General features: G+C 42.0%; 4 protein-coding genes and 1 long non-coding RNA gene across 8 annotated transcripts; 4 read left to right on the top strand and 1 right to left on the bottom strand.

The window, feature by feature from the left end:
• Nucleotides 1-23,560: 23,560 nt before the first annotated feature.
• LOC119746521 lies at nt 23,561-27,466 on the top strand. Its single transcript, XR_005273761.1, has 3 exons — nt 23,561-23,705; nt 26,336-26,500; nt 27,300-27,466. It is a non-coding gene; the product is annotated as an uncharacterized LOC119746521 (long non-coding RNA).
• A 1,914-nt stretch (nt 27,467-29,380) lies between these two features.
• On the top strand, nt 29,381-66,517 carry LOC119744643 (signal transducer and activator of transcription 5A-like). 3 transcript variants are annotated; one of them, XM_038220692.1, is made up of 22 exons: nt 29,381-29,611; nt 34,970-35,218; nt 35,990-36,146; nt 36,373-36,459; nt 36,664-36,759; nt 36,989-37,073; nt 38,319-38,461; nt 38,618-38,769; nt 39,335-39,556; nt 41,217-41,282; nt 41,999-42,134; nt 42,863-42,904; nt 43,177-43,257; nt 46,284-46,376; nt 48,153-48,291; nt 48,813-48,874; nt 48,988-49,082; nt 49,674-49,813; nt 50,439-50,594; nt 51,575-51,641; nt 53,024-53,125; nt 63,298-66,517. In XM_038220692.1, exons 2-22 carry the CDS (start codon nt 35,088-35,090, stop codon nt 63,419-63,421), a joined length of 2,376 nt encoding a protein of 791 aa, XP_038076620.1. In that variant the 5' UTR covers nt 29,381-29,611; nt 34,970-35,087; the 3' UTR covers nt 63,422-66,517. The 3 variants fall into 3 exon arrangements, with proteins under 3 accessions (XP_038076620.1, XP_038076619.1, XP_038076621.1); XM_038220691.1 differs by lacking the exon at nt 46,284-46,376 and adding an exon at nt 45,600-45,698 and having other exon boundaries at nt 29,382-29,611; XM_038220693.1 differs by lacking the exons at nt 46,284-46,376; nt 63,298-66,517 and adding exons at nt 45,600-45,698; nt 55,489-55,962 and having other exon boundaries at nt 29,385-29,611.
• Nucleotides 66,518-74,839: 8,322 nt separating this feature from the next.
• LOC119744640 lies at nt 74,840-118,394 on the bottom strand. 2 transcript variants are annotated; one of them, XM_038220687.1, is made up of 23 exons: nt 118,138-118,394; nt 116,777-116,958; nt 114,391-115,861; nt 113,724-113,866; nt 112,394-112,596; nt 111,524-111,631; nt 108,098-108,238; nt 107,053-107,221; nt 105,984-106,268; nt 104,417-104,671; nt 103,188-103,509; nt 102,432-102,594; nt 99,326-101,523; nt 97,690-97,900; nt 96,906-97,120; nt 95,683-95,813; nt 95,373-95,513; nt 94,817-94,984; nt 94,078-94,257; nt 79,012-79,235; nt 77,993-78,076; nt 76,931-77,095; nt 74,840-75,802 (listed from the first exon to the last, which is right to left on the bottom strand). In XM_038220687.1, exons 2-23 carry the CDS (start codon nt 116,846-116,848, stop codon nt 75,595-75,597), a joined length of 7,257 nt encoding a protein of 2,418 aa, XP_038076615.1. In that variant the 5' UTR covers nt 116,849-116,958; nt 118,138-118,394; the 3' UTR covers nt 74,840-75,594. The 2 variants fall into 2 exon arrangements, with proteins under 2 accessions (XP_038076615.1, XP_038076616.1); XM_038220688.1 differs by having other exon boundaries at nt 118,142-118,394.
• Nucleotides 81,093-85,887, top strand: LOC119744641 (retinol dehydrogenase 7-like). Its single transcript, XM_038220689.1, has 5 exons — nt 81,093-81,454; nt 83,452-83,819; nt 84,190-84,448; nt 84,601-84,764; nt 85,617-85,887. The coding sequence occupies exons 2-5, from the start codon at nt 83,495-83,497 to the stop codon at nt 85,883-85,885; spliced, it is 1,017 nt and encodes a 338-aa protein (XP_038076617.1). The 5' UTR covers nt 81,093-81,454; nt 83,452-83,494; the 3' UTR covers nt 85,886-85,887.
• Nucleotides 89,153-92,365, top strand: LOC119744642 (retinol dehydrogenase 7-like). Its single transcript, XM_038220690.1, has 4 exons — nt 89,153-89,592; nt 90,288-90,546; nt 91,131-91,294; nt 91,770-92,365. The coding sequence occupies exons 1-4, from the start codon at nt 89,268-89,270 to the stop codon at nt 92,042-92,044; spliced, it is 1,023 nt and encodes a 340-aa protein (XP_038076618.1). The 5' UTR covers nt 89,153-89,267; the 3' UTR covers nt 92,045-92,365.
• Nucleotides 118,395-118,672: the final 278 nt, after the last annotated feature.

Raw genomic sequence — 118,672 nt, 5'->3', positions numbered from 1 at the left:
GGGTTAAGGTACCTTCAGGCTGCGATACATGGGAGCCATGCGGGTTGGCGCTGACAGGCCTCCCACGGGACTACTGCACAAAAGCGAATAGAAGGGGCAACCGCCTGATACTTGTGAATTTTCTCCAAAAGTTTCGGGTCTATCGACCTGCCGATTTGCATGCGGGTTGGCCCATTCATCCGCTTCAAAATGGTACCGAGTTTGTCCAGATCCATCCAGGTTAAGGTACCTTCAGGCTGCGATACATGGGAGCCATGCGGGTTGGCGCTGACAGGCCTCCCTACGGGACTTACTGCACAAAAGCGAAAAGAGGGGGCAACCGCTGCTACTTCTCGGATTTTCTCCAAATGTTTCGGGTCTATCGACCTGCCGATTTGCATGCGGGTTGGCCCATTCATCCGCTTCAAAATGGTACCGAGTTTGTCCAGATCCATGCAGGTTAAGGTACCTTCAGGCTGCGATACATGGGAGCCATGCGGTTGGCGCTGACAGGCCTCCCTATGGGACTTACTGCACAAAAGCGAAAGAAGGGGCATCCGCTGCTACTTCTAGGATTTTCTCCAAAAGTTTCGGGGTCTATCGACCTGCCGATTTGCATGCGGGTTGGCCCATTCATCCGCTTCAAAATGGTACCGAGTTTGTCCAGATCCATGCAGGTTAAGGTACCTTCAGGCTGCGATACATGGGAGCCATGCGGGTTCGAGCTGACAGGCCTCCCTATGGGACTTACTGCACAAAAGCGAAAGAAGGGGCATCCGCTGCTACTTCTGAGATTTTCTCCAAAAGTTTCGGGTCTATCAACCTGCCGATTTGCATGCGGATCGGCCCATCATGCGCTTCAAAATGGTTACCGAGTTTGTCCAGATCCACAGGTTAAGGTACCTTCAGGCTGCGATACATGGGAGCCATGCGGGTGGAGCTGACAGGCCTCCCTAAGGACTTACTGCACAAAAGCGAAAGAAGGGGCATCCGCTGCTACTTCTGGGATTTTCTCTCAACAGTTTCGGGTTTCGGGTCTATCGACCTACCGATATGCATGCGGGTTGGCCCATTCATCCGCTTCAAAATGGTACCGAGTTTGTCCAGATCCATGCAGGTTAAGGTACCTTCAGGCTGCGATACATGGGAGCCATGCGGGTTGGAGCTGACAGGCCTCCCTATGGGACTTACTGCACAAAAGCGAAAGAAGGGGCATCCGCTGCTACTTCTGAGATTTTCTCCAAACGTTTCGGGTCTATCGACCTGCCGATTTGCATGCGGGTCGGCCCATTCATCCGCTTCAAAATGGTACCGAGTTTGTCCAGATCCATCCAGGTTAAGGTACCTTCAGGGCTGCGATACATGGGAGCCATGCGGGTTGGCGCTGACAGGCCTCCCTAGGGAACTTACTGCACAAAAGCGAAAGAAGGGGCATCCGCTGCTACTTCTGGGATTTTCACCAAAAGTTTCGGGTCTATCGACCTGCCGATTTGCATGCGGTTTGGCCCATTCATCCGCTTCAAAATGGTACCGAGTTTGTCCAGATCCATCCAGGTGAAGGTACCTTCAGGCTGCGATACATGGGAGCAACGCGGGTTGGCGCTGACAGGCCTCCCTATGGGACTTACTGCACAAAAGCGAAAGAAGGGGCATCCGCTGCTACTTCTGAGATTTCTCCAAAAGTTTCGGGTCTATCAACCTGCCGATTTGCATGCGGGTCGGCCCATTCATCCGCTTCAAAATGGTACCGAGTTTGTCCAGATCCATCCAGGTTAAGGTACCTTCAGGCTGCGATACATGGGAGCCACGCGGGTTGGCGCCGACAGGCCTCCCTATGGAACTTACTGCACAAAAGCGAAAGAAGGGGCATCCGCTGCTACTTCTGGGATTTTCTCCATAAGTTTAGGGTCTATCGACCTGCCGATTTGCATGCCGTTTGGCCCATTCATCCGCTTCAAAATGGTACCGAGTTTGTCCAGATCCATCCAGGTTAAGGTACCTTCAGGCTGCGATACATGGGAGCCACGCGGGTTGGCGCTGACAGGCCTCCCTATGGGACTTACTGCACAAAAGCGAAAGAAGGGGCATCCGCTGCTACTTCTGGGATTTTCTCCAAAAGTTTCGGGTCTATCGACCTGCCGATTTGCATGCGGGTTGGCCCATTCATCCGCTTCAAAATGGTACCGAGTTTGTCCAGATCCATCCAGGTTAAGGTACCTTCAGGCTGCGAGACATGGGAGCCAGGCGGGTTGGCGCAGACAGGCCTCCCTATGGGACTTACTGCACAAAGCGAAAGAAGGGACATCCGCTACTCCTTATGTGATTTTCTCTAAAAGTTTCGGGTCTTTCGAACTGCCGATTTGCATGCAGGTTGGCCCATTCATCCGCTTCAAAATGGTACCGAGTTTGTCCAGATCCATCTAGGATAAGGTACCTTCAGGCTGCCAGACATGGGAGCCAGGCGGGTTGGCGCTGACAGGCCTCCCTATGGGACTTACTGCACATAAGCGAAAGAACGGGCATCCGCTACTCCTTCTGGGATTTTCTCCAAAAGTTTTGGGTCTATCGACCTGCCGATTTGCATGCGGGTTGGCCCATTCATCCGCTTCAAAATGGTACCGAGTTTGTCCAGATCCATCAGGTTAAGGTACTTTCAGGCTGCGAGACATGGGAGCCAGGCGGTTGGCGCTGACAGGCCTCCCTATGGGACTTACTGCACAAAAGCGAAAGAAGGGGCATCCGCTGCCGATTTGCATGAAGGTTGGCCCATTCATCCGCTTCAAAATGGTACCGAGTTTGTCCAGATCCATCTAGGTTAAGGTACCTTCAGGCTGCGAGACATGGGAGCCAGGCGGGTTGGCGCTGACAGGCCTCCCTATGGGACTTACTGCACAAAGCGAAAGAAGGGGCATCCGCTGCCGATTTGCATGCAGGTTGGCCCATTCATCCGCTTCAAAATGGTACCGAGTTTGTCCAGATCCATCTAGGTTAAGGTACCTTCAGGCTGCGAGACATGGGAGCCAGGCGGGTTGGCGCTGACAGGCCTCCCTATGGGACTTACTGCACAAAAGCAAAGAAAGGGCATCCACTACTCCTTCTAGGATTTTCTCCAAAAGTTTCGGGTCTATCGAGCTGCCGATTTGCATGCGGGTTGGCCCATTCATCCGCTTCAAAATGGTACCGAGTTTGTCCAGATCCATCCAGGTTAAGGTACCTTCAGGCTGCGAGACATGGGAGACATGGGAGCCAGGCGGGTTGGCGCTGACAGGCCTCCCTATGGGACATACTGCACAAAAGCGAAAGAAGGGCATCCGCTGCCGATTTGCATGCGGGTTGGCCCATTCATCCGCTTCAAAATGGTACCGAGTTTGTCCAGATCCATCTAGGTTAAGGTACCTTCAGGCTGCGAGACATGGGAGCCATGCGGGTTGGCGCTGACAGGCCTCCCTATGGGACTTACTGCACAAAAGCGAAAGAAGGGCATCCGCTACTCCTTCTGGGATTTTCTCCTAAAGTTTCGGGTCTATCGAGCTGCCGATTTGCATGCGGGTTGGCCCATTCATCCGCTTCAAAATGGTACCCAGTTTGTCCAGATCCATCCAGGTTAAGGTACCTTCAGGCTGCGAGACATGGGAGCCAGGCGGGTTGGCGCTGACAGGCCTCCCTATGGGACTTACTGCACAAAAGCGAAAGAAGGGGCATCCGCTACTCCTTCTGGAATTTTCTCCAAAAGTTTGGGGTCTATCGAGCTGCCGATTTGCATGCGGGTTGGCACATTCATCCGCTTAAAAATGGAACCGAGTTTGTCCAGATCCATCCAGGTTAAGGTACCTTCAGGCTGCGAGACATGGGAGCCAGGCGGGTTGGCGCTGACAGGCCTCCCTATGGGACTTACAGCACAAAAGCGAAAGAAGGGGCATCCGCTACTACTTCTGGAATTTTCTCCAAAAAGTTTCTGGTCTAGCGAGCTGCCGATTTACATGCGGGTTGGCCGATTCATCCGCTTCAAAATGGTACCGAGTTTGTCCAGATCCATCCAGGTTAAGGTACCTTCAGGCTGCGAGACATGGGAACCAGGCGGGTTGGCGCTGACAGGCCTCCCTTTGGGACTTACTGCACAAAAGCGAAAGAAGGGGCATCCGCTACTCCTTCTGGTATTTTCTCCAAAAGTTTCGGGTCTATCGAGCTGCCGATTTGTATGCTGGTTGGCCCATTCATCCGCTTCAAAATGGTACCGAGTTTGTCCAGATCCATCCAGGTTAAGGTACCTTCAGGCTGCGAGACATGGGAGCCAGGCGGGTTGGCGCTGACAGGCCTCCCTATGGGACTTACTGCACAAAAGCGAAAGAAGGGGCAACCGCTGCTACTTCTCGGATTTTCTCCAAAAGTTTCGGGTCTATCGACCTGCCGATTTGCATGCGGGTCGGCCCATTCATCCGCTTCAAAATGGTACCGAGTTTGTCCAGATCCATCTAAATTAAGGTACCTTCAGGCTGCGAGACATGGGAGCCAGGCGGGTTGGCGCTGACGGGCCTCCCTATGAGACTTACTGCACATAAGCGAAAGAAGGGGCATCCGCTGCTACTTCTAGGATTTTCTCCAAAGTTTCGGGTCTATCGAGCTGCCGATTTGCATGCGGGTTGGCCCATTCATCTGCTTCAAAATGGTACCGAGTTTGTCCAGATCCATCCAGGTTAAGGTACCTTCAGGTTTCGAGACATGGGAGCCAGGCGGGTTGGCGCTGACAAGCCTCCCTATGGGACTTACTGCACAAAAGCGAAAGAAGGGGCATCCGCTGCTACTTCTCGAATTTTCTCCAAAAGTTTCGGGTCTATCGAGCTGCAAATTTGCATGCGGGTTGGCCCATTCATCCGCTTCAAAATGGTACCGAGTTTGTCCAGATCCATCCAGGTTAAGGTACCTTCAGGCTGCGAGACATGGGAGCCAGGCGGGTTGGCGCAGACAGGCCTCCCTATGGGACTTACTGCACAAAAGCGAAAGAAGGGGCATCCGCTACTCCTTCTGTGATTTTCTCTAAAAGTTTCGGGTCTTTCGAACTGCCGATTTGCATGCGGGTTGGCCCATTCATCCGCTTCAAAATGGTACCGAGTTTGTCCAGATCCATCTAGGTTAAGGTACCTTCAGGCTGCCAGACATGGGAGCCAGGCGGGTTGGCGCTGACAGGCATCCCTATTGGACTTACTGCACAAAAGCGAAAGAAGGGGCATCCACTACTCCTTCTGGGATTTTCTCCAAAAGTTTCGGGTCTATCGAGCTGCCGATTTTCATGCGAGTTGGCCCATTCATCCGCTTCAAAATGGTACCAAGTTTGTCCAGATCCATCCAGGTTAAGGTACCTTCAGGCTGCGAGACATGGGAGCCAGGCGGGTTGGCGCTGACAGGCCTCCCTATGACCCTTACTGCACAAAAGCGAAAGAAGGGGCATCCGCTGCCGATTTGCATGCGGGTTGGCACATTCATCCGCTTCAAAATGGTACCGAGTTTGTCCAGATACATCCAGTTTAAGGTACTTTTAGGCTGCGAGACATGGGAGCCAGGCGGGTTGGCGCTGACAGACCTCCCTATGGGACTTACTGCACAAAAGCGAAAGAAAGGGCATCCACTACTCCTTCTGGGATTTTCTCCAAAAGTTTCGGGTCTATCGAGCTGCCGATTTGCATGCGGGTTGGCCCATTCATCCGCTTCAAATGGTACCCAGTTTGTCCAGATCCACCCAGGTTAAGGTACCTTCAGGCTGCGAGACATGGGAGCCAGGCGGGTTGGCGCTGACAGGCCTCCCTATGGGACTTACTGCACAAAAGCGAAAGAAGGGGCATCCGCTACTCCTTCTGGAATTTTCTCCAAAAGTTTGGGGTCTATCGAGCTGCCGATTTGCATGCGGGTTGGCACATTCATCCGCTTAAAAATGGAACCGAGTTTGTCCAGATCCATCCAGGTTAAGGTACCTTCAGGCTGCGAGACATGGGAGCCAGGCGGGTTGGCGCTGACAGGCCTCCCTATGGGACTTACAGCACAAAAGCGAAAGAAGGGGCATCCGCTACTACTTCTGGAATTTTCTCCAAAAAGTTTCTGGTCTAGCGAGCTGCCGATTTACATGCGGGTTGGCCGATTCATCCGCTTCAAAATGGTACCGAGTTTGTCCAGATCCATCCAGGTTAAGGTACCTTCAGGCTGCGAGACATGGGAACCAGGCGGGTTGGCGCTGACAGGCCTCCCTTTGGGACTTACTGCACAAAAGCGAAAGAAGGGGCATCCGCTACTCCTTCTGGTATTTTCTCCAAAAGTTTCGGGTCTATCGAGCTGCCGATTTGTATGCTGGTTGGCCCATTCATCCGCTTCAAAATGGTACCGAGTTTGTCCAGATCCATCCAGGTTAAGGTACCTTCAGGCTGCGAGACATGGGAGCCAGGCGGGTTGGCGCTGACAGGCCTCCCTATGGGACTTACTGCACAAAAGCGAAAGAAGGGGCAACCGCTGCTACTTCTCGGATTTTCTCCAAAAGTTTCGGGTCTATCGACCTGCCGATTTGCATGCGGGTCGGCCCATTCATCCGCTTCAAAATGGTACCGAGTTTGTCCAGATCCATCTAAATTAAGGTACCTTCAGGCTGCGAGACATGGGAGCCAGGCGGGTTGGCGCTGACGGGCCTCCCTATGAGACTTACTGCACATAAGCGAAAGAAGGGGCATCCGCTGCTACTTCTAGGATTTTCTCCAAAAGTTTCGGGTCTATCGAGCTGCCGATTTGCATGCGGGTTGGCCCATTCATCTGCTTCAAAATGGTACCGAGTTTGTCCAGATCCATCCAGGTTAAGGTACCTTCAGGTTTCGAGACATGGGAGCCAGGCGGGTTGGCGCTGACAAGCCTCCCTATGGGACTTACTGCACAAAAGCGAAAGAAGGGGCATCCGCTGCTACTTCTCGAATTTTCTCCAAAAGTTTCGGGTCTATCGAGCTGCAAATTTGCATGCGGGTTGGCCCATTCATCCGCTTCAAAATGGTACCGAGTTTGTCCAGATCCATCCAGGTTAAGGTACCTTCAGGCTGCGAGACATGGGAGCCAGGCGGGTTGGCGCAGACAGGCCTCCCTATGGGACTTACTGCACAAAAGCGAAAGAAGGGGCATCCGCTACTCCTTCTGTGATTTTCTCTAAAAGTTTCGGGTCTTTCGAACTGCCGATTTGCATGCGGGTTGGCCCATTCATCCGCTTCAAAATGGTACCGAGTTTGTCCAGATCCATCTAGGTTAAGGTACCTTCAGGCTGCCAGACATGGGAGCCAGGCGGGTTGGCGCTGACAGGCATCCCTATTGGACTTACTGCACAAAAGCGAAAGAAGGGGCATCCACTACTCCTTCTGGGATTTTCTCCAAAAGTTTCGGGTCTATCGAGCTGCCGATTTTCATGCGAGTTGGCCCATTCATCCGCTTCAAAATGGTACCAAGTTTGTCCAGATCCATCCAGGTTAAGGTACCTTCAGGCTGCGAGACATGGGAGCCAGGCGGGTTGGCGCTGACAGGCCTCCCTATGACCCTTACTGCACAAAAGCGAAAGAAGGGGCATCCGCTGCCGATTTGCATGCGGGTTGGCACATTCATCCGCTTCAAAATGGTACCGAGTTTGTCCAGATACATCCAGTTTAAGGTACTTTTAGGCTGCGAGACATGGGAGCCAGGCGGGTTGGCGCTGACAGACCTCCCTATGGGACTTACTGCACAAAAGCGAAAGAAAGGGCATCCACTACTCCTTCTGGGATTTTCTCCAAAAGTTTCGGGTCTATCGAGCTGCCGATTTGCATGCGGGTTGGCCCATTCATCCGCTTCAAAATGGTACCGAGTTTGTCCAGATCCATCTAGGTTAAGGTACCTTCAGGCTGCGATACATGGGAGCCAGGCGGGTTGGCGCTGACGGGCCTCCCTATGGGACTTACTGCACAAAAGCGAAAGAAAGGGCATCCACTACTCCTTCTAGGATTTTCTCCAAAAGTTTCGGGTCTATCGAGCTGCCGATTTGCATGCGGGTTGGCCCATTCATCCGCTTCAAAATGGTACCGAGTTTGTCCAGATCCATCCAGGTTAAGGTACCTTCAGGCTGCGAGACATGGGAGACATGGGAGCCAGGCGGGTTGGCGCTGACAGGCCTCCCTATGGGACTTACTGCACAAAAGCGAGAGAAGGGGCATCCGCTGCCGATTTGCATGCGGGTTGGCCCATTAATCCGCTTCAAAATGGTACCGAGTTTGTCCAGATCCATCTAGGTTAAGGTACCTTCAGGCTGCGAGACATGGGAGCCATGCGGGTTGGCGCTGACAGGCCTCCCTATGGGACTTACTGCACAAAAGCGAAAGAAGGGGCATCCGCTACTCCTTCTGGGATTTTCTCCTAAAGTTTCGGGTCTATCGAGCTGCCGATTTGCATGCGGGTTGGCCCATTCATCCGCTTCAAAATGGTACCCAGTTTGTCCAGATCCACCCAGGTTAAGGTACCTTCAGGCTGCAAGACATGGGAGCCACGCGGGTTGGCGCTGACAGGCCTCCCTATGGGACTTACTGCACAAAAGCGAAAGAAGGGGCATCCGCTACTCCTTCTGGAATTTTCTCCAAAAGTTTCGGGTCTATCGAGCTGCCGATTTGCATGCGGGTTGGCCCATTCATCCGCTTCAAAATGGTACCGAGTTTGTCCAGATCCATCCAGTTTAAGGTACCTTCAGGCTGCGAGAAATGGGAGCCAGGCGGGTTGGCGCTGACAGGCCTCCCTATGGGACTTACTGCACAAAAGCGAAAGAAGGGGCATCCGCTACTACTTCTGGAATTTTCTCCAAAAGTTTCTGGTCTATCGAGCTGCCGATTTGCATGCGAGTCGGCCCATTCATCCGCTTCAAAATGGTACCGAGTTTGTCCAGATCCATCTAAATTAAGGTACCTTCAGGCTGCGAGACATGGGAGCCAGGCGGGTTGGCGCTGACAGGCCTCCCTATGGGACTTAGTGCACATAAGCGAAAGAAGGGGCATCCGCTACTCCTTCTGGGATTTTCTCAAAAAGTTTCGGGCCTATCGAGCTGCCGATTTGCATGCGGGTTGGCCCATTCATCCGCTTCAAAATGGTACCGAGTTTGTCCAGATCCATCTAAATTAAGGTACCTTCAGGCTGCGAGACATGGGAGCTAGGCGGGTTGGCGCTGACGGGCCTCCTTATGGGACTTACTGCACATAAGCGAAAGAAGGGGCATCCGCTACTCCTGCTGGGATTTTTTCCAAAAGTTTCGGGTCTATCGAGCTGCCGATTTGCATGCTGGTTGGCCCATTCATCCGCTTCAAAATGGTACCGAGTTTGTCCAGATCCATCCAGTTTAAGGTAACTTCAGGCTGCGAGACATGGGAACCAGGCGGGTTGGCGCTGACAGGCCTCCCTTTGGGACTTACTGCACAAAAGCGAAAGAAGGGGCATCCGCTACTCCTTCTGGTATTTTCTCCAAAAGTTTCGGGTCTATCGAGCTGCTGATTTGCATGCGGGTTGGCCCATTCATCCGCTTCAAAATGGTACCGAGTCTGTCCAGATCCATCCAGGTTAAGGTAACTTCAGGCTGCGAGACATGGGAGCCAGGCGGGTTGGCGCTGACAGGCCTCCCTATGGGACTTACTGCACAAAAGCGAAAGAAGGGGCATCCCCTACTCCTTCTGGGATTTTCTCCAAAAGTTTCGGGTCTATCGAGCTGCCGATTTGCATGCGGGTCAGCCCATTCATCTGCTTCAAAATGGTACCGAGTTTGTCCAGATCCATCTAAATTAAGGTACCTTCAGGCTGCTAGACATGGGAGCTAGGCGGGTTGGCGCTGACGGGCCTCCTTATGGGACTTACTGCACATAAGCGAAAGAAGGGGCATCCGCTACTCCTGCTGGGATTTTTTCCAAAAGTTTCGGGTCTATCGAGCTGCCGATTTGCATGCTGGTTGGCCCATTCATCCGCTTCAAAATGGTACCGAGTTTGTCCAGATCCATCCAGCTTAAGGTACCTTCAGGCTGCGAGACATGGGAGCCAGGCGGGTTGGCGCTGACAGGCCTCCCTATGGGACTTACTGCACAAAAGCGAAAGAAGGGGCATCCACTATTCCTTCTGGGATTTTCTCCAAAAGTGTCGGGTCTATCGAGCTGCCGATTTGCATGCGGGTTGGCCCATTCATCCGCTTCAAAATGGTACCGAGTATGTCCAGATCCATCAAAATTAAGGTACCTTCAGGCTGCGAGACATTGGAGCCAGGCGGGTTGGCGCTGACAGGCCTCCCTATGGGACTTACTGCACATAAGCGAAAGAAGGGGCATCCGCTACTCCTTTTGGAATTTTCCCCAAAAGTTTCGGGTCTATCGAGCTGCCGATTTGCATGCGGGTTGGCCCATTCATCCGCTTCAAAATGGTACCGAGTTTGTCCAGATCCATCCAGGTTAAGGTACCTTCAGGCTGCGAGACATGGGAACCAGGCGGGTTGGCGCTGACAGGCCTCCCTTTGGGACTTACTGCACAAAAGCGAAAGAAGGGGCATCCACTACTCCTTCTGGTATTTTCTCCAAAAGTTTCGGGTCTATCGACCTGCCGATTTGTATGCTGGTTGGCCCATTCATCCGCTTCAACATGGTACCGAGTTTGTCCAGATCCATCCAGGTTAAGGTACCTTCAGGCTGCGAGACATGGGAGCCAGGCGGGTTGGCGCTGACAGGCCTCCCTATGGGACTTACTGCACAAAAGCGAAAGAAGGGGCATCCACTACTCCTTCTGGGATTTTCTCAAAAAGTTTCTGGTCTATCGAGCTGCCGATTTGCATGCGGGTTGGCCCATTCATCCGCTTCAAAATGGTACCGAGTCTGTCCAGATCCATCCAGGTTAAGGTACCTTCAGGCTGCGAGACATGGGAGCCAGGCTGGTTGGCGCTGACAGGCCTCCCTATGGGACTTACTGCACAAAAGCGAAAGAAGGGGCATCCCCTACTCCTTCTGGGATTTTCTCCAACAGTTTCGGGTCTATCGAGCTGCCGATTTGCATGCGGGTCGGCCCATTCATCCGCTTCAAAATGGTACCGAGTTTGTCCAGATCCATCTAAATTAAGGTACCTTCAGGCTGCGAGACATGGGAGCCAGGCGGGTTGGCGCTGACGGGCCTCCCTATGGGACTTACTGCACAAAAGCGAAAGAAGGGGCATCCGCTACTCCTTCTGGGATTTTCTCCAAAGGTTTCGGGTCTATCGAGCTGCCGATTTGCATGCGGGTTGGCCCATTCATCCGCTATCCAACAAGCTATATTTTGTCAAAATCCATCAATGTTAAGGTACCTTTAGGCCGCGACACATAAGAGCCATGTCGGCTGGCGCTGACAGCCATTGCTTTGGGACTTACTGCACAAAAACGAAACTGGGGGCATCATGTACCTACGTCTGGAGCTCACTCCAAAAGTTTCAGGTCTGAAGCCTTGCAGATTTGTCAGCTTGATCGCCTATTCATCTGCTATCCCACAAGCTATAGTTTGTCATAATCCATCCATGCTAAGGTACCTTTAGACCGCGACACATGAGAGCCATGTCGGCTGGCGCTGACAGCCCTTGCTATGGGACTTACTGCACAAAAACGAACCTTGGGGCATCATGTACCTACATCTCGGGCTCATTCAAGACGTTTCAAGACTGAAGCCTTGCCGATTTGTCAGCTTGTAGGCCTAATCATCCGCTTTCCAACAAGCTATAGTTTGTCCAAATCATATTTGTCCAAATCCTATAGTTTGCCCTGAATCATGTTAAGTTCCCTTTAGACTGCGATACATGAGAGCCATGTCGGCTGGCTCTGGCAGGCTTTGCTATGGGACTTACTGCACAAAAACGAAACTGGGAGCATCATGAACCTTCATCTGACGCTCACTCCAAAAGTTTCAAGTCTGAAGCCTCGCCGAATTGTCAGCTTGTTGGCCTATTCATTCGCTATCCACCAAACTACAGTTTGTCCAAATCCATCTATGTTAAGGTACCTTTAGACCGCAATACATGAGAGCCATGTCGGCTGGCGCTGACAGCCCTTGCTTTGGGACTTACTGCACAAAAATGAAACTGGGGCAACATGTACCTACTTTTGGCGCTCACTCCAAAAGTTTCGAGTCTGAAGCCTTGCCGATTTGTCAGCGTGTTGGCCTATTCATCCGCTATCCAACAAGCTATAGTTTGTCAAAATCCATCCATGTTAAGGTACCTTTAGACAGCAACACATGAGAGCCATGTCGGCTGGAGCTGACAGCCCTTGCTATGGGACTTACTGCACAAAAACGAAACTGGGGGCATCATGTACCTACGTCTGGAGCTCACTCCAAACGTTTCAGGTCTGAAGCCTCGCCGAATTGTCAGCGTGTTGGCCTATTCATTCGCTATCCAACAAGCTACAGTTTGTCCAAATCCATCTATGTTAAGGTACCTTTAGACCGCAATACATGAGAGCCATGTCGGCTGGAGCTGACAGCCCTTGCTATGGGACTTACTGCACAAAAACGAAACTGGGGGCATCATGTACCTACGTCTGGGGCTCACTCCGAATGTTTCAAGTCTGAAGCCGTGCCGATTTGTCAGCTTGTTGGCCCATTCATCTGCTATCCAACAAGCTATAGTTTGTCATAATCCATCCATGCTAAGGTACCTTTAGACCGCGACACATGAGAGCCATGTCGGCTGGCGCTGACAGCCCTTGCTATGGGACTTACTGCACAAAAACGAAACTGGGGGCATCATGTACCTACATCTCGGGCTCACTCAAGACGTTTCAAGACTGAAGCCTTGCCGATTTGTCAGCTTGTAGGCCTAATCATCCGCTTTCCAACAAGCTATAGTTTGTCCAAATCATATTTGTCCAAATCATATAGTTTGCCCTTAATCATGTTAAGTTCCCTTTAGACTGCGATACATGAGAGCCATGTCGGCTGGCTCTGGCAGGCCTTGCTATGGGACTTACTGCACAAAAACGAAACTGGGAGCATCATGAACCTTCATCTGACGCTCACTCCAAAAGTTTCAAGTCTGAAGCCTCGCCGAATTGTCAGCTTGTTGGCCTATTCATTCGCTATCCACCAAACTACAGTTTGTCCAAATCCATCTATGTTGAGGTACCTTTAGACCGCAATACATGAGAGCCATGTCGGCTGGAGCTGACAGCCCTTGCTTTGGGACTTACTGCACAAAAATGAAACTGGGGGCAACATGTACCTACGTCTGGCGCTCACTCCAAACGTTTCGAGTCTGAAGCCTTGCCGATTTGTCAGCGTGTTGGCCTATTCATCCGCTATCCAACAAGCTATAGTTTGTCAAAATCCATCCATGTTAAGGTACCTTTAGACAGCAACACATGAGAGCCATGTCGGCTGGCGCTGACAGCCCTTGCTATGGGACTTACTGCACAAAAACGAAACTGGGGGCATCATGTACCTACGTCTGGAGCGCACTCCAAACGTTTCAGGTCTGAAGCCTCGCCGAATTGTCAGCGTGTTGGCCTATTCATTCGCTATCCAACAAGCTACAGTTTGTCCAAATCCATCTATGTTAAGGTACCTTTAGACCGCAATACATGAGAGCCATGTCGGCTGGAGCTGACAGCCCTTGCTATGGGACTTACTGCACAAAAACGAAACTGGGGGCATCATGTACCTACGTCTGGGGCTCACTCCGAATGTTTCAAGTCTGAAGCCTTGCCGATTTGTCAGCTTGTTGGCCCATTCATCTGCTATCCAACAAGCTATAGTTTGTCAAAATCCATCTATGTTAAGGTACCTTCAGACCGCGACACATGAGAGCCATGTCGGCTGGCGCTGACAGCCCTTGCTATGGGACTTACTGCACAAAAACGAAACTGGGGGCATCGTGTACCTACGTCTGGGGCTCACTCCAAAAGTTTCAAGTCTGAAGCCTTGCCGATTTGTCAGCGTGTTGGCCTAATCATCCGCTATCCAACAAGCTATAGTTTGTCAAAATCCATCCATGTTAAGGTACCTTCAAACCGCGACACATGAGAGCCCTGTCGGCTGGAGCTGACAGCCCTTGCTATGGGACTTAATGCACAAAAATGTAACTGGGGGCATCATGTACCTACGTCTGGAGCTCACTCCAAAAGTTTCAAGTCTGAAGCCTTGCCGATTTGTCAGCTTGTGGGCCTATTCATCCGCTATCCAACAAGCTGTAGTTTGTTCAAATCCATTTATGTCAAGGTACCTTTAGACCGCGATACATGAGAGCCATGTTGGCTGGCGCTGACAGGCCTCGCTATGGGACTTACTGCACAAAAATGAAACTGACCACTGCTGACTCCAAACTTGTAAGAGAATGTAGCCACGCTAACTAGCTCCACATCCGTGTCAAAATAGTTGGATGATGAAGTTTTTGATGAAGAGGGCACTTAAAGTCGAGATATAGTAAGTCACGTCATAGCTGATTGAGCGCCAAAGTTAGGCAGTCAAATGGAAAACCGCAAAGAAATAAACTTGGCCAAAACATAGTTGCGTCAACTCCAAACTTGTGGGAGAATGTAGCCACTCTTACTAGCTCCATATTCAAATTTCAAAATATTCTGAGATTTCTGAAGAAGGGCACTAAATGTCGAGATATAGCAAGTCATGTCATAGCTGATGGAGCGCCAACTAATAGGCAGTCAAAATGCAAAACCGCATAGAAATAACCTCAGCCAAAACATAGTTGCATATCCCTAATTTTCTACAGTTATATTTGGTCAGCCAACTCCATACTTGTGGGAGAATGTAGCGACATTACCTAGCTCCACATCCATGTCAAAATATTTCGAGATTTCTGATGACAACGCCACTGCCATATTTCATGTCATAGCTGGCAGAGGGCCAACAGACTGATCGGCAGGCAAATGGAGAATACTGCACAGAAATATAGTCGGCCGAAACATCGATACGTATCTCTAATTGTCTACAGGTATCTGCTGAATTCAAACGTGTTGTATAATGTAGTCACACTAGCAAGGTCCCTATCCATGTCAAAATATTCCAGAATTACTGATGGCAAGGGCACTAAAAAATGAGATATTGCTAGTCACATCTTAGCTGGCAGAGCACCAACTGATAGGCAGTCAAATGGAATATTTTGTACATATATAACCTTGGCCAAACATGGATGCGCATGTCAAATTATCTTCAACTTTGTATTTGATCTGCGGACTTTAAATTTGTTGGGAACTGTAGCCACAATATCCAGCTCCCTATCCATGTCAAAAATCCGAGAATTTCTTTCTAAAAAGGGACTCATACTTGAGATTTAGCATAAGTCATATCATAGCTGGCCCAGGGTTCGCTGACAGGCAGTCAAATAGTGCACAGAATGTCTCAAACTAAACGCATATGGATATGTCAAATTATCTCAACAAAAGCAAATCATCCTATTGTCTTTATTGTCGTATGGCTTGGAATATACATTGAGGTAAGAGCCGTTATACAGGGTGAGTCAGAAAAAGCGGAACCCAAATCCCATAAAATATATTTCATATTTAAAAGAATATTTAGCACCGACAACAATAATGACTGAAAAGCCAATTTGATAAGCTACTTTTTTATTTTAAAAAGTATACAAATTGCTCAATCTGTTTAAAGAACATCACCATTTAAACACAATGACCCTAAAACCCGTCTCGTCCAAAAAAGACATTCATTGTGTGTTTTGACTGTTTGGAACAAGAAAGAAAATGACACAGAATACATATATCAACAACTACTACCAACTGTAGCATATCTTTATTAACAAATCTGGCAAACAATTTAATTAATAAAATATACTTTTTTAAAGGACGGGCCTTCAAATGGATTTTGTTGAATATGTTTTATCGTTTATACTGAGATTTCATCGCTGGTAATGTTTGAAGAAAGATGCGACGACGATTCTTGAAATCGCATTTGGGGGGGGGGGACGAGACAGGTTTTAGGGATATTGTTTGTATATGATGATATTTTCTAAACGGATTGACTAATTTCAGTAATTTTTTTCATCAAACATTACCTTGTGAAATTGGCTTTCCAGTCATTATTATTTTGGGTGCTGCATATTTGTTTAAATATGAAATATAATGTTTTGGGGTTTGGTTCCGCATTTTTTTTACTCACCCTGTAACATTATTAAAAACAATAATTCAGTAACATAAGGAGTGCAAACACTTACCAGACTCAGCAGTGTTGAAGAATTCCTTGAGTAGCTGCGACGTTGAACCACATCAGCTTTATCAGCCTGCCATGCATGATAGCGTCCGATGGTTACAGGACATTTGATGAACGGATGCCCGTGAAAACCGTATAGCTAGCAAAGGCAAAACGATATCTTTTTAAAAGGTGTTGTTTAAACAATTTTAAACAATGTTCATTGCTTCCTTATGCAAGGCCACTATCCTATATCACTTCTCCAATAAAGGGCCATACAGAAGGTTTACACCTTGAGGCCATTTCTTTTTACAATTAGCATGTTGTTTACAACGAAGAAAGTGAGCATTATCATGTCTAAAAAACATCGGAAAGTCGAAAGACGCCAGTATACAAATATAACAATTAACATGTTTAATTTGAGGATGGACAGTCGATATTAGCTCCAACAAGTTTTGGAAGGTGATAAAATAGTTCCTAAGGCGAAATTAAAGGGGCACTGCGTCCTGAAAACCACGAAATGTGCATGTTTCTGGTTTTGGTTGAGTCAGTAAAATTCACTCAGGAATATCACACTAACTTCTGACCTTATGTGAAGATGGCCTTAGTAAATAGCCTTACATGTAATTGTCCATGTAGTGCTTGGATGCCCTATCCTTGAATGCAAGTAGTGTCCTAGAGTTGACGACGTTTGCTGGCAACTTCTTCTATCCTGTAATTGTTCTCGGGAAGAAAGAGTTCCAGTAGGCTTCCTTGTATGCATGTCGTTTGTAGGATTTTTGTTGGTGCCCCCTGGTATTTCTTGTGTTTCAGTTGAGGTGATCTGCTCGTGAGATGTAAACCAGCTCATGATTTATTTTGTAGAGCACTGATAGCCTTTGTATCTTCCTTTGCTCTTCCATGTCTCCCCACTTGATGTGCTCCAGGATTCCAGTGACTGTTCCCTCTTCCTATACTGTAATTTTTTGTGCAGAATCTTGTTGCATATTTTTGGACTCTGTCTAGTGTTACGGTATATAACACTCAGTGTGTGTCCCACACAGTCACTGCATACTCCAAAGATAGGGTATGCCATGGATTTCACTTCTTCTGGGCAGCTCCACATATTCCGCCTGATGACTCCGAGAAATTTCTGGGTTTTGGCTGCAGCAAGCTGTGTTCGATGTGAGTTGCTCCCCACAAAAGGTGTAGGATCTCTTTGGAGGATTCCGGTAAGCAAATGTGATAGTACAGCACTTCGATGGATTAAAGTTCATGAGCCATTCGTTCTGCCATGATTCGAGCAACTTGAAATTGTTTTGTAGAGTTGAGGTGTCCTTGTCAGGTGATATTTGTTGGTATACTAGGCAGAGTCGTCAGCGAATAGTCTCACTTGTGAAGTCAACTTGCTCGGCAGGTAAAGTCAGCAGTATACTGCAAAAACGGTGCTTAGCATTTAAACACATTTCTAAACACTAATTCTGTACCCACTTTTTCCACACGTTTAGCATCATGACATGTTTAGATGTCCTTTTTCTGTGACACGCATTATCCGTTTGACATGTGCAATGAATAATATGTGTAGTATTTAAACACCTTCCTAAGCGCATTTAGATATACAATCCTAAGCACATGTCCAAAACGTAAACACGTTTAGTTTCACAACATTAAAAAGTGGTAAACGTTTAGAATTGAAACACATTCCTAAACGTATTAAACTCTAAACACCGTCTGATGTGTTTAAATGCTAAACAATGTTTTTACAGTGAATAGTGGTCCGAGCACTGCTCCTTGCGGAACTCTTGATGTGGCAGAAGTCCGAGAGCCCATTGAGGTTAATTAGAATATCACGCACAAAAGGTTTGATGGTTGCAGCGAGTAGGTGGGGGTGTCCAACCGTCAAAACCGTCACTCTTAAGTGACACACCCCGTGCGTTTCGGAGGGGGCACCACCTAAAGACCCCCCCCCAAAAAAAAAAAAAAAAAAATTACTTTTAATTAGAATATCGCGCACAAGCACGGTTCCAAAGCGAAAAGATAGTTTTCGAAAAATTTATCAATAACCAATAACTTAAGGATGAGAAACCCGTGTGCATCCATGTTTAAGAACGGCCTAATTAGCACTAATTATTTACTGTTAATTAAACTTTTGAGCACAAGAGCGAAACCTTCACTATAAGCTGCTTGTGACTATAATGCAAGATCCACAACTTAAGAATAGCTTTTCCCGTGCATTTTGTGCTTAAGAACGAGTTAAAGTTCAATAATTAGCCGCCTTCTAAGGTGCTTTTTGTTTTATGTGTTTAAACATTGAGCACAACGATCATTCCAAAACCAAACGGTAGTGTACGAGTCAGCGTTTGCAGAATGTCAAGTTAAGAATAAAAAACTCGTGCAAAATCTGCGAACGGCTTTATTTACCGCGAAATAACGCAAAACCGTAAAGCCCGGTTCATACTTCATGCGAAAGCGAATGCGAAGCGAATTTGACGTCATAAAACATTCGCTGCGAAATTCGCCCGAGTTGAAATATGTTCAACTTTTACGAATTCGCAGTGCGAATACTTGCCACGACGTCACAAGTCGCGTTCGATTTCGCTTTCGCGCAGAGTATGAACCGGGCTTGACTTTTTTTTTGTGAAATGACGTAATAGCATTGAGGCATACGTATCAGTTTGCAAAACAGCCCCCAAGAATCGCGAAATACCATGACAGTAATTTTAAAAATAAACACGTACCGTACACATGTATATACTGTAAAATAACAGAGTGTTACACAGTTTTTGAATTACAACGCATTATTTGTGAATTATTCATTCTTTTTCAAAAACTTCTAAACCCCCAGAAACACTCCCACTTCCTGATCTCACGGTATTGTAGAGGTTCCGATTTATGCATAATTATGTATAGGCCTCATTAGTACTTTTTTGGTATCAATCATTTAATTCATAAACAAATAATTATACATATATAGGTTTTCCCCTTCCTCCACTTAAAAGTACACATTCATAACAGGCCCATGGTCTATTTCGATCAAAATCAAAGAATGTCTTGAATCAAGAATCACTCTATAGGCCCTATATGAACCATTATACACAGTTATGAATGTATTGATCTGATAATATATTAAATATTGCGGTGGGTTTTTTTTACTTTCTTTTTTAAGAAACTGTGCGCCTTTGGTTGGAAAAGTTTAACACTCCATGGACAGCTGTAAAAACTGTGTTACTTTAATTAAACATGCGTATGACTTCCGTTAGTTGGGATCTATGTTTTCCGGATGAGTGGAAAAACATGCCCGTTTAGAACAGCGCTTCTTTGGTGTGTCCAATTCAATAGCAGTTTTTAAAGGGGAAAATCATCGATCCCGGCCATTTTGTATCATCCTTTTTTATGCCGAAAAGGACTCGCATCAAACTGGGGAGAAAATCCAAATGGCCCTTAGGATCCCCGGCATACTAAAATGTTCGCCATATCATACATCCTAAATCTTTTGCTTGCTTTCAGGCCTTCTTCGTAATGTATCTCTCTTTAATAATTCAGGCTCCGCCATGAGTGAGTCTGCTTTACAGTCCATTCATGTATCAGGTAGGCTATGATACATCGTCAAAAAATCTAAATACCATGAGAATTGACTAACTGGGCCATATTAACGCGGACATTTATTTCTTAATAACGTGATAGGTTGCATTATTGCGTAATTCGCAAAATCATGACTATCTCGAATATTTGGGCCGGCATAATATTAATGCATAATATCGTATATTACACTATGTCACATTGCAGTGGTTTTGCAATGCAGTACGTTGGTAGCGATGCTTTGGTGTGCATTGCGTAATACTTTTTTAAGCCGTGCAGAAATCGGCAATTAACTTGCCGTTCTTAAGTGAATTTTGCACGGGATTTTTTATTCGTAAGTTGAAAATCTGCAAAAGCAGACTCATTCATGACTGTTTGGTGTTGGAATGATCGTTCTAATGAACTTAGACATAAAAAAAAAAATTAGGCGGTGTCCCCTCCCAGACGCACGGGTATGACACTTAAGAATTGCGGTTTTGAAGGCTGGACACCCCACCTACTCGCTGCCGCCATTAAACCTTTTGTGAGAGACCTCAATGGGCTCTCGGATTATATGGGTAAAATACGAACAAGGAAATTTTTGAGAGGATTTCCGACCAAGAGGATAACACAGAAACGGCCACTATTAAGAGCAGGAATTTGAAATCCCCTTTCAGACGCAAAATGCTTTGAATGTTGTAATTCCAGGCCATTATAGCAAAAGGGATTTGATTTCGCATCAACGCTGTTTCTTTCAACGGCCTCATAATGTACAATCTCCGTAAAAGTGGGATGCAGAACAATGACTGAAGTGTATAATGGCAACCTTTGGAAATTGCCCAACTATAGGCCTATTGGATTGAAAAAAAAAACTATTGCCTGTTGCAGCCGATTTTTTGTTTGTTTACGCCATTTGCCCCTTAGGCCTACTGTTTAAAAATATGGCCAACTCCCAGCAATGGCGAAATTCTTGAATTATTTTATTTTCACTTGGGTGAGCAGCTCTATGGGTGAGCTGGCCAAATGCAGAAAAGAAAAGAAAAGGTGAAATTATCGGAATCGTTCTTTTGCCGGCGCAGCCCCCCACTTTTTAGCGTCATGACCCGCCCCTAAAAGGGTCAGACAAAATGGCATTAAATGGTTTTGAACTTGTTGAAGTACCGCCTAGGTTATATGTGTTGGGAGAGAGTGTACCCAAAAATGCATATAGAGTCCGCCCCACTATAGCACAATGGGAAAGGGCGCGCAGTGACGGTTGTTGCAACTATAGGCCTACTACTAGTACTTTTTTTCCCGGTCGTCAGAGAGCATTGCCATAAAAAAAGTTGATATTTACCCAACTGCATGAAGACCATGATTTTGGAAATTTCGGAGTTGTGAAGTGAAGCTTGAGGAAACTGAAGATCGGAAGCCTGCGTCTCCATCTTGTCTCTCAACATTTCTGACATCTTCATGATTTCCTTCCGACGTGGATACAGCCAAAGGTGTTGTATTTACACCGAAGCGGCGGGTAAGAAATTTGAGAGCGCCTGCCACGTGCTTCTGGAAAAGATGTAAACGAGCCGACCGTCGCATCAGCAGGGCTGCACCACCATTCCTTGCAATTGGCATAAAATAATCATATGGCCATTGCAAATTGACATGAATTGGATATTTGTACATTCCACACGCACAAAGATAGAAATGTGGTCCACAATGTAATGTTTTGTAAAAGTGGATACACACAACAAAACGTATGAACCGCGGCCCGCTGGTCCTGTCAAAAGCGCCTTTATAGTACGCGCGAAAAGAACAGCGCCCTCAAGCGATATAGAATCTATCTTTGTTCGGATCGTTCTGTTCGACCTGTGGCGTTTAAGAAAGTGGACACTCATGGACACTCTCGGACAGTAGGCGGCGCTCTTCATCCCTGCGGTCTGACGTGCACGCTTTTTTCCGACAGGCCGATGTCGCCGCCCTGATTTTGCTGCTTTCATTCAGCGTCCCCGCCTGGCTCGCTCTTCAAATATTTTTCCCGAATTTTTAAAGTGGGAGCATTTATCATTGGGGTCTATGGCAGTTTATTGCAGGCCCTATAGGGTAGCAGACCAGTAAATAAACTCTCTAAGGTGTTTGAGACACACATCAAATTAAAGCTTATTTCATCATCTTTCATTTTCTTTTCAATTTTTGGGGTGTCAACTGATGACTTTTAGGAGAAATTTCCATCTGAAGATGATCACCCCTGAAAATAGTCATGAAGCCCATCGCCATTTTGAAAAACGATGCCTACACTCCATTGCAAAATAGAGCGCTTTTAGGGTCCAAATTACATCAAAATTAAACAGAAATGCAAGCTCCCAGTCCTGTGCACGGCTTCCACCCATATTTTTTACAAACCCTCAAGTTCATGGCCCACAGCATGCTCAAATACCGAAGATTTTGAGGGCATGCAAATCGTGATTTGGCCGGCGCAGGCAATTTCGGACCGATTTACTGGTCTGCACCCATAGGGGCACTGTCAAAAGCGGACACTCATGGACACTCTCAGACAGTAGGCGGCGCACTTCATCCCTGCGGTCTGACGTGCACGATTTTTGCTGCTATCATTCAGCGTCCCCGCCTGGCTCGCTCTTCAACTCTGTAGCCCGTTGCAATTTGCCACCCTGCAACAGATGCAACATCAGGTGTGCAGGGGCGGATCCAGGCGGGGGGAGGAAGGCTCATTAAAATAATTTAATGCTAGAAAATTATCAACTCAATTTGAACATCTATCTCTCAAGATTCCACACCCAAAAACCACGTATATGTAAATGCACCAACTTTTCAAATAAATATAAAAATCTCAAAATGTCCGATGAACATCCTTATTTTTTCACTCTGGTACAACATGTCAAATATTATGTCCTATTTTTGTATTCTTCATTAACCCTGTTGTTTATCAATGGAATTAAACTTAACGTTCATATCATGTCGACAAGGCACGACAAATCATTGTATGGGGCGAGTTTCATCAGCTTTATTCGAGAGGGTAAGATTTATAGTCCGGTTCACAATGTACTTAATCCAAGTTTCGTTGGGATTTTTTGGGAATTAGGTAAACCATACATTTTTGGAAACCTTAGGGTCTTCTGAACCCAAAAACCACTGTTTCCATTTTTCCAAGGTCATCTTGGCCGCCATCTTGGAATTTCAAAATGAGGACATTTTTAGCTCTGTTTCCCTGGTGATTTGGCTTGTCGCATACATTTTAGAGGGAATGAAACTCACTGGAGCCTGTTTCCACAAGTATTTGACCCAAAAGAAAAGTATTTCCTCATAATTGAAGTACAAAAAGAGTTTACAAACTTTACTTGCTTTTTTCAGCTTTTTCGAGAACCGCTCGTCCTAACAACTTCCACATTCTGTGGTCCCGGTCAATATACCCGCCGATTTTCAACTTCACACGGTGCCCGGTTCTGGCGATAATCGAAATATCAATCAATCAATCAATCAATCAATCTTACTTCATTTACCCGCATAACAATGCAGAACAATATGCAGAGAAAATCATAAGATCATAATAATGTGGATGGGGGTCTCTAAAAAGCAAGGCTTGTCGAATAGTGACCCCAATTTGTAATTAATTAAGTTAATTTGATTTGTTCATTTAATGTGAGTTACAACAATTACATAGGAACCCTGGGGATAGAGACCATTACGTGAAATAAAGTTGGCCCGCTTCAGCCTCAACTCCATGGGCGCGTGCGCGTCACTTCCTTGAGATCGCGCAAGGCATGATGGGAAACAACATGGCGCAGCAAGATCTCATACCCATGAGAACGAGGTTGGGCCCGCTTTGCTTACTGTGACGCGTGTACGGTGCAGGCATCTTGTTCCATCGACTGTACGCTCCGTATCTGACGCGCGCACGTGCGTCAACGCTAGCGCTTTTATCGAAATCGGTCGAAAATAATAATGGCAGAAACTCATCAACTGAAAATATCTACAACGAATTTTACCTTCTTGTGAGCGTTGCTATTGCCTCGTTATAGGTAAGTGATCCCAACCTTGTCTTTTGCATGACGTACAGCAGCCTCAGCAGGCCAATCGTCAACCCAACTAATGGATGTCTTTTCTCTCTTACTTAGCCTTATATTGTTATAAGAACCTAAAGCCTCTTTAGGTTGCTAAGATTTCGATCCAAATTTGTAAACCAAAAAGATGTCTTACTTAGTTGAGAGCCTTATAAAATAAGGGGCTCTACCCGATGTTCCCCAATACCTATATGTTCCCCATTACCGATGTTCCCCGAAATCCTTAGGATTAGTATTAGGGTTAGCGTTAGGGTAAGGATTTCGGGGAACATCGGTACTGGGGAACGTAGATATTTAGGAACATAGGTATATATGCACCCACTTATGGCACTTGCACTTATGGGTTTGAACAAAACCTTCAGCCTCTGAGAAAATACGGATGAAATTGAGCACGAGAGTCGCACTTTTTGGCTTGGAAAGTGAGGAACCTCTTCTTTTCTTTTTTTTAATGGTGATGGACTGCAGAACTTTGGTGATCATCTTTGGAGTGATATAGTCTAATGTTTACGCGTTATAAAGACGCAAAATCATATTTCACAAGAAATTAAAGATGATCAAACTTTCATTTAATGTACATCTTGAACACATTGCGGAGTCGTTAGAATTTTCCCCTATTTTTTTTTTTTTTTTGGGGGGGGGGGAAGTAAGGTAATGTATCACTGTGGCTATCACGGTCATATTTATGGGGGGGGTAAAAACTTCTTGAAAAGGGCACTTGCACATCCGTGGTGAAATGTAGACACCGTCGGTGGTTTTTTTTTCTCCAGACACTTAGCCTCCATAAAATATAAAAAGCGGGGTGGGGGTTGGGGTGGGGGTGGGACCATCTGTTGATGGGGGCGCTCTTCAAAACCGACGATTATGCACACTAACGGACAATATATGGCGCTTCAGGGCGATACATCGTCACCGACACCACGAAGTAACACCCATCTACATACCAGTAAAAAAAAGTAGCAATCGGAGAAAACGGCAACTAAAGTTGAACGCCTTCTAAAACAACACTCTGCGTCAAAACGACAGAGTATTTTCAGTTGGGTTTCTCGTTGTGGACACTTGATGAATTGAATTTATTAAATCTGCTGTTTTTCACCCGTTTGTGTATTAAATAAACAAGTAATAAGAGAAACAAAAGGTTGAGTGTTAGTTCGTGAAACCGAAAAGGCTGCGAAACTGTAAATGTTCGTTTTCACGAACACTCTTCAATGTATTCAACACGAGGAAAGTGCAACTTCAGGTCAGCACGCGCGCGCTCATACAACTTATTACAAGAAGAGTGTTACTTCGTGAAAAAGTTTTTGCTCACTTATGAGCAGAGTGCGCACCATGCATTGCAATGGTAAATGGAACTTCACTTTTGAGCAAAAGTTGCCATGGATACTTAGCGTAATTGTTAAAGTAAAGCTCTTGAAGCTTTGAAACTTCGTGCAATGGTAGGCCTTGATGAATAATGTTTAAAAATCAAAAAAACTGAAAATCGAAAAAAAATATGGTTTAACACGGTAGAGTGTTACTTCGTGGTGTCGGTGACGACATGCGTGCAATTATTTATTTAAAAAAAGGCACCTGGAACGGCCGATGGCACAAAAAAAGGGCAGCACTTCTTTTTAAAAAGGGCACTTGTACAAAAAAAGGCACTTCTTTAAAAAGGGCGCTCTTAACAAATTATTGAGGTGGGTAAGCGCTGGTGAAAAAAGGGCCATCAGAACTTGTCTTATGCAACTTAGCATCGTGGCAATCGAAAGGTCCGTGCATCATCGCGACATCAATGATTTAGATCGTTGATTTGCTGATGAGCACATAACATTTCTAACAGTTTAACGCACTGTCCACAGTGACAGCGCATTTATATCGTCCAACAGCAATACTACTTAACAAACATGGAAACAGAGTTTGTTGGCCTTTGTTTTGAAATCAATGCAATGCAAAGATTAGTGGCCAAGTTCCGTCTTGTTTCCAAGTATTCTAGCTATACGCCGGCGTACCCCAACTGAGGCCAAGTTCGGGCAAGGACCATTAGTCGACTAGTGGTTGATTTGTGGCGTACCTTACGCCTGCGCACTAATAGCAACGTGCGAACGGCTCTAGTCAAACATGGTCAAACGCTGGTCAAAATGTCACGTCATCGCAAAACTTCTGGATCCTGGCTCTCTGCTATCGTTATGAATGCGCGCGGCTATTGGTTACCAGCAAAGCAACCAACCCCAGTAGGCTGGTTCCAAATAGTCGACTAGCCTAGTCATCCACCGTCGACTAGACAGAGTTCGGGCAAACGTTAGTTAACCATTGGTCAACTTAACTATAGTCCTTGCGCGAACTTGACCTTTGTTGTGTTATAGATGAAAATTCAAGTAATATCATCATCAAATGTCATGTGACATCCCTTAAAGGGACAATTTTTTTCTATTATAGGCCTATATCTACAGATACGTATAATATGTACGTATAATATGCTGTCATATATGACATTTGTAGTGACGCCACTAGTTGTTCATCACGTGCACAGAGTATTTCAAATATCAGAAACAGCTTGTGTTTGTCCACAAACACATTTCTAGTTTCCTTCTTCTTATTTTATTGCAAATGAGGTTGATGGCTGATGCACAGTCTTTCAGCCGGTTAGAGGAGGAATGCGATGACAGTGCGAGCAGCAGGCCTGATCGGCCCCGCCCCACCGTGCCGACGAGACCCATCACCCAGGGCGATTCACAGGCCGGTATTAGACTCCCGCACTGGCACTGCGTACCAAGAATGTGAGTGATTTCTCTCGAGTAGGTGCATCATATGCAATAGACCATTATCATGTTGCAGCCACTTGATTTTTCCCCATTAAAATCAATGTAACCAAAGCGAAGCTGGAAGGGAAAATAGTCTGGTTCCTTTTTGCACAAAAACATCGTTCAGTACTGTTATTGGATACAGGGAACATGACTGAAATGGCGGCAGCATGATAGAGGTCTATTACTTTTTTCTGCAACCAAGTATAGTCAATGACCATAATGCGCATGCGTCAGATGACAACGGAAAATGGTTCTCGGACTTAAATACCCTTTAAAAAAAAATCCGGCGCCATGAATCAGTTGGTATAGAGAACGGCAGTCTGGAGGTCGCAGATTCCGCTCTGAACCTCAAAATATAATCCAAATAAAAATAAGAAATGTTCAAAACCTAACGTGCAGTTTCAGCTCATGTGGACATTACACTTTTCATGAAAACAGTAAAAAAAAAAAAAAATCATTTTGAACACGAAACATGATTTCGTCCATGCCACTTTTTATTTCCAACAATCAGTCAATTGACCGATCGTTGAAAAATCATCTACATTTCTTGTGTTCTTCTATAATGACAGCAAGCCAGACGGGATAAGTATTTCACGTGGTGTTTAGTACCAGTGCGATCTTTGATCCAAGTAAGCCTTTTGCTTATAATTCGGTAGGCCTTGCTTTTGGGATACATGCAAATGCAAATGATCCTATATGCCTTTAACCATTACATATCCGAAACGACATAACAAAATAGATACTACATTTCATTTCCCATTCCGCTTTCCAGACCGCTCGGACGAAAACGGGGCTATCATGCCTTGACTGTCTCCAATGTCGACATCGTGACCTATGCAGCAGTGCGGCAAGTGGGACCGGGCGGAGAAACGGTCATCGTCTAAATCTGATTGGCAGAGATATCAAACATCTAAAAACATGAACTATTAGTTAAAGCAACAAAAAAGAGATTTACATTTCTAGACAACAAAATGTTATTCTGACAAATTCACATTGAAAGAATTAGTAGAATGTTTTTCTTTACTCACGAGGACGGAGGTAATTCGACTAGGCTCGGGATAATATGCAATTTAAGCCTAAAAAGTGAAGGAACTAATATATTATTATAGTCAACTTCTGAGTTAGTTAAAGGGTTCATGAATGAGGTTTTCTTAGGAACATTAAAGAACTAGTTGGCTTATTTTATTTTAAAATGCACTTCTTTTAACATTAAAAAAAAGTCATTTTATGAACAACTGAGGGCGCTGTTGCTGTGATGTCATTTCAGGAAAACACTTCCGTTTAGGGGTTTCCTCTTTAAATTGCGTATCACAACATTTGCTAATTGAAAACATCATGAGAAAAGTTTGATCATTGGCTTCATTACCATGTACTGAAACAACCAGGAATCATCAGACAAAATCTATGACAGCAAAATATCCACAATCCTGGCAACTGTTTGTGCTGAAATAGCTGTTTACATTGAGGTGTCTGCCTGAAATGACATCACACTTTTGCTCAGGAATATCGGAAATTCGCATTAGCATAAAAAAAAACAAGAAGGCTCCAAAATACCCTTGAAAACGGCAAACAAAAATTGAAAATAAGGTTAACGGGGCACAAAGCTGCAGTTTCAAGGATTGTATTAAATGCAAAATTACAATTAATGCATGAGCTCTATAAATACATTACACTTATAATGGGCGTTTTTCATTACCAGGATACTGAGCGGGAAGTACTGCTATAATGGGCGAAACCCGCAGATTTAGTGGTAAATAAAATGAGTCATTGCAGTGTTGTTGAGAATATTTCTTTGTTTTCCCAATTCGTCGATCGGAAGCCTATAACATGTTGCATAGTCACCTCCACTCACAAACAGGCCGAAATAGCTATTTTGGGTCGACGTTTCTTCTTCGTGGAACTGCGGCGCCCAGTCCCCAGCGGATGGACCCCAACCTTAAAGTGCACTCCGTTGGCAGACCTGTGATGTAACTGTGTAGGCATACACTGCATCGAATCCTGAAGGTCTTTGATCTCGGAAAATTTCTTTATCACCTTTTTTAACAGTACAAAAAAAAGTTACGCACAACAACAACAGCAATCAGTGAACATCAGCAACAACAACAGCAGCATCAGCAGCAAAACTCCACACTAAAAGAAAGACATCGTTTTGAAAATTCTCTTTTAACAATCAATGCAGACCGTATGTGATCTGTTGAGCGGACTTATTTTGTGAGTGAAAAAATGTTATACTCCATACCATTTTTAATTTGTTTTTATTTGGTTCTTGATGAGAATCATTCATCTTCAGAAAAAAATCGCAGTGTATCAAAATCTACATTTAAAAACAATAATGGAATTTAATGCTTGAACTTAGAGAATCGTAGGCTAAGGGTCCAAATTCTTATATTTCTCGACAAAATATCCGCTTAGGGGCAACTCCCCCCCCCCCTCCCTTTTTCCCGCTGGATACTCCATTAACGCCCCGGCTTCTTCCACGATCGAAACAATCGTAGCGTCGCTATTGTGTCTCCGGTTCTTCTTCTTCTTCTTCTTCTTCTTCTTTTTAAATACCTAGCTAGCCATGAAACAAAATGAAGGTCTATTATAGTATACGACTCGCGACTTAATTTAAGAAGGAAAACAAGCTACATCCGAAAGGCAGATTTAGCTAAAACTGTCTTGTTTTTGTGAATGAAGCTTGTTTTCCAGGAAAACACTAGCTGATTCCTGGAGCCTCATGAATAAAACATGATTTCCAGGTACGTTGGATTTTGTAGTCTGGTTCACCGTAAAAATATCATGCAAAATGTATTGGTACACCAGACATCGCATACAGCCATCTAAAATCCACAGCGATTGGTTGAAATGTGCTGCATAAAAATGAACTGCAGATATAAGCCAATAAAAATTAACGGGATATACTTATTGGTTAGACGTCACAGGCGGAAGTCTAGTTTCGATATGCACACTGACTCCCGCGAAATGAATTTCTGAGAAATTAGCTCACTCGAGTTGTAACAACAATCTTCATTCTTACGAATTTGGACACACTCATCGGTTTCATTCAGATCCAGCGAGAAATCTAAACAATCTGGGAGTTAGGTGAGTACTATTTGATGTCCATTCACGCTGAAATATTGTCTCGATTTGATTGTCAAATAAACACATTCGTTGAAGGCCCGCCTAACTTCACTCCGAAAAAAATAAAATGGTGATCACACTGGGTAATTTGCACGGGAAACCCACGGCTAGGGTTTACTTGGGAAATTATTGTGTAATAATGGTTCGATATTAAAAAAGTGGCATGACTGTAGTAGGAAATGGAAGGATTCCATACATGGACGTCACAAATTTGTCCCTGCACTGCAGTGACCTGACCTATCACTTTATCAGCCACCAGAATGAATTGAAAGCGATAACATGCCCTAAACATGCTAAAATTTAAAGTCAAATTTAGCAATAGCAGGGAAAATATTGAAGCATAAGCCTACTGACTGAGATAGAAGACAGTTGGAATTTTTCAGACCAGTCTCATAAGTCATATGGTTTGTGCACAGGTAGCCCCATAAATGTGGCCAATTTACTGGACTACCTCCGTAAACATAGGCCACACGTCCACATGTACAAAAACGTGTCGCACTTTGTCAAATTTTGATTTTCACATTTAGGCTTAGTTTGTAAGTTTTTTTGCTTTAGAAGCATACTTACCCTCTTCATAGGCTAATCAGAAAGTGCTGCCTTTTTCAGATGTCTATTTTTCGTGAAATTTCCAGATTCATTTGCACACATTTGCGTATCAAAATTTCAACATGAAATTTCACAAAAATTAGACATCTGAAAAAGGCAGCACTTTCTGATTAGCCTATATAGAGGGTAAGTATGCTTCTAAAGCAAAAAAAAACCTACAAACTAAGCCAAAATGTGAAAATCAAAATTTGGCAAAGTGCGACACGTTTTTGTACATGTGGACGTGTGGCCTATGTTTATGGAGCCTGTAGTCCAGTAAATTGGCCACATTTATGGGGCTAGTACACAGGGTGTCAAGTGATGTCCAGGTATGGAACTTTTTCATAGGAAATTCTTCTGATGTTTCAGATGCGGATAGTGAGGGATCTATGGAAAAAGAATGTTGTATATCCTGATGCAAATTTGTCATGTTTGTGTGTGTACAGTGGTGTAGTCATGGTAGTAACTTAGCCCCACAAGTGTGATGTCGGTACTATGTTGCGGCCTGCGCTTTACCATCCGCCGCACAGCAGGTTTCGCAATCTACTGAGAAAGTTTTCTTATTTTCTATATCGGCGTAGCCCCACTAGTGTGGCCTCGGTATTGCTTAGCCCCATAAATGTGGCCTATTTACTGGACTACCTCCGTAAATAAAGGCCACACTATCAGATTTACTCGCAACGTTAGCACTTGTCACCAAATTTATTTTCACATTCAGTAAATCTGATAGTGTGGCCAATATTTACGGAGGTAGTCCAGCAAATAGGCCACATTTATGGGGCTAGGTATTGCTGCGCTGTAAGTTCGGCCACACAGCCATGCTAACCAACCTACTGAGGAGAGTGTCGTTTTATGCTGCACAAAAACTGCACATACGGTTGTATTCTATGATGTCTCAGCTTTTGCCCTCCGCGTTGATTAGTTTATCTTTAGCCCTAGTCTGTGGCCTCGCACTGGAGTAGACTGTGCACTATGGGCCATACATACATGTAGGTCAGCCCCCCATTTTTTTTTCATGGAAATCATTCGGACTCATACTCGGCATGTGGGGTCACTTACCCAAGCACCACAACTTTTGTCCAAAAGTAGGACTACCCCATGCTTCCTTCTAGTTAAATTCGTCTCTTTTAAAAAATTAATTTGTCAACCGAAGTGGACCATGGACTGGAACTAGCGCGCCTGGGTTATGGCCCTATCATGTGTGGGAAAAAAATACACTTGGGGATCAGAACAGCCAGCCAATCGGAGGGCGCCTTGATTATTTATGCTGAGTACGACATCCAACAGCCGTGTGGTCAATGGACTGTTCTGTGTATGAAGAATGTACTACTGACCCGACAGCTTTTGGATGTCATACTCAGCATAAATAATCAAGGAGCCCTCTGATTGGCTGGCTGTTCTGATCCCTGAACACGATTTGTTTTTCCCGCATATGATACAGCCGTACCCAGGCGCGCTAGCTCCAGTCCATGGTCCACTTTGGCTACAAATTAATTTTTAAGAAGAGACCTGTTGCCCAGACAGTATAGGCTGTTTGCGCGCTGCATTGTACTATCGTTTGAGAGGTTGTACACGAAACAGCTGTCACATCACAACTCGCGCAGTCGGGGCAACAAGATCGCTTTGCATTTCAACGTCGCAGCTTTGGGTAGTCCGAAAATTTGGGACTCTCAAACTGCCTCGTAAAGTTGCTGTTGTGAGCATTGCATCACCAAAAGTTCAGCTTTTAATTCTAATTTTGCAGAGAGATATCGAAATCCAAACGTGAGACATCACGTTGATGTGTACTGCAATGCATTGTGCAAAAAGACTCCTCATCAGCTATAACATTTTCATCGTGTAGATAAAACAGCGCCCTCTTGTTGATCTGAGTGAGTGCAAGAATGATTCATTTTTTAACAGAGGGCGCTATGTTCATTTGGCCATCGATTAAAAAACAAGTAAGCTGCAAGGCTCTTCCTACACCTACCCAGAATACCTTGGGAATCACACATACATTCCTAGAGCATGGAGAATGACGTGGATGGTTTTTGAACTGCCAAAAACTTGCCTTAAAATTGGATTTAAGGTCTCAAATTCCGCAGGTGACATGCTTGCAACTACAGCATTTTGATGTATGTGTTGTGTGGGCATTAATTAGCCAAATGGTGAGTAAAAAAATGTCAGTTGTAATTTTGCACGTTTTTATGCACTCACGGTCCCAGTCTGAGCTTTGGGGTCATGCTTACCGTACATTAAAATTGGCTGCCATTGACAGACCTTGTACGTGTGCATGCAAACGCCAGAAAGATGCTTAAAATTCTCGGAAAATTGGAATTAAGATTACCTAATCAACCCTACCTAATCAATGCGGAGGGCAAAAGCTGAGACATCATAGAATACAACCGAATGCAGTGGTATGTAAGAATAGGTGCGCCAGTATATCCTCAGTAGATTGAGAAACCTGCTGTGTGGCGGATGGCACAGTGCAGTAATACCAACACCACACTAGTGGGGCTGGTAGTCACTATGAAGTGGGCGATCGTGTAGTGAAGGGCCTCTCTTTACTTTTGATCAAATTAGAGTCAGTGGTGTTTTTTTTATCATTCAAACATGACCTTTTCAACCTAAAACAGGTATTAAAATTCAAAACTTCAATAAATACCAACATTGGAGATGGTGGTACTTTTGACATTTTGTCTGGCTAACTTTGATCAGGTGTTGGCCCTGTCTCCTTCAGAGGAGTGGTTTGTCAAACTTTCTCTGTCCTTGTTTTGAAGTACCGGTAAACCTGCGTAATGTACAGTTTATGTTACAAATTAAACTCCTCGCTGACTTTCTCTGTTTATACCAGCCAGATCCCCCCCCCCCCCTCCCATCCCCACCATATTGAAACCTTTATCTTGAAATTAATCCTAACCGCCCTGAATCCTTCAACATCCTCTTTGCCAAAGTGGAGGAATTTGGAGGATTGAGTTTACATGCAAAAGTGCATTACTGATTTCGTAGGATGCACTTTGTCAAGGTCTTGGGCCGGACCTTGTGTTGTTTTTTGCTCAGCCATTCATAAATATGTAGGCCTGGATTATGCTTGAAATCCTCCGTACTGCTCCAGGATGTCACTGGCCAAGCCTCAACATATTGACAGTCACTGCCACAGGATTTTGCAGGATTCAGGCAGTGGTCACCCCTCCACTGACCATATTCAAGAAATAATGGAGCAATTTACAGGATTAAAGCTAAATATGCTATTTTTCCATGAGGCCAATTGGAGGATTTTGCAGGATTGAGGGTACATCCCAGCAAAAAGGCCTAGGGAGTTAGGGTTAAAATCTGTTGACATGCTTTTGATAGCAGAAAATTTACAAATTTGATACCATATCAGGTGTACCACTTTCCAAGAAATATTCATTCCTGTTTATAAATGTTTGTGTGTGTGTAATATTCAGCATGTAGAAAATGAAAACAAAACCAAACACAACGAAACCCCCCTCTGTAACAAAATCTAGACCGATGCAACTCGGAATAGGGAAAGGAGACGGGTCTTTGTTTTATGGGGGATATGTACCTAGGGCATGACTTGGACTAGGGGCAGATTTATTGTTTGTTATGAGTTTAAATCTGAGTTGGTTACCTTGTAACCTCAGGTGATTTATTATGGTTTGGTATGGATTGAGCCACTTGTGGATTGTGGTCCCAAAGCTGTTGGCATGAAAGTAATTTGATATTACATGTATATTATGTGGTAGGCTTGAACGAATCCAGCATTTTTGGGATCGATTCCAATTCGGTCTGGGAATTGCAATTCCACTCCGAATCGATCCCATAATTTTTGCCAAAAAAGATATCAAAAAAAAAAAAAAAAAAAAAAAAGGTGTGTTGGAGTTGGCTGGTCTTCAAAATCGTCGCGCAAAGACTGGAATCGACGCTTGGGGATTTGGAATCAGCTACATCAGATTATTGATTCCTCAAAAAAAGTGGAATCGCGATTCCGATTCCAAAATTTGGAGTCGATTCTATTCGATTCCGGCGTGGTTTCGCCGCAGCCCATTATGTGCTGCACTTGTTTACACTGTGTGCAACAAGTCCCCACCCCCCCCCCAAAAGTGAAGTCTTTTGTGATACCAAAATTACCCAGGCAGTTTTGGACAATTTTGGAGGATTGAGGCAGTATGCCATACTAGTGCCAGTTGATTTTGGAGAATGCATTGTGTCAAGGTATACCTCGTGTTGTTTATGCTTAGCCATGTATAAATGTTTGCGTAGACATTAACCCTAACAATCCCCATCCAGTCAAACTCCAACACCAGGGTTTGTTGGAATCTGTTACTGCACTAGTAAACTGATTATGCTTTACATGGGGTAAGGCATACCACCATAATCAGAGTCCAACAGTTTGGGTGTAGGAGTTTACCACATAGTGTTGGAATTTGTAGGAGTGAGGAAGGTTCCTAGTAAATCGCTCAAGGGGATCAGGGTTAATACTAGATATCCGCACTGCCCCAACGTGTGTAGGAGTGAGTTGGAGGATTTTGAAGGATTGAGGCAGTGGTCACATACCCTTCCACTTAACAAATTCAAGACAAAACAGGTGATTTGGAGGATTGAGAAATTATCAAACTTTTACGTCGTGGTAATTGGAGGATTTTGCAGGATCAAGGATGGTTCCTAGCCAAAAGGGCCCAGGGGGATAGGGTGAAGGGTGCCTGAACAAAGGAATCAGAACACTGATTTTTTGTTTTTCTTTGTTACCAGTTTTACTGTACAGAAAGGCATCCGCAACTCGGAACGGTGCCCCGCTTTGGCAGCTTTACCAAAGGAGAGCAGCGCAAAGCTATCTAGGACACCGCCAGTAGCATAAAAGAAACCCAGCATGTCGCTGATTTTGAAGCTGCAGCAGCTGCAGGGCCCGGCCATACAGCAGATGCAGCTGCTGTACCAGCAGAATCGATTCCCCATGGAGGTGCGCTACTACTGCGCACCGTGGATTGAGGCCCAGCAATGGTGAGTCTAATTCTCTGCCGATATGTCGACTCGAAATGGCACCCACATGCTGCTGTAAGCTGCCATTTTTGTTGAAAACAGTGCTTGTGATGGTGCAACTGCTAAGCTCTGTAGACTGGTTGACAAGAGTGAGTTTCTACACTCTTGATTGAGCAGGAACAAGCAAAATGTGTGCCGATATCCTAAAATGCCCGGATGTCTCTGTGCAAAATAAAAGCAACCCTACAAAAATCCTCTAAAATATCGCATTGTGGATTTTGAAGGACATGTCCTCTGAAATCTTTAAATAAGTTCATCTGGATTGTTGGTTAAACATGAATTAGGAGATTCGTTTTTTTTTTATCAAAAAATATGTGTAGATGTTACTCACATATTATTAGTAACATTTCACTCCTAAGCTTGGAGCTTTGTCAGACTGGCAACCATGTCCAATGCTCACCTGCCTTTTAAACATACATGTATCTAATAATACGTGAGTAACATCTACACACATTTTTTGGATTGGAAAAAAGGAACCTCCTAATTCATGACATGTCCTCTTTCCACAAAATTAATCCTACTGATGTTCAACATGGTATCACTGCCAGTTGCCTAGATGAGTCCAAAAACATGTATTCAAGTGGCATTTTGCCAGATTTTTAGGTGAGCTCAAAACGGAAGAACGGGTTTTGTTTTCTTACATGTGTGTATATATACATGTAGAAACAGGGACCTAAAAGTTACCAACCTCCTTGTGCTTATGAAACCCTTTCATTGTCTCTACCCACTCAGGGGAAACATCGATACAGATAGTCCAAGCAGTGAGCCAGCTGCCACCATCCTCCTGCAGCAGATGATCCAGCAGATCAACGAGAAGGCCGAAGCCCTGACGGGCGAAGACAAGTTCTTCCTCCGAATGAAGCTCAGCAACTTTGCCACCGAGCTCTACGTGAGTTACATGAATGGCCCGTTCTGGGAATAAGCCCTAGTCTTGTTCCCAGACTAAAAGATTCTGACTATTTCTGACCAATCCTTGACTTGATAGAATTGACAGAGTTGATAGAAGACCCCCTCTAAATGTAACGTTTTAGTCTGTACGCATGACCCAGCTTTTCATCTGAGTGTACTTGAAGCATATTTTCTATTTGTCTTGTTTTTTGTTGTTGATGTTTCAGGAAACCTATGTCAACGATCCGTTGAAGTTTGTACGAGTAGTACGTCATTGTCTGGAGAAGGAGCAGAGGCTAGTGGACCAAGATACGGTAAGTATACGAGGCCCACATTGATAATTTGATATTTATCAAGTAGTTGATCATTTTTTTTCTCCTCAGCAATTTTGCGTGCTCAACGATTCCCGATGAATGCAAACGACCAGATTTTCTCTGGGGGCATGTTTCATTCATCAGTTTCCCTTTGAAAATTATTCAGAAAGGCACAATTTTTAATAAGTTTTCTTCTATTTCCAGAATGGTGTGCAGGAATCTATGGAACAGGTCATGCCGGTTCCCGATTCACACAACGAGATCGAAAGCACATTGCAGAATCTCAAGTACAAAACCCAGGTGAGTTTTCATGAAAAGTCATGGAATTTTGTTATTTTACAAGAATTAGTGGAAATTTGGGAGGGGAAGGGGTTGTTTGGGAATCATACTTCCTTGAAATCATAATTATGGCATTCCCATTCTAGAGTTGTCAGAAATTTGGGGGGAAAACGTTTATAAACGTTTGCATGAGAAGACGTCACAACCTTAACATACATGTTTAAAATGTTTGTTCTTGTTTTTCCCATAGTCTCAAGAGAAACAACTGAGTGACATGCAACAGAAGCAGGAACTGTTTGCCGTCAAAGTCCAGGAAACAAGGTGTATGCTGGAAAGTAAGTTTCCTTTTAAGGGGCTATTCCAAGAAGAAAAACAATTGACAAATCTTAGAAATTCTCAGAAATGTCTGCTAATTCTCAGAAATGTCTGCAGATTTCCAATGTGTTTTTCAAGGAAATGGGCAGGGATGTGGTATTTTTGGTCAAATTTAAGGGATTTGTGCATTTTTTTTTCTTCTTCAAATGCTTTATATTTTCGTGCCATATGACACACTTGACATTGTCTAGTATGACACATGTACTTTTCTGCTGTACTATCATAACATACGATGATTGGACTTGTACAAAATCAGTGCTACAATGTAACCAGTGCTACATGTAATCGAAATGGTCAAAAACCAGTTTGTCCGCACGCGTGCATGAGATACGGTTATTGTTATTGCAGTTCTTTGTGTTGTGCTATTATTTTGACCATGTCTTGTAGAGTCGCGAGTGATATCCATACACCATTCACACAGTAGACTTTGAATATTGAGCAATTCGCCCCCGGTCTCATCTCACGAAGATGGCCGCGTATAATACGAACATTCTAGGCGTATATACAGCGCGCGTTATATCAAGAGTTGACGGGCATTTTGGTCACGTACACATATTATGATGTTCTAAAAAGAACACATTTCCGTAGTGATGATTATTTCCAAAAAGCCAAAAAAGTAAACGGCGGCATTAAAAAAAAGTAAACAACGTTCGAAAAGTTGTAAACCTTGGTCAGTGGTGGTGGTAAAAATATAAGTTAAGTGAACCGCGATGTAACAAAAGAAATCATGCTGTCTATAAAGACGGCAACTTGTCCTTTGTAGATCACCAGCCGGTCTCACCAATATGGCGTCAAATTCATTCATTGTGCGGCTCTTTGTCCGCTATCTAGTCTTTATATAGAGATCAGTGGTGGACACTGGTTTTTGACCATATCTGTAAATGTCCGCCACACCTTAATTGAGGCTTCATTTTCAACGCCATTTTCACAATATACCGCCAAGATCGTGAAGTTTTAGAATATCTGAAAAACAATTTGAACATGTCTCACCAATTTTGAGAAATCTGCGTCTGAAAAAGTGTAAACTTTTTTTGGGGGGACCACCCTGTAGAACAAGAGAATTTGGTATTTTAGGGATGCCTTTAGGCAAATTCATACAAACGTGTCATAGACCCTATATTGTTCTAGGGCCCTCGTTGACCCTCAAATCCTGTGCCGATTATATTTCATTTCCTCCCAATCTCTTACCCCTGATAACCTCTTAGATGCGCTGGATCAAATGCAGCAGCAGTACCCTCAGCAGGATGATCCCAACCGGAGGGTGGAATTCACTCGCTTCAACCAGAAGAAGATGGAGGTCAACTCGGTCCTGCAGACCGAAGCCCAGCAGCTCATGGGCATGAGAATCGTAAGACACTGTGCAACATTTTGTATTGTATATGACTTGTATTTACTTTTGTTTGCTCTGATTACTCTTGTACATGTAGTATTTTTTTGTTTTTGTCTTCTGCTCAAAAATACAACAAAGTCTGTAATTTGCTGTTTTTCCATCTCGTTGCCATAGCAACTTGCCGACATGCACAAGGAGACCTTCATGCTGTTGAGCCAAGTGCAGAGCAAGGTGCTGAACGACGAGCTGAAGATCTGGAAGCGACAGCAGCAGCTGGCCGGCATCGGCTGCTCACCAGAGGGCTCCCTTGATATCCTACAATCCTGGTGAGCATCGTCATCCTTCCGGGTCATTCTGTCAAAGTTAAGAGTCTAAAGGATGACGGGAGGATTTTAAAGGATTGAGGCATTGGTCACCCCTCAAATGACCATAACGGATGATTTTGAAGGATTGAGGCGGTGGTCATCCCTCCAAGGACCAAGGATTTTGCAGGATTGAGGCTGTATGCAATTTTTACGTGGAGGCAATTGGAGGATTTTGCAAGATTGAGGTTGCATCCTAGCAAAAAAATGCCTAGGGAGTTAGGGTTAAGCAATTTTGCATTTGTGCAGGTTCCAGGCGACCAGCCTGGTGTCCTCTTGTTGCCAATCTCACTAGCTGACTGACTGACTCCCATAACTGACTGACTCAAGGAGTGTCACTTGTGAGCCGGGCAGTACTGTCGTATAGGATTACGCCCATGAATGGGCTAAATCCGGCCCATCATGTAGACCAGATGTACAAAAAGACTTCCAGTGAGCAACCACTTTCAATCAATCGAAGAGAAGTTTGTCGGCTTTTTAATCAGCTTTGAGGCTAAGCTTTTCCTGTTGTCTTGTTTCCCCCAAACAGGTGCGAATCCCTGGCAGAGATCACCTGGCAGAACCGGCAGCAGCTGAAGCGCATCGAGCAGCTCAAGCAGCAGCTGCCCATGAACATGCCGGCCCAGGAAATGCCGGACCTCAGCAACAGCTTCACGGGCCTGCTGTCGGCGCTGGTCAGCTCCACCTTCGTCATCGAGAAGCAGCCGCCCCAGGTCCTCAAGAAGGAGACACGCTTCTCGGCCGCAATCAGGTATGGTGCTAGTTTTGTATTTCCTAACATTGAAACAAACTTTTTTTGTCATTTTTGTTGTTGGGCTGCGTATTCACATTAGGATTCCATTTCATATTAAACAAGTCAGGTGTGTTTACAAACACAAGTGCCCCGCGACGGCGACTATTCCCATGACATAACACCACTCTTTTAACATCAACTTACATGTACATGTACTTGGCTCACATGGAACGTTCATTGACATCATTAGTGTTTTCTGTAGGTTTTATATGAATTAATCCCTATGATCTCAGAGTAAATACAAGATTTCTATTGTTTTAGACACTGTGACCTTGACCCTTGACATTTCGGCCCCAAATACAATAGGCTTCTTACGATTACCAAGAACAATCCACAAACCAAATTTGAGGTTCACATGTAAAGCATTTCTCAAGTTATCGCGCTGACAAAATTTCTTTCGTTTTAGCCGCTGTGACCTTGACCCTCGACCTTTCAGCCCCCCATGCAACAGACTTCTTAGGATTGCCAAGAACAATCCACAAACCAAATTTGAAGTTCACATGAAAAGTATTTCTAAAGTTATCACGCTGACAAAATTTCTTTTGTTTTAGCCACTGTGACCTTGACCCTTGATCTTTTGGCCCCAAATGCAATAGGCTTCTTAGGATTACCAAGAACAATCCAAAAACCAAATTTGAAGTTCATATGTTAAGTATTTCTCAAGTTAACGCGCTGACAATATTTGTCCGGACACACACACCCACCCACACACGTGTGTAAATGCCGGCAATCGTGGACGCCCCATTGTCCCTAATCCTCTTCCTTTGTTTGTACCTTAACTTTTTAGCGACAGCTCTCATTGGTTTTTTACACGATTTAGATCGTGGACGTTCGGTCAATCGTGGACGTATTGTTTGCGCCCACATTCTTTTGTCCTACGTCCACGATTGCCGGTGTTTACATACTCACCCACGCACCCACGTGTGTAAATGCCAGCAATCGTGGACGCCCCATTGTTATAATCTTCTTTCCTTTGTTTGTACATCCGAATATTTGAATATTCCGAATATTTGAAATTCGATCTTTTTGGCGTTTTTTTTTCAATTAAAATATTCTCAAAATGTGAGGGGTCTCGAGGAAAGGATAAAAAAAAGTTGTGTGGTTTTATTATTTGCCAACTGCCACACTTTTGTTGGAAGCCATTTTTTATGCATGATTCGACATCATCCATGCAGAATATTTGCTCAAGTTTCTTCTCCAAAAATTGGTAAAAAATATAGTTTAGGCATGTTTAACTCGGTCAGTGCATGTCAAAATCAAATTTTTTATTCGCATATTCATCCAAGCCTAAGTCAGAATAATCAAAAACTAAATTGTTCGAAAAATCTTCTACTTTGTCCGTAAATGTTTATGTCTCGGAGTTTCTACACAACATACCTCAAATACCAAATGTTACACCCTCCGAGTTTGACTTCAACATCATGCTTTTCAAACATCACTTTTGATGCGATAATCTCACCAGACGCATGTTGTTACCCCAAATTCATGAAAAGTTGAAAAGTTTTCTTGTCTTTTGCTTCTCGCTGTGCTTGACCCAATGACTGTGATGGAAAGAGTGCCATAATAGATTTTATGAAATCAAGTTTTCAGCAATGTTTTGATTTTCTCTCCCTGTAAGATTGCTGGTCGGAGGCAAGCTGAATGTTCACATGAACCCGCCCCAAGTCAAGGCCACAATCATCAGGTAAGCAAAATGCCTTTAAAAAAACCCCCAAATCTGACAATTTTGTATTTTTACTCATTCAGCTCAAAAACTGAGGCGTAACCCATTAGCACATTTTTTACATTTGTATTTCATACAATGCCCGAATGAATCCCGTCATCTGTTTGGTGTCATTGCATTGTTCATCCCAATGCACGGTGGGCCGCACCTCAAAAACAGGAGTTCCATTGCACGGTAAATGATAGTTCCACTGCACGGTCACACTTTTGGCAGCTCTGACCAATCAGATGACGAGGATTTATTAAGGTGTTGTATAAAACAAATTATGAATGTTTCACATTCGTGCAGTGGAAAGATTAATTTCATTCGGTGACGGATGGAATGTTCCATTCCACTTGGCTTTGCCTCGCCGAGTGGAATGGAATATTCCATCTGTCACCGAATGAAATTATTCTTACCATTGCATTCACAAACATTCCTTATTTGTATAACATTGTATTTATTCCCAGGGAGCAGCAGGCAAAGCAGTAGAGGCGGTGCAGGAACTAACAGAACTAAGATAACATCATTCTGTGCACAGATACAGAAGTTGGCATCAGTGTAAAATGTGAAAAGGGCTAAGGACAAACTAAATAACTCTACTGCTTTGTTTGCAACACAAATCATTTACAAAAAATTCTGCTTTTCTACAAATTGAATATCTGGACTTTTGTGTATTTGAATTTTTTTTCAACCAGTGAGTCACAGGCTAAAGACATGCTGCACAATGAGAACGCCAACTTTAACGACACCAGTGGCGACATCATTAACAACTCCGGGGTGTTGGAATACCACAAGGACTCTGGAGTCCTCAACGTGACCTTCAGAAACATGGTGAGACATTTGTCTGTTCAACCTTACATTCCTAGTCAGAGTGAAGCGAGCCGGGCAGTGCTATCGTATAGGATTACCCCTATAGGACAGATCGGGCCTATTGTGCATACCAGAAGCATGAAAACTCTTCCAGTAAATAGTCAGTCTGAATCAATCGAGTAGAATTTTGTGTAGAATTTTGAAGCTAGCATCATGACTGAACCTAACCCTCTTCAATGATGGATTTTGGAGGGTTGAGGCTGAATGGCAAACAAGTGTCGGTTGATTTAGGAGGATGCATTGTGTCGAGTTGGTAGGCTGTACCCTGCATTGTTTATGTTCAGTCATGCATAATTGAGCCCTGCATTATGCTTGATGTCATCTTCACTGCTTCTGAATGTCATCGGTACTGCCTCAACCCATTAACAATGATTGTTGGAGGATTTTGAAGAATTGACGCAATGGTCACCCCTCCACTGAACAAATTCAAGAAATAACGGATGATTTTGGAGGATTGAGGCTGAATCCAATTTTGACATGGTGGCAATTGGAGGATTTTGCAGGATTGAGGATGGTTCCTAGCCAAAAGGTCCTAGGGGTTAGGGTTAAGGCATATAGGCCTTGGCACATATGGGTTTATGGCTTCTGACTAGTGTCTCATGAACAAAGACATTTTATACACGTGGGTAAACTTGTATTTCCTGCGTAATATCTTGTTATAATTTCCAAACTCTGCTTTTGTTTTCCAGTCCCTAAAGAAAATCAGACGAGCGGACAGAAGAGGGACTGAGGTGAGAAACAAACAAATAGAAAAACAAACAGACAGACGGGGTTAAAGTAATATAGATTTAAGTCCTGTCAAAAAAAGCAGAAACGAACAAGAAATAGGATGTTAAACTGTCATGACAATAACTCTTCATACTTGTATTTAAGAATCATTTGACACAGTCTGTTTCATCTTTTGCCCACTTGGTTTTAATAATGAAAGAAAAAAATTGTCTTCCAAAATAACCTGAACTTACTTTCTTTCTTCACATTTTCTTTTGACTTTTAAATTTCCCAGTTTGTTACCGAAGAAAAGTTCACATTACTCTTTAGGTCTCACTTCTCTGTAGCCAGTGGTGAACTGATGTTCCAAGTTAGGGTAAGTAGAACCGACTTAGTAAAAGTGGCTCCTTCCAAGAATAAATGGACATCAAATTCCAGTTATTATATTATATTAGTCCCTTCCCCCCCTCCCATGAGGCACACGGGAGTGTGTGAAAGTATTTTCAGAAAAGAGACCAAAACTTACATTTGTTATAATTTTTTTGGGCTCTTTGCCGATGTGAACTGGCAAAGATGTCAGTTCTATTAGTTGGAGGACATGGGTTCGAGTCCCGCCATACTCTTGGTCCAAGTCCCGATTTGAATTTGTATTCCCCTATTTTGCAGCCAGTCCCGTGACAAACACAGTTAAGTTGCCGTGGCGGTGGAGGTCGCTATCAACAAGGTGAATCAAATGCAGTCTTGGCAATATTGACAGCGCTACCCGGGAAATTCCGTGCATACCTTGCGTGCCTGCATTAGCTTGAATACAGCGTGTGGGAGGTATGTTCGGAATTTTCTCCGGGTAGCACTGCCAATATTGCCAAGACTGGATTTGATTCATCGTGTTGATAGCGACCGCTTGTCACGGACCGGCTGTATAAGGGGAATAAAATCCAAGTCCTAGTCCCAAGACTAGTCCCGCTAAAAATATTGTGTTTTTTTTCTTACAAGCTCTTTAAGTTTAAGGGCACCCCCCTGTATTAAAATCTACATCTCCTCGAGGTAAAAAAAAAGTCTGAAAAATTCTGTTAAAAGACTTGAAAACCTTTATATATTGACTGCTTTAATTTGTTTTGTTTTAATCTTGATCATTTTAAAAAAGAACATTTGGTTTTATTGAAAGAATTAAAAGGAAAGATAAAATTTCCTTGTTTTTTTGTATGCAAGTTTATTGCAATAAACAACTGACGGGTTATTTGTACCTTGGACATCACACCCTCTGTGAACAGTGATCAGGGTTGGGCTGTAAAGGCCATCAATATAATTTACAAACTAAAGCGTTAACTTTTGGCTGATAATTTTTTTGGGAGGGTGCCTTTCCCAACTGTTTGCTAGGCTTTGGTGATTTTAGGTCAGAATCGCATCAACTCCACTTTTTTTAGGAATCGATTTCTATTAAACAATTCTTTTCTTGCAAGAGTAGATTCCTGACACTTCAAAACAAATTTTACGTCACTTAACATGTCCATGTTTGTGGCAAATTATCATTTGAACACGATGTAACTCCTTTCAATGAAACTGTTTATAGCAATTTAGTACCGTCATTCCTTAGTGAAATTATGGAGATCTTTCCTCACAGATTTTGAATGGATATAAATAGATTTGATTCTGAATTGAATCATGATTCCTGTTTGGAAATTGGAATTGATTCCAAAAATGTTGGAATTGCTCAATCCAACAGTGTCTTCTTTAATAATGAGAATGTTGTTTTAATAATGTCATGCTTATTTAAGGTGAAATTTTTTTTGGGGGGGGGTTACATTTAAATCTGTGAAATACGGAAGATAGTCAACGTTCTCACATTCACATTCAAATTGTTATGTTTTTTCTGTTTGATCTACATGTGCTTTGATGGACTGATTGCAAAACTTAGATTTTGTAGTTGGTTTGCAACTTGTATTATTTAGTTATTTACTTTGTGAAAAAAACTTTCGTCAAAAACAATTGAAGTACTGTATACATATATTTACAAATAAAAGACCCATAACAATCTTGACGTACATGTATATTAAATGGTGCAAGCTTTCAATTGCAAACCATCGAATCATAATAACCTTTGCAATTTGGTAAAAAAGTTCCAAAATCATGCATTTTGCTTTATATTTTTTTTTTGCTATTCGCTTGGGAAGAAGTAACAGTAATTTCATGCAGCCCATATCCTTTGCCCATTCCCTAGCCATATGTAATCATAAAATCACCAATTCACATTTGAATGAAAATATTATGTCAAAACCATGGGCTATTTTAACATCATCTATCCCGCCCAAAAAAAGGGGACAAAACTTTGCTTCCACCAAAAGGGGTGTCACAAGCAGATTTGTTGTCAATTCAAATCACAAGTCAATCACAAAATCATCCAGTCTCGAGACAAGTCACGATATATTCAAAACGAACTGTGACAAACACATTCCTTTGTCATTTTTGTTTTTCACGCCCTGTTACTTACGATCGACTTTCAATCGACTTGTGATATAATTGACTGCATCTTTTGTACCTTTGCCTGTAAATCATTGCTGAACTTTTCTTTCCAGTTTTCTGACTTGTGTCGCACCCTTTTCAGAAAAAAAGAAAGAAAGAAAAAAAGTCAAAACTCTTTTCTATTTTCTGTCTTTCCCGCTTGTGTGTGTTCGTCCCCTTTCCCCACCCCCCTTTTATTTGTATTTGTTTGCATTCTAGAGCCTTTCGCTACCCGTAGTTGTGGTGTCGCATGGTAACCAAGAATGCAATGCTTTAGCAACCATTCTCTGGGATAATGCTTTTGGTGACTGCTCTTCAGTAAGTTTTTTTCTCCCCCAAACCCAGCGTCGGACAACAAATTGTCTGTGAAAATGGGTCAGGCTTTCGGGAATGTTTTTTTTTTTTAACATAACCAGCACACCCCATGCATGGCTTAGTGCTAACTACGCTATTTTATATTTGGATGTACATGTAGTTGCTGACAAAATAGTCATTTAATTCTTTGCTGGACAGATAAATAAAAAAGCCAGTATTTATATTTTTGAAAAAGTCTAACGACCAAAAAGAACAAACAAATCAATTTATAGTATCATTCATGAGAAAAAAAATCAATCCAAACTTTTGTGTTTATTTTACATTTCCTGCTTTTCTCTCTTTTTTTTCTTCTAAAAATCATTTCAATTGATCTGCAGCCATCACTCACTGCATCATATGCTTCACCCTTGAAAAAAGAAGAAGCTTAAATCATTCTCGCAAATCATTAACTTTATAAAACTCAAATAAAAAAATTAAAAATCCATACCCAGCCCTGTCCCAGTTCACAGATGGTTTGTTGTTTTACCGGGGTTTTTTTTTTTTTAGTTTTAGTTTTGCGTTGTTTATATAACGTTGTTTATCCCACAGACCATGTCACTGCCTGTCGTGGTGATCGTTCACGGCAACCAGGAAGCCAACGCATTGGCCACGGTCCTCTGGGACTATGCCTTTGCCGAGCCCGTAAGTTTGTAGTTTGCTCGTTAAAAAAACTCAAAATAAACAAACAAACGTTGACACCATGAGATACGCCTCTCGGCAGCCAGGAATTCAGTGAAAATCCTCCTACTCTGAACTCAGAATCTAGTACAGTTTGTAAATCCTTTAGACCCTTCAGGCAGAGGTAAGATTTGTTAAGGATTTATCCTGATTTCAGGACTTTTTTGTCAGGATTACGCCTGATTTTAAGAATTTTAAAGAATCGCTTTTAAAATCTGGAATTCCTGAGGTTTTACTGTAAGGGGGGTTTCTTTATATAGAATGCCATGGTACAGTGGTTACGGTGTTTGGCTCATGTACGATGGTGCGTGGGTTCAAACCCTGCCAGGAACATGGTGTTTGTGCCCTTGGGCAAGACACTTAACTACAATTGCCTCTCTCTACCCAGGGGTATAAATGGGTAGGACAAGTTATGGCCGTTTAAAGTTTGCATTTATGTCAAAAAAGTAAAATACTGAGAAAAATGCCTTTTAAAGTTCTATTTTGAAGTCGTGAAAATGAAAAATGTCAATTATTTTTCCTTAAAAACACTTTCATTCCATGATTTTTGTACAGTTTCTTTAAACTATGTTCAAAGATTACAAATATCAAATCTGAAAAGAGAAAAGAATCTCCCCATTCAGTTTTTTTGCAATTTTCTCCACTACGGCATGTGAAGAATTGCCAAAAATGACAAATCGGTGTGCATGGACATGCGGCAGCTTTTGACATTGCTCAGTCTAGTTCCCAGACCTATTTACTTCAAACGTATTCTTGAGTCTGGTGTGCTGAATGATAACTCAAGGCAACCGTTGAAAACTGGTGTGCAAATGAATATATGGCTGCATCCGAATCAGTTGTCTAGAGCTAGGTCTAGGTCTGCGCCCATTGAAAATATGCGGGGATGCGCTGACAATAGACGTAGCCGTAGCTCTGGAAGCCGGCTTTGGACACGGCCTTTGTTTTCATCAGCTGACGTAATCCCGCTCACACCCATGCAGTGAAAACATAGTGCACGTGAAAGGTTTGCTGGTTCACCATCTAATGTCTCTTCTGTGAGGAAGTGTGGTTCTGAAAAGAACTGGAGACGAGAATTTTTCTTGACGCTTCAGACATCCGGCGCTCTCCTGAGTACAAACAGAGTACACTGTTCAAACAATTTTCACCTCTGGTTCTTTTCCGGACCACACTTCACACAAACACATTCCACGGTGTACCCGAAAAAACCTATCACTTAAAAGCCAAGCTGGTGTTGTGAGGTTTGTTGAATTGTGAGAGAGAAGTTTGTTGCATTAAAACCCTAATTCCATAGGCATTTTTGCTAGAATGTAACCTCAATCCTGCAAAATCCTCCAACTGCCTCCTTGTAAAAATTGCGTACAGCCTCAATCCTTTAAAACCATCCGCTATGGTCCTCGGAGGGGTGACCACTGTGTCAATCCTGCAAAATCCTCCAGCAATCAATATCAATATGTTGAAGCAGAGCCGGTGACATCCTGGAGCAGTGCGGAGGATTTCAAGTATAATCTAGGCCTAAAGTTATGCACGGCTGAGCATAAACAACACGAGGCCCGGCCCAAGACCTTGACACAGTGCGTCCTCCAAAATCAGCCACACACTTTTGCCACAACCTCAATCCTGCAAAATCCTCCATTTTGCAAAGAGGATTTTGGAGGATTTGGGAAGGTTAGGGGTAATCATTGCAAAGTGAAGCTGTTGCAAAAGATAACTAGTTTGTTTCATCTTTTTTTGACGTAACAGGGTAGGGTACCATTTGCCATTCCTGACAAGGTACCATGGCCAGATATGGCGCAGGCTCTCAACTCCAAGTTTATGGCAATCAACGGCCGCAGCTTGTCCAACGAAAACCTGCAGTATCTGGCTATGAAGGCGTTCAGTGGTAAGTTCATACAAGCATTTTTGTGTGTGTATTTTTTGGTTCTGTGGAATAAGAACCTGGATCCTTGAGTTAGTCCGGTTCCTAGAAGCCAAGACTCAAATAACACCTTGCAAAATATGGGCACCAGACCAAAAATTACTCCAGGGAACCAGTGACTGGAAATATGTCTGACAGGATATTTTGGTTGGTAACCTGTCTTTACACAGCAAAAAGTTTCAGGATACTTAACTGGTTCACGCATGCGGTTTACCAATCCACATACATGTGATGTTTAGCGTTAAAATAATTTAGTGGTTCTATGGTATTAAGTCTCATTATTTTTACCCAAATTCAAGCTTTAATAAATATATGATGGGGTCATCTTCTACAGGAATGTTCAATTTGCTTAAAAGGATGCTAGCATTTTTGAAAAGGAGTGCCCTTTTGAATTTGAATTCTTAAAGCCTGACAAAATGATTCCGGTGCAAGCGATAACATTGAAGAGTTTTAGTCATAAGATTTTTGCCAAATTATTTTTACAGGTCAGAGTGTTCAAACGGATGATTTCAACAGTATGTACATCAGCTGGAGTACCTTCAACAGGGTATGTTACTTTCAATTTTTTTCTTTTAATAGCTTCCCCAACATGAGGGAATAAATATGATTCTGAGATGTCTTAATTAGTCACAATAATTGCTTTTACCTTTTTTTTTTCAGGATCCCTTGCCTGGCTGCACGTTCACCTTCTGGAAGTGGTTCCACGGTGTATTGGAGCTGACGAGAAAATACTTGCGACCTCCCTGGAATGAAGGGTAAAAATTCCTCAAAATTCCTCAAAATTCCACGAAGTTTCTCGACATTCCTCTCAATAAAGAGACGTGCTATTTGCAAATTTTAATAATCACTTTCAGGATTTTGCAGCAGGTGTAAACTTTCTCATTGGGTTTTGTCCTCCAGGAACGTAATCTTTCTGACACCAGATAGTGACTGGCCATTCACGCATATCGCATAAACGTTTGACACTTCCTATAGGCTCTGTGCGCTAACAAGAGAGAGGGCGCTTGTGTATCACTTTCAAGAGCCGAGTGGACAGGACGCACCACGTGTGTGTACTGGTTTGCGTACGTATAGCGCAAAGCACGCACGACCAATTTTATAGCGAATGTTTACAAAGCCATTGCGTCTTTGCGTGAGCGTCGGGTGTCGCTAGTAATGCGTTACAATATCTCCCCAGTGGTCTCCCTTTTGCAACCATTGAGGGGGTACTTCTGCACAGAGTCCAAATGTGGGTAGAGGACGAAACCGAAACTCAACTCAACGTATCAAAGCTCTACATCATGTATCATTAAAATCATACACAAATGGGTCTACTTTTACCAATTTTTTTTTCTTTCTAACCGAAGGTCCATCTTGGGTTTCATCACCAAGGAGCATGCCCAGGAGCTGCTCTTGACGAAGCAGACGGGGACCTTTCTGTTACGCTTCAGTGACTCCAAGCTGGGGGCTATCAGCATCACCTGGGTCAACGAGGACCCCACCACAGGTCAGAGGTCACTTGTTAACAAATTCCAATGAAACTGTTGGGTATTTAAAAAAAAAAAAAAAATTAATCCTTTTTGACGGAATAATTCATAAAAGAACACCTCTAGGGTTCTCGCAGTCTTGAAAAATCCTAAAAATCTGGAATTTAAGGCTATCATGGAAAAGGCATAGAATATTTTTTTACAAGGGGTCTTGTAAAGTTGATACTCCGAGGAAAAAGTCGTGGAAAACTTGATCCAAAATATTTGGTTGTGGCAGTCTTTCAGTTTGCATTCCAGTTTATTATACTTCCTTTTCATGCTGTATACTTGGAAGACTGAAGAGAGTGGCATCCCTTGCCTCATAGTGTGATGACTGGCCAGTGTATTGTAAACAGGCTCCCAAGATGTCAAAACAGCATAGGAATTTGTCATGGAATGTCCTAATTTTGTCCTGGAAAAGTCGTGGAATTTTTATTTTAATTTTTTTTTATGGGAACGCTGAATTACAGCCTGCATGGAGATTCATAACATGTTGTGAAGTGTTGAATATAAAAAGGTCTTCTGAACTAGTTCTGTTTGTGATTTGGTTCTGGAAAACGCCACCACGTTTTGAGATGCTTTCAATTTTTCAACCTCGACATTTAGGAGAGAGACAAGTGCTGAATCTGTTGCCATTCTCAAGTGAGGATTTCCACATTCGTTCGCTTGCCGATCGCATCCACGACTTGCCGCATCTGACCAACCTCTTTCCCGACATTCCCAAGGACACGGCGTTCGGGAATTTCTACACGCCCGTAGACGGTGAGTTCTTAAAAGCCTTTTTCCCCTCAAGCGTTAGATTTTGTGTCAGTTGAAAACAAAAATGAAGAAAAATTGAACCCCCCCCCCATGTCACGTACGTTTAACACACAATCACAGACAGAAATTTCACATTCTACTTGTATAGAACATTTTAACAAATTAGTACCTGAAAATGGTTCACTGCCTTTCAGCATGTTTGTCACCACACCAGTTACAACCGATGGTTGTGTTTATTTTCGCTTCAAAGAGGAGAAACAAGCCAATTATGAAATGGATTTTGTAACAGCCATAGCAAAACCACAGTGTTCACTTGGCCGTTGCAGTGCGTGTGAAGCAGTAACCAAGCAGATTGTCACCACACCAGTTACAACTAACAGCTGTGCTTATTTTAACTTCAAAGAAGAGATTCAAGCCAATTATGAAACGGATTCACAACAGCCGTAGTGAAACCATGGTGTTCACTTGGCCGTTGCAGTGCGTGTGAACCAGTAACCAAGCAGATTGTCACCACACCAGTTACAACCACAGTTGTGCTTATTCTCGCTTCAAAGAGGAGAATCAAACCATGTTCACTGGGCCATTGCAGTGCGTGTGAGCCAGTAACCAACAGCACTTTCGGGCAAGGACCAGTCAAACGCTGGTCAAACTGTCATCGCAAAACTTCTAGATCCTGGCTCCCTGCTGTGCATTATGAATGCGCGCGGCTATTGGTAACCAGCGATGCAACCAGCCCCAGTAGGCTGGTTCCAAATAGTCGACTAGCGTAGTCAACCACCGTCGACTAGACAGAGTTCGGGCTAACTTTAGTCGAACTATGGTTAACCATTGGTCAACAATAGTTCTTGCGCAAACTTGCCCTAAGCTTGCGCCGAGTTGATCTCTTATTGACCACACGACCACGCCAGCGAATGATTCTGATGATAATTACACACTTGGGTGAATTCCTTATCATTTTTTTGCTTCATTTTTTCTCCTCACAGAGGTGCTCCCTCAATCTGGTGATGGATACGTCAGTTCTGTGCTTGTCAGCAAGATCCCCCAGATCACGTGAGTCTACCATTTGAAATTCATTTTGTTTGTGATTGATTAAATGCCACATCCTTCAAAATCCAACACCACAGTTACGTTGTTTCACTTACGCAAACAATACTAACGTTTGTCAAAGTTGGCTCGGGCTGTCCCGAATGTCCCAAATATTTGAATATTGGATCATCAACCAAATATTCGAATAGCTTTTTTGCCAGTTTGAATATTTGAAGAATAAACTAAACAAAAAACTGCACTCGACTGTGATGTTATTTTAATCATAAACTTGCGGCGCTTTATTGTTGGATGCCAATTTTTTTTGTTGACGGTGGTTCATTGTTCCCATCTTTCAGCAGGTTAAAGCCCTCGACAGTTATAGAATTCTTACTGTAAAAACACTCCAGCTGTCCATAATATCGATCACTGCATGCAAATGTTAACCGGCGCGTTTTGCGTGCAACTTTTGACCGGCAAAAAGTTGACTTAACGGGAGTTTACTGCATTCATTGATACTATCGTTCCATTTGGTGTTGGCACATTTGTAGGACCTAACTCACAAACACGAGCATGCTACCTTGACTGGAACACTTAACATGCTTAAAGGGAAAATACAACATTTGCAAACATCGAAAAATAAAAGATGTTGGTAAATGACAGTCTAAAACATCCTGTCAAACTATGGTACCTGGTGTGAAGACATTTTCAAGAAAATTTTTGTATACATTTCCAACGGTGGTCGGCCGACCACCGTTGGAAAAACCTGACTATTTTTCAACTACTGCTCCAAATTTACCATTTGTTTCAGTCCAAATTGTGTTTGCTATTGATTACATGTTCATGAACGGGTGCAGGCCAGCTAGACTGGTTCCTTTACCTTACAATTTTTGGCATCTAAAAATTGATCCATTTCATCTTTAGTGGAGTCAGGGAACCAGACTACTTGGACATTTTTGTTTTTCTTGGTTTTTCCAGCATTTTCGGACACTTCAAACACTTCAAACATGTCAGTGTAACAAAATTTGATCTGTTATACTAACCCCTCAACTAGTTCATTTCTGAAAATTACAGCGAAAGCCAATGATGTACATTCCCTTTAACTAGTCTTTTTATGTAATTTTGCTGGAAGCCCACATTTTCACTTTGTGATGCACCATACCAACGTTGAACTCAGTTATGGCAGGCGTTTGGCAGCTGTATTCTGCGTTCCCACAGATGTCATGGTTGTACTCATAGGTTGTCTCACATGTTTTTGTGCGTGTACATTGCATTGTGTGCATTTCAAAGCCTAAAGCTTTGACAACCTCCAGCGTGTTTAGCAAAGTGCCCAGATGTTGAATGATGTAAATTGCATTGGAGAATTGTGAAAGTTTAAGAATGGTTTTGTATTTCAAATGTCTATGTAGTGCTCCGCAGTCATACGCCATGGAGAATCCCGGCTCGGTGGAACCCGCCTCCCCGCAGCAGCAACCCCAAAACAGAGAGCAAGATTTTGTCAACTTTACTGGGTGAGTACAACACGTTACGGCTTTACTAGCGATTGCTTGCTACTGACTTGGGATTGACTTGTGACTGACTTGTGATGGACTTGTGATTGACTTATGATTGACTTGGGATTGACTTGGGATTAACTTGGGATGCAGGCATGCAACTTTTCCTCGGATCAGCTGATTTCCTCTTTTTTTACTTCACATGTGTGCCATTGAAAATAGAAAAACACTGTACAAAGTCTGGGAAAGATTTGAATTTCCTCTTTTTTTGTGACTTCCCAGATGCATGCCTGGGGATGGGTTTATGGGTTTAGAATTGAGGTGGGTTTATTTTGGATTGTGCAGAACAAGAGCTGTGCAATGGTATATAACGTTTAGTAACATAATGCCAACTGAATTGAAGTTGTAAAAGTAGAAAACCACATTTGAAAATCTAGGTAAAAAAAACAGGACTTACAGATTGCGGTTCGCCTGAAATTAAAAATAATAAAATCTACCACCCTTTCAATTCTTGGCTTTGCCCCACTGTACTGTAAAAGGGCTATTCTTGACTTCATGCTCACTTTGTGGTGGTAGGCCACATGTGGATTTGCCAATGGTAACTAGGATTAAGAAACAGATGTGTGTGCGATGTTAGGTATACCACTTTGGCTTGGTCTTGGAAAATAGTGAAGTTGACAAAGTATTTTAAAGTTGAAATTTAAAATAAAAAGAATTGGGAGTTCCAGTCAGGGTGTGAGGTATCCCCGTTCGTTTTGTTTTCTTATTGGCCACACACACAAATAAAAGTGTTAATTTCAGTCAATGGTTGTCAGTGCCCATACACGTTTTCAGACGCAGATTTTGGGGAATTGGGGAGACATGTTAAAATTGTTTCTCAAGATATTCCTAAACTACAGCATCTTTGTGGTATATGGTGAAAACTGCACTGAAAAAAAATCCTAAATTAAGACATAGCGATAGTTTAAAGAAAAATGGTCAAAAACCAGCTTGTCCACGTGCAAGTCTATGAGATATGGTGAACAGAATAGCACTGCACGCACAAAGAACTGCAATAATTGCAATTAGGTCTACATGACTGCCATGGACGTGGACAATCGAATTTTTGACCATTGTTTTTGTAAATGGCGGCTATTTCTTCAATTGAGCTTTATTTTCAACACCGTTTTCACCAAATACGACCAAGATATCTTAGTTTAGGAATATTATTATTATTCTGGTTTATTCATATAAAAACACGTGGTAGGCAGCCACAAAAGAGTCGCTGATATAACCACGTTATATCTTAAAACAATTTCAACATGTCTCTTCAGTTATAAGAAATCTGCACAGCAGTCACTACCACAGGTTTATGTGGCGTGAGTTATGTACAACTGTGTGTTGTGGTCCTGGGTCGTTAAAATGGGAAATAAAATCCTCTTTTACGAATTTGTGCTGGCCCCAGAGGGCCAGCTGAGTGTTCTTCTCGTACCTATCTCGCTAACCGACTGATTGATTGACTGACTGACTGACTATCGCTCACTTGTGAGTCGGGCAGTGCTGTTGTATAGGATTAACCTGTAATGCCGATGACCGGGCTAAGTCCGCCCCGTTGTGTAGACAAGATGCATGAAAAGACTTCCAGTGAATAGTCATTCTGAATCATTGGAAAAGAATGGCGTGCACTCTGGGATCAGCTCTACCAGGCCCTCCTGGTCTTGTTGTGTACGCTGTCAGTTGTCTCTGGTGCCGTTTAAGTTCTTGCGATTCTTCGGAAACAACTGATCGCACAGAAAAAAAACTTAAAATGAAGTAAATTTTAGGTGTGTTTCTTGTTTTTAATGGATAATGTAACTTGAGACAGTTCCTTTAGAAACATGGATTTTTGTTTAATTTTTTTTTTTTTTTACAAAGTGAATGGAAACATTTTATCATACATGATGAGGAATGTACCGGTACACTCCCCGCTTTAAGGAAAAAAAAAAAAATTTGGAAGAAAAAATGCTGGCTAAACAAGGCAGCTCCTTTTAAAACTTGCTTTTAGTCCTCAGAAAGAGTTGGCCAGTGTTTCTGCCCTCGGCTGACCCAGCCTGCCGGAGGCAGGTAGGTAAATGTCCCCTGGACTTTCTGTGTCAAGCAAAAAGAAAACGAAAGACAGAAAGACAAGAGAAAAAAAAGAAGGAAATTGAAACAATGCTCCGTGGTATTCGGTAGTCATCAACGGCAAACATCTCAGCAGCGGTCGGGCGCTTGCAGACTGAATTTTCTTTTTGGAATCCCTCTGCATCCTGTGATCTGTATGATAAGATGAATCCATGAACTTAAAAAAAAATGACCAAAAAAAAAAAATCGAGCCAAAGTTAATTTTTTTTTCTGTTTGGGCTCTATTTTTTTTGCTGCAGGGGAATGGACGCAGCCTCGCCCTCAAGCTAGCTGGGATCTTTGCCGTTAATGTCCGATTGATTCGTTTTTGTAAATAAGCCAACCGAGACCCCAATCGCAAAGGGCCTGTGACGGTCTTAAAGACCTCGTGGCCCCTTCCCTCCGTGGAAAATTCTTGGAGTCGGATCTGTTCCCAGCGATCCACTTTTGGATAGAGCTGAGTTGCAAACTTGGAGAAGCTGTGTGTATTAACGTTTTTTGACTATTTCTTTTTTGAAAAACGTAGTCCAGTGAGTTATAGCGGCCGTGAAATTAACGATGTCAAAATTTTTGATGTAATTGAAAATTGGTAGTTTCTGCCTTTTGAAAAAAAATTAATCTACAAACACTTTTCCAACCTTTGCTTTAGCAAATTCTAAACCTTCTATAGGCTCCCTGCGTGAACTAGAGAGGGCGCTTTTTGACCTCTTGTGAAAGCTCAAGGGGGGGGGGGGGGAACACAACATAGGCCAAGTTCGGGCAAGGACTATTAGTGGACTAGTGGTTGATTTGTGACGTACCTTATGCCTGCGCACTAATAGCAACGTGCGAATGTCTCTAGTCAGGCCTGCGCACTAATAGCAACGTGCGAACGTCTCTAGTCAGGCCTGCGCACTAATAGCAAGGTGCGAACGTCTCTAGTCAGACGCTGGTCAAAATGTCATCCCAAACTTCTGGGTCCTGGCTCCCTGCTGTACGTTATGAATGCGTGCAGCTATTGGTTACCAGCGATGCAACCAGCCCCAGTAGGTTGTTCCAAATAGTCGACTAGCGTAGTCAACCACTATCGACTAGACAGAGTTCGGGCTAACTTTAGTCGAACTATGGTTAACCAATGTCAACTATAGTTCTTGCGCGAACTTGCCCTAAGATTATCTCTGAATGTGCACAAAGGCATAGCGTCATGTGTTCGAATGTCTCTCCCAGTGGTCTCCCCCAACTCTCCCTTGCGTACCGTTGAGGGGGTACTTGTGCACGAAGCCAAGACCGATCCATACAGGGTTTGAGCTGGAACAAAGCTAAATTTCAAATTAGAAAAATCTACAAAAACTGAAAAGCAGTGCAGTAAAACTGAAAGGGTTTCCATGTTCTGGCGTACATGTACCTTTAATAATGAAAAGAAAAGTGACAAACAAGAAAGAGGCTGAAACAAGGGAAGGCAGATTGGCTCTTGAGGGCGCTGTGTGGTCAAGTGACTCATACAAGTCAAGTGAGGGCGCTTTTCATAAAAGACGACTCAACACTAGAGAGACAGTCTAAACTGTATTTGATGTAAAAAAAAAAAAAATAAGTGAAAAAAATTGCCACGGTTTTCCTCGCGTAAGAAGTTTTCATTTTCTGCTTCTTTTTTTTCAAATTTCTGATTTTGTGTGTATGATGCTTATAATTTTGTATAAATGCTTTAAAAAATGTACTTTTCTATATATATATAAAAATTATTAATGCTCGTGTGCTTGGAGTGCAGTATTAGAAAAGCACATACGGAAAACAAGATGGCCGACTTTTTCAAGCCATATACGATCATTTGCTTTTCATGTATTTTGTTCGTTTTTAATAGTAACACCACTCAAAATCCAACGAAGAATGTTCAAAACCTAACCTGTTGAAGTTACAGCTCAGTGGATATTACAGTTTTTGAGAAAACAGTGAAAATCCATGCACAACCTTTGATCACGAAACATAAATTTCGTCAGTAGCACTCTTCCAAATATCAGTCAAATGACTGATTGTTGGAAATCGCCTACATTTCTTGATTTCATCTAAATGGCAGTAAGCCAGATGGAATATTTTCACGAGGTGTTTAGTACCTAGTACGATCTTTAATCCGTATGAGCTTTTGGATTTCATCCTGACTACCTAAATTTGATCACACGGGGGCAGTATACAAACAGCCACTAGACTGGTTCCCACCTTCTCAAATATAAAAATGCAGGGTGATAATGGAGGGGCTGGGAACCAGTCTCTGCAATTCTTTTTTGATTTGTGATTTTTTTTCTTTGGAAATTACCATCTTCTGCTGTTTTATTCCAAATGACAGCATGCCAGACACGTACACGTACAGACACGAAATTGTCGTTTTTAATTCAGCGACTGCTGCGCGCAAGGGTTGACACGACGTACACGCGCAAGCGTGCGCAGTTGCTACAATTCGTCGGTTTAATGCATGACATCGCGTAGCTGCAATCAGCTGAATGAGAACGTGTCCCGGACGTTGATTTCAGGCACAATTCAAACAAGACTTGGCAACTTTTGAATTGAAATCAAGATCCTAGAATATTGTTTTCTTTAGGAATATACATGTACAGCAGTCACTGAGCTAAAAAATTCATCAGGTTAGTTGTTAAGCACCCTTCTTTAGATTTTGAGCACTTTTGTTGCTTCAAACGAAAACAAAATGCACAAATGACAAATGATGTACTCTACCTTTAAATCAAGTTAGGGTTTATGGCCTTTGTGTAGTTATGGGCCTTGTTCCTATAACACACACAAATAAAAACACTTTTAATTATTGGACTTGACAAACTAGTTAGCGACATTTCAAAACCAACAGGAGTGGTGTGGATAGAAGGCAGGGTTTGGGTTGTTTTAAAGGAAATCTTGGGGTAAAACGACGAAGATGACAAAATGCCACGCAAAAATAAAGATGGGCAATTCCATGGTTACTCACGTTACATTTTTGATGTACTATTGAGTTTCCTTGGGCTGTAGTTACCTTACTGAAAAGGTTAAATAACTGTTATCCCCATGGTAGATAGAGTAAACCTAGACCTACCTAAGCACCAAAGATGACATCCAGAAAAACGTGTTCTGTATGATAAACGAGACGCACAAAATCGGTTACTCACGTTACGAAAATGTAACGTGAGTAACCTTGGAATTGCGCAGATGGTGATCACCTTGCTCCATGCCATGAAGCATCACTTTTTCTACGGAAAGATGTCATTTGAAATTAGAAGGAAAAAGTTTTGACCATTAGGATGAAATAACCTCTTTAAAGTTGCCGAAGTCGTTTTGGAATGATAAAAGCACTTTAAGGACTAAAACAAAAGAGAGGCCTGTATCTACGCAATTACCGAGTGTACATGTAATAATTTGGTTGTTCTTTTTTTTTTTAATGGTTGCAGATGATCCTTTTGCCTTTAAATTGTGAACGGTTCTGTTGTAGTACAACATGTAGTACAACTAGACTTACTTCTGGAAACTAGAAACTAGTGCCTTCTAGTTCTAGAAGTAAAGCAGACTGTTTCGCAAAACGATCATTTTTTTTGTCAATTGATAATATAAATAACTTTTTGCCATACGTAAATACCAGCGACTCTTTTAAAAAAAATCCATTAAAACAAAACAGTTTTGATGGATTCAGTACAAACCAAAGCAAAAAGATCTTTTAAGTTGATTGAAATATTTAGAAAAAAAAAACAATTTAAACGTTTTTGCTTTATGTTGAGATCAATTAAGTTTCTAACAGCTCTGCTGTTTCCACAAAATTGTGGAGTCTTCAAAAATCATCAATATACAGGGTGTCCCCTCCCAAAAAAAAAAGAACCTCAAAGCGTCCTCTTTTTCACAGATTTTAAGAAAATACGTCCCAAATATCGATACATGTTTAGAGAGTATGCTTCATTAGCTTTTCAACAATGAAAAAAATCCTTTGCAATCGGGTAAATATTTATTGCGTTAGGGCCAATTGAAAACAAGTACCGCTTTTTCATTTCGTCCACGCCGGCTGATATTTTGACTGCCGTAATAAGAACACGGACCGAAACTTGCATCCGTGAAAGAGGCTACCACGTAGAGGGCAGAGCAACACAGTAAACATCTAAGAAGTTAACCAAACAGTCCTTTTCAGGACTAGCATATCTTCCAAAAGGAGAAATGACCATTGTTGCAAAAAATGAAAAATAAAAAAAGAGCCAAATAAAGTAAGAAAGATAAAAAAAATTAAAGGAAGCAAAACTACCCACACCCCAAATCCATTACATTCCTAATACATCTCAATTAACCAGTTTGCGTCGGAGGACGTGATATATACAAGCACGGCTGATGGGTTAAGACGTCAAGATTGCCTCGACTTGCCTCCAGGTTACATCAAACACGCTCATCTCTCATGCCTTTTGTACACACACACACACAGTCCGTGAATGTGTGGAGGCGGACCGTGTGTTTGACTTGAATTGGCCATTGTGCACGGCATATGGTACAAATACTGTTGAAATGACTCTTGAAATGAATCAGTATTTGTGGCGTTTGGCTGAATATCAGAAGTTGGCTGGAAAATGTTGCCATTTGCGAAAATCTGAATTTTTGGCAAAAATAATCCCAGTGCGAAGTGGTTAAAACCATGGACAAAATGAAAAGCTGTTTTTTTTTACATAGGCCATAACTCAATAAATATTTACCCGATTGGAAAACATTTTTGTTGTAGAATACCTAATGAACTATACTCTCTGAATATGTATTGATAGTTGAGATATTTTTCTTTAAAGGGGGCGTCGAGGGTTCGTTTTTTTTTTGGGGGGGGGGACACCCTGAAGTATGTACAAGTATTCGCCATTTTTAGCTGAGCGTAAACCCTAGAGTACAGACACAGAATATCACTTTCCTGCACACTCCACTGAAAACTCCAAATGTTCTTGCAAACTTTTCGGCTTTTTGCGCGGGGCTGTAAATGTGAAATATATACTTTGAAAAGTGTTCTGAGATCTCTATCATGGTGCTAGGAGACGAAGTGATTGATTCTTTACAACAAAATTGCTGTGTAGACTAGTAGTAAATGACTAAAAAAAACAAATGTACTTGTACTAGTGTGATGCCATCTTTATACATATGTAACCAACAGAAGTTAAAAAAAAAACTTTGTAAATACTTCTCTTCGCGAAAAAAAATATTGCCCTTTTTTATTTGTAATGTTTAATCGTTCTTAAAATATAGCAAGTGATGTGAACATTTATCATGTAGCATTCCATTGTAAAACAATTTTTTTTTTCATATTTAGAATTGAGCTTTTGTTTTCATTTTTGTTTTTTTTTTTGGTCAAAGAAAAAAAAACATAAGGGAAAACTGCTATGATGTTTTAAGTTGATTAGCTTGTGCACTGTGTTGTGTAACTGTCACATGCCCTGTATATGAACAAAACAAAAACCCATTAAATTCTTACAAAAGCAGAATTGTGTAGATTTTCATTCATTTCTATTGGGGTATTTTTGTTTTATTGTAGACTATGTGCTTGAACGTTGAGGGCGCTTTGTGACCTCTTTTGTGACCTCTTTTGCGACCCCCAGTGGGAGGGACACACAGCGTGCGCGCTTAGTTGTGTTTTACAATTTACATTTTACTCTCGAGGACAAGCCATTGTCTTTTCCTTTGTCCCTGTTATATAACACTCTCCCATAGACTAAGCACGTAAACGCTCGATTGAGGACCGCCGTTTTCAACAAAAGATGAACGATCGAGGTCAACAAAGAATCTGTTGTTCTCCCTTTGTCTGTCGATCCGTGGGGTGTATGTATGTACGCCCATACACATTTGTTTATGGTGTAAATTAAAGATTTTCCATTGTTCATCGTCATCGATCTTTTGTGCATAACTTTTTTGCAACAGCTCCCATTGGTTTCGTACACATTATCTAACCGAGGACGTCCTCGATTTGACTCCTGTCCTCAAATGTATAAGGATGTTTCACATGTGTGTCCTCGATTTACAGCATAAACAAACCAGAACTGGTTCGGGCGTGTGTACAGAACAGAGTACTCACGGCCAATGTTATTCCGTATGAGTGCTCTAACCTTGCAGACTCTTTGTGGACCTGCGAACAAAAGAGGTCCACAGGGTGTAGGACGCGTGAACCCTTTGTGGACTTGCACACGTCCGCACGAGGTTTTCCCCTCTCTGGAAAACAGGTTTAGCGGCATTTTGGGGTTAGGTTTATCCGTCACAAAATGAAGAGGAATACTCAAGGGAATCATGGTAAAAAATTGGGTTGAAAAAGTGTTCACAGTGCAAGTAAAATGAGTTTGTTTCACCAGTTTTTCTTAAAGGGAATATACATCATTTGCTTTTGCTGTAATTTTCAGAAATGGATGGAATTGGGGGGTTGGAAAGATAAAGCAAATATAGTTACACTGACTTTTTTGAGGTTTTGGGTTCGAAAATGCTATAAAAACCAAGAAAAACTATCATTTTCCTGTAGTCTGGTTCCCTGACTCCATATAAGAAAAAAACAGAGCAGTTTACATACATTGGGGAATTGTAAGGTCAGGGAACCAGTCTAGCTGGCTCGTACCCGTTCATAAGTTTGTAATCGATTGCAAACAAGTGCGATGGTCAATTGGGGCCAGTATTTGAAAAAAAAAGCCAGTTGTTTCCAACGCTGATCGGCCGATCAGCGTTGGAAATTGATACAAAAATACCACTTTTCTTGAAAATGACAGTATACCAGGTGCCATGATTTTACAGGATGCTTTACACTGTCATTCACTAACAGTCCAGCAAGGTATTTCAAAATGATTTGGTAGATTTATTTTTTGATGTTTGCAAATGTTGTATTTTCCCTTTAACTACACAAATACAAAGGAATGATTGCAGTCAAGTCACAAGGTATTCAAATTAAGTGTGACAAAGGCATCCCTATGTTCATATTTTCCCCCTGTTACTCGTGACCAGACTCGCGACTGGACTTGTGACTAAGGCCCGTTCTAGACGTCGTGCTGCTGCCGTGCCAGACTCAATTAATATGACTTTTCTTGATTCGACAAGGCAATAGTGCGGCTTTAGAACCATTTGGCTTGACAAATTGAGTTAAGCATGGCAATGCCCTTTATGGCAACAGGGCTGCCGCGCTATCGTCGTTCCAAACTGCAGTGGCATGGCACTGTTCTAAATGCCGTACCATTGCCGAACTTAATTCAATTCTAAGTAGGGGCAGACATTTCAGGAATAGGCATGCTGACAATACCCTCTCTGGCGTCCGCAACACGGGAAGTGAAATGGGCGCGAATGGCTTGATCATTGTTCATTGAACTGCTTTAACCAAAGGCCTGTTACTCCAGATGGATTAAGGTTGGACTAAAGTTTGGCATTTAGAGCAACTGCCGTGCTGTAGACAAGTTATTGCCGCACTCATTTCAGCTAAGTTTGGCGCGGCAGTAGCACGGCGTCTAGAACGTGCCCGACTGGGCCACTTCACTGGGCCTTGCGCTTGGATAGACTGGGCAGTGCGGAAGGTGTACCCCCAAAAAAGAGTGTAGGAATTCACAGATTATTGCCGTAGGAGTGTGGTACAAAAGGGTCAATGCAAAAAATTGTCCAAGTGAATGCACTTTGCTTAACCACATCCAACCAAGATGACAACCATTATGTTCACCCTAACCCCCAAAAGTACATTTATCTTTGGCTAGAAATCCTGCTAAATGCAACAACATTTAAAATTTGTCACAAGGAGAAACTTGCACAGTGTAGCAAGATCCATCAGGTCAAAAAGCCCAAGGCTAAACTGCCTCAGAGTCTGTGGTCACCAACTGCAGCAGGCTACAACTCTGGTATTTTTGTCCAGTGAGACTTGCTCCCATTGTCTCAGAATTGGCCGTTTATGCACTTTATGCATTGTTGATCAAATGCGGCAAGGTCCCACAGACTTTTTTGGCACTGTGTTGCATCTGGTAGGTAAGGGTTAAAATTGTTCTAAGTCGTTAGTTTTGCACGATAGACAGTCAACAAAAGCTAACACCATTGTAATGCCAAACCTCTCCTGCAGTGTATTGGTTAGCTTTTTCTTTTCTCTTTCTTAAAAGAATGGACGATTTTGGCGAGATGCTGAACGATCGTGACCGGGACGAGCCGCAGCTTGCTCCAGACATCAGCGACCTCCTCAAGGACTTCGACACGTTTGACATGATGGACCCGACACTGCTGTAGTAACCAAAGAGATAAGAAAGGTCGATCGGTTGCTTAGTAACCCCCTTGTAAATAGACTAGCTGATAAGGCCCCGCCCATTCAGTGCACACGTGGACAACAAGCGTGCACCTTTACAATACCACATTGCACGCTCCAGCCATGCGCGTCTTGAGTATGTGCACGCATGTCCGACATTTGTGCACAGGAGCAGTCAAGCACAGAATTGAGAAAGTTTTTGCTTTTGCCAAATTGAGACGCGTTGTAAATATTGCCTGCCACTTGACTAATTTTTTTTTGTTTATTCTGCTCAACATCGCCATGAAATGGCAAGGCTAGGCTTGGGCGATTTCCAAAATATTTCATGTCAATTCCGATTCCATACAAGAGACACCAATTCAATTCTATCCATTGTAAAAAATGCTGTGGGGAAAGACCTCCACAACGAATGACAGTACTGAATCACTATACAGTGGCATTGAAAGGAGTTACATCTTATTCAAATGATAATTTGCCACAACTATGGACATGTCGAGTGACATTTAATGTTTTTCTGAAGTGTCTGGACGCTATTCGTGGGAGAATTTAATAGTTACTTCCGCGATTCGAATCTTCCGTCAAAAAAGTGGAGTCTCGATTCCAATTCCAACTTTAGAATCGATGCTGCTCAATTCTGATCTGGAATTGCCCAAGGCCAATTTTTCTCTTCAAATTTCTGCAAATTTTTTTTTTTTTAGCTTTCAATTTGAGCAACTCTGCGTAATGTAGTCAGTGCAGAATTTTTGGAAAGGCGTGCATTGAAACGGATCGCCTTAGTCTGAAGAATTTACATGAAATCCCATAATATCTGCAGACCAGAGAAAACCAAAATTTTGTTGGAAACGTTCTGCAGAGAACTCGACAGGATTTCAAGGATTCTCTGTGGTGTCCAGAGAAGTTGTTTTTTTTGTAAATAATTGTCCACGGTCCGCCAAAACTGTTACAACTGTAGAATATCCAGCTCGTATAAGTGAAGGATATTCTTTAGATATGCTACTAGAGTTTAAAAGTGTGCATAAGTTCTGTGGTTTGTCAGAAAAAAAATGTATTTATATTAATAAAAAGATACTAGGACAACAAAAAAATAATAATAAATTAAGTAAATCTGGAATGGTACTGCCTGGTAAATTTCTGAGAGTTGAAGTACATCAAAGTTGCAGTGGCTGTAACAAGTGGCTGTGTTCAGTGGAGTTGGGTCTTAAATTAAAACCACAGATAGATGCTTCTTGCAAGGCACATTGCATGACATTTTTTGCTGCAAACTGTTTGTCGTTGGGCAGGCACTTTACTGTGCTCTCAGCATAGTTGTGTACTTAGCAGCACTGTCAAATCTAGTTCTCTTCGTATTAAAGGGTTCTTCTTTCGTCGTTGCTATTTTGACGGAAGTTGTCCGTTGTGCGCATGCATAAGTTGTCAAATGAAAATGGTTCTCGGACTTTACTTCCTTAAAAATCCTTCAGAGCCATAATTTTTCAGAGCGCATAAAACTACCCCAGCACTCTATTATGGTTTTATGGATTTTGCAGTGCATAGACATAATGTAATACAATGTAATACAATGTAATACAGTGTGCTAATGGGTTAATGACTAACTAGCAGCAAACAATATGTGCAGTCATTTCAATATCTTTTCTCTAAATACTGGGATGTGTTCCACTCAAACCAGCGTTTGCGGTATTTTTGTGCATAGCCAACGGGAAATAGGCAATGTTTCCGTTGTTTGCGTCGTTTCTGTCGTTCACCCCAGGTTTATATTACTCAAGGCTAATAGGTTGGCTGATTGGTCGGCTTGTAATCATTTGACACGGAGTGCATCGCTTCATTGGTGGATGATTGGAGTCAAAGATTTGGTGAATAGTTTTGGTGTGACAACAGTGGGTTTTTTTTGTACTGTCGTCTTGTGATACGTGTTGCTTTTGCGCATTACATAAGTGTCATGCAAAAAGTGCTACTCTTAGAATTGGGCGTGATTACCACGTAAGTCTATTAAACTAATTTTTTTTTTTTTTTATTAAATTTGATATTTTAATCGCGATTTTTGTGAATACATGTAAATTGGTGTGCTTCCTGACTGTCATGTAAGATAAGTATTTTATAATTTTGCATTTAAGTTCTCGTAGTCCAGTTTGGGTAGTAATTAGCACGTAGTCAATTTAACTTGATTTTAACATGAACTCCTTTGATTTACAAGTTGGCCTTGACAAAAAAATGAAAAATTGGTATCATTGGACAATTATCATTGATAAAAGGAGGTTAAAACTTAAAACAGAATTATTATTAAAGTGTTACTTATAACAAGTAAAATACATGTCAACCACAAGGCATCCGTCTTGTTTTAAAATTGACAGGCAAAATCAGCTGTCAAAATGTCATAGATAAGAAAAAATAATTTGAATACTTGAAAGTATTTTTCACTTCAACATTTAGATTTGATGAATTATAATTTGCGTGTATGTATCAATTTACATAGGCACTGAAGGAGAAAAATAGTTAAAAACCGGGTTTTCGCAACAACAAATTTAATATTCCTTGGATATTTAATTGGGGGGGGGGGGGGAAGGAGAGGACAGAAATGCTGATGTAAACTCCATACTGTTAAAAGTTGTATTTTTGTATTTCCACTGTCTTGCATTATGTGAGTTTGCTTGTAAGAAAAGTTTGTATTTGTCACTAAAATGATACTATTTAGTCGTGTTTTCTTCACCTGTGTTATCCTTGTAGTAAGGAAAGTCATTGTGTGCAGTTGATATGTGGACCCCTTGCTATGCTGGTATAGGCAATAATTATATTTGCAATCAGTAACGTAAGTTTTTTTGGCTTTAGTTGCAATGGTAATTTTTGTCTCTCTGAAAATCTCAGAACTGTAAAATGCCAATATAAATGGTTAGAAATTGTACTGCTGGGCTGGCTGTTTTCTGGTAATTTTTTATTTTTTTTTGTTTTGTTGAAATTTGACATATTGTCCTAGTATTGCCAACATTGTAAAGCAGTTTTGTATGGGTCCTTGGCAGAACTAAGTGAGTAGTAATTTTGCTGGCCGGCTGTAATCAGCATTTTAAAATAATGAACTGTGAAAAAAATTAGTTTTTTGCTCGTAAAATTATATTTTTGTGCATCTACTTGTGTGGATTACAATTCCGATATATACAAATGATATAATATACAACACTCTAATCTTCTAGACTTTCGCAGCTGTGTATTTGAATGTTTTCGTAAACAATGTTTTGTAAACAGTAAACAGCTGTTGTCAGTGTTTACAGCCTCTAGTTGGGTCATTCCCTAAATTTGGGGTCCACTTTTGGGGGACACGTTCTCCCTCCGCTGATTGCAGCTAAACGATATCACTCGCTGTACCGACGAATATTAGCAACCGCTTGCGTGCACCCATTCACGGATTCGCCCAATTATAAACCAACTTCTAATGAAAATTTCCAAAAATGTGTCGCTTGACACATCTGTGGAACCGGCCTTCTTTTAGTGTTTTCCTCAAAATGACAGCATGCCAGAAGGAATAATTTCACAGGGAGTTTAGTGTCATTACTTATCTTTAAACCGAGTAAGCTTTTCAACAATAATTTGGTCGGTTACTTTTTTGGATAGCTGCAAATGGTCAACTCCACCTTTAAAGGGAAGATACAACATTTGCAAACATCACAAAACGAAATGATCAAATTATCACGAAATACCTTACAGGATTGTTAGAGAATGACAGTCTAAAGCATTCTGTAAAATCGTGGATCCTTGTGTGCTGTCATTTTCAAGAAAAAGAGGATTTTTCCAACGCTGGTCGGCCGACCAGCGTTGGAGAAAACTTGCTTTTTTCAAAATGTGCTCCCAATTTTTTGGTAATTAGTTATTCCGCGTTTTCTTTGCAATTGATTACACACCTGTGAAGGGGTACAAGCCTTCTAGACTGATTCTCCTACCTTACAATACCCAAAAGTCTATAAATTGCTGTTTCATCTTAAGTGGGGTCAGGGAACCAGACTACAAGAACATGATTGGTTTTCTTGGTTTTTCCAGCATCTACAAGCCCAAATCGTGAAACAAGTCATGTTCACAATATTTGCTATAACACACTAATCCTCCAAATCCATTTATTTCTGAAAATTGCAGCAAAAGCAAATGTTGTACATTCCCTTTAAATAATGATTAATGACGGGAAAATGGACCGCAACTGTACAGAATGATCCAGCTTCGTGATGTTACCTCACTGATCCATCATTGTTTGTGTTTCTGTATAGACTGTAGGCTTGCACCCCGAACAAATGAATGCTTCCATGTAAATGAGGTTTGCTTGAGTGTTTGTAAAGGTTTTTGGTCATTCCCGAATTGGTGCTCCCAGCAGCTTATTTATTTTTGTGTGATTGTTGTACAAATCAACGAAGTACGAATTAGATTTTTTCCGTGATTTGTAGTATAAACAAGTGTAGACATTCAATAGATGTGTAGTTGAGTGTAGGTAGTCCTTGATAAGTTTGTTAGAATGAAGTAAAGTTTAAACTTGATTTGAAACTCTGCCGTACTAATCAACTAATTTGAATATTAATACAAATAATGTTAATATAATCTTGTTTCAGGAACAAAAGATAACCATATAGTTAAAAAAAAAAAAAAAAAAACAGGGATCAGGATTTTCTAAAATAAAAACTTGTACAAATTTTGAGTATTTTTTTGTGAAGTTACTAGAAAACGACTATTTCAGCTAAAAAAGAAGAAGTTAATTACAAGTAAATGTTTTTGAGGGAGGGGGTTCAGATTAGCTATCGACCTTGAAGTTTTGTTTATAAGTACCGGTTATTATTGTACATTTTAATAATTACTGAAAAATTGGTGCGACAGGGAGACATTTCCATAGACTTGTGCACAAACCAAAACCTTCCCATATCCCATTTGTAAATATGCCCCCTCCTTAAACTTTATAATTTTACTATTTTTGAACTAACAAATCATTTTCAGCAACTTGCGACAATAAAATTTGTTCTAGAATTGGTACTTAAAACTTTAGGGAGACACTCGAATGGCCCCTAATGCCAAGTGTCTCCCTAATGTGAAAATAATTTACTAAAAAGTGTCCCCCTAAGATGTCATTTGTCAAATATAACTGACTAAATAGGTTATGTGGTTGTATTTAGAGAAAATGAACAAAACAAGTGTTTACAATGGAATTTTGAATCAGGAAACGTAAAAGTTTTAATATTTGGACTGCCTTTCACTAACAAAGTTTTATATAAGCACAGTATACGTGATGTTGTTCGAGAGCTAGTCAAGCTTGCTTGAGTGGTGTAAGATGCCTGCACTAGTAAGCAGGAGGTTGTGGGTTCGAGTCCTACCTGAGTTAGCTTGTGACTTTTCCCCCCACAAGCCCCCGGGCAGCACCAACTTATATACAGTGCTTATATAAAATACATCAGTGAAGGCAAAATGGGTTAATCGGTCAAACCATTCTTGTCTGCCATTTAAATGTTATTTTACTAAAAACGTAAAACTTGTGGCAAGAACTTGATATCATTGCCAACTTCCAAATGAGCTTTCAGTTTAAAAGGGGAAAGAATTTAAGTGATAAAAAACTACCTAATGTTGTAGTTGACATTTTGAAATATTTTTTAAAAGAACAGCCAAAACTGTGTAGGGCAATAATACATTGGAACTATCCACAAATAGCTGAATTGTGGCGTCAGTGTAATTATTTTTTTATGGTACTTTATAGTCATGTGATTTGTTAGCAAGTGTAGAAGCATTGTAGCCCCCTGCCTTGTGTATTACCATAATTCAATAAAAAAAAAAAAGCAATGTTGTAAAAACTTTTTGTTTTGTGTTTGTATTGTTTTAAGAAGATGTAATGATAGAGATTTAGGAGTGCATTATTTGTTTTAAAGCCGAGTGATGACCAACGAACTTACTGAAGAAAAGATCGATGCAATGTCAAGATATTACTGTGAAATTCAATGTGCTTATCAAAATTGGGCAAGATTTGACTTTTTCTGAAAAATCAAAAAATGTAAGGGGTTAGCCTTGCATTTTTATCAAAAATGGGCAAAATTTGGCTTTTTAAAAAAAAATCAAGAATGTAAGGGGTAAGCCTTGCATTTTTATCAAAATTTGACAATATTTGACTTTTTCTGAAAAAAAATTAAAAATGTAAGGGGTAAGCCTTACATTTTTATCAAAATTGGGCAAAATTTTACTTTTTCTGAAACAAAAATGTAATGGTTTAGCCTTGCATTTTTCTCAAAATTGGGAAAAATTTGACTTTTTTTGGAAACTTCAAGAAAGTAAGGGGTTAGCCTTGCAAAATTTGGCAAAATTTTGCTTTTTATGGAAACTCCAAAAATGTAAGGGGGTTAGCCTTGCATTTTTATCAAAATTAGGCAAGATTTGACTTTTTCTAAAAAATCACAAAATGTAAGGGGTTAGCCTTGGATTTTTATGAAAATTGGGCAAAATATCTCTTTTTCTGAAAATTAAGAATGTAAGGGGTTAGCCTTACATTTGTATCAAAATTGTGCAAAATTTGACTTTTCTGAAAATTTCAAAATGTCAGGGGTTAGCCTTGCATTTTTATCAAAATTTGGAAAATAACTCTTTTTCTGAAAAATCAAACAATGTAAGGGGTTAGCCTTGCATTTTTATGAAAATTGGGCAAAATTTGACTTTTTCTACAACAAATCACAAATGTAAGGGGTTAGCCTTGCATTTTTATCAAAATTGGGAAAAATTTGACTTTTTCTGAAAAATCAAAATGTAAGGGGTTAGCCTTGCATTTTTATGAAAATTGGGCAAAATATCTCTTTTTCTGAAAAATCAAAAATGTAAGGGGTTAGCCTTGCATTTTTATCAAAATTTGGCTTTTTATGGAAAATCACAAATGTAAGGGGTTAGCCTTGCATTTTGATCAAAATTGACAAAATTTGACTTTTTCGGGAAATTTCAAAATGTCAGGGGTTAGCCTTGCATTTTTATCAAAATTGGGCAAAATTTGGCTTTTTATGGAAAATCACAAATGTAAGGGGTTAGCCTTGCATTTTTATCCAAATTGACAAAATTTGTTTTTTTTTCTGGAAATTTCAAAATGTCAGGGGTTAGCCCTGCATTTGTATGAAAATTGGCCAAAATTTGACTTTTTCTGAAAAATCAAGAATGTAAGAGGTTAGCCTTGCATTTTTATCTATATTGGGAACAATTTGACTTTTTTGGAAACATCAAGAATGTAAGGGGTTAGCCTTGCAGTTTATCAAAATTTGACATAATTTGGCTTTTTATGGAAAATCACAAATGTAAGGGGTTAGCCTTGCATTTTTATCAAAATTGGACAATATTTGACTTTCTCTGGAAATTTAAAAATGTCAGGCGTTAGCCTTGCATTTTGATCAAAATTTGGTAAAATTTTGCTTTTTAGGGAAAATCACAAATGTAAGGAGTTAGCCTTGCATTTTTATCAAAATTTGGCAAAATATCTCTTTTTCTCAAATATCCAAAAATGTAAGGGGTTAGCCTTGCATTTTTATGAAAATTGGGCAAAATATCTCTTTTTCAGAAACATCAAGAATGTTAGGGGTTAGCCTTGCATTTTTATCAAAATTTCGCTTGATATGGAAAATCACAAATGTAAGGGGTTAGCCTTGCATTTTTATCAAATTGGGAAAAATTGGACCTTTTTCTGAAAAATCAAAAATGTAAGGGGTCAGCCTTGCATTTTTATCAAAATTTTGCTATTATGGTAAATCACAAATGTAAGGGGTTAGCCTTGCATTTTAATCTAAATTGGGAAAAATTTGACTTTTTTGGAAACATCAAGAATGTAAGGGGTTAGCCTTGCATTTTATTAAAATTTGGCAAAATTTTGCTTTTTATGGAAAATCACAAATGAAAGGGGTTAGCCTTGCATTTTTATCCAAATTGACAAAATTTGACTTTTTCTGGAAATTTCAAAATGTCAGGGGTTAGCCTTGCATTTGTATGAAAATTGGCCAAAATTTGACTTTTTTTCTGAAAAATCAAGAATGTAAGGGGTTAGCCTTGCATTTTTATCTAAATTGGGAAAAATTTGACTTTTTTTGAAACATCAAGAATGTAAGGGGTTAGCCTTGCATTTGTTATGAAAATAGGGCAAGATTTGACTTTTTCTGAAAAATCATAGAATGTAAGGGGTTAGCCTTGCATTTTTATCAAAATTTGGCTTTTTATGGAAAATCACAAATGTAAGGGGTTAGCCTTGCATTTTTATCTAAATTGGGAAAAATTTGACTTTTTTTGAAACATCAAGAATGTAAGGGGTTAGCCTTGCATTTTATCAAAATTTGGCAAAATTTTGCTTTTTATGGAAAATCACAAATGTAAGGGGTTAGCCTTGCATTTGTTATGAAAATAGGGCAAGATTTGACTTTTTCTGAAAAATCATAGAATGTAAGGGGTAAGCCTTGCATTTTTATCAAAATTGGGCAAAATTTGACTTTTTCTAAAAAAATCCAAAAATGTAAGGGGTTAGCCTTGCATTTTTATGAAAATTGGGCAAAATATCTCTTTTTCTGAAAAATCATAGAATGTAAGGGGTTAGCCTTGCATTTTTATCAAAATTTTGCTTTTTATGGAAAATCACAAATGTAAGGCGTTAGCCTTGCATTTGTATGAAAATTGGCCAAAATTTGACCTTTTTTCTGAAAAATCAAGAATGTAAGGGGTTAGCCTTGCATTTTTATCTAAATTGGGAAAAATTTGACTTTTTTTGAAACATCAAGAATGTAAGGGGTTAGCCTTGCATTTGTTATGAAAATAGGGCAAGATTTGACTTTTTCTGAAAAATCATAGGATGTAAGGGGTTAGCCTTGCATTTTTATCAAAATTTGGCTTTTTATGGAAAATCACAAATGTAAGGGGTTAGCCTTGCATTTTTATCTAAATTGGGAAAAATTTGACTTTTTTGGAAACATCAAGAATGTAAGGGGTTAGCCTTGCATTTTATTAAAATTTGGCAAAATTTTGCTTTTTATGGAAAATCACAAATGAAAGGGGTTAGCCTTGCATTTTTATCCAAATTGACAAAATTTGACTTTTTCTGGAAATTTCAAAATGTCAGGGGTTAGCCTTGCATTTGTATGAAAATTGGCCAAAATTTGACTTTTTTTCTGAAAAATCAAGAATGTAAGGGGTTAGCCTTGCATTTTTATCTAAATTGGGAAAAATTTGACTTTTTTTGAAACATCAAGAATGTAAGGGGTTAGCCTTGCATTTGTTATGAAAATAGGGCAAGATTTGACTTTTTCTGAAAAATCATAGAATGTAAGGGGTTAGCCTTGCATTTTTATCAAAATTTGGCTTTTTATGGAAAATCACAAATGTAAGGGGTTAGCCTTGCATTTTTATCTAAATTGGGAAAAATTTGACTTTTTTTGAAACATCAAGAATGTAAGGGGTTAGCCTTGCATTTTATCAAAATTTTGCAAAATTTTGCTTTTTATGGAAAATCACAAATGTAAGGGGTTAGCCTTGCATTTGTTATGAAAATAGGGCAAGATTTGACTTTTTCTGAAAAATCATAGAATGTAAGGGGTTAGCCTTGCATTTTTATCAAAATTGGGCAAAATTTGACTTTTTCTAAAAAAATCCAAAAATGTAAGGGGTTGGCCTTGCATTTTTATGAAAATTGGGCAAAATATCTCTTTTTCTGAAAAATCATAGAATGTAAGGGGTTAGCCTTGCATTTTTATCAAAATTTTGCTTTTTATGGAAAATCACAAATGTAAGGCGTTAGCCTTGCATTTGTATGAAAATTGGCCAAAATTTGACTTTTTTTCTGAAAAATCAAGAATGTAAGGGGTTAGCCTTGCATTTTTATCTAAATTGGGAAAAATTTGACTTTTTTTGAAACATCAAGAATGTAAGGGGTTAGCCTTGCATTTGTTATGAAAATAGGGCAAGATTTGACTTTTTCTGAAAAATCATAGGATGTAAGGGGTTAGCCTTGCATTTTTATCAAAATTTGGCTTTTTATGGAAAATCACAAATGTAAGGGGTTAGCCTTGCATTTTTATCTAAATTGGGAAAAATTTGACTTTTTTTGAAACATCAAGAATGTAAGGGGTTAGCCTTGCATTTTATCAAAATTTGGCAAAATTTTGCTTTTTATGGAAAATCACAAATGTAAGGGGTTAGCCTTGCATTTGTTATGAAAATAGGGCAAGATTTGACTTTTTCTGAAAAATCATAGAATGTAAGGGGTTAGCCTTGCATTTTTATCAAAATTGGGCAAAATTTGACTTTTTCTAAAAAAAATCCTTGCATTTTTTTCAAAATTGGGAAAAATTTAGCCTTTTCTGAAAAATCAAGAATGTAAGGGATTACTAACAGTAACAAAGTCACTGTCAGTGTTACAAATGTGTTGAAAGTTTAACACAAAATCTCTCCAATCTTTGTCTTACAGAAGACACCCAAAAAAAAACTTCCAAGAGCTTGTTCAAATTAAATTATGTATTCTTTTTTTTATTAATTGAAATGAACAAAATTTACATCAAAATTTACAAAACACATACAGGGACGCAATGACGCCAGAATTAATTTTCACGGGTGCTTTCTCCCCTTGTCATAATAACGTCCTTATATCTTGCATCTATTACCATGGGCATCAGCAAATTTCTTAAAGTACCAACTTTCTGAACACTGTTTGTTATATTTAAAAGACATTTGTCGTAAAACATTCTCATGAAAACTAAAGCAAACCAGAACTGTTGGAATACCAAAATAAAAACACCAAAACCCCCCCCCCCAAAAAAAGATTTTTTTTGAAATTAATCTTAATGAACCTCAACAGTACAAAGCTCAGAAGAAAAACGTCTGCAGCTGAAAAAAAAAAACCCCACATCTGACAAAAACTTTATAATTGACACTTGTTACGGCGATCGTGAAGTGTAGGGCCCCCGTTTTGTTTTGATCAAATTAGAGTCGAAAATGGTTTTTAGTGCTCAAAAATTACAATCAAAAGCGGACTTTTCTCAATTCTAATGACACCCGTTTTGCAATTTTGAACAAATTATTGGGGTAGAAATCATGATTTTCCTGCGCGGTTTGTGCCTTGCGATTCAGCGCACCGTGCGTGCTCACGGTACATCGCGCGGGGATTGCCGTCTTTATTTTCGGGTCGCGTGTTGTCGCCGCGCTGTCATTGTCATTTTACCCCCAAATTTCCCTCAAAAAATCAAAACCCTGCCCTCTATCTATGACATACCTGTTTATTCAGAATGTCGCCAACTAGTTTGGTAGGTCCAATAATTTTAAAGTGGATTTTGTTCCCTTATACTGGAACCGGGCCCTACACTTCACGATCGCCCTTGTTACAGGTAGCAATATTTTTTGCACCTTAAATCAGAGGAGACCCACTAGCAGTTAAAAATCAAGTTTTAGAAATCAAACTATATGTATGTCAATGAAAAACAGATGTTAATTTGGAAAACAGTAAATAAATTCATTGCTTTTCACATTAATTAGAGTTTGAGATCACACTAATCAACTTACTAAAATCAAATTGGGTAATATGTAGTCCCCCTAAAGACAAGGGGACTAATGACTTCTTATTTAGTTTGGTCGATACAGAACTACATGACATCTTGACAAAATTTATATGAGAACTCGGGGAAAAAATAAAAATAATCTTTTTGAAACTATTTGAAATTTGGTAACAAAAAAATAACGGACTGAACAAAAATACGTTATTAATTCATGTAACTGCAGTTGTAATCATTTCTAATTATTCCATTTATGAAACTAAAGGCCTTAAAAAACACTAATGTACTCAAAATCTGACAAAGGACAAAACCCAAGTATTTCACTGTGGTTAAAATTCCTCTGCTACAAATAAGAAACAATTTTACTTTTGGAACCCAAACAAGTGAATACTGAATTTAAAATTTATTACCATAAATTACCATAAATTACCATAAATTACCATAAATAACCATAAATTTAAAGGGCAGTTTATGAAACGGTATTGTCTACAGCTACGGCTGTTCACCATACCTTAACAATGGTAACAATGCAGAGCCATAGCCTCTAAGTTCCCTCTTGGACACGGCTTTCCCTTCACAAGGTTTTCATCATTATCCCATCCAAAGAAAGTCATACACATCTGTGTACATGTATATGTGAGAACCAATGATTTGAAACGTCACCGGCAGTTATCCCACAGGCGCACAGGGAGGCCGTACACAACCGGGGAGCACCCAATGAGGTGCTGCAGCTTGCAGGCCTGCCTGGCCTCCGCCATGCCGTCCAGAAGACTCCCTCCCCCGTCCAGCCAGGCTCTTAGGAGCTGCTCCAGGAAGCGGTCAATGTCGCGGTCGGTCACGTCCCACAGGTTGGCCACCAGACACGGGCTGGCGGAAAGAAGAAAGAGTAAAATGGGAGTGATGTACGAATCAATTTGCAGGCTTTCCAGCAGACCCAGGAGAACAAGTAGAAGAACAGCAGGATCAACATTTTCAACCAAAAAAACCCCCAAAATACAGGACAAAAGTAGGACTTTGGAGGACAAAATCAAGATAGAAGTAGGGCTTTTGTGGGCATTTCTGGAGTAGTTTTCAATGATACTCACCCATGTCCACAGCATCATAAGCCTCATTTGGCATGTTCTGTATTCATAACACTTGTGCTCCATCCTCAACTAAGCTCTTGGAAGTACAGTTGCAGGACTCCTGCACCCAAGCCCTTCATTGTGTGATTTACATATGACAGTGTGTATGAAAAATATTCAATGAGATTTCATTTTATGGAGTTGTGGGACAAGAAAGTAGGAAAAAATACATGTAGGAAAAAGTAGGAAAAGTAGGAGCAAAAAAAAAAAAACCTACGAAACAAATAGGAATACTTGAAAGCCTGAATTTGCCACTGGACACTCACAAACCAAAAATAGCTTTCAAAGACCAAAATCCAAATACCAACCTTATCTTTGAAAAGTAAAAACAAATACAGCAGAATTTGTAAAAACAGTCCACATTCTGAAGCCAGATATTATGTCCACATCAAATGCATTTTATTTGGAGAAGGTTAAATTTGATCGTCACTTTCCACTGATTCTAAAAAAGATCCTTTTTTTTGTAAAAAAACAATATAAAATGCTTACTTGAAACAGTAAAACAAAATCCAGTTCAGTATTCTCTTCTGTTTAGAACTAAAAGTTGGTACTATTACTAAGGGAATGAACGAGTGTTTGGGAGGTATTATAACACTCTGTTTAAGACTGGTGGGAGTCTGGAGGGGTGATAATTACCCGAGGCGAAGCCGTGAGGAATGTGAATGTTCAACCAATGAAACGTTAAAAGGTACCGGATTTCATGGGAGTTCAAATTTCAAGTGACACTGGAAAAGTGTTTAAGACCAGCTAGCCATGTCTTTATCATCTGTTTAAGACCGGCCAAAGACGGGCTCTTGACCAATAGGAATGCGTAAAGGTATTTATGAAAGCGCATTAAACCAATGGGAATATTGAAAGCTTTTGATATTACCATTCAGCCACTAGGTAGTTCAGCACCATGCCGCTGGCTTCCTGGTTACCGGTGGCGTGGAGCCGGCCACTGCTACAGCCAATCAGAAGGCTTGTAGCACGGCAGGTCAGTCGTTGGATGTCGTCCCCTGTCAGGAACTCTCGTCCGTTGCCGTGACCGCAAAAGCTGTAGGTTAGACATACATCTGAGTGATTTTTGATGGAATTTGCATTTGATGGGGGGGGGGGGGGTCTTGGGTGGGATTTGAACCCATGTCCTTCTCATAACCACTTAAAGCCCGAGTCCATCATTTGCAGCTATCAAAAAAAGTAACCGGCGTAATTATTGTTGAAAAACATACTGGTTGAAAGATAGTAAGGGGACTAAACTCCCTGTGAAATTATCCTTTCTGGCAAACTCTCATTTTGAAGAAATCAACGAAAGAAGGCATTTCCAACGGTGCTTCTTAAGAAGCACCGTAGGAAAATTTAAATCAGTTGTTCGTTTTGTTATTCGGCGCAGCGCGCACAAGCATTGGAACGACGCACAGGCGCGCGCGGTTGCTATAATTCGTTGTATCAGTGCGCAACATCGCGTAAAGCTGCAATTCAAAACAATTCGAAACATGATTTAGCAACTTTTGATTTAAAATTGAGATCCTAGAATGCTGTTTTTCTCGGAATATGAAGCTGAAGCTGAGCTGAAACTTCATCAAGTAAGTTGTTCAGTATCCTTCATTAGATTTTGAACACTTTTGTTGCTTCAAACGAACAGAATGCACTAATTACAAATGATGGACTATAGCTTTAACTGTCACGTTGCCAGAATCATTAAAGCGGATTTGAATCCAACGTTCGAAGCAGATACTTCCATCGATTTAGTCTCGTTTTTTTCTTACAAGTAAAAAAGTATACTGACATATAAGCTGTTACAGTATACAAATAATGAATGTTTATGACTGCAATGGTAAGAATAATTTCATGAGGTGACAGATGGAATGTTCCACTCCACAGGGCGAAGCCTGCTACTTTCACTTTCTTTGTTCATCCAAGTACCAGTGTGGTCATGGGCAGAGTTACTCACACAAAGAGCTGGTGGTCCGTCAGAGCTGATCTGTACTCCTCCTTGGTGGGAGGTCTAGCGACAACCCCCTTCCAGCCATTCTCCCTGGCAGATATACAAAAAAAAAATGAACAAGTCAAATGAGTTTCAGAGTGAGACTGTGAAGAATCTAGAAGGGCTTAGTCATCTGAGAAAGGGCGAAAAATCTGTGAGGGAAGAAGTGAAGTTTTGCTCCTGTTTTAGCACATTTACTACCTGTTAATACATTGGGGGGGGGGGGGCAGCGCTCAGACAAAAAGAAAGAATTTACAAAGTAGAAGGATGGCTATGAATCTGTATTTGAGAGATGTTAACCTTAACTCCCTAGGGGGTATGCAAAATCGTATTAAAATTGGAGGATTCAGGACTGTTAGTGCTATTGTTACAGGAAAGCAGGCATAAAATTCCCTTATAGTGTGGCAGATAGAGGAAATATCTTTGAGAATTGTGCCTTTGACGATACAAGCATGGCATTTGGCACACAGTCAGAGTATGGCCTAAGAAAGACATTTGGCTATAGGGCCATCGCAGATATGTCCTTTGAACAAATAGGTAGAATAACAAGCAATTTTCACAATGTTCAAAATGGCCTTTTAAATATATTTTCAAAGGACAAATCTGCGATGGCCCTATAGCCAAATATCTTTCTCATAACATACTTTGACTGTGTGCCAAATTCCATACTTGTATCATCAAAGGCACAATCCCACCACCTATCTGCCGTATTATTAGTGAGAGAGTGCATGGGAAGAAACTGGTCTACCATGATAAGAGTTGTTTCTGTTCACAAATTTGTAAAAAAATGGTGAAGATGTCAAAGAAGTCACGGAGCAAGATGCACAAATGCAGAAAGGTGACAAAAAGTGCAAACAATTTCCTAGTTAGTTCAGAGATTCAGGTATTCAAGTTATTGTGGCCCATGGGGCCAAGTTTATGCAGCTGCTAGGCACAAACATTTCTTACCAGAAAAAAAGTGTTTATGAAAAAAAAAAAACACTTACTTTTCAAACCACTTTTGGAAGGTCTTCTGCGTGTTGGCGAGGTCGTTGGACGGATTCAGGACATAGAAGGTATCGGAGGGGTCCAGGGCGGGACTGGGGTCAGAGGCGGGGTTGGAGGAGCCACGGGACCTGAGATGGGACAGGATGAAGTACAGGCTGGGCATCCGACAGATGGGCGTGTCCCTAAGAGCGGGCGTGGTCTCCCACGGAAGCTGCTGGATTTGCTGCCGGGAGAATTTAAGGATGAGACAGTTGGATGATATTGTGAAGCATTTACAGATTAAAGCTACAGTCCATCATTTGTAATTTGTGCATTTTGTTCGTTTGAAGCAACAAGAGAGTTCAAAATCTAATGAAGGATACTGAGTAACTAACCTGATAAGTTTCAGCTAAGCTTCAGCTGTACATTCCGAGAAAAACAACATTCTTAGATCTCAATTTCAAATCAAAATTTACTGAATCATGTTTTGAATTGTTTTGAATTGCAGCTATACGCGACGTCGCGCACTGATCCGACGAATTACAACAACCGCGCGCGCGTGTGCGTCGTTCCAATACTTGTGTGCGCTGCGCTGAATAACAAAACGAACTACTAATTTAAATGTTCCTACAGTGCTTCTTAAGAATCACCGTTGGAAAGGCCTTCTTTCGTTGATTACTTCAAAATGACAGCTTCCCAGAAAGAATAACTTCACAGGGAGTTTAGTCCCCTTACTATCTTTCAACCAAGTTTGTTTTTCAACAATAATTACGCCAGTTACTTTTCGGATGGCTACAAATGATGGACTATAGCTTTAAGGAAACATAATAATATAATAATAATAATACTAATCGGCATTTAAGAACGCTCTTATTAGTAAACTAAATCACAGCGCTTACAGTATTATTATTATTACCCCTGATCACTGGGCCAATTAAACATTCCAAGTAACATCTCAGCTCCCTGGGGAGTATACAGCTGGATGTTGCCTGTTAGGCGCAAGCAAGCTTATTCAATCACAACATCTCTGCCCTCACAGGTACCCATTTACTCCTGGGTGGAGAGAAGCAATGAGTGACAAAGCGCCTTGCCCAAGGGCACACGCACCATGACCTTGGCTGGACTCCAACCCACAACCCCCAGCCTTACCCACAGACCACGAATCCAGTGCCCTTAACCACGAGGCCACAGCACTCCACATAATACCATAACATGAATTATAAAATCAACTTTCTCTGAGTGATCCCTTTTTGCTATTTCCCAGGTTTGCAGCATTGCTAATTAATTTAATAGTGACTTTGGGCATGATCCCTCGCTACCGTACATGGCATATGGGTCATTTTGTAAATTCAGGGTCCAAAGTGTGCCATTTCCCTGCTACCTTGGTACTTAGTAATGTGCCATTCAAGTATCATTAAGAATGACTTCAAACGATTGTTTGTATTTGTTGGGTAGGTAGTTTGCTATTCCTTATCACTCTTGGAGGATGACTGCATTAAGGGATGCATCCAAAATTATAAAAATCATAATGTCAGATGTAACACCGGGGACAGGGGAAAAGTGACTCCAAAATGTAGTGTGGAACCCTAAACGCATAGGGCTGGATAGCAGTTGGTAGAGCACCGGTAGTCTGGTTCCCTGACTCCATTTAAAATGAAACGGAACAATGTATAGAAGTTGGGGAATTAATTGTAAGGTCAGGGAACCAGTCTTGCTTGCTTGTACCCGTTCAAAGGTGTGTAATCGATTGCAAACAAAACCGGACTTACTAAAATATGGTCAACTGGGGCCAGTATTTAAAAAAAAAAAAAAAGGCAGTTTTTTCCAACACTGGTCGGCCGACCAGCGTTGGAAATTGATACGAAAATACCACTTTTCTTGAAAACGACAGTATACCAGGTGCCATGATTTTACAGGATGCTTTAGACAGTCATTCACTATAAACAGTTTAGCAAAGTATTTCAAAATAATTTGGTAACTTTATTTTTGGATGTTTGCAAATGTTGTATTTTCCCTTTAAATGAAGAGGTCATTAATAGTCAACAGTGTTTTGCTTAGGTGGCAGTCACTGCACTCCAGTTGCTGCATTCAAAGCCATATTCACATGCACACATTGTGTGGACCACTTAAGCTCCATGCTCACATGCACAGTCACAGACAATAGAGCTAAACTCTATAGGTCCTACCAGTACATGTAGCTTGATGCCTGCAGGACTCAGATATATTGAATTCAAAGGCACACAGGCATCCTTGCTGTATGCTCTACGGTATTGGGTTAACACATGATGCAACTGTGTGGGCACTGAAAATAGGCCTACATGTGCATGTGACTCCATAGTTCCATAGTCCCATGGTCAACAGTACTCCTAGATGTCAGTGCACCTGTACAGTGCACAAAGGGCAAATCAAAGTTTGACCATGACTACATGCAGAATGTGTTAGCTCATTCTGCTAGAGTTTTTGGTGAGTTGTTTGCTACTGGTGGCATGCAGTTGTAACTTGAGTTATAACATCTCACACCACAGACTATATGTTTTTTTGATGAGTTTGTGCAGGAACATGAACATGTAGTTTTGTAGTAGAGTCTCTAGATAATGTTGTTGTGTGCATTGTGTGTGTACAACTTAAGGCAAACAATATTTCAACAGATCAATTTCAGAATGTACATGTACATGTATATACATGTACATACATGTACAATGTAGTTTATCTCACTGAGTTAGATGTAATTCATTTGATTGTACATGTACATGTATGTATGCATCAATTGCATAAGGCCAAAAAAAAAAAGTCTCCGGTTTCTGGTATGGCGCTTGCCCAAAAAGTGGTGCGGTGACGCGGCTTTTTTTTTTTTAACCTGTTTTTTTTGCTTCAAATGTCGGCTGAGGACTGCAATTGGTGCCCGACTAAACTTACTGAAAATATATGGGAGTCCAGATAGGCCACATAACGCTTATTCTCGATCATAACCCCATCTAAAAACACGTTAAAATTGTGCAGCAGCAGGATTCCAGTCAAACCAGTGAGTTTGGCAGTTTTGAGACATCATCTTTTATTGAAAAAAAAACTTTTTCATTTTGCCGACGCGCATGGCTACGGCGACGCGCGCGCATACCAGAAACCGGAAACTTATTTTTTTTTGGCCTAAGTGTGAAAGTGCCACTTTTTTACAAACAGATCTCGACTGATTCAAAGTACAACTGTATAATCACCGCTATATAAAGAAGAAAAGGTGTAGGTGTGTGCATTGTTCCTTGCTCTATGGTGTGTGTATGCGTGTACATAGTTATCTGGTGTGTGTGAGGACACGCATGTGAAGCATCATCGAGTAACTGAGGACAGGAGTCAAATCGAGGACGACCTCGATTAGAAAACGTGTACAAAACCAATGGGAGCTGTTGCAAAAAACCCAAAAAATTGATGATGAGGAACAATACAAAATCCTCTATTTACACCACAAACAAAGCTGCGTGGGCAGCGGGCCGTCACCGTGTTATGGGGAAGTTTTTTATTGTTAGGCAAATTAGGACCTCATTATGGGGACTTTCTGCTGTCCCCACAGCGTCTTCGGTCATCCACATGGTACATTGTTCATGTACTGCTACCATGGGACAACACGTGTGTACATGGGGTGGTTAAATTTAAAAAAAAAAGGACACCCACATTTGACAGCAATTTTCACCTATTTTTAAATTTTTTTTTTAAACTGTCGATTAGAAGTTATTAAAGTACTGGCTTTTAAGCAAATGTGACGAAAAAATCGTTGTATTTGCACATTTTGTCATTGAGCTATGCTAATTTGAACATTTCATGTGCGAAACCTGTTTGTCCACGGAGGTATACATTCCCTTCGCTTGACTGAGCTCAGCTATCGGAGCTTTATTTTGAAAGGGCATGACATTTGATTGTTATGTTATGTAATGTTATGCAACAATATATTTTGGTGAGAGGGTTTATTAATTTTTATGAACTACGAAAACGTCCAATTTACATATGTACAAGAATAACCCGTGGACAAGACTGATTTTGGTGACTTATATTCAAATTAGCATTATATCACTATTGTTGCGACTTTTACTAAGCTTTTTTCACCATGCATGGTTAAAGGCCTATACTTTACTACAATGTGAAAAAATATTTAAAATAAGTTCATTAAGTAGGTGAAAATTGCTGTCAAAAGTGGGTGTCCTTTTTTTGAACCACCCTGTATAGTCCCCACTCCCCACAGCTACGAAACAAGCATGTGTGTGTTCACGAGTTGTTCCCGAGACGTCGACGGGCGGCAGAGCAGCACACCAACCCCCCTCCCAAGTGCAGCAACTCTGTGTGACACGGTTACTTTAAAACTTCAAATCCCTTTACTTGAAACTGACCTACAGGGTTTTAAAGGGTTTTACATATTGCTCTGAATATTGACCTCCCAAAAGGAGGGTTTATCAACCCATTTTGTTCTCCCTTAGGTATATCATTGACAGACTAATGCAAAGATTCCTGTGAGCAATCATGGTTTCTTGGCTGGTAATCATAGCCGCACTGGTAGCCTTCGCGGCCTTGGTCGTGTCTCTAATGGACCGAGTCTACTTGGACGTCACCGGCCGTTACGTCTTGGTCACCGGCTGCGACTCGGGTTTCGGCAACATCCTTGCTAAGTACCTCGGGCGGAAGCGCGGGTGTCATGTGATCGCGGGCTGCCTGACGCGAGCTGGTATGGAGGACGTCATGTCTGGCGCCCCCAAGGGGACCGTGACGGCCATCCAAGTTGACGTCACTGACACAAAGAGCATACTGCAGGCTCGCGAGGAAGTTGTCAGGATTGTGGCAGGAAAAGGCAAGTGTGAGCTTATTTCATGCAGCGACATGACTCCATGTTTTGAGTCTGAAACAAGCCATGATGGTCATACAACTGTCAACTACAGTCACATGCCAAACATTCCTTAAAAAATAGGCACAGTATAATTTACGGTAGTATAAGAGCCAGAAAGAGCTTTCAAATTGAAAATAGTAGATAAATCATCTGATAACTGCAGCTTTTTATATTATGGGTATGGTCTTCTCCATGCAGCGCAGCTGTCGGTAGCCACCTTGCTTCTTCAGTTAGTGCGGACAGTGAAACAGTGTGCAGACTTTATGCCGAATCTTGCCAAACAATTTCAATCAACTTCTATCTGTAACACATCTTCTCAACGTCCAAAACCCAGGTCTGTGGGGTCTCGTCAACAACGCCGGCGTGACCGGTAGCCCCGGCCCTTTTCACTGGCACAAGAAGCGTGAGATCCAGCGCATTCTGGACGTCAACCTGATGGGGACCATCGAAGTCACCAACGTCTTTTTCCCGCTGATACGCCAGGGGCGGGGACGCATCGTCAACGTGTCCAGCGCAACGGCCTTGCTGCCGATGAGGGCCGGGGGATACTCCATTTCCAAGATAGGGGTGGAAGCTTTCTCAGACACGATGCGGTTAGTAGTATAGTGAATATCCTCCTACTCCCCTCACCTCTACCCCCTGTGTAACTCCCCTCTCCCTCAGAAATTACAAAAGGGAAAAAAATCCTCAAGGAGCTTCGTAATTCTTGAAAATTTGTGTGTGTATTTTTTTTTTTGGCACACAGCATGAGTTCCAAAGCATTTGGTGTGACGGTCCACATACTAGAGCCGGGCCACTTCAAGACAAACCTCACGTCTGTGGACGGAATGTTAGCCTCGGCTGAGAGAATATGGAAGAGGCTACCACCGCAGGAGAGAGATATCTATGGCCAAGAGTACTTCGATGCAAGTAAGTTCAAGCATGGAGCTATAGATAATAAACACTAGAAAAATTCTGTCTATTGAAGTAATTTATGTATTTTACTTCAGTCTAAAAATCAAAATATTGTGAAAAGGCAATTTTTGGCTGTAGCAATGTGTATTAAAAACCTACACCAGTAACCTTCTATTCACGTCTGCTCATATACCCCACAATCACAGTGGTACTCTGGGAAATGTTGTAGAATAATGCCAAAATTTGTAAGTACGTACCTGACAACTAATAATAGGGTACTGTGACTCATGATCAGAGGGTCAGGGGTGCAAAATATTTTCAACTGGCCATATTTTGTGTCCTTGGGCAAGCCACTTTACCCAACGTAGGACCATAAAGGGACACAGGTATTAGCTGGACAGTAACATGTGACATGTGTGAAGGAATGGCATCTGATCAAGGGGGAATGGAAATATTTTCAGTCCTCTCATGGCTGCAAATGAACACCAAGCTGATGAGCCATATTGATGGAGACTGACTTTACATTTACTTAAGAAACCACATAATCCCAATTACAAACAAAAGTGATTATTTGGTGCAAGGATCCAATCAATTATGTTAGGTTTTTGTATGCAGCATTTTATGTTGGTTCACGAAACATGATTTGTGCACTAGTAAATGTTAGTTTCCAGTGTTTTGATATTCCAGAGAAAATTTTTTATTTTGTAAAACAGTTTTAAAACTTTCTCAGTACTCTGTGAATATTTAACCCCTTTTTAAACTTTTAGATTTCGTATACATGTACATATACCTGGCAACTTTGTTGTCATCCTTTTAACTGATAGACTTTTTTGGACCCCACACTTCTTTGTTTTTTTTTAAATCCAGTGAAGGAAAAAACGATACACCATCTGGAGAAATCGTCGCCGAAGTTGCATCTGGTCACCGACGCCATGGAGCACGCCCTCTGCGCATGCTGGCCATGGCGGCGCTACTTGCCGGGGAATGACGTCAAGCTTCTATACAAGCCCCTCTCCATGATACCGGCCGGGGTGACCGATTTCATCCTGGGGTTGTTAGGGAAACTTCCCGTGGCCCAGCCTAGGCCCACCGCAACAGTGACTTTTGCAACGGACAGTAATGATGATAAATCATAAAGTCCCTGAATGTCTTCCAACATATTAAGCTGATTTCATGAGATATCTAACACTGGTGTATCTAACATCATCCATGTGTATGATTTATGCAACAAATTTGTTACGCAGCTATAATAGACTTACAATCAATTTCACAAAACTTGATGTAGCTTCAAAATGTTTTAAATAATCTAAACATCTTGGGCCAAGTTCGGGCAAGGACCATTAGTCGACTAGTGGTTGATTTGTGACGTACCTTACCCCTGCGCACTGATAGCAAAGTGCGAACGTCTCTAGTCAAACGCTGGTCAAAAATGCATCGCAAAACTTCTGGATCCTGGCTCTCTGCTAGCGTTATGAATGCGAGCGGCTATTGGTTACCAGCGAAGCAACCAACCCCAGTAGGCTGGTTCCAAATAGTCGACTAGCGTAGTCAACCATCGTCGACTAGACAGAGTTTGGGCAAACGTTATTGAATAACCATTGGTCAGCTAGAGTCCTTGCGCGAACTTGGCCCAAGTTGATGATAATAACAACTTTTACTACAGCTGACTTCGTGTACGGTTTCGACTCAATACAGTCATTGTATCCCCTCTGCTTACCGGAATAATGCAGCAACTCACTAAATTCCGAGGCAATTCACTTACTTCAAAAACAAAGCTGTGAGTTTCTTGAATCAACCTTGATTAGTTGAGCAATGACAGGATCCACAATGATCACGATTTAGTCAGTGAAATACTCCATTATCTTTAGCTACGCCATACACTGTAACTTAACCCCAACCACGCTCAATTCAACAAAATTCTGTATCATTTAAATGAACCTTGAGAGTTTGGGCTTATTAAAAAAACAAAATAGTTCAGCTTCCGATTACATGGCATTTCAAAATAGGGTAGGTAGGTAGGGATTTTTTTTTTGAAATTTTTATTGGTGTACGATCATATGGCGTCTACGTGTAGTCAAGGGTAAAAGGTAGAAATTGATGGTTTTGGACGTTTCTTTCCTCATTTTTCCAATAAAAAAATTAGGGTAGGGGCCGTCAGAATAGGCTAGGTAGAGAAACTGGAAGCAGAACTATTTTTTTTGGGAGGGCCTTATTAAAAAACAAACTCATGTATTAAAATTTGAATTAAAAATGTTAGGGTGGACTGGGGCGAGTTTCACACTTTTTAATTGACCATAAATAAAATTCTTTAAATAAAACACGCTTTTTATCCACAGCACAGTAATGAGTCTGTTGTTAATTTTGTGGTTTAATTGCGGGAACATTTCCTGCATCCTTTGCCCCATATGCGTCTACATGTATGTCGACTCCAATTACCAACTTGAATAATCTGCGCCCGATGTGCACAAGGCATTGAGTTGCTACCAAAATTAGATGGAGCACTCTGATTGGTCAAAAATCAGGAGGATACGAATATTTATCTTACACCGTCTCGGCGCGGTGCAGTGCGACATTCCCACGGGTGTCATATTTCACTTACATTCGTGGACTTGCGCGGTGAATGCCTCGATCACCATGCAACACAGCCTGAAACAAATTAATTGCTCGTGAGGTCGAAAGCTTTTTCCTGTGTCCTACGGACTTCATGCACCATTATTTATTCGAAAAACGAGATTTGGACATTAATTTTTTCTGTTTTAACACTTAGTGTAATATTTCAACGAAAATTGTTCGAAAAAGAGAGAGAACAAAAAAGAAGTGTGCATTGATCCAGCGTGCTGCGAACTGTAACCCCACTTTAATAATGGCTGCTTTCCCAACGATGCAGCCGGGTTATCATTGGCCCTCTCTATGGAAACGTAATGCATATATGCATTTCGCTGGACGCATAAATGAATAATAACCATCCAAGTTAGTCAAGTCGTTGGACATGTCGGATCGATGGTGGATGTAAACATGATACACAAGTACAGCGCTAGCGAGCGCCGTGCTAGTAAATAATAGGGGCCTCGTCGGGCAAAGCACGACTGTCCATTAACGACTTGTCCTAAAGTCTGTGCATGCATAGACTAAGATACGTTGAATTCAATGGCACACAGGGTTCAATAGTTGGTATCACATGGGCACTGAAAATACTTGTGACTTTGAAGTTCCATAGTCCACTGTACTCCCAGATATCTTTTGTCAGTGTACTAGGTACACAAGGGCAAAGCAAACTTTTGACATACACTGTGATTTGATGTGCATATCTCTTTATCGGCAAACCTTTTGTACTGGCTGAATGTACACAACGAGAGTTGCTGGTTCTGTGGTCTATTCAAACCAAGACCACCTATACGCAAATGTGTTGGTGTTGACTCTGCTAGACTTTTCGGTGAGTTGTCTGTTACCACTGGCACAGGTTATTACGTTGTACTTGAATTATAACATCTCAAGCCTATATTTTTTGGACGAGTTTGTGCTGGTAACTGTATACATGTAGTTTTATACGCTAGATAATGCTAGCTGTTCGGTGTGTCATGAGGACACGTCATCGCATGCATTGGGTTAAACATTCCTCACTTAACACCAGTGTTGTAGTTGAGACCGAATAGTCTGAGACCGAATTTTGACCTTCAATCGCTTGTAATTTGATACCTGATGACGCCATGATTGCGTCAGAATTTTTTTTACACAGTTAATGCTAGGTTTTATCGTCATCCCTTTAGAAATGCATATTACAGGTTACTACTTAGTAGTATTTTGTAGCATTGGGTGCGGTTAGGGTTAACAGTTTGCAAGGAAGTTTTGTGTGTTTTAATTTGAGGGTTCTGTCTGCATTTGAATTGACCTAACTTTGACCTTCCCGTAACCCCGGAAGGAAAGGTCAAGCGACTTCTCGTTCATGACAACAAATATTTATCAAGGTATGGTCTATCAGATTGCAAAGTATGAAGATGATTGAACATTTTGTTCAAGAGTTATGAGTGAAAGAAGTTTGTCCCTTTTTGAACAAAAATCGCTTGTATTTTGAGATCTGATGATGTCATCATGACGTCAGAGTAATATGCACCAGTTGGGATCACTGTCGATATATGTTCAAAGTTTATATAAAGTTACAAGTTTCTACTATAAAATGTTTAGGAGAAACCTGCAGAGAATTATTGTCCAGACAAAAAGAAAGATTAATTTGTACCACTTTAAAAAGGTGATCGGGTCGTATGCAGCCAGATTTAGTCACACTTCACTGCTGTACACAGTGCTGTTTTTGTGTGCAGTGACTCTGTGTGACACAGTTACTCTAACACTTCATATCCCTTCAGCTGAAACTGACCCGCAGGCTTTTTAAAGGGTTTTACATACTGCTCTGAATACTGACCTCCCAAAAAGAGGTTTTATCTACATGTACATGTACCCATTATTTTCCTACTTTAGGTGAATATCATTTACAGACAAACGCGAAGATTCCTGTGAGCAATCATGGTTTCTTGGCTGGTAATCATAGCCGCGCTGGTAGCCTTCACGGCCTTGGTCGTGACCCTAATGGACCGAGTCTACTTGGGCGTCGCCGGCTGTTATGTCTTGGTCACCGGCTGCGACTCTGGCTTCGGCAACATCCTCGCTAAGTACCTTGGGCCGAAGCGCGGGTGTCATGTGATCGCGTGCTGCCTGACGCGAGCCGGCATGGAGGACGTCATGTCTGGCGCCCCCAAGGGGACCGTGACGGCCATCCAGATGGACGTCACCGACACGAAAAGCATACTGCAGGCTCGCGAGGAAGTCGTCAGGATTGTGGCAGGAAAAGGCAAGTGTGAGCTTATCTCATGCAGTGACATGACTCCATGTTTTGAGTCTGAAACAAGCCAGGATGGCCATACCACTTGCTAATTGTTGTCAACTACAGTCAACTGCCAAACATTCCTTAAAAAAAAAAACAATTTAAAGCAATGGTTACAGTCATAACGGTTATGGTGTTTGACCCATGTGCCATGGGTTCAAACCCCGAGAGATGGGGAACATAGTGCTTGTGTCCTTGCATCCTTTGGCAAGACACTTTACTACAATTGTCTCTCTCTCTCCACCCAGGAGTATAAAAGGGTACCTGTGAGGGTAGAGACCAGATTGCGCTGATCTTGGCTGCAGAAAAGTGGTCTTGTGGCCCGTTGGACAGGGATAATTATTGTGAAGTGCTTTGAGACCTACTTTTGATGGAAAGCGCTATAGAAGCGCCACACATTATTAGTATTATTATTAACAGGCACGCTACTGTAGTTTATGAGCCAGAAGGAGATTCCAAATTGAAAACGGGAGGCTACCCTACTCAGAACTGTAGCTATTTTATTCGAGTAATTGGTCTTCTCCATGCAATGCTGCTGTCGATGGCCACCTTGCATCTGCAGTAGTGCCGACAGTGACCCAGTGTGCAGACTGTTTGCCAAACAATTACAATCAATTCTATCTGTAACGCATCTTGGTCTCTTCTCGACATCCAATACCCAGGTCTGTGGGGTCTGGTCAACAACGCCGGCGTGACCGGTAACATCGGCCCTATTCACTGGCACAAGAAGTGTGAGATCCAGCGCATTCTGGACGTCAACCTGATGGGGACCATCGAAGTCACCAACGTCTTTTTCCCGCTGATACGCCAGGGGCGGGGACGCATCGTCAACGTGTCCAGTGCCTTGGCCTTACTGCCGGCAATGGTTGGCGGATACTCCATTTCCAAGATAGGGGTGGAAGCCTTCTCAGACACGATGCGGTTAGTAGTATACATGTAGTGAATATCCCCCTCTGCTCCCCTGACCTATGCCCCTGCGTAACACCCCTCTCCCTCGGAAATTGGAAATAAATCCTGGAGGACGCTTCGTAATTATTGAAACTTTGACCAAAGCCATCATGTGTTACCCCTTCCATTCAGAAACTGATGACCGCAAGTGCCTTCCCTGCACACTCAGTGGGCCCAACTTTCCGTTGGGGGCTATATAAACCAAGATTCTGTGTTTAGAAATGTAGAAACCCAATAGCACATTCAAGTTTGCAGCAAACCCCATATGTGTGTATTGTGACAATGATTATGAGTTTGTTTCTGCATTCAATAGGGGACGTTGAACAATAGAGGACAATATAGGGTTCCCAATATCCGAAAGTCCCCAATTTGGCTATGTGTACAAAACATATGGGAGGTCTTCCTAAAAGGTTAAAGTACAACCAAAAGAGGGACAATAGGGCGTTCCCGATTGCGGGCAAATACACACTTGTCTGTTCTACTTTCCCGAATACTGCAAATCCTCTAAAACCATCAAAATTGTTTGTTTATTTTGTTTTGGTTTTTTTAACATGCAGCACCAGTTCCAAAGCATTTGGCGTGACAGTCCACATACTAGAGCCGGGCTACTTCAAGACAAACATAACGTCAGTGGATGTAATCATGGCCTCGGCTGAGAGAATGTGGAAGAGGCTACCACCGCAGGAGAGAGATATCTACGGCCAAGAGTACTTTGATACATGTAAGCTCAGACATGGAGTTATTCGCTGTCGTAATCGTGACGTCACTCCGAGATCAACCACAGTTACTGGTTCACGTGCATTGCAACGGCCACATGAACCCCGTGGTTTTGCTAGGGCTGTTCAGAAATTTGCTTCACAATGGGCTTGATTCTTCTCTTTGAAGCGAACATCAGCCCAACTTGGTTGTAACTGGTGTGATGACAATCTGCTGAAAGGCAGTGAACCATTTTCAGGTACTAACTTGCGAAAATGTTCTGTAGAAGCAGGATGTAAAACTGCCGTCTCTAATCGTGTGTGTTAAATGTATGAGGAAGCTGTTGTCATCCGTTCCAAATACCGCAAAACCTTTGTGTGTATACACGTCATCTGACACAGATGCAGTCCATCACATATTTTGCCACCTTTGGTTTTATTCCACCAGAACTACCACACATTTGTGCATCTCACCTTTCCTTTTTTTTTTTTTTAATCCAGTGAAGGAAAAAGTGACTCTCCAACTGTTGAAGTCGTCGCCGAAGTTGCATCTGGTCACCGACGCCATGGAGCACGCCCTCTGTGCACGCTGGCCGTGGCGGCGCTACATGCCGGGGAATGACGTCAAGCTTCTACACAAACCCCTCTCTATGGTACCGGCCGCAGTGACCGATTTCATCTCGGGGTTGTTAGTGTTCAGGAAACTTCCCGTTGCCCAGCCTAGGCCCAACGTAACGGTGACTTTTGCAGCTGACAGTAATGACGATGAATCGTAAAAAGAAACATCCCCAAATACAATCCAACATGTGCAGCTGATTTCAAGAAATAGTGCATATATCTTACACCATGCGCATGATTTACGCAACAAATTTACTTACAATTTTACTTACAAATAAAAACTTACAATCGATTTCACTAAACTTGGTGCGCACTGTTTAGAATATGGTGCTGATGACATTTTGTGTGGTTGGTTCAAGAGGTCCATATCTTACTATTTTAATGTGAGGTGCACATCGCTGACCGTGTGCCTGACAACAATATACATTATAACACCTCACCTATAGATTCTGTGTCTTGATTGGCTGAGAGCGAGTCACATGGTACTTTCTATTTTTGCTATCTTCCTATGCACGGCCAAAAGTACTATACCCGTAGCAACCAAAGTACCATACCATTAGCAACCAAAGTACTATACCATTAGCAACCAAAGTACTATGCCATTAGCAACCAAAGTACTATGCCATTAGCAACCAAAGTACTATACCATTAGCAACCAAAGTACTATACCATTAGCAACCAAAGTACTATGCCATTAGCAACCAAAGTACTATACCATTAGCAACCAAAGTACTATGCCATTAGCAACCAAAGTACTATACCATTAGCAACCAAAGTACTATACCCGTAGCAACCAAAGTACTATACCCATGGCGCGGCATTTGTGTGCAAATGCATGCTGGTGTGTGCGTTGAGCGTTGCACGTAGCGCGTATTGTTCCCAAGAGAGCGTGCCACCGAGTTGGGTTCAAATATTTTGTGAAGGGGTGGTTTGGAAGAGAGTATTACATTTCCCACCAACTTTGTATTGAAACTGAAATATTTTTTGACTGTGTTCAGATTTAAATAACTTGAAATATTAAAATCAAGCAGAATCTGTGTGTGAAGTGTTATAAAACAAATATTGAATACTTTATCTCGTGGTGAAGTAAAACTAGCCTCCCTCGGTGATCCATGGAGCATTCTATTTTCTCTCGGCTTCGCCTCGGGAAAATAGAATGTCCATGGATCACCTCGGGAGGCTAGTTTTACTACACCACTCGATGCGTTCAATATTTGTATAATATAGCTTACACAATTGAAATTATTTTTCTGAGCTGCATACATCTACCATTCTTGCATTATTTCCAGTGGTTCCTCAAATACATGTATATGCACTTTCCGTTACTTCCCTGTGCGCAAAAATTGAATCTTTATGTCAATTCGTGGTGCAACCCACAAATTTCTAAGTAATATTTTACATGACTTGATTGTCTTATGATAGCCTCATTACATGGTAATAACCACATTGCATAGTTATTCAAGAAAACATTTCAGGAAAACTGCTTTTAGATGTGCAACTTTGTAGTATGAGCACTATGACCAAATGCTGCACAAAAGCTGCCTGCTGCTTTTTTAGTTTTCATTTTGTAGTTAAAAAACATAAAAAGGAGAAAGTCCAAAGCCTGAATTTTCGATTGTTTTGGGATAAGTCAGGCAGAACTGTGGGACTTTCTTTGTTATTAGCTAAAAAATTGAAGTGGATGATGTGAAATAAAGAAAGCAAAGCAATAAAAAGTGTAACCAGGCAGCAATTTCGTTAGTTTGATGGGGCTACCCTTCCCTAAAACCCCTGATTTGGGTTTTCAGTCCCTGTATGTTTGTGTGAGTCTCTTGTTCTGAGAGAGAACAATGTCACTTTCCTATTTGGGACAACCAGGAGGATAAAGGTGTTGTTGTCGAGTAGCTTTCCACCAGAACGAGTACGCCTTCATTCAAGTCCACTTTTTTTCCGATTTTTATTACACTGTATTTTTAAGAGTATAACTACAAGTCTTTTCTAATGAGTACGAGTACTTTGCCATGAGTACGAGTATGGGAAAAAGGTACTCAATTACGAGTATGAGTACGAGTACTACAACACTGCATGATAATAAAGACATAAAACAATTATTGCTCTAAATATTGCAACCAAAAAGGTGACATGAAGCAAACATACATGTATGGCTTACATCTGATGTTTTTCATTACTGAAATGTTTAAGTTGTACTTACCTTATCCAGAATCAGTATAACTGGTTCCCTGCCTGTAGCCGGCGCCAAGTCTTTAGTGAGCTGCTTGAAGGACGAAACGAGGCTGGAGTGCTCCTCGGAGCCTGGCTGGAGACCCGTCAAACAGGCGAGGGCGCTATTCAGGTGCGGTTTGCTGAGCTTGGGGAAAGACTCCAAGATGCACTGTTGTGGATACGGAACGAAGACACAAAAGTGGAATTAAAGGATGCAGAGCTTCGAATAATCACAGTAAAATTATCTCTTTGTGCAAGCAAGAGCAATACTGTGAGTCAGGTGACCAGACTGCAGGTCGTCAATAGACTGCAAGTCAGGTGACTAGACTGCAGGTTAGGTGACTAGAGTGCAAGTCTGGTGACTAGACTGCAAATCAGGTGACTACACTGCAAGTCAGGTGACTAGACTGCAAGTTAGGTGACTAGACTGCAAGTCAGGTGACATATTGGTAAGTCAGGTGACTAGACTGCCTTGTTAGGTGACTAGACTGCAAGTCAGGTAACTAGACCAAAAGTCAGTTGACTAGATAAGAAGTTAGGTGAAAAAAGTAATTTAGGTGACTAGACTGCAAGTCTGGTGACTTACAACTGCAAATGATCGAGGCAAGCAGAATACGAATGGATTATTTAGAAATGCATAAAACTCATAGGAGGATAACACACAGCTACAACGACCTCAAATGTTCTGACGTTTCTTGTCAAAACTCAGCTTTTTCTAGCCAGCCTACCTGACAGAGCTGTGAGTCCACCGTTTTCTGGCCGGCAGACTCCACCCGAGTCTTGAGTTTGTCTGCAGCCAGGGCTATGGTTCGTCGCTCTTCCTTGTTCCTCCTTTGTCCAATCAGCAGCCCCTTCCATTGTCCTAACAGAGTCTCCTCCATCGCATCCGTTAAGGCCTGTTGGTGTGTGGAGAGGAATAAACACTCAAAGCTTAAGAATGATACCAAATTCAATGGATTCCTACTTTTCTATGCAAGGTTATTTTTTTTCTGAAAGTCAATCAACTATTTATCTAACTTTATTGTAAAGGTTGACTTTATTCAATTTATTATTTTAAAAAAAATTCTCAATCACTTCTAATTTTTTTCTGAGAGAAAACTACAAGAGAACCTTGCTTTTTTGGCGTTTTTCCCAAATGCCCTGCGTTTGCCCTGACTGGAAGAAATGGAATCTCATTTTCATGGTTTTCCCTGATCTCCAGAGCAGCTGGGAAACAGAATTGTCTGTACTCTGAGACGAGGTTTACTGGGTTTGTCTTGTCTTGTAATGAGCACTGTCTAGTACCTGCATGCGTTGGTCTAGCTCCTGTCTGCAGGTCCACCAGGCCCTCTTGTCTGTCTCCTTGACGCTGAGCTTGCTCTCTGTCAGGATGCTGTCAAACTCCTCCAGGAGGCTTGCGGCCGACGGGCCTTGCCCACTGGGACTCTGTTTGCAGTGTAAAATCAAAGGCAATGGTTGATATCATGGTCTAGTTTTGCAGAGCTTCTAAGCAGAAAAAATAATACTAATGATACAAATAAAAAGGAACGCCCCAGATTCCAAACCAATTTTTTTTGGCCGGTTCTGTCATGAAAGTGTGATTTAGGTTTCTTACCATAGCTTGATTGACGATGATCGGTGTGTTACCTCTACTGAGACGGCACATGATTAACCGGTCCCCGTCCGTCAGGCTACCAGTCAGAGATGCACTGAATGAGACGGCCGACAGAATACACACTGTCCATCCTGTAAGCAGAATCGTCAATGATCAAAACAAAGAATGATACATTCTGCTGGTCCGAGAGGGCCAACCAAATGTCCTCTTATCCGACTGACTGAAAGACCGAAAGAATGTTACTTGTTGCTAGCCTGGGACCAATTTCATGGAACTGCTTAGCACAAAAATTTGCTTAGCACGAAAAAAGTCTGGCTTATGAAAGCAGATTACCAGCCAAAATACCATGTGATGTATATTGCTCGTGATTAGTATTCAGCTGTTGTTGCTTATCATGAAAATTATGTGCAGTTTTGGCTGGTAACCTGCTTTTACTTTTTTGTGCTAAGCAAATTTTTGTGCTAAGCAGCTCCGCAAAATTTGGTCCCTGGTCATAGACTGGTGAAGAGAGCCAGGCAGTGCTATCATACAGTGCTATCCCATCATATTTATAAGTCAAGGAGCTCATCTTGGAGTACTACTTTCCCAGTACTACCGACTAGTTGTGCGATGGTATATGCGTCGCACATGCGGGGCAGTTACATATACTTTTTACTTCCCTGACCAGTTGCAACATTGACCAATGAAAGAAGTGTGTTTGGGTCATAAATATGCACGAGGTGTAATGACAAGGCCCCCCCAAAAAGTTGTGTTGCCCTCACCCGACTGACCCAAAAATCCAGTAATCTCTGGTCGTTTTTTTTTTCCACTTGAAAAAAATTAAATAAACTTTACCTTTGCCATCACTGTTTCGTTGTAATGCCATAATTTTGCATTTTTATTACAAAACATACATACCTTAATGGCAGTACAGTTTCAATTTACCATATTGCGGTGTGATGTACTGCAAACATGGTATACATGTGTAAATGTACTGTACATTGTATCGCATGCATGTACATGTACACAGTATAGTTGGCGAGTGCAATACATGTTGCCTAAACATTTCGTGTACGTTGGTAGAGAAGAACTGGTAACCGACAAGTGGCCATTCTTTCCAATTACTCGTCAATTAGAAGAAAAGGTAAACCTATATGTGTACTATCTACACCCAGCCCCCCCCCCCAAATATCCCTGACCGACCTACCAACCTGATATTATTTATGTGAGGGCTTAAATCTTACCCTCCGGCAGAGCATTGATTGTCTGTTGCACCACATCAAGGTGGGTGTCCCCTGCAGGGTCCTGACTGAACGTGAACAAGGCTCTCTGGTTGACAAGATGCTTCAGGTTGCTCTTGTGTGTCCGGCCATCCTTGCTGTTACAATCCAGTGCCATCGTGGCCAGGGATTCCGCCAGGTTCTGGACGCTGTCCGCGTCAATCTCTTTCTTCAGTTTCCTGAATCGCATCGGAGACGAAAACAAAAAACTTAAAGAGGAACAGTAATAGTTCAGCAATATATGTGTGTCTGAAAAGGGGTTGAAAGATTATTCACAAGAAAAATCTAGTTTTGCTTCTTAATGCTTTAAAAACAAACCTACACACTCATTTCAGGAAGACCTATGACAATGAAGAAATAAAACACCGTTTGTACTGGCAGAATTCAAACCTGGGTCGTAGGGATGAAAGGCGCGGAAAGTACCACTGCGCCAACGTGGATTTTCTCTCTATTTACATCAATAAATGCGATTGTGAGGGTTTGCATGGTTGAATGTACAACTTGAGAGAAGTTTGAAGATGCACAAAGAAAATTCACAAACTCTTAAAGATCAACTTGGTTCTGAAAATTTTTGCTCAGCATGTTTGGACGATCGAGTGTATTTACCATAACTTTGAATGAAATATTGTTGGTTCTTTCCAGAGCTACACTTCTCATTTCACATGGTATACGCAAAAGCTTTGCCCCAAGTTATACTACTAAGCAAGTCCAGTAAAACTGATCAAAGAGGAAAGTAATTCATACTCACTTCATCTTCTTGGCTAGGCTGGCCAGCTTCTGATGTCGGAGGGTCACTGCCGTGGCTTCGCTCAGGTAGTAAGCCGCCTTGATTGGGTCCCTGTCACCACAGCAGGCGGCCAGCAGCTGACACACACGGCGATACAGGAGGGCGGGGGCACGGTGACGCACCTGGGTATTCATTTGCTCCAGGGTGGAGATAATCGAGGCCAGATTGGTGTCTGTAAAAGTTGAGAAAAGAAAAGGTGTGAATACAAACTCTTTTAGGTGAGTGCGTTTGATTACTTCCCCTCCCCCAGCTTACTCGCGCCTGGCTCCTCGCGTGATGACAGACATGCACAGTGGAGCTCAAACAAACGATTTCGGGTAAACTTTCGTGCAAAAGTGGAAAGTTGAATTTTGACATGATACAGGCTGCATCTGAATCAACTGTCTAGAGCTAGGTCTAGGTCCACGCCCATTGAAAATACGCGGGGACGCGCTGACAATAGACGTAGCCGTAGCTCTGGAAGCCTGTTTCTGAAAAAAAAAATGCAACCTGACACCACTTCAGCGGTTCGTGTACAAACTCTATGGAGATTCAAGAAAAAGTATTTCCTAACAAAATTGGAAATGTTTCTCAGTCCCAAATTCACGTCTTATCGTCATTTTTCAATGAATGAACTTCATTGAGATGATTATGAACTTAAAAAGTGGCATCAGGTTGCAACATTTTTCCCGCCCGTTGGCAGCCATGTTGGCAGCCATGTTTATTGCCTTATGGGATACTTTTCCAAGTAACCGGCTCGGCGAGTCGGTCACTTGGGCCAGGCTCGAGTAAGCGCGAGAGGTAAATCGAATGCTGTCGCGCTTGCACGAGTAAGCGCGGGGAAGTAATCGAACGCACTCGGTATAAATGCAAAATTAGCTTGGACTGAAATGGTGCATCAAGTTTGTTTTTTTTAAGTGGGGTAAGGCACGAGTAATGGTAGAGATTGGGGAAGGGGCTAGGAGTCTAATTTGGGCTTTGGGCCTGTTCCAAATAAAAGAAGTTTAAATATCAGATAATCCTCCCTCTCTGGCTAGCAAATTGAGCAAAGTAATTCCAGTAGTCAAAATCAATCAAGTTACTCTTACTAACTGTTAAGAGCTCCCTATTAACATAAAGCAGAATTGGCTGGCTGTGGCCATTTATTTAACTTGATACAGCTACATGTAGGTTTTGACTGCAGGATATTGATATGCCAGCTGTACCCACCAGTTAGTTGCTTTTGTCTGTTGATAGAATTTGAATTGTCACAGTGCCTACAAGAAATGAGATCTGACCATTGGTGACAAGCCTCTGTATAAAGCCATTAGCAGGGGAACAGGCTTGATATTTTGTCTGTCTGTTACTGCAGGAGGGTTGATTAATAGAGATGCACACTTTTTTGTGTGTGGCATGTTCAATACGAAGATTTCTTCGATGCAACTACAACTGATTAAGTATTGAACATTCACACTTTCGAGAAAATCCATACTCAAAGGTAAGAGAAATGTGATCGGATGCTTGTTTTGCGATTGTAATTCTGTTAAACTCTGAACAACAAGGGGCACATCTTTCAGCTGAAGGCTTCTTGAGCAAATTAAAAAGAGAAAAACAGAAATGATCAACTTTTTCCCCTGACCTGGGTTGATTAATCCAGATTGAGCCTTTCCAGACTGTGCAGGTTGGTGTGTCTTTTTCCTAGTTGACTCAGCATCTACCGCGGTGTTCTTTGTTCCCCTTAACACCTCCGTATCCTCCACGATACACCGTTCACCAGTCTTCCTTCTCGATGCCGCAGGTTTTCTGGCTGTTTTCCGACGAATGTTGATGGCGCTTTTTGATTCGTCTGAGTCCGAGTCGCACCCTGCACGCGGGATTTCGATCTCATCCAGATCTTGGAGGACAAGGGAGGTACCATTGGGGAGAGGGTTCAGGGTGGGGATGTTCCTAGAAAATTGGTTGGTTTCAAAGTCAAAACGTAGGTCACTAAGGTTAGGGCTTTGGAGGGATGGTGGGTGCATCTTAACCGGGGATTCAAGCTCTAGGGAGGTTGAGAGGAGATCCTGAAGTATATCATCGCTGACCCGGGTCACGACCTCTGACCGCAAATTCTCTGTGTTGGGTTTCCGGCCACGGCGCGATCGTGACGTCGATGGTTCAGATGGTTCTGTGTCCGTTGGTTTGGGTTTCCGACCCCGCCTAGGTTTAGCCGTGCTGTCTTCGCTTACTCCTGTTGGTTGTTTAGATTTCCTTGAAGGTTTTGATGAAGCAGGTTCCTCCTGTAAGTCTTCAGTTTCAAGTGGATTTGGTAAGTTCTCAGAATCCAGATTGATCCTCACCGATTTTTTGGCCGTCCGTCTCTTTGATCCCGTGGCGGTCTTGCAGTTCTTTGTCTCTATTTCCTCTTCGAAAACCTCATCAACATCCGAATCGAACAAATTGATGATCTTCGCGTTGCGTTTAGCAGTGGTCTTTGCACTTCTGCAGGGTCTCCCTCGTGTTCCTTTCTTCTTGGTCTCAGAGGGGCTTGGCTCATCAAAATCGAAAGCGCTCAGTGCGGCCGAATTGAGAGGTGTTACTTCATCCTGGACAACTTTCTTGGCAGGTCTTTTCTTCCTCACGCTGAACATCAGGGCTCCTTTCTTGGAACTCAACCCTAGATTATGTGGTGTTGCTTTGGTCACTTGCCGCTGCTTCTTAGTACTTTTGGCAGAGCAAACCGCCATGTTCGGGACACCGTTAGAATCATCATCATCATCGCTGATATCACAAAAGATACCAGGCTCAGTCACTTTATCAGAGCGTTTCCGAGAGACCTCAGGTCTGTGCATTCTTTCAGAGAACACCGAGTCTTGAAACTGTGCCAGGCGCTTGCTGACTTGCTTCCCCAGGTGCAGTTGGTCAAACTGCGATGCAAGATCTTCTTCGGGAGCCTGTACGTCCTTGTGATGTTTACTGCTGGACTGCAAATCCCACATTGAGAATATTAGATCGCTGATTGTTGTATTGGTTCGTTGAGACTTAAGTTCTAGTGTGACAAGGATTTCATAAAACTGCAACCACGCTTTGGGAATACTTTCATCGGTGGATTGTTCCAAGCCTCTCTTGATGGTCCGTTCAGCTTCTGAAAGACTGCTGTTCAGCAAAGTCAGCCTTGCAATGCATGCATGAATCTCGGTGGCTGTTTCAGGATGCATATTGAATTGATCAGGGCTACTCTGCTTAGACTTGGGCCGTTTCACCTCCTTTCCTTTAGTCTGTTTTACAGATCCTACATTCTGCAAACAGGAGCAACTCTTGCACAGGAGTACCTGGGATTTCTTTGAGCTCCATGCTGCCGCATCCAGACCCACTTGAAGATTCGTAAGGGCTTGGCTGACTTCACCCTGAAGTTCAAGACACTGGGCTCTCCGTAAGAACGACGAGACTTCCTGTACGTGGAGGGATACATCGCAGCAGGATGCACAGAAGCAGTCCGAAGGGTGGGTGTGGTAACCAGGTAGCTTGACAGTTTGAGTTTTCAGAGAAGGGGATGAGGTGGTGTCAGTGTCTCCAAGGAATGTCCCTCTTGAGGAACACTCCGCCGAGATGGAGATCCTCTTGGTCCTGATGAAGTTGTCATCATTGTCATCCTCATCAGTCTCCACGTGGGTATCCGACCCATGCTTGTTCTTCTTGTCCTGGGCATCTACCGATGTGTTGTCGCGCCGTCTCAGTTGAGATGCCTTCTCTGGGAGGTGAAGGACCTGCTGGACCGCAGAGAGGCTGGCGAGGCAGTCTTCCTCCTGACCGCACTGGGTGTGCAGGTTGGAGAGCTGGAGTAGAAAAGCGACGGACCTGTGATTGAAAGAAAAAGAATTTGAAGACAAATTCACACAAATAATAAGCTGCGGCTCTACAATTAAACAACTTTTTTTGTGCCATACTCGTACATGCGCATAGTGCATACATTTCAATTTACGTTTTTTTGTGTGAATGGAAACAATTTAGGCCTACTGTCTGACACCCTGTCAGGTTTCAAAGATTTGACAAAGGAGAGAGGCACAGCTTTTACAAAGATCTTCTCCCTGGCAGAATTAATGAAATGTTGGGAAAGCTTGAGAAGTCAATGGCAAAAGTAGCATCCATGCATTGTGTACCGGTATGTTCAGCCCAATACAGACCAAGCAACCTTAAGATTTTTTTTTTGTGTGGGTGGGGGGGGGGGGGGGGGAGGTGGGGTGGTGTGCAAGCGCCGTTGCATGACGTCATCAAACTGACTATTTCTGTTTGCTGCCCTCATTGACACATTTTTTGCATTCTGAGTATTGTAGTAGTAGACACATACTAACAATGTCACCTTTTTTCTCATAAATGCGGGAGAGAGAAATAACATTTCAATAGGCCTTTTCCTAGGGTTACAAAGCACTCAGAAAATGACCAAGAAAATACAACAATGAGGAGGGTTTCAGGTGTAATAATGGACAAGTCCCCACAGAATTTTTTTTTTTGGTAAGGCAAAGTGACTGAGCTTTCACATATTTCAACAAGCTCGACGTACTTCTTGTTTCATTTCAGAGCTGTTATGAAGGTATTACAAGCAATCATAAAGTCAGTCACAAATCACCTAGTCTGACATCAAATGGCAAGATATTCTGTGGTAAGGCATTCCGTTTTACTTTTTCATCTTCTCTTACTTGTGATTTGACTTGTGATTGACTTGATTAAAACTGTGCAAAGATAAAAAATAGATTTTTGAGTGAAACCTTCTGGGCAGCATGAACTTGTCTGCGAGTACGAGGCCCTCCTTGAGATAACTCTTAGCCTCCCTGGTGCATCCTTGCTCCATGTACAGACTGCCCACGTCGTACAGAGACTGCAGCACGCTGGCCAGCACCGTCCACTGGTTGAACTCTATGTCGTTCCAGCCTGCAAGAGGGAGAACACAAATGAATACCCTGTTCTCATTTTGTAAGATTTGTTTCCTGTTAGGCAGCTTTGAATAAACAGAACAAACAAGCTCAATCAGATCTCGGAAGCTGCGGGCCACCGAATTCGTGTTCACCTTATTTTGACCTTTGACCCCATAGCTGTAGGTCAGATGAAGAGGTCACCATGGACATTTTTTTTAATGTTTGACCAAGGCCAACATGTTGACAGTGCTACTTTTGCCATCTTTGAGCTTATTAGAAATTTGACGTTATCTTGACCTTGACCCATGATGACCTTTGATCCCAGTTTGGTCATGTGACATGCTGGGGCTGGGCTACTGATACTTTTGACAAAGTTTGGTTGAGATTGGTCAAAATATGTAGGAGCAATAGACAATGTCAACGTTTGTTACTAACTAAACTAACCAACTAACGTGCGGACTAACGCAGAGACATGCTGATTTGCTGAGCTGCTACCTGCAGCTAAAAATCTTGAAACTTCCGCAACCATATATAAGTATAAAGCCATATAAAATTATGAAACCAGAGCCACATGCATATTACATCTTGGTAAAAACCAGTAATTTTCACCTGAATCATTGCCTACAGCGGCCAGCTTGAACCCGTCTCCTTGCACGCTCTGCTCGCTGCCAAACACCGCCTCGCCCAGCACCAACCTGCCCACCCCCATCTGGAGCCGCATGGCTTCCGCCCGGAGCTCCAGGGGCGAGAGGTCGTCGGGGATGAGGTCGCGGCGTACCGACACATCCTGGGATCGCTCCGTGGGTGGGCGCAGCAGGTAGAGGGCCTGGAGGTGCTTGAGGGAGGCGTTCCGGAGGTAGGACTGACGGGAACGGCGCTTGTGGCCGTGGATCCGGAGGGCTTTCCCCAGGAGTGTTTCAAAATCTCCAATCTGGAAATGAATTACAAAACAATCCTTGAATGAATGTGCAAAACAATCCTTTATCCGCTGTGTGATTTGGTTTTGCCTTACTGCACAGGAATAGTAAGCAATTTATTTAAAGCTTTTCCAACTGACCAGTCTTAATAGAAAGACAAGATCAAAAACCTCTGTATAATAGAGAGTTAAACCTTGTTCTATAAGACCCTTCAATAAGGTTCAAATTTTGCCTTCGTAAGCAAATACGTTACCAAATACGTTTCAAAACGAGTGAAGCCAGATCACTTAAAATGCCAAAAAACACAACCATCGTTTTAAAGTTTTTGTGATCCACGGATCACAAAAAGGTAAGTGTTCTTTCAGCAAAACGAAAACGAATCACATAGGGATGTGTGTGAATTGTTTGCTGAAAGAACGCACACCTTTTTTTGTGATCCATGGACAGAACTTTAAAGCAGTGGTTGTATTTAAAATTACGTAACTTGAAAAGTACATAAGTGATTTGAATGATTCTTGTACTAAAAGAAAGCTTATGAATTGGGCTTTCATCTCCTAGATGTTGAAAGTGCTACATGCAGAACTTCACTAAAACAATAGTCCCGACATTTGGTTTTTTTTGTTTTTTTACTCATCCTGTACATGCAACTCTTAAATATTCCATCGCAACTCATCCAACGCCGATTCAAGCAAGAAACTGTTCAAATGAACAGTGACAAGGAAATTCATCGGATACTTCTGACCGGACTTCTGATTTACTTGTGACTGCACTTGTAAGAGACATATGATGAACCAGACCACAACAACGACACAGCACTCCAGTGCACAGTACTTTTTTTCACTGTTTGGAAATACCCTGGGTAAAGAAATATAACAAATAAATTTAAAAATAGGTTAAAAAATTCACAGGCAGTGCACATACCTTGCGAGCGGCGAGCATAACATAGCACTTAGTGATCGTGAACGCAGCTTCCAATCCCGTCCCTTCGTCACCATCAGGCACCGCCTTCCCCATCAGAGTCTGGGCACGGGCAAGCAGACTCTCAGCCTCCTGGAAGGCTCCCAGGCGACACAGTGCTTGGATGATCTGACAGTAGGCCAGGATGGTATCCTCGTTGGATGAGGTAGCGGTGGACAGGAGGGCCAGGAGGTTCAAGGCTTGGACTTGCTGGATAGGCTGTAGAGTGTATTTTCAAACAAATTGTCAGATTTCATGTATAAGATTTGAGGCTTTGCATGGTGGAGTATCGGTATCGTTTCGGTTTGCGGTAACACCATGTGGTAATAACTACTGCTTAGAAGATATTTAGTTCTGAAAAGAACTTGTCCTGCTTATTATCAACTTCGCTAAGTAGTTTTTTTTTTTCTGATAAGAACAGTCCTGCTGTTAGTTCTAAATGAAATTGTCTTTGCTCTCAACGTTTCGACTAGCCTGCTCTAGTCATCGTCAGGAGACAAAGACAAGTTCGTTTAGAACTTACAGCAGGACTGTTCTTATCAGAACAAAAAACTACTTAGCGAAGTTGATAATAAGCAGGACAAGTTCTTTTCCGAACTAAATATTTCTCTAAGCAGTAGTTATTACCACATGGTGTTACCGCAAACCGAAAGATTTCATGTAGTTTTTTTACTTGCAGTAAATTAATTTCTGCTTACAATAAACGAATGCTTTTTAACTGTAGCAGAAACTTATGGTCGAGTGGTGAGAAGTCTGCACTAGTAAGCAGGAGGTCGTGGGTTCAAGTCCTACTTGATTAATACAAAGTATACAGTGTTTATAATTGCGTCGGTGAAGGCAAAACGCAACATTGAATTTCCATGCGTATGGAAAATCTCTGATTTGTATGACATAAGGCAAACAAAATTGTGTTGCTCTCATCCTACAGACCCAAAAATCTGGTAATCTCTGGGTTTTTTTTTTTCCATTTTTTTCCACTTGAAAAAATATATACAAACTTTAACCTTACCATTACTGTTTCTTTGTAATGCCATAATTTTTCATTTCGTTACAAAATGTACATACCTATATGGTAGTACAGCTCACATTTACCGTATTTTGTTATGTGTAACTGAGGCTGAGGCTTGGGGCATACATTGTGTACATGTGTACATTGTATACATGCACACAGTGTAGTTGGCATGTAGCCTTAGAAACGTTTCGAGGACGTTGGTAGACGTGAACTGGTAACCGAATGTAATAGAAGAAGGTGCAGACCTATATGTGATCTATGTATACCTCCCCCCCCCCAAAAAAAAACCCAACCAACCGACCCTCCTCATATTTTTCATTTGACAGCAACACAACAATTTTTTTTGGCCTAATGGTGATACAAATCAATGCATTAATGCAAGGCTTATTGTGTCTATAAGTTGCCTTTGCATGTCATAGTAGTCTCCTGACTTATTCAAATTGAAAGAGTCTGGTGACTAGTTCAAATTAAACTAAACTTGATTCCCCGCAACCACTGATCATGACTCAAATCCCTTACCCTGTCGGCCAGTTCGCACAGCGAGGCAGCCACCTTCAGGCAGTAACCTGTGGAGGATGGATCGTTGAACATGGACTGGTTGCAGCCGTCTGCGGTCATGAGGTCGCTCCAGATGTCCAGGGCCCGGTCCAGCGGCTCGGTGGCCGCATGCTCGGCTGCTAAGGTGTAGGAGGTGGACGGGACGTAGCTGGAGGCTTTGTCCTTCTTGGCGGTGGGTGCTTCGAGGGACTCTGGTTGGACGGGATCTTCTTTGGTGCTGGGGAACTGGGAGGTGATGTAAGTTGCCTGGCGATGGTAGAAGACATAAGCACCATGTTGAACAAAATGCAGTACAACATCAATATGGACTTTTGCGTGACAGTACTAGTGGTGTACATTAACGGGGAGTACAGGAGCCGGGTACCCTATTGAAGTAAAACACGGGTGCCCTGGTGCCCGCAAAAGAAAGCCACCCCAAAATTCAAATCCTGGAAGTTGTCTGAAGGGCTTCACAGCTTTACAGTGTAAACTGCAACTTTCGCAACTGTCATCTGTCGCATATTAAATTGCACATAAATCTAAAATCTGTTTTGGTTTTCCATCTAGCCTGGTTTTTTATTTTAAAGATTCTGCACAAATGGCATTCAAAACCTTTCTTTTTCATTGTCTGAGAAGTTACCAAGTAAATTGCAAAGTTGGTTACAGGTACCCGATCCCATAATCTGGAACCTGTTCCTGACATCAGCGGTCGGGTACTCGGGCACCCAGTTCTGATGCACAATACCGACTCTTGCATAAGGTTTCAAAAAATCATTTTCATCTTTTCCCCCCCCCCCCAAGATTTAAAAGTTGAACAAAGAAACTGACTAGAGGGGGCTAGAACCTGCGACCTCCGGAATACTGAACCGGTGCTCTACCATTCAAGTATCCAGCTCTATGTTGGCTGTTCCCCATTTTGTCAATGTCTTTGTTCAAAGGCACAAGTCAGGAGCTGTGTGCCCGTATATGCCACGTAGCTAGGGATCACGCCCAAAGTCACAATCCTAGCAAAAATAAGCAATCCAGTCATTTTTTTTTCAAGTCGGCTGACCTGATTTGCCTCGCTCTGGCAGATGTACAACCAGAAGTGGGCCGTGGCGAGCAAATCAAACACCACCAGGTAGTCTTTGCTGCTCTGCTCCTGTTGCTGCTGCTGCAGGAAGTCTTGGGCCAGGTCCTCCAGAAGGTGAAGCGCCTCTTTGCAGCAGTCAACGGGAGAGCTGGAAACAATGTCAAGTTATAAACAGTGACCACTCTTCACAATAATGTTTACTTTGTTTGATTTCACGTCGAAGAATAGCGCAATATTACCCAAACTACCAATACACCATAAATGAAATCGGGTCATTATATAAATTTGGGGTCCACTTTTTTTCTCCTGTCCCTGTTACATCTGATGTCTATGATTTTGTAATTCTGAAACACTTGTTAACGCATTCGTCCTCCAAGAGTGATTATGCAAAATACCCACCCAACAAACAAGAAATTATTGAAGTCATTCTTAATGATGATTGAATGAATAATACCGGAGTAATACCAGAGTCTTATTTAGCGCACGTATCTACCAACAACTAGGTACTCAAGGCGCTGGTAATTATGTCTATTTTTAAAGACAGGTAAATGAAGTTTCATGAGAAATATGAGACTTATTATGTAGCACCTTTATAAAGGGTATACAAGGTAATGTGGCGCATATTGCAGCCACTGCCAGAAACACCGGGGCAAACCCCTTCTCTTAAGTGTTACTGGGTTCTTTAACGTGCATTACACAACACACGGGACCTACGGCTTTACGTCCCATCCGAAGGACGAAGCAATAATGGTAAAGTGCCTTGCTCAAGAGCACAAGCACCATGTTCCCCATCAGGATTCAAACCCATGTACCACGGCACACGAGTCGAACACCGTAACCATTGGACCACAGCACCCCACAGCAAATTATGAAGTACTAAAGTTAACAGGGACAGAAAAATTGTCATACTTTGGACCCTAAATGTGCTATCCACAAATGCTTGGAAATTAAATGAGTAATGCAAAAATGAACAAGAGAACAAATTATCTTAAGATACTTAGAGAACATTGTAATTTGAGTGTACCAGTCAGTGTCCAGTGTGCCATCTCGGAGTAGCTGGGCCTGCTCAATGTGGGCGTGTGCTCGGTGCAGTCTCATCTTGTCATCGCTGTACAGGCTGAGTAGATCACACACTACGGCGTATTGCTCTACGGTGGTATCATATCTGGGCAGAAAGAACAAGGGTAGAAATTATATTTATTACACTTCATAAAAGTAGGAACGTTTGAAGTCGGGTCAAATTTGTTACATGATTATTTCATTTTCCGGAATAAATTTGCATGAATATATTTCTTTCGTTAATTTAATAACTGCAATTATACTAGTTTTTCTTTGTCACTTTATTAAGGTTAACCAGCTGAACCCAGTCAGAAAAAGCGGGACCTTTCACTTAGCTACATTCAACCACTTGTTGCCGGGGTTATTTTTGGTCGAAAAACACCGTTTTTGAAAAAGACAAGATATATCGGCCAATTTTTTTTTAATCAAGCACCACAAATACTGACTCTCGAGAGTAATATGTACATGGTGTGTTAAAAACTGACGGGAACCACTGACGTGTATACATGTCCACCGACGGAGACGCAGGGAAAGCTTGACGATTTAACCCGTCACCCGCCCCTGTGAATGTATATTGCCAGATCGTGTTTACACGTCCTCCGACATTAACTGGTTCAAAAAGTTTGGCAAGTCATTACATGTCTTCACTTATAGAACAATCTTGCACAATCAAACAAAAAAAATACCAAAAGAAATTCAACTAAATGGTGCTACTTCATCCTCAACCCCTGACAGCAAAGCTACTGACCTGCTGAATCTATTAACAAGAATACAACAGCAAGGGTTCTACAGGGTGAGTAAAAAAAAAGGAAACCCAAATGTCGGGACTATTGTTTTTGATAGTGAAGTTCTGCATGTAGCACTTTCAAGATCTACGATATGAAAGCCCAATTCATAAACTTTGTTGTAGTACAAGAATCATTCAAATCACTCATGTACTTTTCAAGTGATAGAATTTTAAACACAACCACTGTTTTAAGATTCTGTCCACGGATCACAGAAAGGTTTGGTGTTCTTTCAGCAAAACGAAAACAAATCACACACCATAGGGATGTGTGTGAATTGTTTTCGTTTTGCTGAAAGAACACACACCTTTTTTGTGATCCGTGGACAGAACTTTAAAATGGTGGTTGTGTTTAAAATTCCGTAACTTGAAAAGTACATGAGTGATTTGAATGATTCTTGTACTAAAAGAAAGCTTATGAATTGGGCTTTCATATCCTATATTTTCAAAGTGCTACATGAAGAACTTCACTAAAACAATAGTCCTGACATTTCTTTTTTTTTACTCACCCTGTATTATTCACTTTTCAGATGAACAGCGTTAAAGGTAGGGGAGATCATTTGTCATTTGTGCATTTTTTTTGTGAAGTAACAAAAATGCTCAAAATTTAAAGACGGGTTGTTGTCAACTAACCTGATGAAGTTTTAGCTCAGTGAATGATGTATATATTCCAAGAAAATTCTAGGATCTCGTTTTCAATTCAAAAGTTGGGGAGTCATGTTTTGAATTGCGCCCGAAATCAGCATCCGAGACACGTTCTTGTTCAGCCGATTGCAGCTGCGCGATGTCATGCACTGAAACAGCGAAATAACAGCAACCTTGTGCAGGTGTGTGTCGTGTCAACGCTTGAGAGCACCCATTCACGGATTTGCCAAATTACAAACCCAACTTCAAACTACCAACGGAAATTTCTCAAAATGCGTCACTTGACACGTCTTTGGAAATTGCCTTCTTTCATTGTCTTCTTCAAAATGACAGCATGCCAGAAGGAATACTTTCACAGGGAGTTTAGTGCCATGACTATGTTTAATCACTATATGTATCTCATTTTGTCAGTTCCTTTTTCGACAGCTGCAAATGACCTACTCTACCTTTAAACGGAAATTGCCCATTGTTGGATTCTGCTGCAAGTCGTATTAACCAGGGTATGGTAACAATTTCTATCTAGGTTAATCAATTCAGAACACAACCATTTTGCAAGCAATTTGTAGTCCATCCAGTTAAATGCTTTGTCAAACTAATGAAATAAATTCAATGGCACATTCTGTGAACTCGTTGAAATGCACAACCTTTTCATCCCAATCACCGTATTCAGCTTGGCACAATGTGCTAATGTTGATTACGACCAATAAAACTCAAACTGTCACAATGGTCATGCGTCCTCCGGAACAAAAAACCTGAGGTATTTCAATTTTTGCGGATCGCCCCCATTGTTCAAATTTCTTTTCCGATGCTTTTCACATGATGAAGTGTCTCACAGGCTATTAAAAAATAGTACAATGTTGGAGGCAGATATGCGCAATAAAGGGGATTACTAACAAATTGAGAAAAGTGATGTCTTCTAATTTGTAAAAAGGTGATCCATCGTCATGGGAAAAGAGAGTTCGCTTCTGAATAGGACTTAGATGAATTATACATGCTGACGGGTGGTGTGTGATCAATCACAGATGAATGGGGGTGGGGGACGGAAGGAGGGATTACAATTAAATATGAATGACAGAGGTGCCGGCGATTCCATAGATGAAATAATCATCGTCACCGGTGGAATACTACTGATTCATTCACAACTTGATGAATCAGCCAGGGCTGCTTTGATGAGCTGTCTTGAAATCCTCGTCTTTTGTAAGGTTTGCAATTTGTGCAAAGACTTACGAATTCAATCGAACGGGTTGTACTTTGTACTAACTGCGGGCAGTAACATTGCCCACTTTGGAGGTTACGCACGAGTGAATGCACTTTAGTGAATGTACTTTTGTCGTGATGCACTAATGTTGGTGAATTATTTTTATGCCAAAAGTGCCAATTAGCCTATGGGTAAGGCCGCCATAATAGAAGGCTGCTATTTGGTTCCGGTAAATATTTTAGAAGACTTTACCCAATTAAAACAGCGCACCTCTTATTGTGTCGGCCATACCTCAAATAGGCTCGTCTTAAATGTGTCACAGAATGTTCCAGTCAATTGGCACATGGAAATTCAATTTGCCTGTGTATATGTTTACCGGACAACCTCGTGAAACATGCTCCACTTTATCCACAACATTATACAGATTACCAGAATCAGCAAAGTTTTCAATATCTGCGTTTTTCGGGATTTTTTTTCAGCAGAAAAATCATAATTGTAGGACTGATTTCTACGTCAACAAAGAATCCCATTCTCATTTTATGTAAGGGTCAGGCATGAGAATGAATTGTGCAAAAAAGGGAAAAAGATGTGAATTCAGGCAAAAATGCCCCCAAAACAGGCTCAAAATAAATAAAAACGCGGAAATTTGGGCCAAAACCCCCAGGAATTCCTGTTAAAACAAGAAGATTCTCATGCCTGAAGGGTCCATCAAGTTGCCACAGTTACACTCGTATTATGTCAGCAAATAGACTTATTATTGGTACCTTTGTGCTTTGTAGATGCTGAGTTCCTGTTCAAGCAGCCTGGAGACAAGACTACAGCTCTCGTCCGAGATGGTTCCCTCCATTTCCTGAATGGCATCAAACAGGGTCCTGCATGAAGCAAAGAGGAAGGAGAACAATGGTCACGTAAGGAGGGCAAGACGTGTAGTGCGGTGTCCTCAGATGGAAAACACCTGTTATTCCTGTGCTTATCCTTATGGAAACAGGTGGTATTCTCCGAGTGGAGGCTTCTTCAAAGGATTTCACAACTCTCATTGTAATGAAACCAGTTGAAAAGGTGTTTTCAGTATACAAATATTGAGTGGCTCAGAGTGGAATGGGAGGAATATTATCGCAAGGTAAAAGCTGGACTTTTCCATTTCACAAGACGAAGTCGAGTGAAAATGAAAAGTCCAGATTTTACCGAGCGATCATATTCCTCCCATTTCACAATTTAAAGCCACTCAATATTTGTTTTATATATAAGACAGATCCTTGTCTCGTGATTTACAGTTACATGTAAAATGAACTTCTATTCAATACAAAATTGGTGGAAAATGTATTTCTCTCTTCCAAACCACCCCTTCATGAAATGTTTCAACCCGACTCTGTAGCTACTGGCTCTTGGGAACGTTCCAAGCGTTCCCACTTTGGAGACGTTCCCTTACAATGACCCAAAGACTCATAGTAATTTTTCAATTTGCTGCCACGAAAGTTGAGATGCATTCAACCCATTGAAAGTTTCCGTAAATCATTCAGCCATCACAAGTTACAATGTCATATTCATCATAAGTTAAAAACATAATAATCATACTGCTTTGTTAAATCGATCCCTATGTAAAAAAACTCCATATTTTACAAAATTCACATCACCTTGTTCTGAGCTGTTCGTCCTCTGCACTTTTCACAATATCTCTCTTGGCTTTGACCCAGTACTCTACGGGAGTGGTCAGCTGATCTGTCAGGTGACTGGCGTGGGCCCAGAGGTAGGTCACGGCTGTCTGCATGGCCTCGCGGTGCCGGCCAGCCTTTCGTTGGCAGTCAACCAGGAGTTCGTACTTGCTTGGCAGCTGGACCTAAGAAGAAAATAGGAAATAAAAAGAAGGGTTTCACAAAACACAGAGATCACTTTTCGACTCTGCAGTCGAGCTTCCTGGTGCTAGGTTAAGACCAAAGGTCTCAAAGCGCTTCACAATAATTACCCCTGTTCATCAGGCCATGAGACCATTTTTCTGCAGCAGCTCGAGATCAGCGCCATCTGGTCTCTATCCTCACAGTTACCCATTCATACTCCTGGGTACAGAGAGGCAATTGTGGTAAACTGTCTTGCCCAAGAACACAAGCGCCATTTTCCCTGTCAAGGTTTGAACCTAAGTACCACGGCACATGCGTCCAACACTGTTATCATTTTCTATGATGCAATACTGCACAACACACTTTAGAAACATCTTCAATAAAACCACTGACCACATACAAATTTAAAGAGCGTAATTCAAGGAGCCATAAAACTGCCAATATCTTGTTTACAAAAGTGGCCCCAAACTGTTAGAAAGTACAAACTTGGAATATTTTGAAAAATATTCAGTTCATTGAAAGAAATGTGGATATTTACTATTTCCATTTAAGACCCTAACTCTCTAAGCCTTTTTGCGAGGATATAGCCTCAATCCTGCAAAATCCTCCAATTGGCCTCATGGAGAAATAGCATAATAGCCTCAATCCTGCAAATTCCTCCATTGTTTCTTGAATATATGGTCCATGGAGGGGTGACAACTGCCTGAATTCTGCAAAATCCTGCAGCAGTGACTGTCAATATGTTGAGGCTTGGCCAGTGACATCCTGAGCAGTACGGTGGATTTCAAGCATAATTCAGGCCTATATTTATGCATGGCTGAGCAAAAACAACACAAGATCCGGCCCAAGACCTTGATAAAGTGCATCCTACGAAATCAGTAACGCACTTTTGCCATGTAACCTCAATCCTCCAAATTCCTCCACTTTGGCAAAGAGGATTTTGAAGGATTCAGGGCAGTAAGGGTTAAAGAGTGTGATTCAAGGAGCCATAACACCTCCAATTTCTTGTTTGCAAAAGTGGCCCCAAATTGTTAGAAAGTCCACACTTAAAATATTTTGAAAAATATTCAGTTCATTGAAAGAAATGTGGATATTTACTATTTCCATTTAAGGAATATTCCTTTCATACCTTGTTGACTTTTTCCTCATCCATAAGTTCCTTTGTAACACACCATACCTGCAGTTGCTCACAGGCCACGCTCAACAGTGGGACAGCGTCTAAGTACCATTTCTTCCTGTAGCACATTAGGCCCAGGTTATATGCATTGGTCCCTGCAGAAAAAAATAGACCAAAAAATGACAGTTTGGGGGCCTACATGTACTTTGTGAGACCTCCGGAACACGATAACATCACTATAAAAACTAAGCCATCCAATCCTGTGCTGGTTAACGTTTCCCGATTGTGTATATTCAAGGACAGCCATAATCCTCTGTAGGCAACTTGTGGGAATTTTTCGTTAACATTCAAATTTCTATAACTTGTTTTGTCAGCTTGAATCATTCAGTAGTCCATAAAATTGTGTATACTAACAAAGATTTTAGGTTGTAAACTTCATAGTTTGCTTTAGAAGTTGGCAATCATTAAGTTGGGACCCTGTTCCATATAAAAGAACGAAATGACTCGCACGTGTCCTACTGCTAAAATGGGGAAGCGTGTCACATTTTTCTAAATAAAAAAAAAGTAAGAAGTAACTTCTTACACCATGTAAGAAGTAACTAGAGCAAACTAAAAACACAGAGGGGTCTGAAACATGATGAATGCCTAAGATCAACTACAACAACAACAACAAACCCACCTAACCACCTGTGCTCATTGTTTGATAAGGCTCCCCCTGCTCCACTGGACACCTCCTCAATGACAGCCTTGGTTCTCTGGCAAACACTCAGTGCATCCTCTGTCATCCTCCTGGCCGCTGCTTCGGTGTGGTCCATTCGATTCAGCAGGAGGACGGACATGAGGTTGAGCACTGCCAGCTGTCTGTTGACTGCCTTCTGGAGCGACATCCTCTGCTGTTTGCCCTTGCCAGCAGACGACTCCTTGGCCGTGCTGCAGGTGGTCTGCAGGTGCTCTCTCTGCACCTGGAGCAGGTCCACCAGGAGCTTCAAGGCGGCATCCACTGATGGAACCAGCTCCTCAGATACCGCGGTTGGAGAGGGGCTTCCCGACCTACCTTGCTGGCTAGAAGCGCCCTCAAACCTCTTTTTGAAGAACTCTAGAGCCTCCACGAGGCAATGGACAGCCTTAAAATCAGGATCCCCCTGTTCGAGTATCTTGGAGATGCTACTCACTACACCCTCAATTCTCTCTTTGATAGTCCCAACCAGATCTCCTGGCTTTTGGGACTTGGACCTCTTCGCAGTTTTGGAGGCATCCGATGACGAAAGTCTTCTCATGCAGAGGGTAGTTTCAATCATGCTGACTGCAGCAATGTAAAGTTTCTGGGAATGTCTGCTACACTTGCTGACGATAATCTCTTGGAGTTTTTCATGCAGGGTCAGGGCTTCTTCGGGTCTCTTGAGATGACTACAACGCTTTGCAAACTGGAGACTCAGTTCAAACAGGGAAGACAGAAGCTCTGATGCCTCCTCTGGTTGCAGTTCCCGATTTTTCTTGGTGTCTCCTAGGTTGTTGAGCAAGGTGTCCAAGATACTTTGAAGGAACTCAAGCACTTGATTATTCTCATCCAGAGAGTTGTTGCTGGCTCGGTCAAACTCGGCAATGGCCCGGAGAGCTCTCTCGACCACCCAGGAGACTTCGTAGCTTGTCAGCATCAAGAAGGCGAGCGACTGTGACCGGACATCCAGCACCACCATGTGTTTAGTGGCCGCCTGCTTGGAGGAGTGCTCCAGGTCCACGCAGGCCTTCCAGAGCTGGTTGAAGGCCTGCTTGCACACCGTGTCGTACTCGTTATCGATGCTGTCCCCAGTGACAAAGTTATGCCGACACAGGCTGAGATGCTCGTGCAGATTCCTTGCAAACGCCGTGGCGTCTGCGACCAGTCCCTTGGCCATACTCTGCACCACCATGTGAAACAGCAGCTTCTCCAACGACAGCGGCACCATCTTGGTGTGTTTCCGGGCCTTGCGGATGCACTGGTAGCTCCTGTTTGCAATGCGGATAATCCCTATGATGGTGGCATGGCCGGTCTTGAGGACCGTCAACTGCTGCACACAGGCGCGGAGAACTTTCATCGAGTATAACCCATACTTTGCCGCCAGTTCCTGCGATGGGCTGGTCTTGTGCCGCAGGATAGGAGCCAAGTAAACCTGAGGACAGTCAAAGCAATGAATGACCAACAAATTCCAACAATTTTGCATGCTGGCTCACAATTCTAAATGGCCATACATTGTGTCTTTGGGCATGCCACTTTACCCCCACTTGCCACTCTCCACCCAGGAGTAAATAGGTACTGGCATTAGCTGGGGAGTAACCTGCAATGGACTGGCATCCCATCCAGGGGGAATAGAAATATTCTCAGTCGTTTCATGCCACTGAAATCAGAGATAAACACCGGTATGATGGGCCATATTGGCTCAAGAATCACGACAGATCTTACTTTTACTTTTTGATTATAAACATTCATCTACAAGACTACACATATTCTACCAGCACATCTTTATGCTGTGTGTTCAATTTTTCAATTTTTGTTCGACAAGACTGCACTTAGCCCTAACCTTCCTCAATCCTCCTAAGTCCTCCAGGCGGTTTTGGAGGATTTGGGAGGACTGAGGCTGAATGTAACATACAATTTTGGAGGACTGAACATGTACATTCAGTATCAGTTGATTTTGGAGAATTTAGGCTGAATGGTATTTGAAGAAGAGGAGGACTTTAGAGAACTGAGGCTGAATGCATTTTGAGAGGCAGGGCTGTTGGACGATTTTGAAGGATTGAGGCAGTGGGCATCCTTCATTTGCAGACAAGTGCACAATTTTGAAAGATTTTGGAAGATCGAGTATGGTACCTAGCAAAAAGGGCCAAGGGGATTACGGTTAATCCTCATTCTCCAAACCCTCCAAAATCAAACACTATGAAGGATGTTGAACCATAAACCCTGACACCATGACTTTACATGAGGCACAACATCCCACTCTTGTCAAGCACAAAAAGGTGCTCATGTTTTACTGCACACTGTTGGATTTCAAAGGATCCAGGAAGCTCCTAACAAAATTGCACCTTACCTCTAAATCTCTGAGCAAGGGCTCAACATCGGTACTGCTCTTTATACATTGGAGTAGTCGCTCCCCCTCCATGATACGGGATGTGAGTGCACCAAACACCTGTTACAATAAATTGGTTCTAGGGACATCAAAGCCCATCTTGTTCATCAAGATGAGATCTCATCGATCTGGTCACTCTTTGTCTGCAAGGGACAAAAATAAATGAGAGACATTTCCTGTGTATTAGTAATGAGCTTTGAAACACTTTATGGTGTGATATCTCAAAGGTTGGTTTGCAAATATATGCGTGAGGGCGCACTACACCCCGAGGATTACTAAAGAAAAGCAACAGCTGCCGAGCCGCGCCGTGCGACTGACAGCAAACATTTTGACCAGCAGGTCACGCATTACACCCATTACCAGCATGCACTGCGGTTATGTCACCATGTTCGAATTTTAGTTACACTCAAACGTGTACAAGCGAGCCTAAAAATGTCCAATCGCACGGCCATGACGGCACCAACCATAAACCATAATCGTACATTTCTACCCCAAGAAACTGTTCAAAATTTAAAAAAAAACGGTATCATAGAATTGAGAGAAGTCAACTTTAGGTAGGTTGAACCACCGCCACGGACATTGGTGGCGCTATTTTTATGCCCAAAATGACCAAACTTTTTGTGACCGCTTTTTTGAAATGGTTTGACATGGAACATACAGGGGTACTTTCTCCGAGCTCCAAACATCAATAAAAGAGAATTACAGGGTGTAGTTGACCTTAGAAAGTTTGGTTTGATATAAAATCACATTGCTCCCAAAAAGTTGTGGATTCCCCAAAACAGCAATGTCGTTATTTGTGTGTAAATTTCCCATACGTTTGTACACGTAAATTAAATTTTTTGTGACCGCCTTTTTTGAAAAGGTTTGACATGTAATATCACATACAGGGATACTTTCCCTTAGCTCCAAACATCAATAAAAGAGAATTGCAGGGTGTAGTTGACCTTAGGCTTAGAAAGTTGGTTTGTTATAAAATCACATTGCCGAAAAAAGTTGTGGATTCCCCAAAACAGCGATGCCGTTATTTGTGTGTAAATTTCCCATACGTTTGTACACATAAATCAACTGACGTGTTCACATTTATTTCAGCCAAATTGAGCGTCATTTTTAGGCCAAAAAAATAATTTAAAATTGCAATAATTTCAGAACTGCTAATTCAGGTTGAAAAGACATTTTGGAATGATAAAAATCAATCTTGACTCTCTAATTTGACCAAACTAAACAGGGGCCCGGAACTACTACACAACCTCCACGTCATGCATGTTGACCAGAAAATTAGTCAGCACCGTACCACTACGGGCAGACTCAGTCGTCGCACGTACCCACCGGACGACGTGAACTTGCCGACTTGCGACATCCAAAACAAGCTCTCTACAAGCGCTTCAGGCTCAAGCGTCTTTTATCTGGAAACGCGAAAGTAAAATGCTACGGTCAGACGGTCAAAACTGCCTCCTTGCACCCTGATAATACAGAGATACGTCAGAACAATCGTGTTATATCTGTACTCTTTCATGTATTTTGCGCCGTGCGAAATTAAAATGATGATCTTTAAAATGGCCGCCAGAAGAATTGCAAATTGATAAAAATAATACAGTGAATGTGATTGGTCAACGATGGAAGCATATCGTAATCTGGCCAATGACAAATTGTCTAATATCGTCCTTCGGGCCAAGTGCTTAATCGCCCCAATGTTGGTGATAGTCAGGTAGCCAATCACAATGTACGATAGTAAATGTGGGAGGAAGGCAGGGCTTTGACCATACAAACTGCTTGGCGCGCAGTATGCACGGAACGAATGCATACGTAACGTACGGTAGTCTCGTCTCGTCAGCTGAAGTCGGTTGCTTAGCTTTATCG

This window comes from Patiria miniata, unplaced genomic scaffold (genome assembly GCF_015706575.1).
Source record: "Patiria miniata isolate m_02_andy unplaced genomic scaffold, ASM1570657v1 HiC_scaffold_7, whole genome shotgun sequence".
In the NCBI taxonomy this organism is placed as follows: domain Eukaryota; kingdom Metazoa; phylum Echinodermata; class Asteroidea; order Valvatida; family Asterinidae; genus Patiria; species Patiria miniata.
Note: the sequence above shows the minus strand (reverse complement) of the source record. Positions and strands in the feature narration are given on the sequence as shown.

Coding starts and splice junctions, on each gene's coding strand:
- LOC119744642 (XM_038220690.1), top strand. CDS start 89,268: ATGGTTTCTTGGCTGGTAATCATAGCCGCGCTGGTAGCCTTCACGGCC. Junction 89,593..90,287: donor CAGGATTGTGGCAGGAAAAG/GCAAGTGTGAGC, acceptor TCCAATACCCAG/GTCTGTGGGGTCTGGTCAAC. Junction 91,295..91,769: donor CCAAGAGTACTTTGATACAT/GTAAGCTCAGAC, acceptor TTTTTAATCCAG/TGAAGGAAAAAGTGACTCTC.
- LOC119744641 (XM_038220689.1), top strand. CDS start 83,495: ATGGTTTCTTGGCTGGTAATCATAGCCGCACTGGTAGCCTTCGCGGCC. Junction 84,449..84,600: donor GCTTTCTCAGACACGATGCG/GTTAGTAGTATA, acceptor TTTGGCACACAG/CATGAGTTCCAAAGCATTTG. Junction 84,765..85,616: donor CCAAGAGTACTTCGATGCAA/GTAAGTTCAAGC, acceptor TTTTAAATCCAG/TGAAGGAAAAAACGATACAC.
- LOC119744640 (XM_038220687.1), bottom strand. CDS start 116,848: ATGGAGGGGGAGCGACTACTCCAATGTATAAAGAGCAGTACCGATGTT. Junction 113,867..114,390: donor CAATGAGCACAGGTGGTTAG/GTGGGTTTGTTG, acceptor TTTTTTCTGCAG/GGACCAATGCATATAACCTG. Junction 79,236..94,077: donor TTATACTGATTCTGGATAAG/GTAAGTACAACT, acceptor TTCTCCCGGCAG/CAAATCCAGCAGCTTCCGTG.
- LOC119744643 (XM_038220691.1), top strand. CDS start 35,088: ATGTCGCTGATTTTGAAGCTGCAGCAGCTGCAGGGCCCGGCCATACAG. Junction 48,292..48,812: donor GGCTATGAAGGCGTTCAGTG/GTAAGTTCATAC, acceptor TTATTTTTACAG/GTCAGAGTGTTCAAACGGAT. Junction 48,875..48,987: donor GCTGGAGTACCTTCAACAGG/GTATGTTACTTT, acceptor TTTTTTTTTCAG/GATCCCTTGCCTGGCTGCAC.